Source organism: Coenobita brevimanus, chromosome 72, assembly GCF_032717465.1.
Source record: "Coenobita brevimanus isolate Jiangsu-jjx chromosome 72, ASM3271746v2, whole genome shotgun sequence".
Lineage (NCBI taxonomy): Eukaryota > Metazoa > Arthropoda > Malacostraca > Decapoda > Coenobitidae > Coenobita > Coenobita brevimanus.
This window is the reverse complement of record NC_137025.1, coordinates 3576650-3720828: the sequence shown is the minus strand read 5'-3', so window position 1 is coordinate 3720828 and position 144179 is coordinate 3576650. Positions and strand designations below refer to the sequence as shown.

General features: G+C 41.2%; 4 protein-coding genes and 1 non-coding gene across 5 annotated transcripts in view; 3 read left to right on the top strand and 2 right to left on the bottom strand.

Annotated features, from left to right (window-relative positions):
• LOC145407163 (uncharacterized) overlaps positions 1 to 2235 on the top strand; it is a 21310-nt gene extending 19075 nt beyond the window's left edge. Inside the window, exon 4 of the mRNA XM_080278187.1 lies at positions 1302 to 2235. Within this exon, the coding sequence (XP_080134313.1) occupies positions 1302 to 2071 (770 nt within the window). The 3' untranslated portion in view covers positions 2072 to 2235. The remainder of the gene's footprint in view (positions 1 to 1301) is intronic.
• Positions 2236 to 25137: 22902 nt separating this feature from the next.
• eIF2gamma (eukaryotic translation initiation factor 2 subunit gamma) lies at positions 25138 to 48213 on the top strand. Its single transcript, XM_080278190.1, has 10 exons — positions 25138 to 25248; positions 27218 to 27392; positions 28725 to 28848; positions 32323 to 32432; positions 34952 to 35110; positions 35522 to 35751; positions 38215 to 38362; positions 40671 to 40840; positions 45786 to 45958; positions 47573 to 48213. The coding sequence occupies exons 1-10, from the start codon at positions 25213 to 25215 to the stop codon at positions 47622 to 47624; spliced, it is 1377 nt and encodes a 458-aa protein (XP_080134316.1). The 5' UTR covers positions 25138 to 25212; the 3' UTR covers positions 47625 to 48213.
• A 16602-nt stretch (positions 48214 to 64815) lies between these two features.
• LOC145407021 (uncharacterized) lies at positions 64816 to 142035 on the bottom strand. The gene is made up of 14 exons (XM_080278037.1): positions 141986 to 142035; positions 136080 to 136158; positions 127875 to 127919; positions 121868 to 121927; positions 110998 to 111131; positions 105104 to 105181; positions 99139 to 99270; positions 90598 to 90673; positions 83156 to 83272; positions 78852 to 79024; positions 72908 to 73015; positions 71645 to 71893; positions 70541 to 70583; positions 64816 to 66763 (listed from the first exon to the last, which is right to left on the bottom strand). The coding sequence occupies exons 2-14, from the start codon at positions 136144 to 136146 to the stop codon at positions 66051 to 66053; spliced, it is 1995 nt and encodes a 664-aa protein (XP_080134163.1). The 5' UTR covers positions 136147 to 136158; positions 141986 to 142035; the 3' UTR covers positions 64816 to 66050.
• On the bottom strand, positions 74128 to 74246 carry LOC145407359 (5S ribosomal RNA). Its single transcript, XR_013898720.1, has one exon. It is a non-coding gene; the product is annotated as a 5S ribosomal RNA (ribosomal RNA).
• An 853-nt stretch (positions 142036 to 142888) lies between the features above and the next one.
• Fen1 (Flap structure-specific endonuclease 1) overlaps positions 142889 to 144179 on the top strand; it is a 20559-nt gene continuing 19268 nt past the window's right edge. The window contains exon 1 of the mRNA XM_080278036.1: positions 142889 to 143069. Within this exon, the coding sequence (XP_080134162.1) occupies positions 142988 to 143069 (82 nt within the window). The 5' untranslated portion in view covers positions 142889 to 142987. The remainder of the gene's footprint in view (positions 143070 to 144179) is intronic.

Here is a 144179-nt window from a genome sequence, read left to right as displayed (position 1 = left end):
CGATGGTACTAGTAATGGTAGCAAGATGGTGGTGGTGGTGGTAGCAGTTGTCGTAATGATGATATAACGGTAGTGGTGGTAGTACTGGTGATGATAGGTATTGGTGGTAGTGGTGGTGATGGTGGTGATATGACAGTAGTGGTGGTAGTACTGGTGATGATAGGTGGTGGTGGTGGTGGTGGTGGTGGTGATATGACAGTAGTGGTGGTAGTACTGGTGATGATAGGTGGTGGTGGTGGTGGTGGTGGTGGTGTTGGCAGTGATATCATCCATTATTCAGAAAGGCAGGTGTTCGATACCTGCTTGAGGCTACGTTGTTCACTTGTACGTTCACCCAAACAAACTTAAGATCACCTCGCTGTCGTAACTAAGACATTTTTTTTTTTCAGGGATAATAAGAGACATGGGAAGATTCTGTGTTCTCTTTTCCTTAGCCTTCCTCTGGAAAAAAAAAAAAAAATACAACAGTGACTGATCTAAGTTTCTGTGTCATTCTTAATTCTGGACATCAATTCACTAACTTGAAGGACGAAAATGTAGTTTTGCAGGAAAGACAAGGAAGTGAGAGTGCAGTGTCATCCTATTTCTTTTGCTTTTCCCGTAAGACACAAATATTAGATACAGGAGGAAAATTATCTTATTTCGTGAGTCCCAGCTGCCCTAAAGACCGTTCTAGACTTGCGAAGATGATGCTACTTCTTCGGGTCCAGTTCCATGATTCAAACCTTCACCATCAGGCAGCAGTTGGGCGAGTTTGATGGCTGGTTCCTTTATAAACATGCCAACCTGTGTGTGATTGAATGAATTTTAACGGCGGGGTTGCACGTAGTTTATGTGCCTGTTGTTGTTGAGGTCCCGGGCTAAGCTGTAAATGATAGAATCAATAAATCTCAAATATGTAATAGGACTTGAAATATTGGACTTCGTTCTACTTGTGTCCTAGTTCCTTGCCGGAGAGTGATGAAGAAATGGCGAGTTTCTAAGCATGTAGCCATATATCACTTATGATTATACTTCCCAGATTTGATGGCACTCAGTGTAAGGATTGCACTTAGATTTCAGTTTTTGTTGCCAGATACCTGAACATTGAGTTGATCCAGGTTGGCTGACTGAAAGATACAGTTGTTGATCATAGGTATGGTGCAGATGTAAGAGGTAAGGTGCGGGCTCATGGCCTTTGGTTCCTTCTTCCTCGCATTAAAAAAAAAAAAAAAAAAAAAAAAAAAAAAAAAAAAAAAAGGTGTAACAGTGTGACAGGTAACATCACAATGATTTGGGTATAACATGTTCTTGGGTTGCAGACCTGCAGTTTGAGGTACACTTGCGGCATGTGACAGTGCGAGAGGATGATGCATGGCGGCAGCAGGTGAGAGAGCTGAACCAACAATTGGATGAGCGAACCAGGACAGTGGCGCAGCTGCAGCAGGAACTGGAGGCAGAACGACGAGCGGCAGAGGAAGCGGCCGAGCAGCACCGATGGCAGGAAATGCAGCTGCAACAGCAAGTGGAGGCTGGGGAGCAAAGGGTGGCTGACCTCAAGGGGGAAGTCATTAAGCTGCGGGCACAGGTGCGAGACCTCAAAGTGTACAGCTCAGCCTTGCGCACCATGGGAGGTCGTGCACAGTCCCGCCCTGCATCCCGTCCAGCACACTCCTCCAATGTACCCCGCCCACTGTCCCGTGCCTCACGGGCCTCAGTAGGGTCTCAGGAATCACTGGAATCGAATGGGCCACGTAGTCTAGGTTCTGAGGACGGTGAGGTGGGCGCATGGCGGGAGGCACGGCTTGGTGGCTCAAGTCGGGCCACCCGCCACACTCGACCACCTCTCAGCCCTGTGCCTCGTGCCTCCACCTTCTCATTGCCTCCAACTTTACATTCATCACCACCCTCCTTGCCTCCCCTTGCCTCCTTGCCACCTCCACGTCCCACCTCTTCCTCCACTGTGGTACTGCCGCCCATCACACCTGCCAACACCGCCCCTCGCCAGGTAAGGCGTCAGATGCGATTGTCATCGGCACCAGCCCACGACATCGAACACAGTGGACCAGTGCCACATCGTGATACTGCGTGACAACGAACTACCTCGGCTCCTCTCCCATCCCCTGCCCTGTCAATGAGGACCAGACCTCGTAGCATGAGATCCCCTCGACCGTCCTGGCAGCCCCACCCCACCACGCCTCACAGTAGCTGAGTGTGTGGCAGTGACAGAGGCTTGGACAGTGAGCCGATGGTCCATGTAGAAAAGCCCGGCAGCCCTCCATACCACCCAACCAACACCATCGCACTGCCACCACCTACCGTTGGTGGCCAGGGTATTGGCACTCCAAGGCCGCCCGTATGTGTCTGTTGTAAGTGGTGGAGATAGGTGTCATGCGCTGCCTTTGTCATTTTATCCATTTGTTCACCAGTATTTGGTGTGTACAGAAGTCAGTGATGACCACTTATAATAATCTGCTTTCCGAGCCAAACTGGCATTCGTGCCTTGTTGACACTGACACAAAACAAAAATAACCAACAACGAATTGACTACATTTAGAGTTAGGCTAGACAATGACTTTTTTTTTTTGTGTGTGTGTGTGACAGGATGGTGACAGCCTTGAAAAATTCCTGCCGTTGTCAGTTCCTCTCAGATGCCTGTTATTTCCTCTTTGAAGGCTGTCATGTCCTTTCTGCTACGGTGTCTGACCACCACCGAGTAGAGAGACGTGTATAATCTTACCCGGCTGTAGCAGGGGACAGGCCACTTGGAGATGCAGCAGGTCGATAAAAGGATAAGAAAGGAATCGAGGAGAAAACAAGCTATAAAAGAAGGGACAGTGAATGACGAACCCTCTGTGATATTTGGGTACAGTAAAAGAGCATTTGAAAAGAACTCCAGGCATACTAGACAGGAACGATTCAGTTACGCGAATAAAAGAAGGAGGGTAGTTGATGTGCGTATTGGAATAGACGGAAGAGGCCTTTATCGATTTAGTCTCCCCTGGCTGTTGTAGATAACGAGATACATAAACATGAGTGGGGTACTTAAAAGCGGTTTATTTTTTTATATGCTGGTAGTTGTAAGTTGTATTCTCATGTTCATATCTTGGAATTGAAAGGAAAACTGGAGGGCAGTAAGGAAATATTCTTATGCGCCTGGTTTTTATTAGAGAACCAGTGTGATAGCCGCCATTGCTGATAAATAACGTGAACATCAAATGGTGAAATAGATAATGTACTGTTGGTGGGGATGATGATGGAATTGATAGTACTAATGACAATGATAACCGATGTAAGTTTTGGTGTAGGCCTAAATGAGAAAATGATAATGATACTGAGCAGTGAAAATGATGATGACAGTATTTGTAGCTGTAGTTGGTTTTAAGTTTCCTGGCGAAGCTGCCCCGCCCCCTTGCAGCTAGTGGGCTAATAAAATTGCATCAGTGGCTGTACGACATCCCTTCCTTTATTTCACTTACATTACGCTGTCCTTAGCATTTTCATTCGTTGTTCACCTCTTCAGCCCAAGGACGTCATGTTTAAATTATTCTTATTAAGTCCCTGTGAGTTAGTTCAGCTTAGGAAAGATATTTGAAACGGGTTAGAGGGCCTTTGTTTTCCCCTTCAGTGCAAGTTTTTCCTGAGTTAAAAAAAAAATCGTTTGTAGGCATAGTGAACAAATCAAAATAAGACGTCATTGTAGTGAAGGAATTAACCGTATGTGATAAAAGAATAATGAATTACTGATTATAGTGAAAGCGTTGGAGTTGGAAAAAAAAAAAGTTTAAAAATCCTTCGTATGCAATCCCTCCCGGCACAACCAGTCATGACTCGACATCTGACTCGGGGGCGTGGTCATTTTTCACCAGGTTAAGATGGATAGACTGTAGTGATGACAAATGACACAACCTTCCTAATGATACTGTTGGTGATGAAGAGGATGGTGCCTATGATAAAAGTTGGTGGTTATGGTACAGCAAATATTGATGATGATGATGCTGATGGTGATAATACTGCTAGCAAAAAAATGGGTGATAATGGTGAAGACAGTGATTATAACTGCGGTTGATGGTGATGGAGCCAATGATGGTGATACTGAAAGTGATGAAATGTTGATGTTGAAGGTGATACAAGTTACGAAAATGAGGAAACCAATGATGCTGATGATTCCGATTATGATAAAACATGATAACATTAATAAAAATGGTGATAGTGGTGAAAATGATACCGCTTAACAGTTCTGCCACCAAGTCCATAGAAGGTGATGTTCTGCCTCGAGATGTATTTATGCATTTATCACAGTGTATCAGTAAGTTAGACGCGGCTGCAGGGAGACTCCAGTGTGTATGTGTGTGTGTGTGTGTGTGTGTGTGTGTGTGCGTACGTGCGTGCGTGTGCGTGTGTGTGTGTGTGTGTGTGTGTGTGTGTGTGTGTGAGAGAGAGAGAGAGAGAGAGAGACCTGTAGCCACACAAGCCTACTAGTCTGGGTTTAGTCATATTTTGTACAGCAGTGTGGAAAGTAAACAAAACCACGTGGTCTGGCTTTCATTCACCTCGCGATTACGCATGCATTTTGTTATATCACGTGCGTACCTTTCACATGTACCTACAAACCATCCGACAAGCGAAAATGTATTCTTGTGTGCTCTGGATTTTCATCATCTTTACCTTCGCCCACGCCTTGCTCCTTCCTGGGAATCCCCGACCAGGAGATGGCCATGACACAGACACCTCCAGCTTACTTATCCTTGCGTAAGATACCTCTCTTTCTCAGACACCTCCCCCTTTTCCTTCTCTCTCTAATACTTTAATCCACTCCTTTCTTCATTGCCATATTAGGTCTGCTTCTATGAACTGTTCTGTCAAACACTCCTCTTCATCTTTCACTCTCATCAGTATTTTGCTCCACCCTTCTTCAGTACAAAATCGGGTCTGCATCCGCCGGCATTACTTTCTGTCTCACGTTCACAAACTTCCATCGGCACCATATCAACTATATGTACATTCTTTGTATATGTCCAAACCACCTCAGTATATTCCTTTTTTTCCACTCAGAATTTCACCAGGTAGTGTAGTGAACTAAGACGCAGGTCGAGCCGAGGTGCATCAGTTTGAATCTTTACGAGACGGGCAGAAATGTCTTCACCAGGACCGTAGGCTGATCACCAGTCCTGAAATTATTTGGACTACCCAGGCTTGAGTCCCTATCCCTGCAAGGAGTGATATGGGACTGGATGCTGTATTTACCAGATTCTTATCCTAGTCATTATGCCCGAAGGACGTGAGGTAGGGACCAGAGGTGTATTACCACGGTTGCTTTTTTTGTTTTTATGGTGGTAGGTTCATCAGAAACGTGAATTCAGTGGACTGTAGGCTGAAATTATCCCTATCCTCCTTTCGGGGGTTAGGGAAGGAGCAGAGGAACGTTTCTGTGACTGGTCAGTGGGGCCTCCTAATTAGCGTAAATCGGGGAATATGTGAGCTTTTTGCTTGTCCGGCACGCTTAGTCTGCCATACCGTAGCCTTGCAAGGACGGCCAGTTGCACAGGCCCGGGTGTCGGTTGCCACAGCGTTTGGTAGCCAGAGGGGACGAGGGTGATGGTGATGATGGGCAGGGGGATGCAAGTGATGGTGATGATGGCCAGGGGGGTGAAAATGATGGTGATGATGGGCAGGGGGGTGAAAGTGATGGTGATGATGGCTAGGGGGATGCACGTGTTGGTGATAATGGCCAGGGAGATGAAAGAGATGGTGATGATGGGCAGGGGGGTGAAAGTGATGGTGATGATGGCCAGGGGGGTGAAAGTGATGGTGATGATGGCCAGGGGGACGAAAGTGATGGTGATGATGGCCATTCTTTCACTTGCCTTTAGTGAGCGGTTTGCATTTACGTGGTAGGGGTCAAGGAGAAATTAAGGCGTAGGGATGGTGATGGTGGTAATGGTAGTGTTGGTGATGATGGTCCCCCTGTTTAGTGAGTTGCAGTGTGTCCAGGTGTTAGTTGCCACCTGTCTGTAATTGGTAGTAGTGGTCGTGATGATGATGATAGTGATAGTGGTAATTATGGTAGTAGTGATAATGGTAATGTAAGTGGTATTGGTAGTTATTGGTAGAGGTAATGGTGGTAATGATAGCGGTGGTATAATGGAATTGGTGGTGGTTGAGGTAGTAGTAGTGGTAATGAAGGCGGTAGTTGTGGTATTGGTATTGGTGGTAGTTATCATAGTAGTACTGGTGATAGTGAGTAGTAGTAGTAGTGATATTGATGGCAGTGTTACTTATGAATTCAGTTGTGTAATACTAAGTCAACAGGGGAAGATTGTGTGTTGCCAGCCCAAAGAAAATACCTTAATATTAGAAGATCAATATTTTCACAGGAGAGAGGGAGTTTACCAAAGGAATAATCTTGCTCAGAGTGTTAATATTTCTCTCAGCTAAACAAAATCGTCCAGTGTGAGTCTGAACAAATTCGCCATCATGTTTCTCAAAATATAAACAGTAAGAGGCAGACCCAGCGGCCTATGAGGGACTGGTAAGGGGATCAGCGTGACACGAAAAAAGCACTCACCAAACCTGTTCCTTCGTGGCCTTGTATAGACATGCAGGTTGTCTGTATTGTTCTTACACACACACACACACACACACACACACACACACACACCCACACATACACACATTAGATAGACAGCCAGCCAGATAGATGGGTAGGTTACATAGATTGATGGATAAATAGATTAAATCATCCTTCTCATTGATTCACGCACACACAGTTACGGTAGGCTGTTACTGACGAAACTATGTGGCACTACCAACCAGTTTGAAGAGTGGAGCAAGAGTGAACCTATGAAATGCCGTCAGTTATCTTTTTTTTTTTTTTTTTTTTTTTTATCGTCAGTTGCTGTACCAGTTTTACTCTTCCATCCTCTGTGCTCTCTCTCTCTCTCTCTCTCTCTCTCTCTCTCTCTCTCTCTCTCTCCTGTTAATTTTCTTATCTCTCTCCTTCTCCCTCTGTCTAAATTTTTCTCCATCTTGCATTTCTTCCTTTTCCCTTCCTTCCTTCCCTCGCTTTCTCACCCTGAATCTTACTTTTCCCATTCCTCCTTCCTTCCTTCTTTGGTCGTCCTTTCTTTCTTCGTCCATTTTGCTTTTCTCTTACCCTTTCCTTCCTTCCGTCCCTCGTTTCTCCTACCTACTCATATCTACTTCTCGCTTTTTCTCATAATTCCTCCGCCTCTCCCTTTCTATCCCTTCCTCCCCCTTTCTCCTCCCTCCTTTTCCCTCCGTCTCCCTTCTCCTCTTTCTCCCCCCACTCTCCCTTCCTCCCTCCCTCCCTATTCTCTTAGCATTCCCTTTTCTTGCACTGTCTCCATCTTCCTTCATATTCCTTCCTCCTCTTCCTCTCCTTTTATCTGTGTACCTCCACTTCCGCCTTCCTCCATCACCTCCTCCTTTCCTATCCCTTCCTTCCCTACATTTTCCTGTCCCTTCCTCCCTTCCGTCTTCTTTGTCAGTCTTTCTAGTTCTCTTCCTACCATCCTTCCACCCCCCCCTCTCCTTTTTGCTCCTCCCTTTCCACCACTTATCCTTCTCTTCCTCTCCTCCCTCTCCTTCCCTCTCCTCTTCCTCCTCCTCCTTCCTTGTCCCCTTCCTCCTCTCCCTCTCACCTCCCAACCGGTCCTGGCCAGGTGCTCTGTGGCGTGCAAACAGGTAATGTCGAAACCAGTCCACAGCGGTAATATCAGGTCCATAGTATTACCCCCAGCTCAGTAAATTCACCTAACCTTACCTTACGTAGAATCATTTTTTTTTTTTAATGCATCCGTCTTCAATATCCATTTTTACTCGAAATTCGCCTAAAATTGTTATCCTTGTCTTGAATACCGAGTCAGAACAAGAGATAAACTCTGGAATATGATTCTAGCTACGAAGAAGTGCTGTGTAAAGGATGTAGAGCCACAGTACTGCCTTATTCTGCCATTGAGCTTCGTGGTGGAATTAGCTGTAACGGAGCGAAACTCAGAGCCAAGTTAAAGTGAAAGGATTATAGACAGTCCGTTTCCTGAGGCCCAGCGGTCCATAGCAGCGAAGGGGTTAAGGGTAGGTGACCGGCGTGCGTCTTTAATGACCGCCTTTTGTCGATTCGAACCCATGCGTGAAGTATTTAGGTTTCGATCCCAATAAACCTCTTAGACCAACACGAAAAGCAGATACATTTAAAAATTTTCCCGTTTATTAAGCAAGCGAGAGAGAGAGAGAGTTACACGTTGAAATAAGATTATCACCGCCAAAGCACACGTAGTTTCCCTCCATTTATTAAGCAAAGGAAATTACGTGTTAAAAAATTATCACTGCCGAATCACACACTTCAGCTCTTCACCGCCAGACTTCTTCCTTCGGCAAAATATAAGTGTCTGCAAGTGCCAAGAAACAGTATTCAGAAAAGTCCCCGAACTGAAATGGTAGGAGTTTTGGTATGATGCTTAGTGAAGTGTAGTGTGGTGTGTAGTGTACTGTGTTGTGGTGTGGTGTGGTGTGGTACGATGGGTTTTGAAGAAGTGTGGCGTGGTGTGGTGTGGTATGATGGGTAATGAAAGTGTGGCGTGGTGTTGTGAGGTGTTGTATGACGGGTAATTAAAAAAGGTGGTGTGGTGTGGTGTGAGGTAAAATCAAGATCGTGCCTTTGCCTCAAGTCTGCGAACATTGGCCAGGTGGAATTCCTCTTCTGGTGATCTGGCTGCCACCCGAACCCTGAAATATATGCTTGGATTAGAGAGAGAGAGAGAGAGAGAGAGAGAGAGAGAGAGAGAGAGAATATAAGGGCCAGGAAGAGACAAGGAAATAGGGAGGGGGAGGAATAAATTAGACTGAGGGGAAACAGGAAGAGAGGAACAGAGGTTGATGGGCAGATAGACAGACAGGTAGGCAGATAGATATAAAGTATTTCAGTTGCTGTGACCAAACGTAAGAAGTGAGAAAATGGGGTAATATTTTTGACAAACTTAGAGGGAGAGAGAGAAACAGAGAAAAAAAAGGCAGATAGCAGAGAGAGAGTGTGTACCTGTGAACTGCCTTGGTGCCCATCATTCTCCTCCTCGTAGCCACCTGCATCACGTCCCTCAGCAGCACTTGGTCAGGTATTATCCAGTCACTTGGCCCCGCGGAGTGACGGCTGTGGGAAAGGGAAGGGAGGCATGATTTTTTAACCTGTCAATTTATGCTTCTTTCATTTTAATCTAGTTACCTGTCTATCTGTATATTTTTTAGCTTGTGTTTTCATTTACGTTTAATTATGGACCTCCTTCTGTACACACATATATACGTAGTTGTGTACCGGTATGAATTATAAACTCTATTCGTATTTTGATATGAAACATTGTTACCCTCCCTGCGTACAAGACGGTACTGAGATGTTATGTGTGGAATAAATCGCTAAGGAATCGTTGTTGCGAAATCTTCAAAAAACAGAATACGATGATGAAGGAGATCGCTTTACACAAATCCAATAGTAGTGGATGAAATGCCTTACCACCCTTCAGATGTAAACTCTTTCTGATCCTATCCGATTAGACAACCTTAACCCACTAGACCACCAGGCATCATTTGGTTTTGTGGTAACCACCTGTCATAGTAAATGGTTTCTTGAGTTTCAGGAATTGGCTTGTCACCAAGTGTAGAGTCACTTGTAGTAGTAGTAGTAGTAGTAAGAAAAATAGTAAGGTATTAGTAATATTACAAGCAGTAAATCATTTGTGTTGGTAGCACAAGTAGTAAAGTAGTAAAGTATTAGTACCAGTAGTAGTAGGAATAGTATCCCATCCTCACCAATACTCCGACAGAGGACACCCCACAATGTACAGCACCCTTGACCCTTCCTCTCTCGTCCCCTCCTTTCTCTCCTCTCTTTCCTGCACCTCTTTAGCTGTCCCCCTGTGGTTGTGGGTGCGCATGAGGGTGTGGGAGTACTGGTGGAGGGCTGCACGTGCGGCTGCAGTACGTGCGTGGTTGTAGGGACGTACTCTGAGCGTCATTACCCCATGGTACAACTCTCGTACTTCTTGGTCGTCCGTGCCTAGACACTGGAGCAAGGGTTGTGAGTGTTAGATGATGATGATGATGATGATGATGAGGAGGAGGAGGAGGAGGATGGTGATGATGATGAGGAGGAGGTTGAGGAGGATGGTGATGATGATGATGAGGAGGAGGATGGTGATGATGATAATGATGATGATTATGATAATGATGACGATGGTGATTATGATGATGATGATGAGGAGGAGGAGGAGGATGGTGATGCTGATGATGACGTTCATGATGCATTTGAAGAAAAAACAAGAATTCGCTTCATTTGTATCAAGTTCTGTTCTCTTTAAATTGTCTAAAAACTGTTGAGTTCTAAAAAAAAAAATAATATAATAGTGGATCAACAGAATTATTATAAAATTAGTTCCAATATCAGGAGTTCACAGTCACTGGTGTTGATAATATATTTGTATCTGGACTATAAATGGCTTTCATCTGAACTAAATGAACACCAAGTAGTAGTAGTAGTAGTAGTAGTAGTGGTGGTAGTAGTAGTCGCAGTAGTAGTAGCAGTAGCATTAGTAACAGTAGCAGTATATTTGGTAAAAGGTATGTTATGAAATTCCCGCCTAGTAAGGGATGTGTTGGTTGAGGGGGTTAGGGGGCAGTAGTGATGGTCGTGGTGGGGCAGGGTAGGTTAGTGTACGGTGTTAGGAATTCATGACAAGGTATGGCAGTGCAGGGCAGGGTAGGACATAATGTTAAGAACGTATGACAGGGTGTGGCTGGGTAGGGTAGGGCATGGTGTTAAGAATGTGTGACTGGGTGTGGCAGGGCAGGGTAGGGCATGGTGTTAGGAATGCAAGGCAGGGTATGATAGGGTGTGGCAGGGCAGTGGGTGTGGCGTGCAGTATACTCACGGCCTGCATGAGGTAAAAACTGTTGTGCTCGTCAGACCGGCTGGCCACACCCAGGTACAGCACCACAGCTCCACTCTGTACAGCAGGCAAACACACACACATTATTATTATTATTATTATTATTATTAGCTTAGGATGCATGGATGGCATTTTCATCATTATCGTCTTTCATATGTTTGTATTGAATGGAAGGGTCTCAACTCTAGGTTAAGGGCCTTTCACTTCTGTCAGAGTACAATGAACACGAAAGCAAAATCCCACTTCCAGCTTCTCAGTCTTGTGCATGGTAAGAGCTACGAGGCCGCTTGCACAACACGTGATTAGTGGAGTGGCCAAATCCCTATACCCGTACAAGGAGTTGGGGTTTCGCTGGTCACCTTTGGAAGCACCCAGGGCAATGTTAATGTGTGGCCAGCATTCTTTCTCACTAACTCACATTTTTTTAGGACTGGAAATTATTGTAACTTGTTAAAGAAAGCGGATCCGCGGTGGGTCGTTGGTAGCGTATGCATCTCGTGGTGTGTGTGCCCCGAGCTTTGGGTTAGAGTACTGTCCTTGGCGTGGGTACTGGTAGGATGTCCTTGCATATAACTTCTGTTCCTGTTAGTGGCCTCGATAGAACCAGTTAATATTAAACGTACTCTGACACACATAAAACATAGCCGATGCAGCATTTTGACCTTCACGTGTATCACTCGTCTTACTAATACCCCTTTCCCATTCATACTTCTCCAGCATGGGAGGGGGTTAATGCTGAATATCACTCTCCCTCCGCAGTACACAGTTACAGAGTTTACTGGATGACTCTCGTATTCCTCGGTCCTTCTTGCCTGTCTGTTTTCTCTCTCTCTTTTTTAAACCTATTCTTTGTATACATTTCCCTGTCACTCTGCTTCCCTCCCTACCTCTCAGACCGCCTCCTTAACTTCTTGCTTCCCCACCCCCTCTTCCCCACCCCTGCTTCCCCACTCCCTCTTCCTCACTTCCTGCTTCCCTACTCCCTGTTTCCCCACTCCCTGCTCACCGTATTGGCAGGGATGGGGTGGAGGTGGCAGGGGTGGTCGTGTAGGTGGATCTTTGTGGCGGTGCGGATCTGTTCATCCATCCACCTGGAATACTGGTCACCCAAGAGCCTGAAATATAAATACAGTAGTGGTTCAGGGCCAGAAATTTATGTGTATGGATTTCTTGTAAGCTGACACACACACACACACACACACACACACACACACACACACACACACACACACACTCTCTCTCTCTCTCTCTCTCTCTCTCTCTCTCTCTCTCCCCAACCCACCTTTCCACCGGCGTAAGGGCAGCATACGGAGGCACAGGGCGGGAAATCGTCGTCAGCCTATGTGAAAAGAATAAGTGTTGCTCCCAGGCCGTGACGTGAGCCCCTGCCGCCCCTAGGTGAGCGGTCCGGGAGATCTCTGGCACCAGTCCTTCCATTCCACGCCTCACGCCCTCGCCATACACCCACCAGTCCCAGTCCACCTTCATCTGGATTGAGGGGGGGTAATATCACTAGTATCAGCAGCATCAAGTTCAGCATCATCATTATTATTATTATTATTATTATTATTATTGAGGGGGGGTAATATCACTAGTATCAGCAGCATCAAGTTCAGCATCATCATCATCATTATTATTATTATTATTATTATTATTATTATCGTAACCTTATCTTCATCACTTTATTATCCGGAAAACATTCTCCTTCCATCTTACCTTGGCCTAGATTTTCGTCCCTTTGCAGTTTATTTCACGTAGCTCAGTGGGAGAAAATTAATCAGTGCTACAGCTCTGTACATCCTTTGCGTAGCACTTCTTTGTGACTAGCATAATATTCTAATGTTTATCTCTTGCTCCTACTCAGCATTCATGATGGAGAGATAGATACAGGCCAAGTCAAAGTAGTAGTGGTGGTAGTAGTATAGTGGTGGTAGTAGTAGCCACAAATTCATATAAAGTGTGAACCCAGTGGACTGCAGGCTTGTTCCTCTGCAGTCCACCACCCTCCTTTTTTTTTTTTGGGGAGGGGGGGATAGCTGAAGGGTGTTTGTATCACCAGGCAGTGCATCCGTCTGGCGTTCCCCTCTACTACTCTTTACCACGCCGTACTTACCCCGTTCGGCGTCCAGAGAGGCAGTGCACGTAAGGCCCATGCACGTGTGGTCATCCAGCCGTACTGCGGGTACGCCTCCACTCGAAGCACGGCGGCTGTGGGAAAGATTTATACAGAACATCAACCCTTTCTTTTTCTGTGAATCCATCGTTATATTATTGAGGCAAAAAGACGATTTTGTTCAGCTGAAATTTTGTACCCTTTTCACTTTAACCTGGCTCAAACTTTACATCTCACATCTTGAATATTGAGTTGTAGCAATAGATTAACACTAGAATATGATCCTAGCCTTGAGGAACTGTAATGGCAGGGATCTATAGCCGTAGTATTTTCTTTTATGTCACTGAGCTGCGTGAAATAAATGGCAGAAGGACGGAAATGTGGGCCAGTTAAAGTGAAAAGAGTATAGAGTATAGCAGTCAGTGGGGGTAAAACTGTCATGCGTAACTTTAGGAATGCATGAATCCTTAGTTTTTCTTACTTTATTAATATAGTCGTGAATTTGCCTGTATAAAATACCCAAGTTTAGCCTATCCAATACCCAAGAGCAGCCTACACAATACCCAAGTTTAGCCTATCCAATACACAAGAGTAGCCTATCCAGTACCCAAGTGTAGCCTGCCCATAGTTGCAACAAGGGTTAATTTATCTAAGAACAGCAAATCTCTATGGCACTCGATTTTCACTATTAATTTTGTGTAGGTGTATATTTTAAATGAAATATTCACTCACACCTGGGTCTGAAGTGTTTGTTGGCTGCGTGAGTGAAGGCAGAGATATAAAAGTGCCATTTTTTTCCGCAACACACCAAGGACATTCGCAAATACAGATTCTGGGTCCTTTTAAACTTTACTCAGGTTGTGTTGTTTGTTGACTGGATTATTAAAATGAAAAGTCTAAACAGCCATCTTGTATTAATTTATGCGTAGTGTATAAAGGAGTCACCTGGGTCATCGGCCGTGCTGGGGTAGGAGTGCTGACCCCAGGCGCTGACCATGTAGAGGCTGGGGTCAAAGGTGAGGGCGGGGGCTAGATGGTGGAAGTACCTGAAGGGAGGATGAGGGAGCGTTAGGAAGGGGGTTGTGGAGAGAGAGAAAGAGAGAGAGCACTGGGAGAGTGTGTGGTAGTTGTGTGGTGGTGGAAGTAGTTGGTTTGGCTCTGTTGGTTGGTGTGGTAGGTGTGGCTGTGGTGGTGGTTGATGCTGCCAAAAACGACTGGATGATGGTAAATGAAAATATATCCGAACCGATAATCGTATTTCAAAATGTTACACACAGTTCCTCCTTATGTTTCAAAATACAACAAACATACACATGCACGAGAAGGGCCAGCCGTAATATTTTCAGTAAGTTTCATCCACCGTATTAAAACGTAAAGGATGTTTTTTTTGTTTTTTTTTGGGGGGGAACCTATCTATAGGCCTACTCTGTTCACTTGAATAAGGTGTAAAATTTGCCGTCTCTCATTCTTGAATATCGACTTAAAACAAGAAGCTGATATTAGAATATACCAGTCACGAAGTTCAATGATGTAGAGCCGTAGTTTTGTCCTTTTCTACGACTGAACCAAGGGAAATAATTTGCAGAAGGACGAAAATCTCCGCCAAGTGAAGGCTTTGTTTACAGTATATATATATATATATATATATATATATATATATATATATATATATATATATATATATATATATATATATATATATATATATATATTTTGTTGTTGCTGCTGCTGCTGGTGATGATGATGACTTACTCCCATCACCTACTGTATATCTACCACATCTTTTCCTCCCATACTTCCCCCCATTCTTCACGTACACCCCATCCCTCTTTACTTCTTATACACTGCGCTACGTCCTCGAAAGAAGATGAAACACCATAAGAAAATAAAGTGAAAAAATTATCCTTTTGTGCCACCGTTTCGTCAACACAATGCCATCACCATCAGCATCACGCTCATTCCATTCGTCAGGTGTCTCCACCCGCAAAAAGAACTTCACTGCTCCTTTCACCACCCTCTTCCAGCCCGCCACCCGCATCCTCACCTGCACCGCCTCCCTCATCACCTCCCTCACCACCAGGTTGTTCAGCGACTTCACCCACGCCATCAACAGCATGGTCAGCTACGCCATCACGGTCTGGAACAACGTCGGCGAGCAGACCATCTACGACCTTTGCGTGGACCAGGGGGTGATGGTGATGTCGGAGAGCGTCTTCGAGGACATGATGGCGAGGGGCAAGGTGAGGAAGCTGGGGAGTGGGAGCTACGGTGCGTGCCACAGGGTGAAGATCTGCGGCTTCGATTGGGTGGTCAAGGTCTTTCTCGGTAACAGGGCACACGAAAAATTGTACCATGAGCTGCGAGCCCTGTTGCGTGTGAGGAGTGTACATGGCGTGCAGGATATAGTAGGCGTCTGCATCCCCCAAAAAGCCCTGATCACCGAGTACGCCGGCAGAGAGCTCGCCTCGCTTCTTTTCTGTGGAAGGCACGTGGTGGAGAACGAGGTGAAGCAGGAAGCGATACGGGAGGTGACCAAACAGCTGGCTCGAATCCTGGAGGGGGTCGCATCACTGGGTGTGTGCCATAACGATATCAAGGAGAACAACATATGCGTGAACATCTCGGAGGAGGGTGTCTTGAATGTGACCCTCATAGACTTCGGAATGGCTTTGAAATTCGGTACGAGCACCTACGCCATGCCCTGCACGCGCCGGAAAACTATGCGGTACCCGTGGAAGCCCCCCGAGATAATGAGGGGGCAAAATGCTGGTGCAGAATCCGACGTGTACAGCCTGGCGTGGGTGGTGCAGAGGATGTATGTGTACTCTGGCGCCGAGGCTCCACCCAGGGTCATTGACTGGTTGAATAAAGCACTACAGAGGGACCCCAAAGGCAGGCCCTCTCTCTCGGCGTTGATACGGGCATTAGACGTGCCTTTCGATCCACGCCAACGCCCACGCTGAGACGAGGACAGCCACACCCTCCTCCACTTCATTCCCACCCTGCCTCCACCACTGTACTTCCACCCTGTCTTTGCTCCACTCTGGACTTACTTTCACTTTATTGAGGGACAAAGGAAGGGGAGCACAGACACCCTCCCGCCTTCTACCTGCGATAACAAATCCAAATTACGATATGCACTCTTTCGGACCATAAAAAAAAAAGGTAAGAACTAGTGATAGCCGAAAATCACACTGCTTCGTGACTAGCATCATATTCTATAGTGTTAGTCCATTATAACTATTCAAGACGGAGAGATGGCAATTTTGGGCCAAGTTAAAGTAAAAAGAGTATAATGAAGAAGTAAATAAAGGCTGCATCCAAAATTTCCAGTCTGAAAAATCTCCCCCCCACCCCCCACCCCCCCCCCAAAAAAAAAATTGGTTAACATGAATAAATAATGCATAAAAATACGTCATAGGATTTTAAAAGGTTAGCATCGATTTCGTTGCCCGATCGAAAATGCTTATTACTGGATCGTATGAGTTTTTCAGATTCAAAACACTTCCTCCTCAGCGATGTATTCTGTTGTATGTTATTTGTATGTTGTATGTTGTATATTATTGACTGGTTGTATGTATGTCGATATGTTGTATGTTATTGATATGCGGTAGGTTATGTCGATGTTAAAGAGATATCAGGAACATACAAAGGAGTGTTAAAGTAAAATAAATCGCCAAGAAACAGGAGCTACGGTGCCTACAGTGCGCTTTGTATTACAGTTTCATCAGAGACATCCTGTATTATTTTACCTGTTCCAAACTGACCCTGACCTTCTTGAACTACCCTATTTAACCTAATCTAGCCAAACCAATCTTAACTCTACGATATTTAAGCTAATCCAACTTAACCTAAACTACCGAATTCTAGTTTGACAGCCTAAATTAACTAAGTCTAATTCAACCTGACTTAAACTAAAGAATCCTAACTATCTTTATCTATCTGTATCCATCTTTAACGTAACTAAACCCAATCCGACCCAACGCAATCTAAAGACTCCTTATTTTACTTATCTAACACTCTAACTTAACTTGACTAAAATTAACCCACCCTAATTTGACACTAAACACACCCTGACCTAACTTCACCTGGGCTAACCTGAGTATATCCGGGGCCAGTACAAGGTCGTCCTCGAGCACTATGGCCTTGTCAGCACGAGGCCACCGCGAAAACACCGAGTACAGGGCGAAGGCGACGTTGCTGTTCGTCCTGTGGGGGAAAATGGAGGGAGAATTACGTGATGATGATGATGAAAATGATGATGATGATGATGATGTTGTTGTTGTTGTTGAGTTAATCCTGCGTAATATAGTCCATACATCGTGTAGGAATTTAATGTTGTGGAGAAAACATTGGCAAAAAACACGTTCTTGAAAAAAAAAAAAAAAAGAAAAAGAAAAAAAAAAAAAAAAAACGTTACGGGAAACAAGTCGACGTGAAGAGACGTCTGGGGAATAATGGAGTTGTGGAGGGGTCGAGAGAGAGAGATTTTTGGACGAAATCGCTTTTATAATAATATATAAATCATTTACATCATCTTATGTTAATTCCATGGGTGTATCCTTTTTTATCACTGTCATGTTTGCGCTACTAACTTGCTCATCTCTCTCACCCCTATTGTTCTCCTTCCCCCTACCTACCTCTTCCCTCCCCGTACCCTTCATCCCTTCCCTTGCCCTTCTCCTCCTCTCTCTCTCTCTCTCTCTCTGTTATATCTATCCCTACTGTGCACATACCTGGTGTTGTGTCCTGGTGGTCCCTGAGGCCTGTGCACCATCACCTCCACCCTAGGGATCAAAGCCAGTAGGTCCAGCGTCTCCCTGTGCGGCCCGTCCACCACCACCAATACCTCAGTCTCCCCTGCACCTTCCACCCACCACAGGTTCTTTAGTAGCCTGATCATAGAAAACAGTAAATTTAGGGTATACTTATTTAGTTGTACCTGTTCACTCCCCAATGACTAGTCTACGTTCCCTTAAGTGCTGGGGTAGTCACTGGCTGTTAAGGAGCTCGAAAAAGAAAAACTCTGTGGTGTAATACATGTTTTGAATATATTACACTCTTGGCCTTGGTTATGTATTCACCCGTCTGCTTGTGTTGTCGTATTTCGGTCTAATATGGTGGATAGGTAGCCTAGGCATTGGGTCAGGGAAAAGTTTCTTGGATTTTGAGGTGGACCTGGATACGGATGCAGTAATAAGTCATAAATTTTATTTGGCTGCCAGAGGTATGCACTCTCTACTATGAAGTTCCCTGATCAAGCTTCTACCCACCCTTCACTTCATTCTGATGACCTATTTTTCAGTCTTGCTACCACCAAACTATTTCACTCAGCTTACGATCCTCTGGTAGTGAAAGGGTTGAGGGAGATTGTATCAACCCCGCCTGCTCCAAACGTCTGTCCTACGCTGAGTAAAATCGTCTGGTGATAACAAGAATAAAATTCTACGTCCTTAGGCTGAAGGGGAGTTAATAAAGACTAGTATTGTACACCCGCCTCCACATAACACACGGAGGGGGGGGTTAGGGGGTCGTGTGTGACTGGTGGATTTTTTTTTTTTTTTTTTTTCGCAAAAATGGAACACCCTGGCGATAGTGGGTCAGACCAGAACAGATGAGACGTTAGCTAATCCACTGGTGCCGCATAGAATCCTCCACGCCACCACCCTCTGTATAACTTGGTGGAGCCGTTTGTACATGTGTGTGTAAAATGACTGACCTGTAAAGGTGGAAGGGTTTGTTGGCCGTCACGATCACTATGGGGATCATCTCAGGCATGGGGAAGCTCGCCTGGGGTACGAGAATACCAGATAATACTCGATGAATAATCATCATCATCATCATCATGATCACATCATCATCATCATCATCATCATGATCACATCATCATCATCATCATCATGATCACATCATCATCATCATCATCATCATGATCACATCATCATCATCATCATCATGATCACATCATCATCATCATCATCATCATGATCACATCATCATCATCATCATGATCACATCATCATCATCATCATCATCATGGATGAGTAGGTGTACAAACCGGTATGTGTATGTGTGATGTTGGAATGAAGGGCTGGTCACAGTGGCACAGGTCACCGTAGCCATCATACCGCTCACAGAACTGTCCCTGTGATGTCGTCACGCCTGGTGGTGGTGGCACCTTAACGGTCTCCCAGCCGCGCCAACCTCCTGTGTCAGTTATTTGGGTAAGTAAGTTATTGACAATCACATAGCAGGTATTTGTAGAACATACATACATAACGATTTTACATATATATTTTTATGTCCAGACAAGAGGCTCAGGAGACAAGACACCTTATTTACTGGCAAACCGTCCTAGTGCAACCAACTGTATAATTCTCTGTCCTGCCCCTCTACGTCACATGGCTGTTCCGACGCGATACAGGTTCGCAGTCGACTTGCACACTTTTATTGTTTATTTCTATGTGTTTATCTGTGTAAAGTAGTTTACGATGCTTTGCCCTGCCCTTCTATGTCATTTTTACGACTGTTTTGGCATGACGAGGTTCTTGGTTGACCGGTACCCTTTTATTGTGTGCCTCTCTAGATAGGTAGGTACACACGCCGCGACTGGACGAAGACAAATAAGCCTGCACAATCCTATCACACAGATATTACCTTGACTGCATTTATCCTCACACTGAGCGAGGCGGTTGCTGTCACAAGGGAACATGATTCACTGCGCGGGAAGACCTTTCAGGGGCAGTTGCTTGCCTGTGTTTGATGGACTGGAGCTGCTCAACAACAACAGCAACTTAAGAGACTGAAAGCGATAATGTTTTCTTAGCCTAGCGTGAGTAAGGACCGACCTGTGTGGCTGTGTTGGAGATGGTAGTGGACGCGAAGGTGCAGCGATGGCGCCCTGATCTCACCCGGAACGCCCATCTCAGATGTCGCCAGAGACTCCCCCAACACCCCCGCCCCCTTCCCCTCTCCCCCCGTCACCGCCACCAGGGCCCAGGGCTCCCCGTGGGCCGCCTTCGTCACCAGCACCGACCCCAGCATCACCAGGGCGTCCACACCAGCGGGCTTCAGGTAGATGTTGAACTGCGGCTGAAGGAGGAGAGGATTTGTGTATTGGTGAAATCATAACGGAGTATAACTGATTTGAGGACCGTTTCCTACATATACGTCCACATACACGTACGCGCACACAAATACGTACACATACATATACATACATATATACTTACACATCGGGGCATACACGTCACCACTCTTGTTAATCTCTCTCTCTCTCTCTCTCTCTCTCTCTCTCTCTCTCTCTCAACATTCCTTGATATTACCGCCACTCCACCTTGCATGTCTAATTGTAACAATGGATTAACCCCAAAATATGATGCTAGTCACGAAAAAGTCCTGTAGCATTGAGGTAGAGCCATAGCATTATTTTCTGCCACTGAAATGATGGTAGGTAGATACTGATGGTAGATAGTAATGATGATAGATACTGATGGTAGATAGTGGTGATGATAGGTAGATACTGATGGTAGATAGTAATGATGATAGATTGTAATGAGCCTGGCCTCTATATTGGGTTATTTCTTTATTCTTCCTATTGCCAGTTATGCCTCGTTCTGAAGGGGTTAATGAAGACTGTATGCAACCCTTCCACTCAAGAAAAAAAATCTCCCAGGCTGAGTAAAATCGTCTGAAAGTAGTAGAAATAAAATGAAAAAGAACCAAAGGCCTCATAACAGGGAATAATCAACACTGAATAAAAGCTCAGTAAATCCCAACTCGAGTGGCTTTGCAAGTTCCGTAACACCTCTTCCTTAGTGATTTATTCAAGTTAGTAATACCGACTGATTTGGAGAGTCTTAGCCCACTAGACCACCAGGCGCCATCATTTTTAAAGGGACATTTTTAAAGGGATCTACGCTACTCACCACGCCAGCCACCACCAGGACCCTCCCCTCCTGCAGGTGCGAGAGGAACTGAGCCAGCCTGTGGTCCTCCCCGGGCTGGTTGGTCAGGAATACGCGGCGAGCTACTACGTGGCCAGTGCGCGCGTGCAGAACCACCGCGTGCACTCCTTCGCTTACGTGCTCGTACGCCTGGTGGGGAAGAAAATGAAATGATGCTTCTCTCTCTCTCTCTCTCTCAGCTATTACACCTTCACATTCTCTCCTATACTTTTTCATGGCGTTCTAATATCGAAACCATTTTGATGAATAACGTAAAAGAGGATATCGAAGTGCAATGAATAAACTAAATCGCTAAGGAAGAGGCGTTAGGAATATACTCACAATCTGGCTGGGTAGATGCAAAGTAACACCGCTCTTGTTGACTCTTATGTCCAACTCCATAAGGGCATTTTCTCCATCTGTCGAAATAAGGACTAGGGTAGTTGTAATGGTGGTGGTGGTGGTGGTAGTTGTGGTGGTGGTAGCAGTGATGGTTGTTATGGTGTTGGTACTGATGATAGTTGTGATGGTGGTAGTAATGCTAGTTGTGGTGGTGGTAGTTGTGGTGGTAGTAACAGTAGCTGTGTCGGTGGCTGTAGTGATGGTTGTTGTGGTGGTAGTGATGACAGTTGTGGTGGTGGCAGTGGTGTTGGCTGTTGCGGCAGTGATGATAGGTATGGTGGCAGTAATTAGGTGAGGTTGTTGTTGTTGTTGTTGTTGCTCATCCCCGGTCATGCCTGGCCCACCTGACCTGTCGATCGTAGGTAAGCAGTTGTTCCTATGGGGTGGTCCCACGAGTTTCCCTTCACCGTTGATGTGTCTGTGTCTTAGTGTGGCGTGTGTTGTGCGGTGATCCTCCGGATTTTGCCGTACAGGAAAAATGTGAGAAGTAGAACCTTACAGGATTAAAAAGCCTGAAGGAAATTTCATGGGATTTGCAGAAGAGGACAGGAGAGAGAGAGAGAGAGAGAGAGAGAGAGAGATTACCTTCCACTGTGTTGATGTCCAGTGGTAATTCTTCAGCTGCCAGTCTCGCTTCATCATGACCCAGTGACATCCTCATCTTGTACCGCCCCTCTGACGTCACCCCATCCCTCCTCCGCCCCATTGACGCCACCATCCTGCCCCGACCCGCTGACGTCACCCCAGCCCCACCCTGCCCCAGTGACGTCAGCATCAGCACCAGGAGAGTCAGCATCCAGTTTACCATTCCGCCGACGCTGCTACACTACATCACGCAATCACCATCACTACTCCCGCCAAAACGGTATTCACAAAGTCCTCATGTAAGTCGACTTTTCTTGCGTAATCTCTTGCTGTTATGTGGTGGCTCAGTAGGTAGCGTGCATGTCTCCCAGTGCGTTTACATCGGGTCAAAGGTTCAAATCCATTCTCTGGTGGACACTGAAGTTGGTTGCAGGTAGTGCGTTCTTTCATAGGTTCGCTTGTAAGTTCGCACGCTGTTCTGCTGATGTGGTATACAGGCTCTGACACACACAAAAATGGTTATTACAGCATTTCAACTTGCACGTGTATCATTCTTCCTACAGACACTCGAGGCTTCCCCATCCGTACTTTGCTAGCATAGGGAAGGAATAATTCTGGCTATCACTTTCTGAGGAAATGGTCCTGTCCTTCAGCTGGATCTGATATGAGGTAATACAGATACAACTTATGAATCTTTGCCTGCTGGAGTTCCTTTGCAATTTCTAAAGTTGATTTGTCAGTTCCCCTCAGTCTACAGTACTATACTCTTTTTACCTTAAGTTGGCCTAGATTTTCGTCCTTTTGCAACTTATTTCACGTAGTTCAGTGGCAGAAAGAGGCAACACTAAGGCCCTATATCATTTCCATAGCACTCCTTCGCGACTAGCATCATATTCTAGTCTTCATCTTTTACTACAAGTCAGCACTAAAGATGGAGATAAGGAAATGTTTGGCCAAATTAGAGGGAATATGATATAGACTTGGATTTTTTATTTTAAGCTAACAAGCATCTCAGCATGTTACTGTGTCACTGGCGGGACCGAGTTGTAGATAAGTTACGTAGTTGTAATGTTCTTTTCAGTACTGATCTAATTTTATCCAAAGATGACAGTGTTGAGGGTCAGCCGAGAGAATGCCCCCCCCCCACACATTTTTCTTAAATATAACGATGTTAAAAGTCAGTGTCACATGGTAAGGTCAATTTAAAGTTTGATCCGGTTTAGAACAAATTTGATAGAAGGGTTGAGGGAATGCCAGAAACGAAAGGGGTCGATTCTGAGTCCAGTTGGTGAAAGGTCGTCACAGGGCAATGTCAAATTTCTATCCGTTTGTGTCCGTGTGTGAAGAAAAAATAAGAAAAATTTTATATGAACCAAACTTGGTGGAAGGGTTGAGGATCAGTCACTTTATTCTTTTTTTTTTTTTTTATGTATTTTAACAGGCAGAACAGGTGATGTCAGGAAACGGTGTCTTGTGTAACAGGGTGGCCAGCCCAGCACATGATTCTCATTTTCCACAAACTTCATTTTCCTTTTATTTATTTATTTTTTTATTTTTTGTGGTAGGTGGGAGTGCTCACCATCCACTCACTCGATGTAGTGCTGCCCTCGGGTGTCTGGCCTTTCCTCTCCACCATCATTCTTTCATTCCATGCACTCCTGTCTTTCCTTTATTCTTTCCTCGTCCTTCTGCCTACGGGTGACTTTACACTCCCTCTTCTGTCTTTCTTTCCTTCACTCTTTCCTCTTCCTTCTGCCTGTGGGAGACTCTACAATGAGTGACAAGCCAAATGGTTTCCTGTACACCAAGAAACCATTTACTACGCTGGGTGGTAACCATGCATATAACCGAATATTGGCGCCTGGTGGTTTAGTGGGTGATTATGGCGCTCCAATCGGATTGAGCCGGTGAAAGTTTATATCCAGGGGTGGTTGGGATTTATTGCTCACGTAATGCCACTTAGGGATGAGTGAGGCTGGTCACTCTCACCCTAAATGTCAGGACCAACTTGCCTAGCCCCGGGCTCCTGCTCTTCTCATAGGGCAACGTAGGATTGGATGATGATGATGATTTTTAGTTTTTTACATGAACAACAAGAGGCACAGGAAGCCTCTACACCATCCTTTCCTTGTCCATCTCGCTCAGTTACTGCAGTGACTCATAAATCGGTGAGTATTATGCACAGGATCAAACGTTGAACTTCGCTGCTAAGATATGTTTGCACTCAGCATTTCCCTAACTCTGCTTATCCATCACATTACGATATTTTGGAAAAAGTATGTGGTTCTCCGTTAAGTATTAGAAGTTATTATTTTCTTTCATTTCGTGGACAAAACACATTTCATAGTGTTCTACATCTGTCTTAGAGGAAGAGTTGTTGAATGTTAAACCATTATATTGAATGTTTATCACACACTTTGTCATCTAAAGATTAAATATGCATTCAGTTACGGAGGGACACACCACTTTCACCAAGAGTAGTCTACTACGTGGATTTATGAAACTTTTTTCCTCCTTCACCTGAAGTGAAGGCTACGATTAACATATTGTTAGTGCAGTGAATTCTTGCGCTTTCGGTCAGCTTAAGCAGCTGGATATTTGATATTCATATAAAAACATGACCAAGTTTAATGACTGCATGTAATTGATGTAAGACTTTATCATATAAAAGTTCCTGCATATTAATTCATAGAGATAACGATGTGTAATATGCCTGTATAAGGGCATCAGACTTAGAGCATAAATAAACTCATTACAGCATACGTAAAAAAATATATATATATATTTTTTTGTCCTCGCCTGCTTTTCATACCGACATGTGTTGCATCAGAAACTTATAACGTGTCTGGGAGCAAATTCAGTTAATCTATAAAGCTTATTAAAATACATCGATTGAATATTTAGAATGAAATTACAGATTGCCCTAACATTAATATAAATTCAGCATATTTTTGTTAGGATTTTTGAAGGCTCGCGAGCTAGCAAGTAGAATCTTAGTCGCTGAAGCATATTTCTGTTATAGACCTATTTTTACATGATCAACTTTTAATGAGTATGTAGTCAACAAGTGCTAATGTGTTACCTCTTGACCATCCTCTCATCTTTCTGAATTAATGCTTATATCTACGAAGAGTTTGTATCCTTAACTTCGTGGAGCGAGTCATCCCTCCCGGTCTGTACACACTGCGGGTGATGAAGAGAACGTGAGGTTAATCAAATATAAGATAATATGGCCAATTTAGCTGTTCAAGACTTAAAAACCCTGGTATGTAACTCCACTACCCAGTTTTTAGCCTTAGGATGGTTTTTAGTGGTAAGAATAGTTGAGATAAGAACAAATGCCACTTTGTCCTGCCTTCGCCAGCTGTCAAAATATTTTTGTGAAATAAATGTGCATAAGGGAACGCGTTGAGTTTCCTCTGATTATACCAGTGTGTGATAGTATATACAAACAAAAATATGGAATTAGTTTGCTTCAGCAAGGGACCCTGCTTCCTTAAGTTAGTGTGCCTTGTGTTACCACAATTTTCAGGCAAAATATCCCAAAGTTACCCTGACAGTTGTAACCCTTTTTCGGTTTGCTGACGGTAGAAGAGTAAAGCATTCATTTTTACTGGGTTCCTAGTGTTTAAGCCAGTGGTCTCTCTCTCACTGGGGTACTGGAATGCCCACCTGACTATTTCAATATCTTAACCACTCTATTATTTCACCTACATTCCAGCATAGATATGAAGTACGGGTATTGAGTGATAAAGATATCAGTATTTTAAAAAAATATTAAATTGTTGCATCTGCCAAACTGTTCTGCTTTGGAGGACTTCTCCAAAGCAGCAATAATTTTCTTGTTTCAGCCAGTGGTTTTCTTGGTGTTACGTGTGTGTTGTTTTTTTCCCTTTGTTTTTCCATTCATTTGTACAGTTGTTGGTATATTTCAAGAAAATATCGGACCACGTCTTAAATAGCTACAGATACAGTACTGGGTATTAACAAAAAATTTAACTACCTCTGAATTGATTCAGAGACTTTGTAAAAGTGTACAGAAATGCAATTTTGAGAATGAAGCTTCTTCAGTAAATAAGGCATATATGATTATGTAAAGGATAGGTTAGGTTAAGATAAGATACCTTAAGTTTTGGTTAGGTTAGCATAAGGTTATGTAAGATTTAGATAAATTAGGTTAGGTTAATTTATGAAAATGTTTGTTAGGTTTGAATACGTTAGAACTGATGAGGGTAATTTTACCAAAAATGGTGTTCTGAGATGGCGTCCATCTGTCTTCAGCATTGTTGGGGATTGTAAACAAAGACCATTTTTAAATGCTGTTCACCATTTATCTCTCTATCTGTAGCCAGATGCCAGAATCCCTTAAGGGGTGACCATATGTCTTTGAACTACTGCTGTTGTTTCATGGGGAGTGGCACTAACCCTCTGCCCACCCACTTGTTGACACGTGGGAAACACATATGGGTTGGTTATACAAGCCTGTAGCGTGGGGAGGTCGAGAGGGTCAGACAATCAAAACGTTCACTTTCTCATGGTCAGTTTCTTAAATGTCATTGCAGAGTCATTTTCCGTTGTTTAGGAGTTTTGTGCTGCATCTCAGTGTCAAATGCATACACCCAGATCTCCACTGCAAGCATTCAGCAGGCCTCTGACCCGCCAACTGCTATGCAAGTCCAGATTTAGCAGAAAAGACCCCATCCCCCATCCTGTTAGAAAAGTCTGGCTATGGGCCTGTTATATGGTTACCACCCAGCATTGTAAATGGTTTCCTGGCCTACAGGAAACCATTAGGCTTGTCACTTAGGGTAGTCACCTGAGAAGGAAGAGTAGTAAAAAGTGACAGGAAAGATAGGAGAATAGGAAGAGATGAGGGCAGACAGAGAAAAAGAGTGATAAAGGTGAAAGTAGTAGTAGGCATCACTACATCAAGTGAGTGGAGGATGGATACCACCACCTACAACCTAATACAGTACAAGGGATTATTGAAGAATATATAGTATCCACCACTTTTTACCTTATATATACAGTATAAGGGATTTTTGAAGGATGTACTGTATAGTATTTAACTCCACCAGTTTGGAAAGTTTTTTAAAGTGAATGAAATTGTTTGGAAATAACAATAAACAAGACATTATCTTCATGAAGGAGGTAGGGTGATCATTGTAGATCAAGGCAGTGAAGCTAATGTAAATGGTCATACATATCCCTGACATAAACTGTCATTTCTACAGGATATCGAGAAACTGACGCCTCTCTCCCCAGAGGTGATCAGTCGACAAGCCACCATCAACATAGGAACCATTGGCCACGTGGCTCATGGCAAGTCCACTGTGGTGAAGGCCATATCTGGTGTACAGACTGTCAGATTTAAGAATGAACTGGAGCGCAACATCACCATCAAATTGGGTATGTGATGCTCTTTTTCATCATATTTAACCCTCCAGTTTTGTTTATTCTTGCCATGTCCAGAAAATTTACTCAACCTAGGGTAGGCTTCTTGTAGTGAAATGAGTTAATGAAGGCTACATCTAGCTGCTTCAGTTTAATAAGTCAACCCCATGATGAACAAAATAGTCTGGATATAGCAAGTAGTAAATTGAGAAGATGCCATAAGACTTACAGCATTAGCCCATTAAGCGTATGGACATCTTTTGCATTATATTCTTACCTTATGATGATTGTATTTAGCTATTTTATTTAGCTTACGACAGAATTTATAAATGGGATGGGTTAGGTATACCATTAATAAAGACTTTCGGTAAGTCCTTTGCCTTTCATTGTTGAAAGAAGTAATCTGGTGGCAACAAGAATAAACTACGTAACAAGGATGTCGCCTGGATTGAAGTGGTTGTGAATGTTTTCTTGAGTGCATGAGCTGTTGTTTACCAGTATTGTACAGTTTGGCATTGTTCACTTGTTCCATCCTGTATTTTCCCCCCCCCCCCCCCCCAGTTCTTCACTTACAGTGCACATATTTTTAAATCAGACTTAAGAGTATTTTTTGTGCTTGTAAGTCCTCAGCCTTGAAACATCTCCGAGTTGTTTCACTTTGCCTAACCCTAGACTTTGTGGGGATTGTTTGTACAGTACGCTGTATTTAGACATTCCCGAGTCTTTCATGTGTTCTCACCTTTTCCTACCCTTTCCCAAGACCTTGCTGATATATATTATCTAGACTTACCATACCTTTCAACTTAGCACTGGACAGCATACATTACCCCCCCCCCCCCAACCAACCAGCTCCACTTCCAGGACTGTTCATTTCTCCAAATCTTTCTAGAAGTGTTCTCTCTCATACTTCATTGACCATGTTTAAATGTACAGTAGAGCTCCCACGTATTTAAAGTTCTTTGCTTTGTCATGTTCTTCAGTCCCTATTGTACAGTTCAGGTAATTTGCTGTTGATACCCTGTAATGTAGAGCAACTTGAAATCAGTACTTTTAAATGCTTCAAACATTGTAAACTTACTTATTTCAGTATTAGCTTTCAGTTCCTTTCTCCTACAGGTAGTAGGAGAATTTCTCCCCACTGAGTTGCATCCCACCCTTTGCCAATAATACAGCATTATTTCACATAGTAGCTACCCTTATTTTCCATCAATAAATAGGGTGGGTAAGATTTGAATAAGTGAATGGGAAAGCAGAAGTGTCCTCATAGTTGAACTTATAAAAGTGACCAGTGAACTGGGTCACACACTTAAACACCCACTATAATATTGTGCTTCATCCTCTCTCCAGGTTATGCTAATGCCAAGATCTACAAGTGTGACAACCCCAAATGTCCTCGACCAGCTTGCTTCATCTCAGCCAGCAGCCATAAGGAAGATGCTTTCCCCTGTGCTCGGCCAAACTGCTCAGGAAAGTATGTACGAACCAGGTGGATGACAGTGGTAGTTTGTCATGCACAGTATGTCACCTTTGAATGTGGGACACAATCACAATCACTTTGTAGCACTGTACTGGGAGTCATGCTTTTTGATACACCTGACAACCTTGATGTGTTTTCAAGTTTGTTGGCAGCAGTGACATGAGTGAGTGGAGGTACCAGTTATTGGTTGAAATGGCCAGACATATATGTTGAATGAATGTCAGAAAGTGTAGCTAAACTTTCAACTGACATTAATACTGCCCAGGTTCAAATGTGGCATACTGTACTGTACAGTCAGCCTCTGCCCTATGCCCTATCATGTATCAATTTCTAAGCATTTGAAACATTATGAATAATTGATATTAATCTGTACCATCAGTGTGTGAGGTCTTGCTGCTCTTTGCAACTTTTAGGAACAACTGAAGTTTTTTTTTTTTAACTGTTGTCTCAGAGCATTTAGCTATACTGTACACCCGAAAGCACTAATCTCTCCCCCCTGTTAGCCGGAGTCGCGGCCAGTGAGCGACCAGGCGATCGAACACCCCACATCCACCGCCCCTACCCCAACCCCAAAGCGTTGTTGGATATATGTGGGACGGCTATAGCTGGTGATGTTACAATGTGTCATGACTGTTTTTATATACAATCAGAACCAGTGTAGGTAAGTATATAAAGGCAATTAATGTGTAATACTATGCTGGTATCCACAACATACGAGAAAGGCACGAAAATGAAAGAAGACATACGGCGTATTATGTGTTAGTGTCTATATACTTACATACTATATTATAATGTAACTACAGATAAATATAGTATAGCATCTGATGAAAGATGTGATGTTGTTTCTTATACATTCTCACTCCCACCTCCATCACCCTTCTCTCTGATTTGCTGTCTCCACCAAACGCCTCTCATACCCTGTCATCCCCCATCCCCATCCATTGTTAACCAACATAAAGATAATGATAAAATAATCTGTAAAGTATGAATCATATTGTATTATCACATGCTTCTGCAGTATCACCAACAAATATAAAACATACAATACTCCGGTATACCTGCCAACCATTTCATCCTGTTGTAAGATGTTACATGACATACACACTGCAAGTTGGACCTTGTGTTACAATGACATACGGTTGTTTATCGTTAACACAGGTTTTGTGGCTTTGGACGTCCATTAATCCATATGAGCATGGTAATTTAAGCCTTACATTATAAACTCGTAAGGATTATGTTCCTGTCATTATTGGATGAACGAAACGAATCAGGGATCGGCTCTGACGAACCACGAACTCTGCTTTAACACAACAGTGACACAATGTCGTTATGTATACGATTGACCCACATTCAGTCATATACATAATGACACTGTGTCACTATTGTGACAAGTGGTCGGAATATTTTCGTTAAAACAGAGTTCGTGGTTCGTCAGAGCCGATCCCTGATACGTTTCGTTCATCCAATAATGACAGGAACATAATCCTTACGAGTTTATAATGTAAGGCTTAAATTACCATGCTCATATGGATTAATGGACGTCCAAAGCCACACAACCTGTGTTAACGATAAACAACCGTATGTCATGTAACATCTTACAACAGGATGAAATGGTTGGCAGGTATACCGGAGTATTGTATGTTTTATATTTGTTGGTGATAATGCAGAAGCGTGTGATAATACAATATGATTAATACTTTACAGATTATTTTATCATTATCTTTATGTTGGTTAACAATGGATGGGGATGGGGGATGACAGGGTATGAGAGGCGTTTGGTGGAGACAGCAAATCAGAGAGAAGGGTGATGGAGGTGGGAGTGAGAATGTATAAGAAACGACATCACATCTTTCATCAGATGCTATACTATATTTATCTGTAGTTACATTATAATATAGTATGTAAGTATATAGTCAATAACACATAATACGCCGTATGTCTTCTTTCATTTTCGTGCCATTTTCGTATGTTGTGGATACCAGCATAGTATTACACATTAATTGCCTTTATATACTTACCCCTACTGGTTCTGATTGTATATAAAAACAGTCATGACACATTGTAACATCACCAGCTATAGCCGTCCCACATATATCCAACAACGCTTTGGGGTTGGGGTAGGGACGGTGGATGTGGGGTGTTCGATCGCCTGGTCGCTCACTGGCCGCGACTCCGGCTATTAGGGGGGAGAGCTTAGTGCTTTCGGGTGTACATACATTATCTAATCCTGTGTTGCCCTATGACGACTGTACGAGGGAGTCCGGGGCTAGGCAAGTTGGTGCTGGCATTTAAGATGAGAGTGACCAGCCACACACATCCCTGAGTGGCATTATGTGAGCAATAAACCCATACCATCCCTTGGATATGAACCAAAGCAGGCTCGTCTGGTTAGAGCACCTTAACTGCCCACTAAACCACCAGGTGTCATGGTTTGTTTATGTGGTTACCACCTAGCATAGTAAATGGTTTCCTGGTGTACAGGAAACCATTTGGCTTGGCAAAGAAAATATACTATACTGGTTAACCTTTACAACCTGGGGACATGGTGCCTGAGGTGCCAACCAAGAGTAAAGGTGTGCTCAGTCTGAAGTGATTAGAGATATTGTTTGCCAGGTATAACTCCTACAGCCCAGAAATGTCTTACTGAAACTGAGTAAAGTCAGTTGATGCTTGCCAGAATTTTATTTAAAAAAAAAAAAAAAGTACTGGTAATGGGTTAAACCTTTCGCTCCTGTGCAGAATGTCAAAATGAAGGAAGTTGAATTGCATTGGTAAAGTTATAGGATTCAAGATTGAAAAAAAGATTAATTTGATCAGAACATGGAATCAGGAGTTGCAACCCCCAGCTTGTGCTTGTACAATGCCTTCAGAAAATATCTTTATGTAATCATGGTCAGTTTACAACAGCAGGTAAAATTTTGAAAACATTTCCCTGGTACAGGTACTGGTACTTTTTAATTTAAGGGTATACCTGCAGTTCCTATTAATTCACCATGGACGATGAACACTATACTGTATATGGCTGTATACAAAATATCACTAACAACAACACCTCACATTGTGAAACCATCCATCACTTGGGTAAAAATAATTTTGAAAGCATAGTACAGATAGGTACTGTACATTGGGGAGACCTTATAAAGGGTGACTAACATTGACATCAGTACAGTAGTAGAATTTAGTAGGAAAACTGGCTAGTGTGCCAGGTTAATGAAAATCAAGACTGGATTCAAAGCTAGCCCGTTACTTTAGTGTTCAGGTCACTTCCTGTTCCTTCTTTGTTGTACTTGTATTAGCTTTGTAACATGATTTTGAAAAACTGGTCCCCTGAATATAACCTGAAAAATTATACAGTTGAATAGGAGAGATGCATGTAAATGAATATTCATAAGTCAAGGTATTACAACTTCATACTTCAGGAAGTCTAATTAGACATATGCCACTATAATTGCCTTCCCTTCATTTTAGGTTCCGACTTACCCGTCATGTATCATTTGTGGACTGCCCTGGTCACGATATTCTTATGGCCACGATGCTGAACGGTGCTGCAGTCATGGATGCTGCGCTGCTTCTTATAGGTTAGTCAAAGAACCACTTGGTGCAGTAATGATCATACTATAGAGCTTCTGTGGTACCGTAAGTAATTGTAGTTGACAGAGGCAATATTACATCTATTATCATACAATTTATTCTTTCTGCAGCCTCTGAATCAGCTTAACATGGATCCAGTGAACTGCAAGTTGTAAGTTGCTCTTCTGCAGTTCACCATCCTCTGTTGGGTTAGGATGTGAGTTGAGGGACATTCATATAACTGGGCAGTGAAATCAACAGGTCATATTGGTGCTACTGATTTTGTGTGTATTCTCTATCATCATCATCATCTGGACTTCCTTTCCCACCCTAAGGGAGGATGAAGAGTAGCAATGTCCAGACAGCCCAAGTTTGCCCAGTCCAATGGTTCACGTTTCCATTCACTCATCATTCAAGTCCCCGGAATCCAGACTCTGCCTGATATACCAAAAACACCACATTCTATAGCTTCACATAAAAGTAGCCGAGAGTCAGTATGTAGATAGATAGATAAAATAAAGTTGTTCATAATGGGATCATTTGTGCATGGTTCTCCACTTGGAAAATAGGATCATTTGTGCTTGGTTCTCCACGTGGAAATCACCCAGTGATGTATCATTTCGTTTTCTTTTCGTTTCGTTTTTAAAGGCTCCAACATCCTTGCATGTGTCGGCCTTGGTCACCTAATGGCGGCTGTCCACGCTGCACGATCCATTGCACCCTCCCTGTTCAGTCCCTTAACCCTGAGGTCACACTTAATGACCTCGTCCCATGTCTTTCTCGGTCTTCCCCTCATAACCCCACCCCCAATATTAACACTTCTCGCCTTCCTCACTCAATTATCATCCCCCATCCTCTCCACATGTCCAAACCATCTCAATCTACCTCTCCTCATCACAACATCAATACACTCCAGTCCCATCCTACCTCTCAATTCTTCCATCGTAAACCCAGCCCCTCCAGGCCTTGGACGCAGGGACGCACTGCACATCCACCTAATCATTGTCATTTCTGTACGTCTGAGCCGGCGAATATCTTCCTCCTTCACTGCCCAGGTCTCACTACCATACAGCATTACACTCCTAACATGCTGCATACAAAGACCCCTTAGCACGTAGGGAGAGTCCTCTCAATGTCAGGAGAGGCAAGAGCTCCCTGAACTTCTTCCGACCACTTCTCACCCTAGCCACAGAGCTAGCTCCAGCCCTACCTCCAGCACACAACATGTCTCCCAAATAACAAAACTCTTCCACACACTCAAGAGATTCAGTAGCAAGTTCAATCCTTTCACGTCTGACAATCTCCACCACCTGCTCACCCCGACACGCCGTACACATAAAATCAGCATTATCTCGCAGTCTACCTCTGATACCACTACATCTCTTATGCACCCATTTATCACAAACACCACACGATGGAATTACTTCCCACGCCCTTGTGGCAAACTGCACATGGCCACTCTCCCTCGTCTTTGACAGTACTGCCACCAACCCTAGATATCATCACTTTTGTTTTATCTCCATTTACCCTTAAACCCTTGTGCCCCATACCATCTCTCCACTTCCTAAACCTTTCCTCCACCTCCCTTTCGTTCTCTGCAATCAACACCAAATCATCAGCATACAACAACTCCCACGGGAGAAAGTTTCTAAAGTCACGTGAAAGGGCTTCAAGTACCATAATGGGACTCAAGATGGACTCCTGATGCACACCAACATTCACGGAAAACTCATCACTCAAATCTCCATTCACTCTTACCTGGGTGTGAGCACCCACATACACCCCCCCCCCCACCCCACCCCAATTCTAAATCATAACTCGTCACCCCCTCCTTGATATTCTTGCTAAGCTTTTTCCACCTCCCATACTTTCTTAGTTTGCAGACAGCTTGTTGTGAAGCCAGTCTCTCTATCTCTCTCTCTCTCGATCTTGAATTCCATTACAACAGAAATCATGGGGGATATTGACAGGGCATACTGATATTTATATACTCTTTAATTGACTAAAACATCATTGACATTCCCCACCATCATTAGGTCAGGACATCATCATGTCACAGGCTATGGCTTAAATGTCATTTGATTTGTTGGATGGTTTGTAGGAGACCTGAGACTGATACTTGATAGTTTTATTCTGCCTTGACAGGACGTGCACTTTGCAACAAGAATGATCAACTTTATTCTAAGTAAAATTTTATAAGGGTCACTCATTTATGTGCATATCATGCAAAAAAGCAGAAACAGTTTATAGCAATAAGAAATACCCACATATTTACGGACTACTGAGCACCTTGGTCATAACTGTTCACACATTCTGGCCAGTTGAAATAATGGTATGCTTTCTGAAAAGGGTCCATGTAATATATCACTTATTGCAAAATGTCATATTAATTTGATAGTGAGGAGTTATTGTGTGGTATCTTTTTCTGGTGTATTAGGAATGGAGTATACCTTTGTGACATAAGAGGTTAGAAAGTATGGTATTTTGTTAAGAGACCAGCAATATTTGATGTAAGCAAATGTTTCAGCGGCCAACGAGACGTGTCCACAGCCACAGACGTCAGAGCATTTGGCAGCCATTGAGATCATGAAGCTGAAGCACATCCTTATCCTACAGAACAAAATCGACCTTTGTCGGGAGTCTCAGCTGCGGGACCAGTACGACCAGATCCTCAGGTTCATTCAAGGTTGGTGATCCAGTTGGCAAGGTGATGGCATTGTGAAGGCATGGAGATAAGCGATGAAAGATAAAGAAGAGTGGTTGTTTATGATTGGAGAATGGGGTTACATGTTGGTGGTTACAGATTGGATGAGAAAGGGGCATGGAGGAGTGCAGGAAAGAAGTGAGCAAGGAGAGAAGATTTAGGAAAGTAGGAGTTAAAGAGTGGAGGAAATCAGAGGGTTGAGGAGCTAAGAGTGGAAGAGAGAAATGAATGTACAAGGGGGTAGAAGAGGGTGTTCAAAAGTGCTGAAAAGGAAGAGAGATGAAGGGCCAGGGAGGAGAGTGTGAAAGATTGGAGGACAACAGAGGAGTAAGTAGCAAAGCATGGGAGATTGTATGTTGTTGGTCTTTTACTAAGTTTGGTCTGTGTTTCCAGGCACAGTGGCAGAAGGGGCTCCAGTCATACCCATTTCTGCACAACTGAAGCTCAATATTGATGTAGTATGTGAGTACATCACCAAGAAGATTCCCATCCCAGAGAGAGATTTCCTCACGGAGCCACGCCTAATTGTCATCAGGTCCTTTGATGTCAACAAGCCTGGCTGTGAGGTCGAGGATCTGAAGGGAGGTGTGGCAGGTGGTTCCATCCTCAGGGGTGTTCTGAAGGTGAGATGTGGGATATGAGTAGCAGAGAAGTGGGTATTCAAGTGTACTTTTGATATGATATTGCTGTTGCTGATACAGTTTGTCTCCTTTTTAAGTGGGTTTAATTTTGTACAGAAAACTTGATGCTACATAATAAAAAAACTCATTATCATCCAGTCCAGTACTGCTCAGTGAGGAGCACAGGGACCTGAGTCTAGGTTGCATTTTGAAGAGAAGAGTTACTTGTTGCTTGCCTCTAATGCCATTACGAGCAGTAAACACCAACTGCCCTTCAGAATTAGACTCTATTGGGCTTTACATAGTTGGATGGGAAATAGCTGAGAAACAAAGTATTTGCAGAGGAATATGAGTGAGAGATGGCAGAAGACTTAGGTTCACTTAATTGGGAACTATACAGCACACCCTTACTGTATGACTGGGATGCCTTTTTGAAAACTGATCATACAACAATTGGTAATGTAATGAATTTAGTGCTGGTGTGATCATATAATCAAGGAAAACAAGATTGCATAACAAGAAACTGGCCGTCACATTGATTGTATAAGCAAACTATCAAGCATTAAAAAAGAAAAATATAGTTGGTCATAAAATGAGGGTCCAAGAAGACTTTTACAGTTCCTACATCAGTGATTTGGGATCATATTATAAATTGCTTTCTTGTTCAGTAGCCCTGATTTTGTCCCATCATCCACAAGTAAGCAACTGCCCCTGCACGGAACTCCCGTAAAGTGAACCACAATGTTCCCTTGCTGTAGACAGCGCCTTGCCACAGCGAGGCATGGGGAAAAGTGTGAAGGTTTGGTTTCCAGATGGACACAGCATTTCCATCACTCCAACCAGTTAACAGGGGCGCCAAAGTAGACTCCATATCACTCTGTTATTTAACCCGTTAACTGCTGTATACAGTCTGGGTTGTTCCGAGTGCGACTACTCAATACGGCCCTGGCTGCGTAGGTGAATTTTGAACATAGTGCCATGGTGACCAAGGCCGACCCATGCAAGCATGTTTAAGCCTTCAAAACCTAAACCGAAAAATAAAAATAAAACGAAAACCATACATTCCAATAGGGAATCAGACACTTCGATGTTCATCCATGGCTTTATCAAGGTAAATATTGAGCTAGTACAGTATTTCGGTACTATATAGTTTGGCATGTGTTCTGTCAATTCCTTAGACAAAATTTGGCCTTTGGGAAATTTCATTTTTACCCTTTTGTCTGCGCACCATGGACACCTCCAAAAAACCGCCATGAGCAGTTAACGGGTTAATAATGTGGATACCACCTGGCTTTGTAAATGGTTTCCTGGGTTACAGGAAATCATTAGGCTTGTCACTCAATGTAGAATTGCCTCAAATGGAATGAAGAGTAATAAAGTGACAGGAAAGATGGGAGAAATAGGAAGAGAGGAGGGCACACAGAAAAAGAATGAAAAGGCAAAGGAACAACTAAAAGGCACAACTTACATGGTCGGATGCTGGTCACCACTACCACCAGCTGACACAGAGTGATAAGAATGCTGTGTTTGTGGAGCACTGCAGGGGTGTTAACTAGTAAGATGGGACCAGCATTATGGAATATGGAAAAGAAGAGAGAGAAGTTGATGAGTTTGATGCAGTAAAAGTTTAAAAATGAAAGCAAATGAGAATTAAGAGTAAGACAGGAACAGCACAATGGAATATGGAAAAGTAAAGAAAGGGGTGAATGAGTTGGATGCAGTAAAAATTTAAAAATCAAAGAAAATGGGAATTATCACGAGTGTGATATGCAAAAGGGATCAGTATAAGAATGAAAAATAAATATAAATGAAGTTAAGAAGATAAGGGCACAGATGTGGTAGATGGTGGCGACCAGAACTGTAGTGCTGCCTACTGCTTCCTTCACCTGTATCATTGTCTTCTGTGTCTGCCCTCTCTCTCCCTACTTCTCCCATCTTCCCTGTTACTTATTATTACTCTTCTTTCCTTTTAGGGTGGCTTTGCACTGAGTGACAAGCCAAATGGTTTGGTGTAAGCCATGAAACCATTTACAATGCTGGGAGATAACCATATAACCAACCCATACATGTTAACAAATGAGTTGGCGGAGGGTTAGTGCCCCTCCCTGTAAAAACTACTCAAAGACAAACGGCTTCCCTTTATGGGATTATGGCATCTGGCTATAGATAGGTAGACATTGTAGTTAAGGTGTAGTGGATTAGACTATCAACTATTGATTGAAAGGTTCAGCTTTTTATTTCACCCATGGACAGTTGGTTGATGTCAGGCAGGGCATGTAGTCACAGAGTGCTATATGCTTCAACATGTCCTCAGAATAGCAGCAGTGCCTTAGCTCTTACCAAGGGGAGAGTAGAGACTGCGTCACATGATCATATGAACGAGAAACATTTAGTGTAGGATGATTCTGTAAAGTTGTAATGAGAGCTGTGTCATTGATTGCACTAAAGATTGTTGTATTCCCATAGATCGGCCAGGAGATAGAGGTGCGGCCTGGTATCATGTCACGTGAGCAAGAGACGGGGCGCGTGGTGTGTAAACCTATCAGATCACGTATCATCTCACTCTTCGCTGAGACCAACGAGCTGCAGTTTGCTGTCCCTGGTGGCCTCATTGGTGAGTGTCTTTACTATTGTTTTGGTGTGTAGCAAGTCCTTGCTCTAAGTTGCATTTTTGGATGTTCATTTTTACTCACAGTTCAACAGTTAGTTACATAATACTGTCTAATCATTAAGTTCTATGTGTAAAGCTAATGCTTGTTTTCCTCCAATTAACAGGATCAATTGTATGTTTGCCACAAGGGCGTGGGAAGTAATTCCATCTTGTGCGGTGTGTGTGATAAATGGGTGCATAAGAGATGTAGTGGTATCAGAGGTAGACTGCGAGATAATGCTGATTTTATGTGTACGGCGTGCCGGGGTGAGCAGGTGGAGATCGTCAGACGTGAAAGAATTGAACTTGCTGGTGAATCTCTTGAGTGTGTGGAAGAGTTTTGTTATTTAGGAGACATGTTGTGTGCTGGAGGTGGGGCTGGAGCTAGCTCTGTGGCTAGGGTGAGAAGTGGTTGGAAGAAGTTCAGGGAGCTCTTGCCTCTCCTGACATTGAGGGGGCTCTCCCTACGTGCTAAGGGGTCTTTGTATGCAGCGTGTGTTAGGAGTGTAATGCTGTATGGCAGTGAGACCTGGGCAGTGAAGGAGGAAGACATTCGCCGGCTCAGACGTACAGAAATGGCAATGATTAGGTGGATGTGCAGTGCGTCCCTGCGTCCAAGGCCTGGAGGGGCTGGGTTTACAATGGAAGAGTTGAGAGGTAGGATGGGACTGGAGTGTATTGGTGTTGTGATGAGGAGAGGTAGATTGAGGTGGTTTGGACATGTGGAGAGGATGGGGGATGATAGTTGGGTGAGGAAGGTGAGAAGTGTTAATATTGGGGGTGGGGTTATGAGGGGTAGACCGAGAAAGACATGGGACGAGGTCATTAAGTGTGACCTTAGGGTTAAGGGACTGAACAGGGAGGCTGCAATGGATCGTGCAGCATGGAGAGCCGCCATTAGGTGACCAAGGCCGACACATGCAAGCATGTTGGAGCCTTTAAAAACGAACGAACGAACGAAAACGAACGAACACATTGTGACTTAGTAAGGACTGCCTGAATACAGATCCTTTAAGAAAATTCTGTAGAACCCTTGAGAGCATTTCTCCACCATTTACTGTGGATGCACTTACTGTAAGTACTGTATTTATTTCAGGATAAATCAATGAAATGGTTCAGAATAGGACAGATCTTTTGCCATTGAGTTGTTGACGAAAATGAGTACTGTACTGTATTTGAATCAGGAATTTTTACCAGCCGTGATGGCAAAGCTGGTTTGTTTTTGGTTTGTGTGTTTGTAAGCACGATAACTTTGCATCTGCTCAAGATATCATCACAAAATTGTACAGATGTGTATTAGGGATGAAAATCTATGAGTATTGTTTTCATTTTGTCTGTTTGTGTCTGTTAACATGATAATTTTGCAACCGCTCAGGATATCACCACATAATATTACAGGTGTGTAGTAGGGATGAAAATCTCCTACGAGTTCGAAACTGGTGAAAGTAAGTCGAGCTCTGTGTGTCTGTTGGCATAATAACTTCGCAGCCATCCAAGGTATCACAAAATTTTACAGGTTTGTTGTAGGGATAAAAATTGCCTAAGAGGTCAAAATTAGTGAAAGTAGGTCAAGGTCATACTCCGAGCCCCGCTAGATATGTATCGGCTTGCGGCTGGCGTGATCCCTTCCTGGGGGGGGGGGGCTTTAGTTAAAGGATATTGATTATTTGAGACAGTTCATGACCATTTAGGTGTTGTGAATGCACTTATGAATTTAAAATAAAACCAAACACCAGAGATTTACCGATACCAAAGTTTTAACCGATACCAGTACCACAAAATTGGACTGATACCAATACTGCTACTGATACTGATACCAGTGAGGGAGGGTGGTGCCTGCTTTCTGAGGGTTGTGGCAGAGCCCTGAGCTGGAGATGCAAGGCTACCAACCTGTCTCGTACATGTCCTTGGTGGTAGATGTGGCTCATTACCAAAGAATGTTCTGTATTACTACGCACCATGTACTCAAAATAATATGATACTAAAATATTGGATATTACCGATAATTTATTTTTCATCCCTGTAAAATATCCAAATTCTGTTTAACAAAATAACTTCCAGTAAGTGATATGCTACGCACTAAATTCCTTTAAAGTATTGATAGTATCAGCGGAAAATCAGCCAATACCGATATCAGTACTCTAAAAATGGGCCGATACCACCGATACTGATATATTGGCACATCTCTACCAAATACTAACCTGGGTGAAACCCTAGAATAAAAAAAACTACAGTATTGACCTTGCTAATGGAGGTTTCTGTCTCATTCAAGGTGTGGGTACAAAGATTGATCCAACATTGTGCCGTGCTGACCGTATGGTGGGGCAGGTGTTAGGTGCTGTGGGCTCACTCCCTGAGATTTTTACGGAACTTGAGATTTCGTACTTCCTTCTCAGGCGACTCTTGGGTGTCCGAACTGAAGGTGACAAGAAGGGTGCCAAGGTAGGTGCTGGTGTATTTTTGTTTGTGTGCATGTGTCTTAGTCAAACAGCAGGCTCAGGTCACACGATCATTCACACACAAGTCAGGCCTTCTGAATTCCTAGGTCCAGGTCAGAAGCACAACCACCTGCACCTTTTTTTATTACTCTTGCCAGTGGTAGGTGGGGGCTCTTACCATCCACTTGCTTGATGTCATGCTACTCTCAGGTGGCTACCCTTTCATATCTTCCCTCCTTCCTCTTCCTTCTGTCTGTGGGTGACTTGACACTGAGTGACAAGTACAGGAAACCATTTACTACACTGGATGGTAACCATATAACCAAGCTATGGCACCTGGTGGTTTAATGGGTAATTAAGGCGCTTCAACCTGATTCGGCTTGTGTCGGTTTATATCCAAGGGGTGGTTTGGGTTTATTGCTCACAAAATGCCACTCAGGGACAAGTTAGGTTGGTCACTCTCATCTTAAATGTCAGGACCAACTTGCCTAACCCTGGGCTCCTATGCTTCTCATGGGGCAACATAGGATTGGATGATGGATGAGCAAAGGAAAGGGGGAAAAGGAAGTGTGTGGTAACAGTAGGGGCATTTGTCTTCTTAGTGTAATAGGCAAAGTTTATTGTAGGATACTGACTGACAGAATCAGGGAAATAAAAAGAATTTGATACAGAAGAACAGGAGGTTTTAGGAAAGGAAGAGGTTGTGTAGGTCAGACATTCATTCTTAGGTCTTTAGTGGAAAGGTTTCCAGAGTGGACAAAGGAGTTGTATGCAGCCTTCATGGAAAGCATATGGCAAAGTGGATAGACAGGGAATGTGGAAAATTATGAAAAATGTCTGGAGTAAATGGGAAGAGACTGAATGCCATGAGTATGTATGAGGGTGCAAAGGCTGCAGTGCATGTGGAAAGTGAATTGGGTGAATTTTTTATCTGAACGTTGGATTGAAACAGGGATGTGTCATGTCTCCATGGTTGTTAGATCTGTATATGGATGGGATTATAAAAAGAGATACAAGTTAGAGCATTGGATGTTGGAGTGGCCCTAATGCGAGAGGGCAGCATTTGGAAACTTTGTGTATTGTTAAGTGAAGACACAGAGGAGCTGGAAGGCTTGGTGAATGAGTTTGGGAGAGTGTGTAAGATACAGAATTTAAAGGTGAATGTGGAGAGGAGTAAAGTTATGGTCTTTGAGAGAAATAAAGTCACTGAATGTACAGTGAGGGTGGATGATGAGGAAATGGTAAATATGAGTACATTTAAGTACTTGGGTAGTGTGATGCATAAAGGCTGGAGATTTGGAGGATGAAGTGCTTTAAAGGGTACAACATGAAAGAAAGGTTGCTGGTTCTTTGAAAGTTGTGATAAGAAATAGGGAAGTGAGTGTGGCAGTAAATAATTCGCTGCATGATAGTATCGTGATGCCAACTCAAATATGTGGAAGTGAAGCTTGGACCTTGTTGGAAGGACTGAAGTCACGAGTGAGAGCAGTGGAAATGAGTTATATGAGAGGAGCATGTGGAGCTACATGGAGAGACAGACTGACAAATGAGGAGGTGAAGGAGCATTGTGGTGTGGATGTGGATGTGATAAAAAGTGTTAGGAGAAAATTAATACAATGAGGTGGTTTGGCCATGTTGAGAGAATGGAGAGCAAGGGACTAACAAGGAGAGTGTATGAGTGAGGTGGGGGGGGAGAGGGAGGGGGAGGCTGATGATGAGTAGGAGGAATGGAGTGGAGAGGTATATGAGAGAGAGGGAGGTGTGAGCTGGGGGGAGGGAAGTGAAATGGCAGGGGACACGGTGACATGGAGGTGCTTTGTTTGTGGCCACTCCTTACGGATCTTCACTCTCATGTTAATGTCAGCTCTACCTGAGTAACATGAGTAAGAGTTGTATGTGAAATGTTTCTATTAAAAATAAATACAGTACATGCATATAGCAAGTATGTATATTCTATTAAAAATACATACATGCTGCATGCATGTATGTATTTTTAATAGAAACATTTCACATACAACTGTTACTCATGTTGTCTGCCAAGATAAATAGTTGACATTTAAGATGATAGTAAAGATCCATAAGGGGTTGCTATAAACAAAGCACCTCCATGTCACCCTGTCCCCTGCCTCTTCACTTCCCTCCCCCCAGCTCACAACCCCCCCTGTCTCACATACCACTCCACTCCATCCCTCCAACTCATCCTCAGCCTTGCCCTCCCTCTCCCCCCCTCCACCTCATTCATACACTCTCCTTGTTAGTCTCTTGCTCTCCAACCTCTCCACATGGCCAAACCACCTCATTATATTAATTTTCTCCTAACACTTTTTATCACATCCACACCACAATGCTCCTTCACCTTCTCATTTGTCAGTCTGTTTCTCCATGTAGTTCCACATGCTTCTCATATACAGTAAGACCTCACTATAATGGACTAATTGGGGCCCATGCCATTCCGAAAAATGCGAAATTCTGATAAAAGCGATATCTGGACTTCCCCCTGCTAAACTGGACTTTTTCCGATATATCAGACATAAGTCTGGGTCGTATGAACGGTTTTTAAACTGTTTTGACTACCACTGCAGTACTGTACTGTACACTGATAAACATGTCTTTTATTTATCTTATTGTGGTGAACATAGCTGAAGTGGTCAGGCAGTCCGGACTGCTTCTGGCTTTATCGGACTTTTATATATAGGAATTTAGTCCGGTAGCTCCTCAAGTCCAATAAAAGCGAATTTCGGTCTATTGAAGTTCATTATATCGAGGTTTTAATGTAACTCATTTCCACTGCTCTCACTCGTGACTTTTGTCCTTCCAACATGGTCCAAGCTTCACTTCCACGTTTGAGTTGGTATCATGATACTATCACGCAGTGAATTATTTACTTCCATGCTCACTTCCCTATTTCTTAAAACTGCTTTCAAAGAACCAGCAACCTTTCTATCATGTTGTACCCTTTAAAGCACCTCATCCTCCAAACTTCAATCCTTATGCATCACACTACCCAAGTACTTAAACGTACTCACATTTTCCATTTTCTCATCATCCAGCCTCACTACATTCAGTGACTTCATATCCCTCAAACACCATAACTTTACTCTTCCCCACATTCACCTTTAAATTCTGTTTCTTACACATCTCCCAAACTCGTTCACCAAGCCTTCCAGCTCCTCTGTGTCTTCACTTAACAATACAGTATCATCTGCAAACAACAACACAAAGTTTCCAAATGCTGCCCTCTCTCATTAGGGCCACTCCAACATCCAATGCTCTACCTTGTATCTCTTTTTATAATCCCATCCATATACAGATCGAACAACCATGGAGACATGACACATCCCTGTTTGAATCCAACATTCAGATTTTAAAAATTCACCCAATTCACTTTCCACATGCACTGCATCCTTCGCACCCTCATACATACTCTTCATGGCACTCAAACTCTTCCCATTTACTCCATATATTCTTCATATTTATTCCCTGTCTATCCACTTTGCCATATGCTTTCCATGAAGGCTGCATACAACTTCTTTACCCACTCTGGAAACCTTTCCACTAAAGAACTAAGAATGAATGTCTGATCTACACAACCTCTTCCCTTCCTAAAACCTCTTGTTCTTCTCTAACTAATTCCCCTGTTATTTCCCTGACTCTGTCAGTCAGTATCCTACTATAAACTTTGCCATTACACTAAGAAGACAAATGCCCCTATGATTACCACACACTTCCTTTTCCCTTGTCCATCCATCATCCAATCCTATGTTGTCCCATGAGGAGTGTAGGAGCCCTGGGCTAGGCAAGTTGGTCCTGACATTTAAGATGAGAGTGACCAGCCTCACTTGTCCCTGAGTGGCATTATGTGAGCAATAAACCCCAAGCATCCCTTGGATATAAACCTACACAGGCTCAATGCAATTGGAGCACCTTAATTGCCCACCAAACCACCAGGTGCCATAACTTGGTTATATGGTTATCACCCAGCATAGTAAAGGGTTTCCTGGTGTACAGGAAACCACTTGGCTTGTCACTCACTGTAGAGTCACCCAGAGGTAGAAAGAATGAAGGAAAGAAAGGCAGAAGAGGAAGGAAGGAAGAGAGGTAAGGGCAGACACCCAAAGCAGCACTACATCAAGTTACTGGATGGTGAGTGCCCCCACATACCAATATAATTATACATGACTTCCAATCCTCTGGGACTCTACCTACCTCCCAGACCAATCTGCACATCTTCCATATCTATTTTACTACTGTCTCTCCCTCATGCTTCAGTATTCCACCACACACAAACACACCATCAGTCCCTGAGATTTTCCCCATTCTGACTTTCTTCTTGAGCTTCCACTACTTCCATCGTACTGATCTCTTCCTCCTGTCTCACCTCCCTCCTCCTCCCAGCCATTCCCCAACCATTTATACTCACACTACTTTCATGCTCTATGTTTAACAGTTCCTTAAAGTGTTCTCTCCATCTGCTCGCCTTTAATTCCTTCTACACAATCTATACCATTTTCATCTTTTACTCCCCTACTAACTTCTTTATCGCCCTGTGCACTCTATCTCCTTCCTGAACATTCTCTTACATTCCCTCCACTTTCCAGTCAAATTCCTTATTCACATTTTCTTACTCTTTTGTACTAATCTTTTCACCTCTCTTCCTCTCTACATATAACTCAAATTCCTTGCAGATTCTCCATCCACTTTCTTCTTACTCTCTTACTAACCTTCTCACTCTTCTCTTCCTCTCCACATATAACTCTTTCCCGTCTCACAACTTCTTCGATGCCTCTGCGTCCCATCCACTCACTACATGCTTTCATCTTTTGCACCACAGCTTGCTTCACATCTTCATTCCACCATATTTTATCCATCCATTTCAATCACCTCTTCTAGTTTTTAAACAATACCATTTAGTTATTGTAAACTTAGTAAGTTTTTTCCTCCACTTACAGGTGCAAAAGCTAACAAAGAACGAGATGTTGATGGTGAACATTGGATCTCTGTCAACGGGAGGGCGAGTGTTGGCAGTGCGTGCAGATTTGGCCAAGATCATACTCACACAACCAGTCTGCACAGAGGAGGGAGAGAAGATTGCCCTTTCTCGCAGGATCGACAAGCACTGGCGGTAAGTTGGGAAGGAAGGGAGCTGTAAGGAAATAACGAAGACAAATATGAGATGGTTTTGTTTTGCTGGTAAATGTAGGGATAAGGGAAATGTATGATTTAAGAAAAGGGGGGGCATGCAAGTATGTTAATAGTGCAGGAGGGGGACTGATGCCATGAGATATCTCTATGTTAGGTTTTGAGCCTGTGGTGGGTTACCAGTATTCTTTTCATATCATGGGACACGAGGTTACCACAGTGACACTGAAACATTTGTGTGCTGCTAATAACCTCAGCAGTTGATGTGGCAAATAATTTTCATTAAATCCATTCATCCATCATTCAACCCTTATGTTGCCCCAGGAGGAGCGTAGGAGTTCGGGGCTAGGAAAGTTGGTCCTGACTTATAAGATGAGAGTGAGGCTAAATAAAGTTTTAATTTTTTAGTTGTAATATAATCAGTGTTCCCAAATTATCAGGTGGTGTGACAGTTGATAGGAGGTGGCTGGAGGTTTTCAGTTGTGCAATGGTATCAGATTTGTAGGCCAGTTGTATATCCTTTATGTCATAGACTTATGTAAAAAGAAACAAAGGCTGAGACTGCAAAAAGTTATTTTTTCATAAGGGAGTTGAAAACAGCAAGCCAGAATCAAGATCCATTAAATTTTGAGATGTCTGGACACATTGCATTTAAAAGACATAATCTTGAGCATGGGGAAACATGAATTGAAGGTGACAGTTCCAGAACTGACCAGATGTGTATGTGAATGGATAAAAGTACCAGTCATTTCTTTCATTATAGAGATAAAAAGGGTGATTTTGTGGATAGATGGGAACTGGGTATGTTGCTACTGTCTCGGCAGGAGTGGTGGGACCTGGGCCTAGACTAGTCAGTCCTGACAGTCATTGTGAGAACAACAACTCCCTTATGGGCTACATCTGGTTGGAGTGCTTTAACCTAGTAGACTGCAAAGTGATTATCTTTGTTGGGTGTATGGTATGACAGGAAGAAAGGGACAGAAATGTAGCTATTGGTGATGTGACAAGGAGGGGTAGATTTTGAGATGGTTTGGGCATGTTGAGTGGATGAAAAATGATAGTTGGGTGTGGAAGGGGAGAAGTGTGAACATCAAGGGTAGGGTTGCAAGATGCAGAGCCAAAATGACCAGGGATGAGATCATAGAATGTGACCTCAAGGATAGGAGACTGAATAGAAAGGCTGCCAGTTGGTGACCAAGGCCAACGCATGAAAGCATGTTGGAGCTTTGATAAATGTTATGATTCTTACCATCAAGTGTAGTAAATGGTTTCTTGGATTACAGGAAATTATATTACTTGTCACGTAGTGTACTGTCGAGTTCACTGAATAGAACTACATCAAGTGAGTGCATGGCAGGAACTTCCACACACTTATTGTGTGCCTGTGATAATTAATGACACATGAAAACGTAGCTCAGCAGAACCTGTGAGAGAGAGAGAGAAACTGGCTGACTGATTTTGGAGTAGGGGAGTTTAGATGCAAAGCTTTTGACTCCACCTTGTATAGGAGTGCTGTGTGGTGAGCTGTTACCATTTTGTCTGTGTATTTTATTTCTTGAGTACCATACAGTATGCTTGAACATTTTGTTTGTTTCAGGTTGATTGGTTGGGGTCAGATACGACGTGGAGTCACTATTAAGCCAGAATAGAGGTACTATATGGATAAATTATAGTCCAAGAACCTTGTCTTAAATAATTACTCTGCCAGTGGGGAAAAGAAGTTATGTACCTGTACTGGGACAGAATATTATACTGCAGGAAGCATTTCAGGTACCAGGTGATTTCACTTCCCTCTTGTACTTGCCAACAGTTTCACATTCAGGGATGACACTGACATTTTATTGCACTATATACATTACATATCTCAAGCAGCTTTCAAATTACATTTCAGGATTATCTTATGTCACATAAATATACATTATATATATATATATTTATTTTTTATTTAACAAACTTGTATGAAAACTCTTATGTATGGCTATTTCACTACTTGTTTATAATATGTGCTTGTGGCGTTATAGGAATTATAGTGATTTTCCACATGACAAACTGAATATCAGACTGTGCCCTTGTGTCAGTGTTTCATGGTTGATGTTGACAGTTAATCAGATGTATTTATCATGCAACCAACCAGATACAGGCCTTGCTAAGCCTTGGCCTTGCATTGAAATTAATCAGCCATTAGAGAATTATTGTTATATATACCACTCTTTATCTAAGCTTTATAATAAAACTTCATACAGTGTTATGAATAATGGTTTCATTATTAACCTCATCAGGAAGTTAACTGAGACAGCTTCTACTACTATGATGTAACTTTTGCCTGCCAATCACTATAATCATATAATTTTGGGTTCTGTAGGCTATATGGCAAGTAAAGGTCATAACTGTCTTAGCAATGCTTGGATGAATTATAGGAATATTTTAGTAATGTATGGAATCAACTACCCATACAAATCACAACAGCTAATCATTAACAGTGCCTTGCTAGGTGACAGGAACACCTCTGTGATGGAAGTTCAACTAGCCATACAAATAATTGGTGCTAACCATTGCCAATGCCTTCCAAGGTGACAGGAGCACCTCTGTGATGGAAGCTGTCCAGGCAAAGTTTTCTTAATTTTCTCAGGCAGTGGCAGCCTGGAGGGAGGGTAGCATGGTAGAGGGTGGTGGTCTTTAGAATAAAACCCACTCGGCTATCCCACTGCACACATACCGGACAATCTATGGCACATACCATTACTGAAAAACACCATAACAAAATTACATTACATCATCTAATCCTGTGTTGCCCCATGAGGAGCCCAGTAGCCCAGGGCTAGGTAAGTTGGTCCTGACATCTAAGTTGAAAGTGACCAGCCCCACTCATCCCTCAGTGGCATTACATGAGCAAGAAACCCCAACCACCCCTTGGATATAACCTACACAGGCTCAATCTGGCTGGAGTGCCTTAATTGCCCACTAAACCACCAGGCACCATAGGTTGGTTATATTGTTACCAACCAGTGTATTAAATGGTTTCCTGGAGTACAGGAAACCATTTGGCTTGTCACTCAGTGTATCGTCACCAGCAGACAGAAGAGGAAAGAATAACATCGCATAATGTAGGAAGGAGACCGAAGCATCAGCTGATCAGGGTGGTACTCCCAAAGGAATGGGAATGCTGGTGATAGGGAAAACTGGAGCCCCTGTTTCACTAGCTACCTACGCATCTCCCTTTGCTGACCTTTTCAGTGTAACACTAACATGGACAGCAGACCAGCATACTCTCCCAAACACTTTAACTATCTCATACACTACACCACCTGCGCTTCACATATCACACAATGTACTCCACTACGTCAAAGGGGTTGACGCCAGCAAGGGCATGTGGCTGAAAAACTTTGCCGCCGCTATCTGTATCTAGTGGCGGACCTTTTGAGGGGAGGCGTGACAAGGGCTCCGCTACCATAGCTCATGGCTCTGGGGTGAGAAGGCTCAAACCTGTGCTTGAGGGTACAGGGCATTGCGGTTCCCAGGCTGCCGCTTCCGCCCAACAGAGAGGGGTCCAAACCTGGAAGTAGTGCCCCAGGAGGCTGCTCTATCAATGGGTGTATAATGGTGGTACAGTTACATTGCCAAGGTGCACTTGGAGGGCGTCCCTGGCAGCTGTCCTGGCAGGGTGCCCCGTGGCCACTACCACAGCCACTGGTCAAGGCTGGTGAGCTAGGGGTCCCAGATCCATTGCCTGGGCCTGGGACTGTGCAGTGGGTAGGGCCTATGGCATATCTCTCCCCTTCTTATTTTACTGATTATGACCAAGTTAAAGATGTAATTCAAAGCAACTCTGAGGACATTAAATCACCCAGGGTGATCAGAGTGCCTTTGTGGAATGTGGGAAGTTTGAGGAGTAGAATGGTGGAAGTGGTTGAGGTGATGAGCAGGAGGTGGGTGGATGTGGGATGTGTGCAAGAAGTCCAGTATAGAGGTGGATCAGCCAGAAAGATTGCTGGGATGGATTGTTGCTATAAAGCTGTTTTGGTTGGGTGGGATAAATGGATAAAGGGGTGTGGGTGCATTGGTTAGGGAGAAATGGATGGAATATGTCATGAATGTTATGAAAGTAAGTGATTGGATAATAGTAGTGAAAACTTTGTTCGGTGGGATGGTGTTTGCAATTGTATCAGCATATGCTCCACGGGCAGGCCTGAATGAAGTAGAGAAGGAAACATTTTGGGATGACTTAATATGTGTAGTAAGTGGTATTGGGGATGATGAGATTGTAGTATTTAGGGGGATTTAATGGTCATGTAGGTGAAGCAGCTCAAGGATATGAAGGAATACATGATGGATGTGCATATGGTACAAGAAATGAGGAAGGGGAAAGGATACCGGAGTTTGGGAAGGCAATGAACATGATTGTGTGTAACACACATTTTAGGAAAAGAGAGAGTAGGTTGAATACGTGTGAGTCTGGGGGAAATAGCAGCCAGACAGATTATTTCCTGGTCAAGAGGGCTGACACGTTAGTGAGAGATGTTATTGGGAGCGAGAGGTGTGTCCAGCAACGCGTTACTGATATGGGACATGGAGCTTACGCTGAGGGTGATGAAAAAGAGGACCTATGCACCTAGAAGGAAAATGTGGAAGTTGAAAAACCAAGCAGTAAGGGATGCCTTCTACAGCAAGATGAGGAGAGTGGTGGCTCAACGAGATGTGGACGGAAGTGTTAATGAACACTACAGGGCCCTCAAGACCAACCTCTTGAGAGTCACCGATTTGGTATGTGGATGGACAGAGGCCCACAAAGACATAAAGTGACTTGGTGGTTGGATGAGGGTGTAGAAGCTCCAGTTAAGAGAAAAGAATGCTTTTCCGGGAATGGAAGAAGGGTGGTAACAAAGAGGAATACTTGGCTGCCAAGCGTAGGTCTAGAAAAGAGGGCGAAGTCTAAGTCACAGACTTTTACTTGATAACCTAAATTGTGTGGAAGGGAATATGATTTTTAAGATTGTAAATCACATGACGAGGGAGAACAGAGATATCATATGTGAGCAGTGTGTGAAGAATGATGAAGGAAGGGTTGTGGTGAACAGTGGGGATATTAAAGACGCATGGAGAGAGCATTACAGCCGGTTGTTGAATAAGGAGTTTAACTGGGACAGGGAAGGTTTGGAGCCAGTAGATCCGGTGTTTGGCCCTTGGCCTTTGATTGGTGCTGCTACTGTGAGCGGGGCAATGGGCAGGATGCAGGTGGGGAAGGCAGCAGGTATGTCTGGGTTGACTGCTGAAGTGTTGAAAACCTCAGGAGATATTACCGACTTGATAAATACGATTATAGATGAGTGATTGGCTGAAGAGTGTTATCGTAAATGTGTACAAGGGGAAGGGTGATGCCCTTGAAAGAGGAAATTATAGAAGCATATAGCTTTTAGACCAGATAATGAAGAGTTCTAGAAGGTATGATTAGAGTGAATATTGATGAGATGCAGTTTGGGTTTATGCCAGGCAGAGGGACCACTGATGCATGTTCGACAGCTTCAGTAAAACTATACTGTATATGAAAGAAAAGGGAACTGCACTTTATTTTTGTTGCTTTGGAGAAGGCCTATGACATAGTCCCTGGAGAGATGATTAGGTGGGCAATGAAAAAGCTTGGGATAGAAGAGTGGCTGGTTAGGGTCGTTATGGCCATGTACTGTATGTGGGTGCTCACACCCAGGTACGGTGAATGGAGATTTGAGTGATGAGTTTCCCGTGAATGTTGGTGTGCATCATGGGTCAGTCTTCAGTCCCTCGCTGTTTATCATGGTACCTGAAGCCTTCTCACGTGCCTTCAGAAATGGACTCCCGTGGAGGATACTGTATGCTGATGATTTGGTGTTGGTTGCACAGAATGAGAGGGAAGCAGAGGAAAGATTTAAGAAGCAGAGAGATGGTATGGGGCACAAGGACTTAAGAGTAATTGCAGATAAAACAAAGGTGATGGTATTTAGGGCTGGGGGTGGTACTATCAAAGAAGAGGGAGAGCGGCCACGTGCGATTTGTCACAAAGGCGTGGGAAGTAATTCCATCTTTTGTAGTGTTTGTGATATGTGGGTGCATAAGAGATGTTGTGGTATCAGAGATAGACTGAGAGATAATGCTGATTTCATGTGTGCGGCTGCCAGGCGTAAAAGGATTGAACTTGCTGGTGAGTCTCTTGAGTATGTAGGAGAGTTTTGTTATTTGGGAGAATTGTTATGTGCTGGAGGTGGAGCAGGAGGCCAGGAGCTATTTCTGTGGCTAGAGTGAGGTGTGACTAGAAGAAGTTCAGGGAGCTGTTGTCTCTCCTGACACTGAGAGCTCTCTCCCTCCGTGCTAAGGGATCTTTGTATGCGGCATGTGTTAGGAGTGTATTGCGCTATGGTACTGAGACCTGGGCAGTAAAGGAAGAGGATATTCGCAGGCTCAAATGTACAGAAATGACAATGATTAGCCTGGAGGGGTTAGGTTTATGATGGAAGAGTTGAGGTAAAATGGGGCTGGAGTGTGTTGGTGTTGTGAGGAGGAGAAGTAGACTGAGATGGTTTGGGCATGTGGAGAGGATGGGGGATGATAATCGAGTGCCAAAAGTAAGAAGTGTTATGTCGGGGGAAGGGTAGTGAGAGGCAGACCGAAAAAGACCTGGGACGAGGTCACTGTGACCTCAGGGTTAAGGGACTAAACAGGGAAGCTGCCAGAGATCGGGCAGCATTGAAGAGCCGCCATTATGTAACCAAGGCCAACGCATTCAATCACGTTTAAGCCTTCAAAAACGAAAAAGAAACGAAAACAGATGTAAGCAAACCATACTGTACAGGTATTGGAGAATACAGTCCTGTCTTCCCATCCCATCCTAAATTTTTATATATAACAACCAACTTGCAAACCACCTCACAGCTTTTTTTTATATAATAATCCAATTTCATAACTTTATATACGGTCAAAGTCTTTTAATCCAGAATGCAGGGGACATTGGGAGTTCTGGATTATCGAAAATTCCGGACTGGTGGACAGGCCCTCTGAAGAGCCCCCTATACACCCGCCAAACATTCATAAAATAAATAAAATTCCTGTAATACGATTCTTCTTTTCAACTTACCCATTAAGTGTAGTGCAGTTGTAGGTGTGTTGCAGGTGTATTACAGGTAAATCCAAAGCATCAGTAGTGTAGTAATCCAAGTAATCCTAGGGTTGTGAAAGCCATCACGAGTCATAATACGCGAGAATTCCGTGAAAAATCCGGGAGTAAACCACACTGGGAGAGGTACAATGGTAGACTACAAACAAAGCTACATCCAGAACTACCCACCTCATTTACAGCACATGTGAATACCTCTCCACCTCACATTCATACAAACTAATACCAATCCAGCCACAGTACAAACTTATACCAAGCCAGCCACACTCAAACACTAAACACTAATACATTTCCAGCCAAACAGCCCCACAAAATAATCCTTTTCCAACACCTACATCCACATACAGTACACTAACACCTCTCCAGTCACACAACCACACAATAAATTTCAGCCCACCCCCCAGCACACGCATTAGTACCTCTCTCTCTCTCTCTCTCTCTCTCTCACACACACACACACACACACACACACACATTCTCCCAGATGAGAAACACAAACACCATTCCACAGCAATCTATATACCCCCTTGCCCACCCACATACACATCCATCCTCACACACACACAAGCACACACACACATCGACTCCCCCAATAACCATACATCATCTCCCCACTAATCCATCCGACACACACCCAACAACATTACTCTCCCCCCTCACACACACACACACAATCCTACACCCATGGATGTAGGAAAGAGGCCTACATCCGCCTAACTCACATACCCCCCCCCAAACACACACCTATATACTCACTCAAATATCCATCGATCTACCCTCACTGTTAATCACACATATAGTCAACCACCTCCACCCACACCCATATCCAACCACTCACACCGCCACATTCATTCCCACACCCACCTACACATCCTTCCATACACCCTACCCGTCCACCCACCCACCCACACCCACATACACAACCACCCCAACACACATCGACCCCGACCCACCAAAACACACATCCATCCTCCCACCCACCAGAACACAAACCCACACACACTCTCTCTCTCTCACACACACACACACATCTAACGATATCCTCTAGCCATCTAAACACAATCGCCCACCCATTCACACAAAACTACACCCCCCAACACATATCAACTCACACACACACACACACACACACATTTACCCATCCACCCCCCCCACCCACACATGACACCCCAACACTCTCACAAACACCCCCCCTCCACACACACACGACACCCCAACTCACACAAACACCCACAACCACACACACAGTACTAAGAGGAAACTACTCATCATGGAAAGAAGTGACTAGTGGAGTACCACAGGGTTCAGTGCTGGCACCAATCATGTTTTTAGTGTATATAAATGATATAAACAGTAACACTGGAAATAAGAGCTATCTGAATATGTTTGCAGATGATGCAAAAATACAAAGGAGAATTACTAACACAGACTCTAGTAAAGAGCTACAAGAAGAATTAAATAAACGTCATGAATGGAGTAGTAAATGGCAAATGGAATTCAATGTGGACAAGTGTCATGTAATCAAGTTTGGTAAAAGTGGAAAAAGACCTGATTGGGATTATAAGTTAGGAAATAAAACCCTATACACATCAGAAAGAGAGAAAGACCTAGGTGTGATCATCAATAACAGACTATCTCCGGCTGACCACATCAGTGAGAAGGTACGGAACATGTATACACTGCTTGCAAATATGAGAATAGCATTCACATACATAAATGAAGACATGCTAAGAAGGATAATAACATCATTCATTAGACCAACCCTGGAATATGAATCAGTAGTCTGGAGTCCTCATCTCAAAAAGCACATAGACAAGATTGAAAAAGCTCAAAGGGCCGTTACAAGATGGATACCAAGCTTAAGGGACCTAAGCTACGAAGAAAGACTAAATAAACTGAATCTACCAACACTACAGGAGAGAAGGAAGAGAGGTGACATGATAATGCTATATAAGTGCATATCAGGGAAGGAGAAAATAGACATAAATGATTACTTAACACATGGAGAAGCATCAGCAAGAGGACACTGCAAAAAACTGCATAAGAAGAGAGGTGATAAAGACGTAAGGAAATTCAGTTTCCCAAACAGAGCAATTGATCAATGGAATGCACTACCGAATGAAATAGTGTGTGCCAAAACAATTCACAAATTAAAGGATATGTACGATAAATATGGTTTAAGACACGGGACCGTACGAGCTTGACTCATTCCTGTAAAGATACAATTAGGTAAGAACAATTAGGTAAGGTAAGAACACATCTACCGATACCCCCTACCCACCCCCACACAATCACTCACCAATCCATACATACAACCAAACCCCTAATGCAACCACCAACCTCCCAACACACCTGTCTACCCATTCACCCACACACCCCACACGGACACACACAAAAAAACACACCCATTCAAGGCCAAGTCAATGGAGGGGAAATGTCTATGGTGGAAACTAGTTCCACTTGGGAAACAGGATGGGAAAAACAGCTTCATGAGGAAAACGAGGGGTATGGGAGAAATAGGTCCAAGGGGCAAAATATCTACATGGGGAGATGTCAATGGTAAAAAAAAAAAAAAAGTCCATGGAGAAAAAAATGCTACATGGGGAGATGTCAATGGTAAAAAAAAAAAAAAAAGTCCATGGAGAAAAAAATGCTACATGGGGAGATGTCAATGGTAAAAAAAAAAAAAGTCCATGGAGAAAAAAATGCAAGGTAAAAAATAGGTCGAAGGGGAAAGTAGGTCCAGGGCAGAAAATAGGAAGGAGGAAAATATGTACAAGGGGAAAATGTCCGTGGGGAAAAAAAGTACATCCATGGGGGAAAAACAGCTCCATGAGGGAAGACAGATTCAAGGCAGAAAATACATCCAAGAAGGAAAATTCGTCCTGGCATGAACACATCTCTGGAGATGGGGGGAAGAGATAGGTGGGGGACTGGCACCTAGGGAGTGTAGCTCGAGACGGATTTCTGTGCTGGCAGTAAATAATCTAAAATGATTGTTAATATGCAGGGATGAGTTCAGAAAAAGGAGATGTAACAAGCACAGAAATAAAGACTATTTGGATTAGGAGGAAATTCACTGTTCTATACCTATTACTACATTCCACCAGCTACATACGTTTTATGAGTACAATGTGGAATGTAGTACTATAATGGGTACAGACCCCTGAATCTCCTCCCATCTCAAATGTTCTCTCGTTTCTGTACTTTTTCATCAATAAATGTTAACAATTCCAAAAGAAAACCCTTGCTTTTTAAACAAGTTAATATAACTATCACATTCATAGATACAGGGGAGAATTTTTTGAGTTAAACTGTTATTCTCAGAGTAGCTACACTTACTAAATTATCGACGTTTAAGAATGCTTTCCCTCTTAATATAAATACAAGGTCAGGGCTTCGAGGAGAAACGAGTACTGAGTGAGGGCGATCAGCTTAATGGATGTAAATGATTTGGCAAAGAGGGTGAAAACAACTAAAACACCTGGTTTCAACATTCACTAACACTAAGCCACCACCAAGGAGGCGGAAGGCTGGAGAGTTGGAGTACTCAGCTGGACCTTAGTTCTCACAGTGCACACACCTCACCTTGATGACTTACGAATACAGCGATTCCAGTGACTATCCAACATTGTTGTACGGCTGAACTATCATATTTCCAAGTTCTGTTATTCCATACATTTGCTGTAAGTTATGACACGGCACGGACTCAAGATCGCGCAAGTGCCGGGGCTTGCATCATTTGGGTAATGCAAACTGTGATCGTTCTCTACCACATCGTAAGTACTGGTTCCATTAATGCTGTATCTATTGTTGGTCATTAATATTTCAGCAATTAAGGGTTCCAGTACGTGGAGTACCGTTACGATGTAATGGACAAGAAAACAGACTGTAAGTATATTTTTCTTAAGGTGCACTCGTACATCAGTAATAGTCAGAACTTCATACAATGTAGTTTGGCATATTACAGTTCCATTATTTCGGGTAATAAGATGGGTAGTATCTCTATTTCCTTATGCAGGGTACAATAATTTATCCACTCTATAGTTCCCTCGTTCGGTGGTTAGTCAGCATTTCACTAGATCGCATTCCTTCATCTGGATTTTACAGTCCGCTCACACAAATTCCACGTAAGGGTGGTCCAAAGAATATTTGTTTTTAGATATTATTAATTCCTGTCTGTGCAATAATCATGTATATCGATGGATTTCTCAGACTTGGCTCCTCACGTGTAGTTTTCCACACCAGGAAAGGAGAGCCAAAGGTGGTGGTGAACACTGAAATCTCCAAGAATGGAGATATCAGAGAACGGAGATACTGATAGGATGTGTTCCATCTTAGAAGTAAGTCGAAGAATTTTTCATGGTCAGTAGAATTAGGGGATAACAGCACAGATATATTTAGCCAGAGAATGACAGGGAAGCCGAAGCCAGAAAGTAAAGAATTCAGAAGAATCAAGTACAGGAACACCAGCAAGATAATGTCGCTGCGTATATAATCAACAGCCACATTTGGCTTTGAAATGAGTATAAAGTAGGAGGATACAAAAAAGGGTTTGCTATCAGTCGCCTCAGACAGCTGAGTCTCAGTTAGGAAGAGAAGGTGAGGTTTAAAGGAGGAGAGATGGTCCTCAACAGAAAGTTGGAGGTAAGGCCGCGAACGCTGCAGAAATGAAGAGAGTCAGACAGTGGTTCCAGGCATCTCGCTGGGCCGCCACCAGGAGAGGGGCGGATGGTGGGGGCTTGATGGTCCCTGGTTATTAGATGCCATTTACTTTAACGACCCTGATTTTATCCCTCTGAAGCTTACTTCAAATTGCTCTGTGGCTCTATATCCTTTCCATATCACTTCGTGACAGGTATCATATTATTAATCTCGTGTTAAAATGCAACAATCATGATGAGATGGCAATTTTAGGGGAAGTTAGAGTAAAACGGTTATAGCACCTCTTGACAGACTCGTATACGCTCACATACTACATTTACAGCTGCCTCAAACACCCACACACAACTCTTAAGTCACACATCCACATTTGACAATCTCTCTCGGCCATACACCAGTACCAACACCGTACATAGTACATACTCATACTGCAACAGCCACACATCCACACCCACTGATACCTCTCCAACCACACGTTCCCACTCGTTCTGATAAATCTCGTTACATATCCACACCCACTCTAATACCTTTCTAGCCACACATCCCCACCCACTCTTAATGTTTCCAATCTCATATCCACACCCACTCTAATAAATCTACAGTCATAAACCCATACCTAGTCTAACACCTCGCCAGCCACAAACCCACACACACTGAAATGCCTCTCTAGCCACAAACCCACACATTCTAACTCCCCAGCCACACACGCACACCCACACGATCTCAAACCACACACCCACTCTTAATACTTCTCCAGACACACCCACACCCACAATACGGTAATAACCTCTCCACCCCCTCTCACACAAACTATTCTCTCTCAAACCCCACATTCTCACAGACTTGCACCTTCTAACACCTACCTACCAATGACACCAGCACGGTCAGCATCCCTAGTAAAAATTAGTATGTTGTACGTTATAACAGACAAGAAGAGACTATCTTCACAGACCTGCCGCAAAACTATTGCGGCCACTTTTTAAAAGTGCATCAACTGATCACCTGCTACAACAGCTGATATGTCAGATCAACTCTAAATTTCAGCTAAGCAAATTCATATTTCATAAAGCAGCTAAAATGTCTCCTTATAGCCGAAATTGAAAATCACCCTGCTGTGAGCTGATGCGCCAGCTGACTTAACAGCAACATGTTAAATAAACTAAAAATTTCAAGCTGAGCAACTTTGTATTTCATTAAGAAAATCACTCAAAGCTCTCCAAATGTTGATGTTCGAACTTTGCTTAAATAAAAAAAAAAAAAAAAAAAATGGTAAACCACTCAAAGATCTGTCAGCTTCGCCGAATGTAAAAATAGAGAACTTTTATGACACTGTTGCATTCAAGAATTTTGTAACTTATATTATGCAATGAGTTTAGGTAGCAAAATCAGTTTGGTAATTTTTTTTTTCCATTTCACCAAACTCATGCTGGGAGAAACCGATAAGCCTACATTAAACTACCTATAATTGTTAATAAATTTTGTTCTATAAAATCTCTTGGAAACTAACCTTTATCGAGATTAATTAAACTTTTGTCTTTGCAAGGGTCGAACTGGCATTCTCCATTTTACTACGAATAAAAAAAAAAATCAAATAAAATGGCGAAAAATCATCAGAGATTCCGTGCTTTAGCATCAAACCAACCTAACACCACGTTACTCAGCGTTAACCTAAATAACTTTTGTTGGGAGGGATACGCGTTATCCGTAACAGAAGACATTAAAAAATAGGGAACTATACCCAAATTAATTTTATTGCTTTTCTTTCCTTTACAGGCGGCTTTACATTGAGTGACAAGCCAAATGGTTTCCTGTAAGCCAAGAAACCATTTACAACGCTGGGTGGTAACCATATCACCAAACCACACGTGCTCCCTACGTGTCAAGTGGGTTGGTGGAGGGTTAGTGCCCCTCCCTGTAAAACAAATAACTTTGAGTCAATGGCCACCCCGTACGGGATTATGGCGTCTGGCAACAGATAGATAGATAGATTTTTGTATTCCATTTCGGAGTGCCTGGATAAATTACTGTTCGTTAGGTTTGGTTAGACCGGGTTAGGTTAGGTTTGGTGTAAGGTTTGGTGGGTCCGGAGCTAATGTGGAATAAAAACGCGCAGATAATGCATAATTCTGATCAACTCTAGTCTGGTTATACTGAGGTGGGTTAGGTTTGAGATTAGGTTAGAATATACTGTTTTACCAGGCCCGATTAGTTTAGGTTAGGTAAATCTATGTTATGACTGTAAGGTTAGGCTAATACATCTGTAATAATGTTTCGACTGATTTGAGAACATTTTAGAAAGTATGCCATTATGCTTGTAAAACACGAGTGAATCGGAATGAACACAAAAACAAGAAAACAAAATCTGCAATATGCATTCATTTACCACCATAATTTTTTTTTTAATAATATAGAAAAGAATCTGAGGGATGAGGCAGTGAATCTGTAAAGTCTGCTGCTGTCTGAACTAATCCGAATGCTTACCATTCTGAGATGATTCTTGTAATTTAGGCCTATTGGATTTTCCCGGCATGTTTGCACAGGTAAAACTAAACCATCCGTTATTTCTCCTATAAATTTTCTCTGCGCAAATTTACGAGGTGGAAAATCTGAATAATACACAGAGGATGTCTCCGTGTACAGCTTCAACATAGAGGCAAATTACCTTATGTTTGATCAGTTATCAGTGAACTTCGAAAGACTTCAGTAGGCTTCACCATTCGGTATCAACGCATCTGCTGTTAAAAATGGTGAAACCCATGAATGTCGTCAATAAATTCGTATAGTAAATAAAGAACAAGTGCAATGTAACTTTACTTGATGCAGAAGTATCACGGCCACTTTTCTGAAGATCTTTTGCGAGCGACGGACAAATGGCCCCCATCGTTGCTTGGCCTTCCCTGATTGGGAAACAGACGTGTAGCTTAACTAAAATAAGCATCTCCTCTTGATAAATGACGGTGTGTGGCACTGTCCACAAGCATACAGTATAAACACTATACCTCTGAGAGTATATGCTGTACCAAAGTCGGGTAAATGAAGATCAAAACCCCTTGTTTTCACTTGCCTAAGAAAGGTAACACAATGTGCGGGGTTTCTAGCCGACTCTGCCAGATTGGGGGCAATTCCGCGATTGGCTCAACTTGGCGTCGTTCGGCTCAAGGGAGGAATAAAGAGCTGTGACGACATCTCTGTGTAACATCATTGTCTAATTACTTCTATGCCATTTTATGGCCCAGGTATAATCTGGCCTGGCCCACCGTAAACCTCGGTCATAATCTGTGCTAGCCAGAAATATACCTCCCAGAGCGAGATGACACCTCCTGCACAAATACTGTAAACAATGCCTTTCGAGCATTATGATCTTTTTCTTTCATTATCGTCTTGATTAGAAAAAGACAGACAGACAGACAGACAGTGGGAGGGAGGTGGGTGGGGGCTGTATATAATAATTATATAATATATAGATAGATAGATGGACTGATATAGATACCTGGTATATTTTTCCCTTGTGAAAGCTGCTACAGCATAACTTATTTAAGCTTATTTTAGTTTACTCACCTGGTTGGCTAACCCTTAATTCAATAATCAGTCTCAGCTCACCTGGTTGGCTAACCCTTAATTCAATAATCAGTCTCAGTAAAATGCGCTACAGCCCGAAACTGCTGGCACGTCAGAACTTATATAATTCTCAAAAACTCATAAGAATGGTAATTACCCTTGGTGGTTACCTTTGTTGACACGACGTCAAAGGGTTAAAAATGCAGTGAAAATATCCTGTTAGTGATTATCACGGTAGGGGGTCTTAATTATCAACTAACATAAAGCGAAACAACAACTCACCATTATAATATACGGTATGAGAATATGGCGTTTTGATCAGTACTCAGTATAAATATTCCAAGGCCCAAAATAAATATGCTGAGTACTTAGCTGTAGTGTTGATGGTAATAAGTGCAGAATGATGGATGATGCCTGGAGAATGTTTAAGGCACGTATATACTAGCTGGTGGCAAGGAGAGAACCATAAACTCTGGTAGCAGGCTGCAACCGGTCTGCTTCGAGCAGCTTCGTGCACGAACTTTACGAAGTAAATGAAACTTATCATTCCTTAATATATAACTAAATATGTTGTTTTCTTCATGACCAGATTTATCTCCAGTGATAAATAATATCTTACCCAAATTATTTACTACAATAATTTATTTACAAGAAATGTGCTGTCTTGGGCGGGAAACTCAAACCCGAAATCCACGACATACCCTGTTCTGTCTGTCTGTCTATCGCAGGCGCCTTAATCCCGTAAGGGGTGGCCACAAACAAACTGCCTCCATGTCGCCCTGTTCTCTGCCACTTCGCTGCCCTCCCCCAGTCTTACACCCCCCTTTCTCATATACCTCTCTACAGTACTCCATCCCTTCGACTCATTCCCGGTCTCTCCTTTCCTGTTTTCCTCCACCTCGCTCATACTTTTCCTAGCTAGTCTCTCACTCTACATCCTTTCCACATGGCCCACATACTTATATTCAAATAATTTGGTGCAATTATTCTTTTGTGGGTCCTTTCTAAAGCATTGTACATCAGGAAAACCAGTAATGTCCATGAATTTTGCCTGATTCTTTTGAGTATCCCTTGGATGTATAGGGTGTGTCACAGTATTTGGTCTTGCTAACGCATACATGTACTATTTGAGTTATGGTTCTACTGATGGTTGTCTGGGTAGAGCCTAAATCAACACCAACTTATTGCAAAGTTGATTTTATCCGATTTTGGTACCTTAGTTTCAATGCCACTTTCAGTTCTGCAGGATGTAGGGGTTGTTATGGCATATCTGATAGTGACCGTTACTAATAAATTCCTGCACGATTCAGTCTGTACCCTCTGATGAGTTCATGGTTATCATATATTTCAAGCACGTTTTTTTCATTCCTTGAAACCGCTCTGGCGCCTTTCTTGTTGTTCTGACACAATCGCTCGGAGTAGGTCGTATACATCTTAGAAGTCTGTTGTTCTCCTTGTGTTCTGCAGATTTACGGGTCCTCTTGATGGGAAATTTTATGCAACATTCTTACGGCATAGTACCACCTCTTAGTAAATTTAAAACCTGCATCTAGCTGTCAAGTTGTATGCATACCATCCCTGACAATGAGAACATGAATTATCTGTGATGCTATCTGTCCTGTCCTGGTATGTTCTGAGTGTTGGGGGGGTAGCCCCACAGTAGTCTTTTTAAGTGTACTCTGTTCTGTTTAGCTGGGTCTTTGATTTGTGTATGGATGATGGAGGACAGCCAAGGACCACATGTGACCCTAACAGTAGCCATGATTTTCTCACCTACATGGAGTACACATGGGTAATATTCTTTCACCTCTATTCTTAGAGGTAATGAAGCAACGGGATCAAAATAAATCACCAATAACTCTGTTGTTCTATTAAGAGTTCTACTTATAGTACCTTTTTCACCACTGCTTTAGTCTAAATTTTTAGTTCAACTGAAAGAAGCCCCCTAGTAGCTACAATTTTATTACAATACTGTCTTACAGATTTAGCAAAGGTTAAGCAAAGCCATTATACTGTATCCTTTCACGTTTATTTACTGTATAAAGACCCAGACCCTCCAGTAAGACCTGGTGTGCAGCTGCTGATCACCTCTGGTGGCAAGACACCCAGGCTCAGTACCCGACTACTGTACTAGAATGAAAATTATTCCATCACTTAAAATACTGTACTTCACATACTACTGTAGATGCCATTTTATATGACACCTAAAAAGAAAGCAAGAAAAAATAGCAGAATATTTCTTTCTTCTTGGTGACTGGCATACTTGAGGCTGAATTGCAGTGCTAGAATATGTCCAAGCATGAATATACACATCCCATCTGTATGGTTCACACAATATATACTCATTCACATAATTATTTCAGCCCCATGAATCGGCTAAATATATACCACAATTATTCGAGTCAAAAGGAATACTGTACTTTGAGACTGCTGTACATCACCTGGATATCTATGGCATTTCAAAACCATTACTTAATATAAATCACAATATCATCAACAGTCACACTGGTCAACTTATACAAAACTTTTATAAAATGTCACACTGGTCAAATTATACAAAACTTTTATAAAATGCTCTAAGTTCAATAAGAGCATAAACTCACTGTTTTACTTGCGTAATATGCTGCTGGTGTACATACTGAATTCTTTAAAAACATTTCTGGCCACTCAAAAACTGCGTTCTTAAATGTAGTTCTACGTTTGTAACCGTATCTCACATACTCTTGAGCAATGCCTGAGCAATCTAATTCAACACATCTGCTGAAATGGAGGGTGAGGTGGGGTGACCTTTATCAAAATTTTATGCAGGATACCAAGTCACTAGAAGTGTACAGTACAGCCTGCAATAAATACTTTCATTTGTCCCACATATACTGCATGATGTATGTAGTTCCAGCCTGAATTAGGATGTACAGTGTATGATGAGACTGCCTACCACAAATTGTATGAAGCTTATAAAATAACACAGACAGTGTATAAAAGTACAGACACTATTTGCCGTGTATGGAGAGTGTTTCACTGGTTCTCCAAAGTACTTCACTCTCCAAAGTACTTCACTATCAAATGCCAGTTCTTAATGCCATCACACATCAGAAAACTCTTGTCCTCTTCCACACCAGACCATACCTAAAACAGATATCATTAATTGCTGAATTACAAAAAAATATACGACAGTTGAAAAAAAAAAAAAAAAAAATATACAGTAACCCCTCATTATGTCATCATTTTTAAACTTTTTTTCATTAATCCATGGTAAATCAAGAAAGGATTTCCTATTACAGTTCCAGTGCTAGTAGTGATACCGTGCAACACATCCATGACCAGTATTCGTGCTGGATGCAAAGGATGGGCAGTCTCTCTTGCATATTTTTATAACCAGTATATTTCTGAATTTAGTGCCTTAACTTTCTCTTGTATGTTATCTACACATACCATAAAGATATTAACCCCTTCGTGCCCAGATGCGCATGACTGGTTAGTGGGTGGAGTATCTGTGAGCTTAGTGGGCTATACCAGACTCAGAAAACACTCCCAGACCTCAGTACCACCGAGTGAAAAGCACAACAAAAACACTGATATAACAGGACATAAACGTGTACTGGTATGTCATGGGCACACTCACTGGGCGCAGCACGGATGTAAATACATATGTCCTGGGCATCAAGAGGTCAAAGACAGAAATAACATAAGAGAATAATAAACAGAAAAAAGCAAAATAAATCCTTTAGGTTAAGGTACTAGGGAGCCTTCTTAGTCAACAAAAATACGGACTCAAATTATAGAAGGGACTGCATGTGGTTGTGCACCCAAGAGCAGCACCCCAGTCTCAACCTGAATCTGTCTTGCTGAACTGGATTTCTTATATCTGCACAGCAAACTATCCTAGAGGCCTTTCAAAGAACTTTTATTATAATTACTTTCCCCCCTCCCCCATTACTACAAGAGGTCCTTCCCAAGATTAATAAAATCATCCAATGGCACGAATAAAATACAGAAATCATCCCTTTACTGTAAGTTTCAAAAATATTTTGTTCTACAATAATAAGTGCAATAAAATACTGACATGACATTACAGAAACTCTTGGTTACAAAATATGCTTGGGAATGAACCAAAACCCTTAGGGAACATTGGATTAATCTTGTATGTTCCACTAAAAGCTCAGATAACCTCTCCCTGATGAGCCTCATGGATAACTATGTGCTTTATGAAACAAACATTATTAGAGCTACCATGCCTATGCTGCCCTGCTGCAAAGTAAGTAAAGTAGCACTTCATTTACCAGGAGACATTACCTAATTTTCCACCCACATCATCAAAGACAGCTACATTTGCCTTTCCCCCCCATGTACCTCCCATGTACAAGCAATTTACCCCTCCCTCTTTTTTTTTTTTTTTTTTTTTTTTTTACCTAAGCATCTTCTCTTACTCTGATCCTTTTTATTATCTAGTTCTCTCACTTTGGGTAAAGTTACTAAACTTTTTCTCATTCACTTCACTGATGATTAAGCAATTCTCTCACTTTGGGTAAAGTTACTAAACTTTTTCTCATTCACTTCACTGATGATTAAGCAATTAGTAAAATTTTTTTAACTTTCTAGTGCTGACACACTTGTTGAATGGAAGGCAAGGGGCAGCGTTAAAACACTGGTTCCCTTCAAAGTACTTCAAACACTGCAAGCCTGGGCAGCAGGACACTAACTTAGGACAAACTGATTAAGGTGGGGCAGAGGACTGAGGTGCTGCTGCAGTGTGAGGTGCTGGTGTGGGATGTGGGGTAGCCACACTGCCAGGGGCTGAGCCTTGAACAGGAGCCACAGCAGGGCCAAAGCTATGAGCTGGAGTCTGCGCAGGAGCATAGCTTGGGGTCATAACAGGTGCTGGTGCAGTGCCAGTGGTAGGGGTGGTGGCAGCAGGGTCTGGGGTTGGGGTTGGAGGGAGAACCATCTGTGGGGTGCCACCCAAAACTGGCACCATAAGTGGGACTGGTGGGTGGTGGGGAGCAGTGCTGCCAGAGGTCACACCAGGAGTACCTGTAGCTGGGGAGGCTAAACTACCACCAGACGGGCTGGGCCCACTTGGCTGCCCCAGTCCACCCACATGGCCTCCCGACAAATGTGGGAAGTGTGCAGTCTGGGAAGGGACACTAACACTGCTGGAGGTAGGAGTGGCAGGGTTAGGGGAATACTCCTGAGGAGAAGATACAGGGGTTGGCTGGGAAGGGAGGGATGGGATGCTGCTAGCTGGGGTGGAGGTGGGGGCAGGGGTAGTGGGGCCATTAACAGCAGGGGAAGTTGTGGTTGTGGTGGTGATGGTGGAAGTAGTGGCATCTGGGGAGGTGGCTGGGGTGGTGGTGGCAGAGTTGGCAGCTGCAGGTGTGGCAGCAGCAGCAGTTGTGGCAGGGACAGCAGGCGTGACACTGGCTGAGGCTAAGCAGGGGGACAACACACAGCACCACAGCCATGCAAGAAACAAACAAAATGTCAAAATAAAGTCAGTACAAAGGTAGTGTACTAATGCTAGGGCACAACACAGGACACAGCAGGACACCTCTGCATAATTCAGTCCTAACATACGTCACATTTCTTAGGAGGACAATATGATTTTGAATTACCATGACTTAGGAGAACTTGGTACACCTGATGAGACGCTACTTTCCTGTGCACAATCCAGCTAGTCAGCACTGATTTTCTCGTAACATCAGCAACTTGTAACATCATGATGACATACAGTTGAATTTCCCCTGCTCAAATGCAAAAACTCCTTGAATTCAAGATCTAATCTCAAGCCAACAAAGCTTCCACAGTTTGCTGAAGTAAGTGATTATATGTTAACCTTTAATCTTTGCTTTTTCATAAGTCTGACTCAAAGCAAAAACTAAAGTTAATGCCTGGAGGCCCAGCAATCCTACATGCAACAGATGGTACCACAAACTACAAGTCACGGCTTGGGCACTAATACCACACCATCAACAATAAACAGCTAAAGAGGCAATCTCATTCAGGACTGGTGAGACGGTACCAGTAGGGTTATTTTTTATAACATTTTGGTAAATGTTTTGTAAAATCAGTTAAGACTGCTTTAATAAAACTAGTCACCAAACTGTCCCCTAACCCAGCTGGGTAATGACTCTGCAACCTCACAATCAGCAGTCCACGTCTTTACCATTTGACTATCACCACCACCTTCTTACTTACAACATCCTCTGACAGGAACATAATAAGTCTATAACAGTCACTCCAATTATGATCCAGTTCTACTCTGGAATGCAGCAAGAAACCAGCAATACTACATAGGATCTATCTATCTATTCATTACTGTGTCCACTTGTATTCACCACATTATAACTACATTTCAGGAAACAGACAGTAAGGTTTTTCAGAACAAAAACACATTCCAAGAATTTGCAACTACCTGTACTGTATTCAATACTTCACCTTCACCATCCTGACTTTTTCTTCACCTAAGGATAGGGTACATTATTCAACTCAAGAGGGTGCCTAAGAGAAGAGTGAATCCACACCTGAACTGCGTACTCTGATTTCCAACGAATCTGCACCATAACTTTTTCCATTCCTACACATATGTTATTTCATTTATAAAGGTTTTAACAAGCTTACATGCATTTCACCTAATGGCAGCCCTCCACGCTGCTCAATCTCTTGACAGTCACCCTATACAGTCCTTTATCCCTGAGGTCACAGTGCATGACCTCATCTCAGGTCTTTTTCTGTCTACCTCTCACAACCCTATCCCTAACATTAACATTTCTCACTTTCTGCACCCAGCTGTCATCCCCAACCTCTCCATAATCTGAAATTATCTCTATCTACCTCTCCTCATCACAACACCAATACACTCCAGTCCCATCCTACCTCTTAAATCCTCCATTATAAACCTAGCCTCCCCAGGCCTCACATTCATGGATGCACTGCACACCACCTAATCACTGTCATTTCTGTATGTGTGAGCCTGCAAATATCCTTTTCCTTTAATGCCCAGGTCTCACTACCATACACCATTACACTCCTAGCACAGGCTGCATACAAAGATCCCTTAGCACAGAGGGAGAGCCCTGTCACTGTCAGGAGAGACAACAGCCCCCTGAACTTCTTCCAACCACTCCTCATTCTAGCCCCATCTCCAGCACATGTCTCCGAAATATTAAAACTCTAAACTCCATCTAGGCATTTATGTGATAACTTTGTCCCCAGCCCACTGACCTCAAATCAATCTGCACAAAAATCTAATACATTCTTTCCATACCCACAAACAATGTCTGTGCTCATTTTCCTCCAAATCACATTGGGTATGTATGGAGTAATGCTGCACCCTGAACTTTGACACAAACTTTCACCTTTGACTCAGGATCAATCTGCACCAAATCAAATAACTTCTTTCCAGACTCATAAACAATTTACAGTAAACTCTCGATATAACAAACCCTTTTATAGCGAACTTCAGATATAATGACCCACCATTTCCAGAGCAAACTTACACCAGATATAGCGACCAAAGGTCGCTATATCTGGTGGAAGTTCGCTCCCTGACATGGTAAGTGTACTGTAAGAGTACTACATTACAGGCATTGTATTTATATGTACAACTTCATACAGGATGGTATTTACTTTACATGTACTGTATAACTATATAAACCACTGAATTCTCCATATGTAACTTCATAGAGTAATTTGTGGTTGTGCACGTACTGTAGGACCAAACGACTCCATGGATACAGCGACCTTGGGTCGGTAATCTCTCGGTTAATAACGACCATCGCATATAGTGAACTTTCAGATATAACGACCTACCCTCCCCCCAATTGGTTCGTTATATTGAGGGTCTACTGTATGTGCTAATTCTGAATAATGCATTACAAGATATTATAATCCATACGTGGATTAGTACGCACTCATATACTCACTTTGAAGCACATCACTCAAGGTTTATTATGTATATATGCCCTTAGATATCTAAAAATCCCACTTGGAAATGGGGGTGGGGGGATGGACAACTTGGTGCATTAGGAACACAATAATGGTATATTTGTACTCCATGAGTGGTAGGTGGGGGCATTCACCATCCACTCACTTCATGTGGTTCTGCTTTGGGAGTCTGCCCTTTCCTCTCTTCCTTCCTGTTGTCTTTCTTCCCTTCATTCTTTCATCTTTCTTCTGCCTACGGGTGACTTTACACCCTCTCTTGTCTTTCTTTCCCTCATTCTTTCCTCCTCCTTCTGCCTATGGATGACTCTACGCTGAGTGACATGACATTTTCCATATCCTTAACTAATCTATGTGTTAACACTGATACATACATTCATACAAACGCAGAAAATGACCCAATCAAAACAGCTACACCTTCAGCATCACTAAGTACACTGTAAATTAGATGAATATACTGTCTGACATCAAAGAATGTTTGGCTTGAGAAGTTCAACTGTATTTATCAGTTATAATAATGCTTTGTTGTAGGCTATGTATTGCAACACCTTAACTCCCCATACAGTATTATATGTCATGGCTGTCACCAGATAACTGATAAAAGCATATCACACAAGCACTTATTACTGACTGGAAAATGCTCAAGTTGATGCAACACATGAGCATCAAAACATCCTCCATATCCTGGAATTTCTTACACCAAACTACAAAGTGAGGTATGTTTGGAATGAGGACCAAGACTCATTGGCCACATGGATGAAGGGCACACAGGGTACTAGTAAACTGTACAATGCACTCAGTAGTTCCACAGGAACCATGTGCCTACTTTGTTCTTCCTTGACATAAATAAAAGCAAACTATTGCAGAAACAATATAAAAATATAGGCTTGCACCATGCATGACAGGCAGTGCATATTAAAAACATACAAACAAAATATATGAACTACATAACTGAACTGTTGCCCTTATACAGGGCACACATACTCCCAGCAGCCACATCAAATTTATGGTAAAGCTCTGACCAACACTAGCAATTAATACCACATACTGTAATAGTACCACTGGGAGGACAGCTCAAGATATGGAGAGAGATGAACAAGAAGGCAGTAGCAATGAAAAGGAAAAAACTGAATTGAGAGCCACTTGAATAAGAAAATAAGGGAACTGAAAGCAAAAGTTGCAATAAGTGTGTGAAAGTAAGTGTAGCACAAAGGTAAATGTGTAGTAAAGTGAGAGGTTAAGATGGGAGGTTGGATGCCTCACCTTCTCCCTTGCTCTCAGTGTCACCCCCAGACTCACTGCTGTCCTGTGGAACAAAGACCAAAGTATTACTCACCAGTTCACAGCCAGATACCAACTATTCCACAACAACTGCAGTACACTACTAACAGGTAAACTTTAAAACAAAGTCACTCAAAGGCTACAACTAACTTACAAATCTGACACTTGGCTTCACTAAATATCTACTCAAGAGATTTTGTGCTTTAGATGGACATGTTGCAGGATGGTCAAAAAATTCATTTACCCCTTAGGTTAAATCACGTTGCAAGCATGGAGGAATACACAGTTACTCATCCTCTGGACAGATGAGACTTCAATGTCATATTTGAGTGTGAACTGTTATGTGTATTAATCATACTGAAATTTGCAATGCACTATTCTGTTGTATGGATCACTTTTCAAGGATTAAACAAGCCACTGAAGCCAGCTTGTATGTATGAAGCTTCCAACAGAAAACTGTCCACTGACTTCTATCTATCTATCTATTGCCAGATGCCATAATCACGTAAAGGGTGGCCATTGACTTTGAGTTATTTGTTTTACAGGGAGGGGCACTAACCCTCCACCAACCCACTTGTTGACACGTAGGATTTGGTTATATAGTTACCGTCCAGCATTGTAAATGGTCCACTGACTTGTATTTTCAAATCATTATTCCTTTAACCTAATATATATCATCAAACTTTTCAGTTTAATATTCAAAACACGTAAAAAATCATAAAGAAACGCCAGTTTCACACAAATATGGATATAAAATCCATCATTTTTTTTTAACACTCAGTCTAAAATAACTCCAGACTTCACAAACTTTTCTGTGATGAACTTAATACATCAGTTCTTTAATTCAAAGGATGGGTGGTTAAGAGGATGAAATAGACAGACCTCACATGTTTGGATTGTGTTAAACCTTAATGTCATTAGTGTGCATGTGTCATACTAGGCACCATGGCAAATGTGGTAAGGTGTCATACTGGGAAGATGTAGTTAGGTATGGCATTACACAGATGTGATATAATGTGGCACTAAGCAGATGTGGTTAAGTATGGCACTAGGCAGATGTGCTAATGTGTGGGAAGTATGACAGACCTGGGGTGGTGCTGGAGATGGAGCATCAACCAGGGTAGCAGTGTTCTGCGGAGCTGGCCCTGCTGCCTCCCCACCCTCCTCCCTGGGTGTGGTAGCAACAGTGGCAGCCTGGGGGGAAGAAGTGGAGGGAGGGCGTGGTGGTAGACCCTGAGCGGACCGCTGCCGCTCCTCAGCCTCACGACGCAGCACCTCCCTCTGACGCTCAACCATGGCAAGGAATGATGCATGGTCCAGTTTCGGTGCCATTGCCTGAACCATATGGCGCAATATATCACACATTTTGCATAGCAAATGACAACATTAACAAAAAAAAATTGACTCTATTGGATATGTTTATGTGAAGCTACAGAATGTGGAGAAAGTTTTGGAATATCAGATAGCCAGGATTCTGGAGGCTTGAATGATGAGTGAATGGAAGTGTGGCCCACTGAACTGGGCAAACTTGAGCTGTCTGGATGTTGTTACTCCTCACCCTGCCCTAGGGTGGGAAAGAAGGTTTGGATGATGATGATGATGATGATGATGATGAAGATGATGATGATGAAGATGATGATGATGAAGATGATCAATGGTCACAAAAAATTAATAAAAATTTATTCAACAACGGTATGAACTGGAGCTGCAAAATTTTAAAAACAAAAATCTGATCTTTTATTACCTGACACGAAACAATAAACTTATAACATGTATATTATGTACAGGCATGTTCAACCAACTCTCATTAAAAAAAGTTTCCATCATAATTATAAAAAGAGGTCTTACAGGAATGACAGATTTAGTGGGATTACAAATATGATAAAGTGAAATGTGAACCACTGTGTACTAACAGAACTTAAGTGCAATACTGTGCAAAAGCCCGAATGACTGTTAATGATGAAGCGAGTTTGTTTGCCTAGATCTGCATATGAACTAATGGTGGTGTGCATAGGAAAGCTGTTGAGTACAAGTGTCCATGCATATATGTAAGAGTGGCCTTTAGTGAATGTCTTTAAAACAACAGCTGTTACAACAGTACTTGTCCCACAAAAAGTATATGGTCATGTGTCAGTTTAAGAATATTTTATTAAATCATGACGAACAGGAATTATTAGATTATTTGAGAAACTACAAATCTGTATGTGTATGAATATACACACAAACATGCAATGCATGAACTGCACCAAGTCCAGAAATAATAATAATACTTTTTGTTCTATAGGCTATGCAGGTATGTAATTCACCAAACCAATATATGATTAGAAACACAAGTGTGCTATATACTACCTTGACTTTCTTCAGTTCTGCCTGAAAACTGTCGCCAGCTTCGACAAACTTCCGCTTCTTTGCCTCAAATTTCTCCTCTATCTGCTGCAACTCAGTCTCAAGTTTTTTCTGGGGCAAAAATAAAAATGGTGTCAAAAATGTGCCTTCTACCTTAGTGCACTCCTAAATCATCAACCCTTACAGTCTGAGGATGTCTTATTTTACATGAGTGAACTGTCCCAAAATGCTAAAGCCTGGAGGTGATTCTGTCATGGCCATCCCATCTCCACAGGTTCCAAGGAGGGAGCAAAGTGTCAGAGATGATAATCTTGCTGCCTATGAATAATTTTCATAATCTTAAAAATGACCTTGTCATAAAGAGACAGATGGTTATATCTAATCACTCCATTTCACAAAGTTTCTCCTAAACTGAGAGAAATAGTATGAAAATGGCAGACATAAGAGGTACCACTCTAGTGAAGGAGTTAACGATTCTGGTGAACAAATGCACTAAAGTATCGGTGTGTAATTCATTCAGGCTAAAATTGGAATTACCGTACTTCACTTGAGACATTTCCCAGCAGGGTTTTAAATCAAAGGGATTTAAAACACCCGCCTTTCATGCAATATGGACATATGGATATTTTACTTTGGCTAACAACCAATAATTTTCCTGTGTGTGTGTGTGGGGGGGGGGGGGCCTGAGGCTTGGCTACTGTTAGCCCAAAACATTTAGGGGTATGAAACTGACCTATGCACCCTGTAGTACCTACATGACTGAAAAACCTGTGGCTGCTTCTTGGATTCAAACCATGGTGCTTAGGCCACAGCATGCTGACCCAAAAGCTCTACCAATCATGTGAACAGGAGTCTAATACCGTATTCCCTCAGAGAAATCCCAATAGTTAAAAGGCTGAAATACTACTCTGATTTAGCAATCAACTGCTATGGACACATGAGTTTCTTATTCAAGCTGATATAAGATATTAAACTGGGATATCCTAGCAGTGAATGGGACATAACCAATGGAGAGCTTCTGAAAAGCTCCATCCCGACAGAAGGCACTGCGGACTCTATTTTAACACATTCCTGTGCAGTTTAAAAAGCCTATTTCATTCATTTCATTCATTGCCAGACGCCATGTATCCCAAACGGGGTGGCCAAGGGCTTAGAGTTAATTGTTTTACAGGGAGGGGCACTAATCCTCCACCAACCCCACTTGACACGTAGGGAGAACGTTATGCCAACAGCATCTGGTGTTCCCAGGCGGTCACCCATCCAAGTACTAACCAGACCCAACAATGCTTAACTTTGCTGATCGGACGGGAAGCGGTGTACTCAACGTGGTATGGCCGTTTCTCTTTGTTAAATATCTACACTGTTGTGTGAAACTGTGAATCACAGTAATGTCATATACCATAGTATAATAATGCAAACAGAAAACATAATTATAACGTAGCATGAATTGTTTTTTGTGGTAGGTGGTGGCGACCATCATCCACTCACTTGATGTAGTGCTGCGTACCTTTTCCTTAGCCTTTATCATTCTTTTTCTGTGCCTGCCCTCCTCTTTTCCTATTTCTCCCATCTTTCCTGTTACTTTATTACTTTTCCTTCCTTTACAGGTGACTTTACATTGAGTGACAAGCCAAATGGTTTCCAGTAAGCCAGGAAACCATTTACAAAGCTAGGTGGTAACCATATAACCAAACCATACGTGCTTCCTATATGTCAACAAGTGGGTTGGTGGAGGGTTAGTGCCCCTCCCTATAAAACAAATAACTTAAAGTCAAATGGCCACCTCTTACGGGATTATGGCGTTTGGCAATAGATAGATAGATAGATGAATTGTTTTACTTATCATTTACAAAAATGAAATATTCATTGAGGGCAACCATACCATTTCACTGGCTCTGTAATATTACATTTCTAGTGCGTAGTGGAAGTAAGATTCTTAGCCTGCAGATTCCGCAAGTACCTTTTTTCATCCCCCCCCCGTGATGTGGGGGGGAGGGGAAGTTTTGTTTATTATAAACTTGAAGATAAACATCCTGGGAATCATCTGGTGGAGGGGAAAAAAAAAACAAAAAAAAAAAAAAAAAAAAACTCTCCGTCTTTGCATAGCGCCATGCATAAGTTTGTGTAGGGGTGTAGTGAAAAAAAAATATATATTTTTTTTTAAGTTTTTGTACTACTGAAACTTGAACATAAACATCCAGGGCATCATCTGCTGGAAAAAAAAAAAAAGTTCGTCTTTGTGTAGCACCATACATAAGTTTGCGTAGGGGTGGTGAAGTTAGCGGTGATGCACGGCCACTGGAAGGTTAGCACAAGCTGAGCTGTGGCTTGCGACGCAACACTTCCCAGCATGAGCTGTGGCTCGCAATCCACAGGTTAATGTACATATATAGTTGGCTCAGACCGTAAAGTAAGCCTGGTGGGTATCTTGACTCATTCAGTCTCTGTTGGCTTAAATTTAATGTTGAGTAAATACTGGCAATCATCATCACATTTCATCTGGTCTAGGAGATTGTCCCAAAACCAGGATCATTTATGCGTCACTGTTTGGTGGATCTCGCTAAAGACAGACATTGAAGGTAAAGCATGAAAAAGACATCTGCCTTCGTTACACATACAGGGAGTCAAGTTCTATATTCACGATCTGGATGAAGAGGAGTTCAAGGTAAGTGACTGTGGAATGAGTGAAAAACTTAAAACAGAAGACCGTCCTGTGCTGGCATGCGTGACTTGGGTGGGCAAAATGTTGAATACCAGTATTCACTCAACATTAAATTTAAGCCAACACAGAGACTGAATGGGTCAAGATAACCACTAGGCTTAATTTGCAGTCTGAGCCAACTATATAATAAGAATCTCACTTCCACTACCTGTGGCAGAAATGTAATATTATAGGACCAATGAAATGGTGGGGTTGCCCTCAATAAATACTTCATTTCTTTATATCATAAATACTACAATTCACGCTACGTTACAATTACGTTTTCTGTATGTAATATTTGTATTATGATATATGACATTACTGTGATTCAGTTTCACACAACAGTGTAGATATCTAACAAAGGGAAATAGGCTTTTTAAATGACATGAGAATGTGCTAAACTAGAGTTTGCAGTGCCCTCTATCAGATACTAGCTTTGAAAGTACCAGTACCCCATTATAACTAACATATTCTTTACTCCCTTAAACTTTTTTCTCACCTCTTTGTTTATTATATCTTCTTAATTTCCTGTTATCAGACACCACATCCTAAATGTTATGGTGAGGTCACAACAATATGAACATACAAGTGATCTTAGTTTAACCCTCTTAACACGTTACCCGCATGCTGAGCCACTGGTGTACCATTTGATGTCTTCTTTCCTAACGTGTTGATACACTAATGGTGCAATAATGAGTAATAATTTGTTTTAACTTTTTCATGTATTTCACCTTCACAAATATTGGCTGGGCAGATTTTTTGTTGCTGCTTCTACAGTAGAAGACATGTTGAATAGGATAATGATATAACATTAGCGAAATGCCTATTCAGTTAGAGAATATATATCAGACTTCCAGTAGTGACTATTACATTTCATTTAGATGTCAAACAATACTATTAATTGCACAAAAACATTGAAAAACAACCCTGTGTTGCAGAACTAGGGCCATGAGAAGAAAATACACTTTTCTTGAAAAACAAACAAACAAAGAGTAAATTTACTAATGATAAATATTTGTGATTTTTTACTGGAAGAAAAAATGGAGTAACCACTCTTGTTTTGAACAGTTCTACATTTACTTTTATAGGAAAAAAAAAAAGAAAAAAAGTGCTGGATGTTTCTGGTTATTAAACTTTCTTTTATTATTATAAATAATTATAATATCTTAAATATCAGGACCAACTGCCTAGCCCCGGGCTTCTATGCTCCTCATGGGGCAACATAAGATTGGATGATGGATGGATGGATGAATAATTAATTATAATCAATACTTGTTATTATCCATGGCTGGATACTGATGATTACTTTTATGGCATTCAACACACCCAGCTATCATTATGCTTGGTTGCAAGAAACACTGTCTTCAGTGATGCAAAAAAAAAACTTTAGAAGGCTGGTGAAGAAATTAGAAAGAGGAAAAAATTAACAAGAAACAAGATAATAATAAAAAAAGGTAGTGTTGGGGCTAAGATGCGAATGAATGTGTTTGAATGGATGAGTAATTGGGGAGTGTGTCGTCCTGCCTCGGCTACCTCCCTTTCCTTGGGGGAAGCAGCCTAGGTATATAGATAGAATAGATAGATAGTGTTGGACTTTTGCTTGGATTTCCTTCAACTACCTAAATAGCTAAGTGCCACCTGGAACTTCATGACAGAGAATGAGATGGTAACAACCAAAGAAAATGGAAGCGCCAGGTAAGGGTGAGCGGAGACTGCACTACCTGGGCCAAAGTAGTACACTATTTCAGTGATCCACCGGTGGCGCATCATGCAATATGAGAAGAAAATGTCAGGATACCACGTGTTGGGCCACCAGTGACGCACTACTTTTATGAAGGCATATCCCTCATTGGTACTTGGTAAAGCAACATAAATTCTTTTGCTGTGATAGCTCCATGCAGACTGGTGGGAGAGAATTCTGAAGTGAAACGCGGCCTGGGAGAGAACTCATATTGCCGAAACGCAGGTAACATGTTAATCAACCTGATGTCCTCTTTCATTTATTCCTGCTGTTATTAGATAACTTTACTAAACTTACAAAAATCCTCTTGTACAATAACGAAGGAGTTTATTAACATTATACAGTATCTACCCCCACCAGTGTGAAATGCCTGCAATATGCAGAATAAAACTGCTAGGAGATGGCAATAGTAAATGGAAAAATTTTTCCCCAGGCTCAAAGGATTAAAGACCTTCTTTCTGTGCCTACTGATATGGAAGCATATGTAATTCTTTCAACATGTAAACTCATTAACTCCGCCTTGTCAATATACTGTATGCTTTGGGCTGACATACGTTCATCTTTGGGCTGACATAAGTTCATAAGCTGAATGACCCAATCTTGTTAACTACTATTCTAGTACATTACTACTGACTGCACAAACCAACCTACATAAGCGCCTATACTTGCATACTCTAATTTACTTGCATTTCTCTTCCTTGATCTGGCCTACCCCGCATTTTCTCCCCCTGGAATGACTAAACTTGAGAGATCTATAACAATTCTTCACCATCTTTTCAGGGTGAAGTGGAGCCTGCTATAGTGCCCCTATTAACAAGGTGGAGAGACACAAATGCAGCATCCATCTATGAACCAAACATGAACACTTTTCCACATGCTTTACTGTGGCATGGCGCTGTCAGCTGCAATGGAATATCAGTTCGCTGCATGGAACAACCCTGCAGGGGCAGATGCTTGCCTGCAGTTGGGTCTGCTTGGCCAAACAGACTGAGACTGATCAACAACAACAGGCACTGTTTCTCACCCCTCACACCACAACATACTTTGTTACTCAGCTCATTCACTCGCCCACAACCACAGCCATTCCTTCAATATAATCTCAAGAAGAACACAACTGATCTGTCCTCAATTATTTGCCTTTTTATTACCTAACCTGAAATGCCCTACCTTTTCTCCCCAAAGCTGGAACAGATAAAACTGTAAGACCTCAGGTGCCAGAACTCCAGTAGTTAGAAGGCTCCAGTCCCAGCGACAGCCTTACAACAAGTAAGGGCTTAATCCTCCAAAACAGTAAATGGAGGTTTTTCAAACATGTGATGCTCATCAAGGGAAGCTGGCTGGTAATATATCCTTAAATGTACTGGGTCATGGCAAACCTAATTCTGGACCCTATACCTTGAAAGACATACCACAGGACTGGTTGTTAACATAAGACCTATAGCATTTCTTACAAACATCCAGCCTCCCCCAGCCTACAATGACTACCTAATATGCTTTGAGCCAACCTGATGCATGGTAAGCGACTGGACCTGCCGGCGTAGAACTGTAAGCCTTTGTGTTGTCACCACCGACCTCACATCTGGAACCAGTGTATCCGAAAAAATCTCATTGGCCAGTCGGTGGTTGCGAGCATAGCGAGCGTGGGAAACTTGTTTCACACTCACACCATCATCATGGTCTGCAAAAAATATAAATATATAAACTCTAACTTATCAACATCCTAATCCTGTTTTTTAAATAATGATGATGTTTGGCTGGATCCACAAACAAAGAAAAAAATAATAATAATACAGTAATATTAATATTAATAATAATTATCTATCTATCTATTACCAGATACTTTATTCCTGTAAGGGGTGGACACAAATAAATAGTCTCCATGTTGCCCTGTCCTCTGCCATTTCACTGCCCTCCTCCCAGCTCACATCTCCCTCTCTCATATACCTCTCCATTCCATCCCTCCATCTCATCCTTGGCCTCCCCTTCCCTCCCCCCCCCTCCACTTAACTCTCATACAATCTCCTCGTCAGTCTCTTGCTCTCCATCTTCACCAAATGATCAAACCACCTCAATGTATTTCTCCTAATGCCTTCCATCACATCCACATCCACATCCACACCACAACGTTCCTTCGCTTCCTCATTTGTCAGTCCGTCTCTCCATGTAACACCACATGGTCCTCTCAAATAACTCAATTCCACTGCTTTCACTCTTGACTTGTGTTCTTCCTACAAGAGCTGGTATGACAATGCTGTCATAGAGCAACTTTTTTACTTCCATGCTCACTTCCCTGTTTTTTAACACTGCTCTCAAAGAACCAGCAACCCTTCCTCCTTGTTGTACCCTTTCAAGCACTTCATCCTCCAAACTTTCATCCTTACTCATCACACTACCAAAGTACTTAAATGCACCCATATTTTCCATTTCCTCATAATCCAACCTCACTATACAACCAGTGACTTCATTTCTCACCAAGACCATAACTTTACTCTTATCTACATTCACCTTTAGATTCTGTTTCTTACACACACTCCCAAACTCATTCATCACGCCTTGCAGTTCCCCTTAGTCTTCTCTTAACAATACATTATCATATGCAAACAACAGTATAGGAAGTTTCCAAATGCTGCCCTCTCTCTTTAAGGATGCTCCAACATCCACTACCTTACCTTCTATCTCTTTTTATAACCCCATCCATATACAGACTGAACAACCATGGAGACAAGAGTTTCCAAATGCTGCCCTCTCTCTTTAAGGCCGCTCCAACATCCACTACCCTACCTTCTATCTCTTTTTATAACACCATCCGTATACAGACTGAACAACCACGGAGACAAAACACATCCTGTTTCAATCCAGCATTCAAATAGAAAAATTCACTCAGCTCACTATCCACATGCACTGCAGCCTTAGTCCCATTACACATACTCTTCATGGATTCAGCAACTTCCCATTCACTCCATATATTCTTAGTACTTTCCACATTCCTTGTCTGTCCACCCTGTCATATGCTTTCTCCAAATCCACAAACTCATAACAACTTCTTTCCCTTCACTAGAAACTTTCCCACTAAAGACCTACGAATGAATAATTGACCTACACAACCTCTTCCTCCCCTAAAACCTCCCTGTTCTTCACAAATTAATTCCTGTGTTATTTCCCTAACTCCGTCAATAAGTATCCTACCATACACTTTTCCTATTACACAAAGAGGGCAAATGTCCCTATGATTTCCACACACTTCTTTTTCCCCCCTTTTCCTTTGTACAGGGGAAAATTATACCTGACTTCCAATCTTCTGGGACTCTACCTTTCTTCCTGGCTAATCTGTACATCTTCCATATCCATTCTGCTACTATCTCTCCCTGATGTTTCAGAATTTCACCACACACTTCATATTCCTGAGGCTTTTCTCATTTCAAATTTCTTCATTGCTTCCACTCCTTACATCCTACTGATTTCTTCCTCTCTTCTCATCTCCCTCGTTCTCCCAGCCATTCCCCAGCCACTTATATTTGCATTACTTCCATTTTTTACGTTTAACAGTTCCTGAAAGTGTACTCTCCATCTGCTCACTTTTTCTCCCTTCTCCACTAGCAATCTACTATTTTTAACTTTCACTCCCCAACTAACTTCTGTATCACCCCGTCTAATTCTCTTAACCACTTTCAAAAACATTTTCTTACATTCCCTCCACTTTACACTCAAATTCCTTCCAAATTCCTCATCCACTCTCTTCTTACACTCTCTTACTAATCTTTTCACCTCTCTCTTTCTCTCTACATATACAGTAACCCTCTCTTCCGTCTCTCAACTTCCTCCAAGCCCCTGCTTCCCATCCACTCACTATATGCTTTCTTCTTTTGTGCCACGGTTTGTCTCACCTCTTCATTCCATCAAGCTGTTTCTTGCACTCTCTTTCACCTTCCCTTCACCCCACACACCACCTCACATGCTGCACAGATTTTTTCTGCAAATATCTTGCACACACCTTCCACCTCCCCCATCTGCTTCAAACCATATTTATCCACTCGCTCCTCAACTTCGCTTGATTTCTGCCTTTTTTCCATCATCTTGCAACCTTTCCACCCTTCTAGTATCAACCACTTCCTCTTGTTCTTCCCTCCTCCTATTCCTCCAATGCACTGGAACCTTGACTTTCACCACCACTTAGAAGTCCACTCCCCCATGCTTTGTATGCTCTTCCATCCATTATACACATTCTCATTCTGTCATCCACAAACACACACAATCAATCACTGTCTTCTGTTCATTCAGTTCACCACCTACCTTTCTCATCACTTGCCATGTATACCTGTGGATCATGTTGTATCTAAAGAGAGTATTGGCTATCACCAACCCCCTCCCCGCACAAACGTCCACTAGAGCACTCCCATTCTCATTCAGTTCTGCAGGCATACCCCACTCACCAACTATTCCATCCACCTTCACATTCCCTACTTTCCCATTCATATCTCCAATCAAAAACACTCTCTCATTCCTTTCAAACTTTTCCATGCATGCTTACACATTTGCCCAGAACTCTTCTTTACCTCTACTTGTATGATCTTGCACTGGCGCATACACACACACAATTGCCCACATATGTAGTCCTACTTTCAATCTTGCCCACACAATCTTTGAGCCAACTGATCCATATCCCCTTATATTCTTTTTCCATCTCTTCCACACAACGCTAACTCCTTCTTTTGCCCTCTCATTCTCACCTACTCAGCACATATACCCCATCCATACTCCCACTCTCTCACCTCTCCATTTAGTCTCAGGTATTCCACATATGTCCACTTTTGCACCCTCAAGCATCTGAACAATCTCTCTCTCTTTAACCTCATCATTCACACCCCTTACATTCCATGTCGTTATCCATATCATGCCCTTTGTTTGGTCCTTAGTTGTCACCTGTTGATCAGTCCTGGTCCTAGGCTTCTTGTTTATATTTTTAGTAAGCTGTTATCTGAGGAGGGGCACTAATCCTCCGCCAACCCACTTGTCATGTAGGGAACATGTGTTGGTCGGTTATAAGGTTACCAACCGGCGTTGTAAATGATTTCCAAGTTTACAGGAAATCATTTAGTTTGCCACTCAATGTACAGCTACCCCATAACAGAGTACCGCTACACTAAGTGGGTGGATGCTGGGCGCCCCCACCTACCAAGCAATATTATAATAATAATATTAACAAATACAAGTAAGTGAACTACCAGCAAGCTGCCCAGTGAAACGGACCACCCATCCATTCATTCTTCGCTCCCAACTCCACCTCACATGCAAAAGCCATCGACACTATGTGTTTCATATGACTGTTCCTCCTCCAAGGCTTTCTAAAAACTTATTAATTCACTCAAAATACACTAGGATAAAACTGAAATGCTGAAATAAACAGTATCCTTATATAAGTGACAAAATTTTTAATAGCTGTTATGGCAAAGCTAAAATATATATGGTACTCTCTCTCTCTCTCTCATTTGGCTACCATTTGTCAGCCCTCTCTGACATCATATTAAATACATCTTATTTATTATGTAGTATTTTCATATTTTACCTCCTTCCCCTATCTTTTCCTCACTTCCCATGAGAATTTCTAATCCCTCTTGCATATTATCTCTCTCTCATACTACAGATTTTTCAACTGCCTTTACTTCATACATGTATTTCATTTCCCATCTCTCTCTCTCTCTCTCTCTTTCACAATTCCCATTAATTTTTTTTCCCTCTTTCATACTCTCTCTCTCACAATTCTCATAATTTTTTTTTCCCTTTTTCATATTCTCTCTCTCTCTCCACCTACATTGACTGTCATCATCCTCAGCTGGTTGTATATCGATGCGGCGGTCTAGCTTGGTGCCCGGTGCCAGTGAACTAGTGGCTCGCTCTACAATCTCCTTCTCCTCTGTGGACGCCGACCCTTGGGAGAGGTGGAGAGAATTAGCACACAACAGTAAAGTTTGAACTAACCTCATACACCGCGATGAGGTTACCAGTATTGACAGGATTGCTAAAATCTTTCAATGACAGATTTTCTTAAATAAATAACACTCTCCAAGCATAACTGCAACTCTTAAAAGTCAATTAAGATTGTTTTTAACCATTTCACTAGGAAATATTAACTTTATTTTTTTTTCAGCTTATGACATCTCTCAGACTTAAGCAGTAATTAGATATAACCTCAATCAATCTATTAATGTGATTTTTATTCTGGTTTCCACTAGAGAACTTGCTTCAAATGAGAAAATCTATTGCACTGAAGGGTTACTGGAAGTTATAGATCAAAAGACAAATGCTAGATTAAACTAAAAAATACAAGCTTACTGCTGTCACATATCTGTACTGGGTATGGACCTGTCATCATCATCATCATCATCATCATAACCTCCTTTCCCACCCTAGGGTAGGGAGAGGAGTAGCAACGTCCAAACAGCCCAGGTTTGCTCATTTCGATGGGCCACACTTCCATTCATTCGTCATTCAAGCCCCCGGAATCCTAGCTCTATGTGATATGCCAAAAACTCTCATCACATTCTGTAGCTTCACATAAATGTATCTGATAGAGTCAATGGATCTAACATTTCACAATTTTCAACAAGTCAACAGAGCTCCAATTATTTACTTAGATAACACTTCTGCCATCATGAACAATGCAGAGTACAACTTTCATGGCTCTACTTTGATTTAATCACTAATTCCCAAATGTGCCAAATGTACAAAAGAGTATTTACAATAATAAATAATCTTGGCCTTTACAATACGCATTTTACTGCCATACTGATTAAAGATACACAGATTACATATGCTGGTATGCATCAATTTCAAGCACTCTGGAATAGTATTACACATAACAGCAAAGTATGTAAATAATGCAATATCCAGCACATTACTCAATAACAGTCATTTTAATATAATATCCAGTGCTATAAACAGGATCATTTTTCTTTTAAGGAAATCAATTTTCTTTACATGAATATATTTAGTTCATTCTATTCCAATATTTAATACTTCGAAGAATAATATTCTTTGCGTTATATAAAAGTGACACTGGGTAATTAGAACAAAAGCTGTTGAGGCCTACAAGTAACTAACTGTACAATGGAGATGTATCATAAACTCCATCCATCCATCATCCAATCCTGCGCTGCCCCATCAGAAGCGTAGGAGCCTGGAGCTAGGCAAGTTGGTCCTGACATTTAAGATGAGGGTGACCAGCCTCACTTGTCCCTCAGTGGCATTACGTGAGCAGTAAACCCCAAAAAACCCCTTGGATATAAACCTTCCCTGGCTCAATCTGACTGGAGCACCGTAATTATCATAAACTACATGAGTAAATAACATGACAAAAATCTGATTGAAGCATCAGCATTCATATAATTACATTTTACAATAATCAGTCTGGTTAATCAGGAAAAATAAATGTCTCAAAAAAGAAATAACCAGTGTTGCACTGGCTGACTCAGGACTACAATGCAGTAGTTGTGAGATTCCAAGGGTTATATTCTTGTTAGTGCATCCTCTTACCCAGTTATTTTGGGAAAAAAAATTATGCACTCTATGTCACTACCACAAACACAAATCACAACAATATTGCGGTGCAATATAAATGATAAAACACTACAGCTGATGTGCTAGAATGCCTTCTAAACCCAAAAGAAAATGGCCCCAGGCCTCTGTGAAACTAGAATATACACCTTAGTTGTGTTGGTATCAAATTCACCAAACTCACCCGGCATAATGTAACTAAAACCAAACCTTGTGTCAGAAAGATCTTTCCTCAGGTGAAAAAATCAGCAGGCATTGGCTAGAACACAAAAAAATGACTACAGCTTCTCACACTAAGATGAATTTGCTCATACAGTTAAGGCAAAAAAGTTGTTTATCTATACAAGGTTCCTAAATAATGAAATTCCTACCAGTCTGATTTTATTAATGATTACCAAGATCTCAAACTTCTGACACAGATATGAGAGTAAATGGAGAACTGGCTGAGACTAATACGTAATACGCATTAAACCTGACAACCGTACAGAGTTGTGTTGAAGAATCAGGTCAGTGCAGAACCAACATGACAGATGTCCAGTTTGTTCAGTGACTGACAGTAACATCCTAACACATCTTGGACAATTATGAAACCACTCATCCATCCATCATCCAATCCAGTGTTGTCCCATGAGAAGTGTAGGAGCCCGGGGCTAGGCAAGTTGGTCCTGACTTTTAAGATGAAAGTGACCAGCCTCACTCATCCCTGAGTGGCATTACGTGAGCAGTAAACCCCAACCACCCCTTGGACAGAAGCCTGCAAAGGCTCAATCTGATTGGAGCACTTTAATTGCCCACTAAGCCACCAGGTGCCACATTTTGGTTATATGGTTACCACCCAGCATAGTAAATGGTTTCCCGGTTAGCAGGAAACCATTTGGCTTGTCACTCAGTGCAGAGTCACCCATAGGCAGAAAGAAATGGAAGGAATGAAGGAATGAAAGACAGAAGAGGAAATGTAAAGTCACTCATAGGCAGAAGGAAGAGGAAAGAATGATGAAAATAAAGACAGAAGAGGAAGGAAGGAAGATAGAGAGAAATGGGCAGTCAACTGAGAGCAGCACTATATTGAGTGCATGGATGGTGAGCACCTCCACCTACCCCTTAATTATGAAACCTTTTAATATTCTGATAAGTTTGATGGTTTCAAAAGATCATACTGTTGTGTATCAGAGTTAATGCTATCTCTACATTAATTGTAATGAAGTGAGTCAGTCTGTAATTGTACAATAGATCAGATGAGCCATGGGTCGAAACAATGTCTTAACTGCACAGTTAGTAATACAGCTTTTTTATCATTACTGAAGCTGTTGGTGCAATCTGCATGAAATGTGATGTCATTCCTCCTCTACAACAGTGGTCCGTAAACTAAATTATCAATCTAACAAACTGACTGAAGGTCCAGGGAAGGGAAGCAATAAACCATGTGGAAACACTATGACATTATGGATTTCTCAATGCAAAACACAGCTCAATATTTAAAAATAGGAAAGAGCTGCATTATCACATAAAGTACTATTATTAAACTGATGACCAATTTCCCATATATCTATATTAATCCTTGACAACTCCCTAAAGATCATCTGGAGCACTTCAGAATTTTATTTTGGCTACTGCCAGATGACTTTATTCAACTGAGGAAATGTCCCAACTTTAACTAATTAACATAGTGTATGTAGTTAGATGTAGGTTTACCAGATATGACTATCACTGGGTCTTGTAATAACATTAAAAATAATCAGTAGTTCATGTATCCACTCATCATGGTACTGTACAGCTTCCAATATCTGGTTGCTTCAACACAGCTAAAACAGTTGTGTACAAGTTTAATACGATAATCAAACATAAAGTATAAAAAATATATGAAGTTGCCAATCTCAGATATAACACAAGATGTACATTCTTCTATCTATCTCTATCTATTCCCAGACGCCTCAATCCCGTCTGGGGTGGCCACAAACAAATCACCTCCACGTCGCCCTGTCCCCCGCCACTTCACTGCCCTGCTCCCAACTCACACCCCCCTCTCTCATATACCTCTCCACTCCATCCCTCCATCTCATCCTCGGCCTCCCCCTCCCTCTTCCCCCCTCCAACTCACTCACATACACTCTCTTCGTCAGTCTTTCGCCCTCCATCCTCTCCACAAGGCCAAACCACCTCAGTGTGTTCCTCATAACGCTGCCTATCACATCCACATCCACACCACAACGCTCATTTATATCCTCATTCGTCAGCCTGTCTCTCCATGTGACTCCACAGGCTCCTCTTAAATAACTCATTTCCACTTCTCTCACTCTTGACTTGTGTCCTTCCAACAACGTCCAAGCTTTACTTCCATACGTTACAGTTGGTATCACAATACTGTCATGTAGTAACTTTTTCACTTCCATGCTCACTTCCCTGTTTCTTATCACTGCTTTCAAAGAACCAGCAACCTTTCTTCCCTGCTGTACCCTTTCAAGCACTTCACCTTCCAAACCTCCATCCTTACTCATCACACTACCCAAGTACTTAAACATACTCACATTTTCCAATTCCTCACCATCCAACCTCGCTGTACATTCACTGACTTCACCTCTCTCAAAGACCATCACTTTACTCTTCCCTACATTCACCTTTAGATTCCGTTTCTTACACACTCTCCCAAACTCATCCACCAAGCCTTGCAGCTCCCCTTTGTCTTCACTCAACACAGTATCATCTGCAAACAACAGTACAGGGAGTTTCCAAACACTATCCTCTCTCACCAGGGCCACTCCATCATCCACTACCCTACCTTGTACCTCTTTTATTACCACATCCATGTACAGATTGAACAACCATGGAGACATGACACATCCCTGATTCAACACAACCTTCAATGATAAATCTGTCATTCTTGCTGCAAGCACACACTTTTACTCAGATCAAGGGAGCACTGTGGTGAAGAGATTGATGAAGGTTATATCAGACCCCTTCAGTAGCTTAATGACTTTCTCTCTTGAACTGAATAAAATAATCTGGAGTGTAGAGGAATACAACTGCATCACTGGATTCAAAGGGTACAGTGTGTAGCAGAGCTGGACTTAAACCTTGACAAAGGTCAGCATGCTAACCATTCAGCCATGTGACAGCCCTGGCCAGTCAGGCTGGGTATGACTTTACTCCACACCATTATGGTACACTGCCCTTTCATCGCAAAATATCAAGCACTAACAAGGCCACTAATGAACTACAGCATCCTGACCTCACCTTTGTGAGGCAACCATAATTACAACACCCTAGTATCCACAATTTTATCACTGCACACCAATGTTACATAAGAAAATGAAATATGTTTTGAGTGAATGGACTGTCTTATGATATACCTCACTCACATCAACATACAAAACTGTGAAATCAGAACTCCACCTCATAACATTACAGTGGTCCCATATCCCTGACAAAAAGCTCACACACACTTGCAAACAAGCACACACATACATGCACACAAGTAAAGATATGCTAGGAAACTGACAATGACAGTGGTAAGACAGATTATAATATGCTGCCATTGTGTAGTCTCACCACTTAAAAAGAAACATATCGATAAATTAGAGAAAGTACAAAGAGAGGTTACTAAGATTATACCAAACTTGAGAGGAGGAGAGGATACAAAGGCTGAAATTATCTACATCACATGAGCGAAGAGAAAGAAGTTAATGCATGGTATGAAAAGACTGATGGAGGTGACTATATCATACGGGATCACAGAAAAATAAACTTAAGCTGCCAGGGTGCTTGGGTGACGTACAAAAATACAGTTTTCTGAACAGAAGTATAGCTAAATGGAACCAATTCGATGAAAGTATGGTAAGTGCAAGGAATATCCATACTATCAAGGAAAAGTTGGAGAGTTGTAACACCGGAGACAGGACTACGCGGACAGTACAATAATAAAATCCTGTAGAATACATTAGGTGAATACAGGTGAATAATTCACACACACACACGCACGCACGCACACAAATACTGTAGTTAGCACCAGGCTTGTGCACTCACCTTTGGTCTTGGCGTTTAAGTACGCCTGATAGCTGGGAGAAGCATGATAGGTTTTCATTGCCTTTTCATACTCAAGCTGCAAAACAAGACCAGAGAGGCAAGTAGTGCAGTGAGGGGGACCCAAATGAGGGGATGGGCAGCTGTGTGCAGGCTGGACTCATTATTTAATACCTCAGCACCAGGTGGCTTCACGGGGGAGCCAACAGCATCATAAATTGTGACATTTAATTACAAATATGCCAGAGGAAAAGTCAAGAAAACCACAGTTTGCTGAAATTAAAAACAATGATGCAAAAGGGAAAGCAATGAGTGTCAGGCCCTGCATGAATTTAGCACAACAATACCCAGTTAACTTTCCATATTGCATTTAAACTGATGATCACTCCAAGCAATTTTTGTTAGCCAAATGGTTAGAGCTGGTGCAGAGTATGGGTGCCCATAAAGTTACTGTGCAACTTTAAATCAAACTTCTACATGGCAACTAAATGATATAGCAACCGGTATATGAGGCATGAGGGTGAGAGGAGCTGGAACAGATTAATATAACAATGTGAGGGACAGCACTGTGTGTGAATTATTAACCTTTTCACTGTTTTTTATTCACTTAGTTACATCATTCAGATTCACTTATGAATTTTATTCTGGCTACCCTAATTATTTCAGTTAGTCGATTAACATCCCTAACAACAAAGGCTAAAAGGATAAGGCTGCACAAGATATTTATGGACACTCCAGTGAGATGCACAGCCTGCAATGAGCACAAGCATGAGGGGAAAACTGCAGGAGATGGGGTCAAGCTCCCAACAGACACTCATCACAAAAAACCTTGATCACACTTCCAACGTTGTACTTACCAATCCATCAAATTTCCTAAAATTGTCTTGTGTATACTAATAATTGCATGATGGAAAAACCACCATAATTTTATAAACATAAAGCACACAATACATGCCTTAGTGATACAGGGAGACCATGAAACAAAATGCTGGCATTTCCATTTCTCGAACTACAGGGCTAGTAAGGTGAGACAATCATAGCACAAATACTCTAAACAGTTTTGTACTACAGCATTACATTATATGTGTAATTACTCTAACAAGTTACTGCTGCATGCTAAGTTGACTGTTAACTTTGTTACAGAAAAACTGATATGACATATCTTAAATGCTGTAGATCAGAGTTAAAGTGTATTAGTCTTTTGTCTCATTTGACATAAATACTCATGTGAAGTGAAACATCATCACTTACATCCTAGGTACCACAAACAATCACACTCTGCTGAATGAAGCAATGTGTTTGACCAAAGAATATGTACAGTGAAGATAAGGCTGGTAATACTGTCACCTGCACAACACTAAAAATCATACAGTTTTTCAGAAAAATAAAAGAGCTGCCAAGAGCTGTCAAAGACAGACACCAAAACAAGATGGTAGCCGGAAGAACCAATACACTTCAAAATTCACATTTCATAAGCACATAAACCAACCATGCTGCAAGAGAAAACATGCAAGGCCTCATGCTCTTGTAGTGCACGACAGAGCACCATGAGCCACCCTGTTACAAAGTGAGGTACATTACTGTGGTGCCACCCTCCCTCTGAGTCTTCAGCTAGGGATACCTTTGTCCAGACCCGTCCCATCCCACCCTGCTCCTCCCAACCCAAGCCTGGCTGCCACCTACCTTTAGATTTGGCTGCCAGGTACTGCTTGTAAGCGGGTGAATTGTGGTACTCCTCTAGAGCCTTAGTGTAATCCGCCTGTAAAGCAGAGTGCATGAGGCTGCAGTCTGTTACACTACCTGACATTATCAGGGATCTGGGATCACATCCTCACCACTGCAATCCTGGGAGCTGCCTCTTCTAACACCTCTCGTCTTCCAGATACAGTACCTAACTTCTACAGAAACTTTTACTTCATCCTTACCAAGTGTGGCTTCCTCTTCTTTCAAAAATAAATAAATTAAATAACCTCTTATATTGTAGTCAATGATACTAGCACGTTCTACCCTGAGGACAAATCAAGTCAAGTTTAAAGGTCCAAGAATACAGGTATTGTAGTCTTCTATGTGGATTGTGTACAAGTAGACAATAATGGAGAATAATAGACAATAATCTGACCTGTCGTTAACTCTATCATCAGGCTACAAAGTGTGTTTCATCAGAGATGGGAAAAATTTTATACGAACCTTCTGAATTACTTCTTATCTGGAAAAAGATTGTGTCCATGCTATTGTGTCACTGCTGTGGGTACTTTCTATCTGATACAACGATCATCCCCACCCACTTTCCTACCTTAATAACATCCTTACTTCTGAAGCACATCACTAACAACACCCTTCTATCACACTAATTATTAAGTCACTCCCAAGACTCCATCGTAAATGAGGGCCTTGAAGGGGACACTTCTAGCTAAGAGAATTAAAAAAATTATAATCATAATAAATAAATATATATATTTTTAATCTGCAGTCTTATACTGTACTAACTTGGCACACATAATTAGGCAACTAACAATGATAATACAGTTCAAAGTTAAGGGGAAATACTGATGCAGCTTGAACACAGACATACTGTACATCTATAGTTAAATATAGAAAAAAAGAAAATCTTGACAAGCTAATAGTGGATACAGGCTGATTCTGAATAAAGCATTTTCTGACTCAAAGAAGTTAGTGTGTGTCAATGCTGCTATGTGTCCATACCATGCCTGTATTCAGCTCTCTATATTCCTACTCATTTCAGCAGAACAGGGTATCACTGATGTTATACCAGCATCAGCCAGGCACCCAAAAAATCCTTGAGTATCCCTCCTCTGATTACATTTTCCTCTACTGGAGTTCAATAAGCAAGATATACATTTGCATCAAATACCATTCCTCAACCCTCACTTTGCCTCTAAAAAGAGAAAGAGAGGATGATAAGGCAGGAGGGAAGCCAAAAAGGCAGGCTATCCATAAAGAAGGCACTTGATCCTTTGTGCCAGTAAATGGTGGATTTTATCTTAAAATCTACCAATTTCATGGTAACAGAGCCTCAATTGCCTGTAAAAGCTGTGACTTCTTATTCATGGAGGAGATTCACAACCCAAAGAAGTAGAGTACTGGTACCACAAACCCTACCAGCTCTGCAGAAAATGGTAGCAGCATTCGAGGACAGGGGGTGTTATTTACAATTTAGAAAAGTCAACTTTGCTTTTATATTTTGCATTATCTAAGTGGTAGGTGGGGGTGCTCACCATCCACTCATTCAGTGTAGTGCTGCTCTCAAGTGACTGCCCTATCCTCTCTTCCCTCCTTCTTTCCTTTCATCCTCTCCTGTCATTTTCCTTCGTTCTTTCCTCTTCCTTATCCCTGCGTGTGACTCTACAATCTCTCTTCCGTCTTTGTTTCCTTCATTCTTTCCTCTTCCTTCTGCCTACAGGTAACTCTACACTGAGTGACAAGCCAAATGGTTTCCTGTATTCCAGGAAACCATTTACTGTGCTGGATGGTAACCATATAACCAAATTATGGCACCTGGTGGTTTGGTGGACAATTATGGTGCTCCAATCAGATTGAGCCAGTGCAGGTTTATATCCAAGGGGTGGTTGGAGTTTATTGCACATGTAATGCCACTCAGGGATGAGTAAGGCTGGTCACTCTCATCTTAAATGTCAGGACCAACATGCTTAGCCCCGAGTTCCTAGACTTCTTGTTGGGCAAAACAGGACTAGATGATGATGATGATAAAAGGTTCCATGAAACACATATAAAAATAAAAACTGTTGCACCCACACCAGAATTACTGGGGCATTACTGCCTGGGGAAAATCTGGAGGTCAATGTAATCTGACTAAAACTTCTGAAAAGCATCATTAAGGAATATGAAACATTCTCCGTAGTTTTAACCCATCAGCTGCAGCATTGGGTGGTTGCAAAACTCCTCCTTAGGCTGCAGCACAAGGTGGTTGCAAAACTCCTCCTGCAGCTGCAGCATTGGGTGGTTGCAAAAACCTCCCCCTGGTGCAAAAATTATGTAAATTTATTGGCCAGTGCAAAATGGCTTCAAATGCTCATCACTCCCTCACTCACTCACTTGGGACAAATGTGTCAGGGTGCATTGTCTCACTAAGTCTCCAACTCCAACCATGCAAGTCCCTCTGTGCAAGTCTCCAGGAAGCAACTCTTCCTCTTCACGTATCTCCCAACAGAAATAATCAACTTGCTCCAGCTATTTGCAGTCTTTCTCTTGGTCTCCTCCATCATGGGTTAACTCTTGCAAATATCACCCTATGATCAGGAGCAACATAGGGAAAACACAATGTGCCCATATAACTGCCACTCACATATTATGAGGATAATATGCCTCAAGTCAGAGTGTTCATTACGCAACCAATACTCCTCCCAGTGCCTCACTGCAGCGAGGCATTATCTACTTCAAGGAAGTATCAGTTTAATACGTGGGATGGCCCAGCAGGGGTGACTGCTTTCATGCAGTTGAAGAGTGTACTTGGTCAAACAGACCAGAGATACTCTACTAGGGGCCAATACAGCCACAGAGCACACATACAACACCAAATAAAAACACAGCCTGTGAAAGCATACCTGGGACAAGGCACTCTGACTGACTAGCAGCTAGCAAATGAAGCTTACCTTACATTTCTGACTCTAGCAAAGGAAGACATGATAGGAAAAGTGGTCCTTCAAGGGTCTAAGTGCCTGGGTGATGGTAATACAGTAATGATGTGATTTTCTTTTTCTACCAGAGTAATCAGGAATATAGGGTGCCTAATCTACACACAATATAAATACATAGCTTTCCACTTTTTTTTCCCCCCTCATAAACTAATAAATAACAAGCTACACTAAAAAATCTAACTTCAGCTTTAGGATGTATGTATTCACTGATTTTGTTCATGTCTGATTATTTCTATATAAGGATGGGAGGCTCAGTGGCATCTAACTCATTCAGATATCTTGTTCCCCAAGGCTCTTCAGGTCCCATTCACAACAAAGTAACTTTACAATAATAATAATACTACAGTAAGTCTGCAAGAACAACAACATCGTCATCCACTTTTAAGCCACATCGCATCACAACATTACACGACTCACAACAGAGAACTAATCTAATGCAACATATGAAACTAAAACAAAACTGAAAGATGAAAAGTTGAATACAAAAGAATGTACTGAAACTTCTAGCAGAAAATAAGCTTGCTTATTACTTATCACAGATACTTTACATGTTGCTGCTATAACATTATATAAAATAAACTGAGAGTTAGAGGAGATTTAAGCATTATTGAAGCCGTATCTAAATAACAGAATATATTATTGATTATCAACAAATTACAAGGTTTCCAATCCAGCAATGCTTAGCAAGAGATAAATATACATTTTTTCTTAGTTACCTTCTCTGACAATGCAGTGCGAGCACAGATTAGGTCATGTGCCCATATGGACCCCAGTTACAAACAATGATCGACAGTCATATTCTGTTACTCCTGGTAACTACTCACACATTACCACTATCAAATGCCAATTTAACCATCTTTCACTCCTGAGGAAAAGTTTTTCACTTTTTATGCTGTAGCAAGTCTCTTTATGATCTGAAACTCATGAAACACCTACACTGAACAATTTCACAAAATTAAGTCTGTATCATGATTTCTCTATGATAATGGTATGAAAACTTGTCTTAGCTATTGCAACTTGATCAAACATAGGGTATGAACTGTGTATGGTCAAGTAATTACCATTAAATACTGATGTATTGGTATAATTAGTAGGTGATACAGTCTTACAAGACTGATTAGGTTTTTATTGTTATTATGTCAAGATAATGAAACTCAACAATCAGATCTACCTAACAACATAAACATAACAGCAAATTAGGTAAAAGCAACTTGAAACTAGTGATATTTCATAATTACTACATACAATCTTAATTTCAGACCAAACTGTTCTCTGCCTGCTTGTATTATACAGAAAAACACAGTACTGGTATCCAAAGATCTACTGCCATTGACATGGGACTGGGTAAACAATGCATTGGTGAGGAATGGAAATCTTGCACCTCCTACAAGATTATTACTGGAGCATCCACTACCACAGCCACACTAGTCCCACCACCTCACTAGGACATGCACCACCTCTACCACTACCAGTTAGCAGCTCGTAAATAAACAGGGAGCACATCATTACAAAAACAATGGGGAAAATTATTAATATAGTAACCAGTTGCACAACATTACATTCAAACCTAACTTTTCTTGAAGAAAAACATGTTCGAAATCTGCCTCACCAGAAATCTGAAGGTTAATTTACTTAAATACCAACATAAAAAGACACTATCAGCCTATAAAATTCATTTTAGTAATATTCACCACCTATGGTACAAAATAAGAATTTCTTCACCAGGCCTGTTATCCCCTCAATCTGTTAACATATTTTTCTTGACACCTCTAGATGTTCTTATTCAACTCAGGCAGGATCTCTAGTAGTGCAGGGGTTACTGAAGGCCATATCTAATCTTTCTAGTCTGAAAATCCTCCCACAAGTTAAATAAAATCATCAAATGGTAGCAAGAATAAAACAAATACGTCCTCGTATTGAAGAACTTAACCCCTTCAATCATATGATGCACTATTTTGTACTGCACATTCTTGCCATCTCCACATGATTTAATTCAACTTGAAAAAGACTGAAGTCAGTATTAACTTATGAAAGCCTGAAGGAAGTATCAAACCCCTCTATTTCCAATAATCTCTCTGCTGACGAATAAAATGGTCCATGAATGGCAAGAATAAAATAGCGTATGTACTTCCTCAGAGTGTAGGGAGTAAACATCAAAAGTGACTATTATGAAGAACCAATACAGTAAGATCCTTCACTAGCAGACCCTCATCACTTATAAGAACCACACAAATAGCCTCTGACATCTGGCTTACAGAATATTACTGGTAGGCTTTAGTTTTACCTGACCTGATCAACAGTATATTTAACCTCTTCAATATGATGATCTTCTCTATTTCATTCTGACTGCACTAGATGTTATGGTCTGCTTATGACTGCCCTCACTGAAGCTGTTAACCCCATTAATCATGATATATTTCATATTCAAATCTTGCTACACCCAGATCATCATCATTCGGACCTCCTTTCCCACCCTAGGGCAGGGTGAGGAGTAGCAACGTCCAGACTGCCCAAGTTTGCCCACTCCAATGGGCCGCGCTTCCATTCACTCATCATTCAAGCTCCCGGAATCCTGGTTCTATCTGAAATGCCAAAAACTTTCACCACATTCTGTAGCTTCACATAAATGTGTCCAATAGAGTCAATCTGAATGATGTCACATTAAAAAGGGGTGCCAAATCCCTAATTATGCACTTCTCACATTTCTTATTGCTTTTCTTTCCTTTACAGGTGGTTTTACATTGAGTGACAAGCCAAATGGTTTCATGTAAGCCAAGAAACCATTTACTGTGCTGGGTGGTAACCATATAACCAAACCATACGTGCTCCCTACGTGTCAGCAAGTGGGTTGGTGGAGGGTTAGTGACCCTCCCCGTAAAACAAATAACTCAAAGTCAAATGGCCACCCCTTGAGGGATTATGGCGTCTGGCAATAGACAGATAGACAGACCATTCTATTGTTATTCTCTCCGCATGACCATACCATCTCAGTACACTCTCTTCGATTCTTGTGTACACAGACTTCCTCACTCAGCATCTTTCACAAATCACATTATTTCGTATCCTATCCACTCTCTGTACTCCACATACATTCCTCGGCAGTCCCATCTCCACTGCTCTCACTCTTTGACTTTTCTTTTTCATGCCACATCATAGTCTCACATCCATATGTTAAAGCTGGCACTAACACTCCTTCATGCAAGCCTCGTGAAGCTGCAAAACTCAAGCCTCTGTTTCTTATCAAGGTCTTCCTAGCATGGTATTATTTAAAAAAAAAAAAAAAAAAAAAAAAAAAAAAAAAAAAAAGGGTGTCACTCTACTTTCCGCTTCTTTTGCACATTTTCCTCTCTCTTCTATCACTGAACCCAGGTACTCGAACTCTCTCACCAATTCCAGTCTCTCTCCATTCACTGTAACATCGCACTGGGAGTCACCTTCTCTCTCGATTACCGTCGCTTTCCTCTTTTCTACAATTACTCTCAAGGCACGACGCTCACAGACATCAACAAAACTCTGCACTAGTCTATCAAGCTCTTGTCTGGTATTTGAAAGTAGCACAACAAAACAGACAGAGAAAGATTGTGGAAGGTTTTGCGCATGTACAGTGTAGATGGTAAGCTGCTAGGTGCCATCAAGAGTTTTTAAGATGGTAGTGAGGGATGTGTTTGGTAAACTGGCATCTAATTGAATGGTTCACGATCAATGTGGGCATGCAACAAGGTTGTGTGATGTCCCCATGGTTGTTCAATATATATATATGGATGGGGTGATGATCAATATATATACATATGGATGGGGTGACGAGAGAAGTAAAAACACGAGTAATGGAGAGGGGGATGGTGTTGGTAATGAATGGTGATGGATGGAATATCTCAGATTTGTTGTATGCTGATGATGCAGTGCTACATCCAGATAATTTTTTCTAATTTACATAAGATCTGTTGAACTGAACAGATTAATGAAGGCTATATCTAACCCCTTCAGTTTTAAAAGCTGCTCCACAGCTAAATAAAACTGTCTACTAGTAGAATATGATGAAAAACACATCATCAAACTACTAATGTTAAAAGATGGACAACTGTGTATACCGGAGAGTTATCAGTATTCTTGGTGTCTATGAACATTCCTTAGCTTATCTTTCTTACCAGTTTATTTCTGCAGATGGCACACATGTGTCAATATCAATCACTATGCCACTACACAAATGACATAACACACATGAGAACAGCAAGGTATAATATGCAAAATACTATACCTCATTATGGAATAGGTACTAGGTACTACAAAACTTTCTAAGCTGACTAGGATACAGCCTACCTCATATTCACTTCCATAATCTACAAAGTATATACCGTGGTTAGTCCTTATTTCACTTTTAGGGTATTCGATATCATGTTGCTGATAAACAGCAGCCATTTCATCACTTCTTGACAAAGTTGTTCTGAATTCAGAAAAAAGTGTTTTCTTATTCTTTTAACCCCTTAAGGTATGTCTCCCTTGAAGATTAAGTAGCATTTTGCCTGCATACATCCTACACTTAAAATGACAACTGACTGTGATTGAGTTCAAACATGTGCGCAGCTTCCCATGATCGAATCTGGCTGTGAAAGACCTTACTGTATTGTATCCATTTTGCTTCAGATACACATATATTACAGGAAGATACTGGGACCTCTGTTGTGGGTAACATTAAAAGCTTGGCATCTAGGCTATGTGAATAGGGTGGTCCTATTACTCCAATCTGCTGAACCTGGGGATATCTTTCATATTTTATTCTTGCAATCTCCAAACAATTTTATTCAGCTCAGGAGTGACTTTTCAAACTCGAGAGGTTGGATATACCCTTCAATAACCTCTTCAGTGCTAGTCTGCTCTTCTAAACTGAATAATATTGTGTGATAGTAGCTGTCGTGAAACATTTATGACATCCTCAAACTAAATGAGTTAATTTATGAGAAGCTCTGGTTCCAATACCCCTTTACTGACCAAACCTATCACTAGTTTGCCAAGCCATATCCTACAATAAATCTGCCCTTTATTAGCATTAAGTCATCTGAGCACTGGCAACTTATATTAGTTTGCAATTGTATCATCTTGCATATGAATTATCTCCATTACTTAACCCCTTCATCACCACGAAGTCATTCTTACTTACTTCAAGCTACCCTGCCTCCAAACAATTATACTAAAGTTCAGGGGGGCCATTATATTTTGAGGGAGACAGATATAATCCCTTTAACTTCTTCACAATGATAGGTTTCTTTTTAACTGAATAAAATCATCAAGCAGGTAGCATGTATAAGACAAACTTGACGTGACCAGACTGAAGGGGTTATAGTAATTCAAGAATTTCACTGGTATGGTTATTTCTAAACTGTCGCTTATGTAGTAATGGTGTTATTGATTACAGTATTAATGCTCAGAGGTGAAAATCATTAACTTTGGATCAGTACTATTACCATGTATAAATAGGCTGCTCAATTGTAGTCAGTTTTGGGAAAAAATGATAATGGAAAATGCCCCACACTTGAACCTGGTGCAATATTACCTTCTCAGCCTCGTACTCATCAACGAAATCCTGCTTGTCGGCCTCAGGAAGGTCTCGCCACATGGACCCAATAATCTTGCCAATCTCCCACAGCTTAAGGTCATTGTTGGCTGCCTTCACTTGATCCCACACCTGAAGATTAAATGACCGTGTGTGAACCTGAATGTAATACATGTACATATAAAGAAATATACAGTAATCCCTCAATTATCCATGTAATAGAGCCAAAAGCGTGTCCGGGTAATGGCTCCGTAAGGATGATGGACTTCTCCCCTGGCCCCCCTTCGTACATAACCCAGCTTTAAAAGCCAGTGTAAAGGGCCACTACATTGTACAACACTGTACAACAATATATAACATTGTACAACAATGTACAACATTTGTTCCTGTTGTTTAACACTACCTGGTCAAGCAGACCAATAAACCACAGCCAAGCAATTATCATGGTCAAGCAGACCCATCAACCACAGACAAGCAACCACCACTGTAGGGTCATACCCTGCTGTGACATGAAAACACACACACACACACACACACACACACACACGTAGAAGAAGAACAGAAAGAAGTGGTCAGCTTAAGAGAGATCATCCAGGAAGAAAGGGAAATGAACAAGAAAGAAATGGAAGAAAATGTAGTGAAAATACTGAAGAAAAAAGAGAAAATAGTGAGAGAAACTGTAGAAAGGAACAGATGTGTGATAGTATTTGGAAACAGGGAAGAGGAAGAAAAGGTTAGGTTCGCAAGACTCGAGAGAGACACGAACATGGTGAGAGGAATATTAGGCAAGATTGACCCCGAAGGAAACAAGTGGGTAAAAGAAATTGAGGAAGTAAGGAGGATAGGGCCTTATAAGAAAGGGGAAACAAGACCAATGAGAGTCAAGTTTACATCAGAAAGTGTAATAAATGAGATACTTAAAGTGACCTGGAAATTAAGCAAAGAGGCGGGGATGGAAAATATTATAATAAGAAAAGATCTGAATGAAGAAGAAAGAGAAGCTTTAAAATCATTAAAGGAAGAAGTAAAGGAAAAAAATGATAAGAGGACAGAGGAAGAACGTAATACTTTTTTTGGAGAGTATTGGATATGAAAGTAAGGAAATGGTATTTAAGGAAATAGAAGTGAAGGAAATTAGGGGGATGGTTGTGAAAGATCAGAAGTTGAGGAAGTGGTACGGACAGAGAGTAGGAGAGAGAAGAGGGTATTAATAATGTCAAAAATAATTTGAAGGTGATATATACTAATGTTGATGGTTTCATATCGACAAGGATCGAAATTAATGATTTCTTGAGAGAACATGAACCTGATGTCATGTGCTTTGTAGAGACCAAATTAAGAGAAGATATTGATGTTCATTTGGGAGATGGTAAATACAAACTGTGGAGAAAAGACAGAAAAGAAAAAAGGGAGGAGGAGTGATGATAGCAGTGAAGAACAACATAAATGTAGATACTGTGGAAATGGGAGAAGGCAGGGCTGAAGTGATATATATGAAATTAGAAACTGGAGAGAATGTTAAGAGAGATATGGCGGTAGTGTATGTTCCCCCAAAGACGAGCATGGAAGGATGACGAATACCATGAGTTGTTGTCAGATATGGCTAGCTACTTGCAAAAAATAATTGAGAAAAGCAATAATATAATTTTGGTGGGTGACTTTAATTGTAAAGAGGTGAACTGGGAGGAATGGTACTCGGGAGGCGGCGAGGATTCGTGGGGTACTATGTTATTAAATATAATAATGAATAATGTGATGACGCACTGGGTCAAAGAAGAGACACGGTTTCGAGGTGAGGACACACCAGCAAGGTTAGATTTACTGTTCACCAAAGAACCTGATGTAATAGAATCATTGGAATATCTCTGTCCTTTGGGAAAAAGTGATCACGTGGTCATTGAGTTCCAGATGTTAATAGGAAACGCCGAGCCAAGAGACGAGCTTCATAGACAGGGAAGATACAACTTTGGCAAAGCAAATTTTACAGGATTGAGAAACATTTTTGAAAATGCGGATTGGAGAAAATTCAGAGAAACAAGAGAGATACAGAGGAAGTGGGATATCTTTCTAGACCTCTATAATTTGGGGAGTGGAAAAATTTGTACCAAGAGTAAGAGGGAAAGAAAACAGGAAAAAGGAGTGGTTTAATAGAAGGTGTATGATAGCCAAAAAAAGAGAGAGATAAGGCGTGGAACAATTGGAGAAAGAGAGGTAACGACAGAACAAAGGAAGAATATAAAAGAACAAGAAACGAATACACAAGAATACGTAGGGAAGAAGAAAGGAATTTTGAAAAAGGTATAATTGACAAATGCAAGGATGAACCCAAACTGTTTTATAGATTTGTTAATGGCAAACTGAAACAAAAGGAAGGAATCACCAAGCTGAAAGTAGATGGAGAGGTCTTTAATGATGCGGCAATGCAAGCAGAAATAATGAACAAACGTTTCCAGTCAGTTTTCACTAAAGAAAAGGAGCTTGTGGAAGGGGAGGGAGTGATTAGAAATGTTCCGGTGATGAAAGATATAAAAGTGGAGGTGCAGGAAGTGTATAAATTACTGGAAACTCAAGATGTAAGGAAAGCCCCAGGACCTGATGGAATTTCTAATTGGGTACTGAAGGAATGCAGAGAACAACTGGCGGATAAAATTCACAGCTTAATTGTATGCTCACTGGAAGAGGGGAAAGTGCCAAAAGAATGGAAGAGGGCAAATGTGGTACCAATTTACAAGGGAGGAAACAGGGAAGAACCCCTGAATTATAGACCAGTGTCTCTAACCAGCATGGTCGCAAAATTGTGTGAGAGAATCCTGAAAGACAGATGGATAAAATATCTGGAAGAGATGAATATTTTGGCTGAATGTCAGTTTGGATTCAGAAGTGGAAGGTCATGTGTTTCAAACTTGATGAGCTTTTACTCAAGAGCGATTGATGTGGTACAGGAGAGAGATGGTTGGGTGGATTGTGTGTACTTAGACTTAGAGAAGGCCTTTGACAAGGTACCTCATAAGAGACTAATGTGGAAACTAGAATATATAGGAGGACTAAAGGGGAAACTTCTGGAATGGATGAGAGACTTTTTGAGAGACAGACAAATGAGGACAGTAATAAAGGAAAAGATGTCTGGATGGAGGGAAGTAACAAGTGGAGTCCCTCAAGGCTCAGTGTTGGCGCCAGTAATGTTCCTGATTTATGTAAATGATATGGTAGATGGAGTGAACAGTTATGCGAGTCTGTTTGCTGATGATGTAAAGATCTTGAGGAAGATAGAGGTTGAGGAGGATTGTAAAATACTGCAGGAGGATTTGGATAGGATACACAATTGGAGCCGGACGTGGGAAATGAAATTTAATGTAAAGAAATGTAAAATATTGGAAATGGGTAAAAGTACCAGGAGACCATCACTGAATTATTTTTTGGGTAATGAATTAATCACAAAAAGGAGAGAAGAGAAAGATTTGGGAGTGCTGGTCCAAGATAGTTTGTCACCAGAAAAGCACATTAACAAGATAGTTGGAGAGACTTATAAGCTCTTGACTAACATAAGAGTAGCATTTCATTATATGGATGAGGAAATGATGAAAAAATTGATAGTGGCCATGATCCGCCCCAGGTTAGAATATGCAGCGGTAGTGTGGTCCCCACACAAAAAGAAAGATATAAACAAGATTGAGAGAATACAAAGAACAGCAACCAAGATGGTCCCCAGTCTGACAGACCTGTCATACAGAGAGAGGCTGGAAAAACTGGATTTGCCTTCGTTAGAGGAAAGGAGAAAGAGGGGAGACATGATTGCGGTGTTCAGGACCATGGTGGGAGTAGATAAAATTGACAAAGAAGATCTGTTTGTATGGGATAAGAGAGCAACAAGAGGACATGGAATGAAATTGAAAAAGTCAAGCTGTTTGAAGGATATCAAGAAATATAGCTTTCCTTACAGAAGTATAGACTTATGGAATAGCCTGGACAAAGAGATCGTCCAGTCTAAAAACATAAACGAGTTTAAAGTTAAATTCGACTTATTGAGAAACAGCGACGGAAACCCACGAGCATAGTACATTCCGTGTATATCACAATTAGGTATATTCTTAAATATTTGGAACGACTTAGACAAAGAGGTGGTGCATGAGAAAAACATTCATGTGTGTAAAGGTAGACTTGATAAATGTGGATATGGAGACAGGACAACACGAGCATTGCTCAATTCCTGTATACTACAAATAGGTAAATACAAATAGGTAAATACACACACACACACACACACAAAATGGCTACACATGAAAAATGCAGTGGGTACACAAAACATCTTGGTAGAAAGGAATAAAATCATGGTAAAATTTAATAATATCATGGTACAGTACAGTAAGCTTGAATAAAATCAACATCAACATTCACGATTCAACCATCCCGCATCAATCTTACCCAGGATCTCCCATTTCTCCAGAGTCATTACTAACCTCTTCCTTTTCCCTGGAATCTCTGGTTGAGGACCATCATTACACACCCTACGAAGATGCATGCAAGGAATAGCAAGGCCTGAAGGAGGTGGTAAACAACCACAAAAGCTACTGGAATAGCAAGGCCTGAAGGAGGTGGTAAACAACCACAAAAGCTACCATGTGTATCACCATAACAACAATCAGAGAGGAGCTATTCACTACACTGTTCACGCGCGGGAACTGAGAACGACTGAGAGGGTCTCTAGCAGACGCTGGGTGAACTACCCAGCCAGACAGGGCGGCGCAACCGGGCTATTCCCACCCAGACAAAAGTGAAAATGATTGTACAGCCATAATTTCCACCTGGATGCATGCATTTTGTCCAGATAAAATGGAAAAATGTACAAATACTGGATTTGAATGGCCAGATCACAGCATCAGGGTAATTGATTGTCCGGATAATAGAAAGATTACTGTAATTTAAATAAACATATAATTTATACAAGGAACTGTATAATACCCTATAAAAAAATGAAATCCTTACCAACCATTTTCCCATATACATTTCAAACTTTCCTCATATTATGATAATACAAAAATTACCTCATCTATTTCTCCATCATCATCACCTCTCTTCCCACATTACCCTCCTGTCCACAGATTTCTTAACTCCAAATTTTTCCATGATCACTTTATTCCCTATCTTATCTTATCCACTTGCCACACTCCACACACATTCCTCAATAACCCCATTTCCACTGTTCGCACTCCTGACTTTTCATTTTCTTGCCCTACCAAGGTCTCCACCCATATAAAGCAAGCACTAAAATTTCTTCATGGATGCCCTTCACAGCAGCTGTGCTCAGCCTTCTGTTTTGCATCATGAACCACTGCATCAGGCATTTTCCTTCCCTTAGGCTACTCTACTTTTACTTTACCTACACATTTATTTTTCTTCTCTATCTTTGTACCAATGTACTTAAACTCCTAACCAACTCGTCTCTCTGTTCACCATCACATCACACTATGAGGCACCTTCTACCTCAATAACCATCCTATTCCTCTCATCCAAACTGACTTTCAAAGCCTGACGCACACAGATATTCGTGTAACTCTACACCACACTGCCTCTTGTCCACTACTGACAAGCAACAACATACTGTATCTTCATATATCAAATCTGAGATACTCCATCCGTCTCCATTCACTGCCTCAAGGTCTTGTCCACTATTGACAAGCAACAACACATCATTTGCTTATATCAAATTTGAGATACACCATCCATCTCCATTCACTGTCAACTTCACAGCTCTCTCCATAACTTACCTTTTTACCTCTCTCATAATCCCATCCATGTATGTACTGAACACTCTTGGGGACATAACTACATCTCACTTCAACAAAGATCTTAAACTACTCACATATATGTCCTTTTGACCTGATCAATGATCATACATGAAGGAATAAAATATTACATGTGTATCCTGCATATTACAATACTCTGTAGATGCAAAACGGACACTTGCCTTGCGTGAATATCTCATGTAGGGCATCAATGGCTTGTCTGGTGCCTTAGGTGGCTTTGGGATGCGGCCTTCTGCTCCCTGTTGTTGAAGAAATGAGCAGAGTTACTTCACTATCACAATGAAACAAAACCTGTACAGCATAAGACAACATCTGAGAGGAGCCTGGGGGGGTGGGGGGGGGAATAAAGTGGTAATATACAGCAATATCAAGTTTTGCAGGCAAATTTATGAGCAAAAGTTCACTTACAATTCTACTGTACCTCCTTCACACTTGGAATATGTCCATCATTTTCCTCCCTGATGCATTATATCAAAGAGCAACAGTGAGGTGGTGAAACATACCAAGCTTCTCTCAGCACAGGAATATTAGTCATCTGAAGAAAATGAGTCAAGGTATCCCTTATTTTATGAAAATTCACCTTAGGATACAAATTTTGTGATACCTCCCTCAGTTAATTTATTCTAATGATACCTTGGAGGGAAGCTGTCTGTCCAGCATGACTGCCATGCACAAAGGCAAAGTGATATCAACCACCATGCTAAAACTGATCTTTCCACATCCAGAACTTTCTTAGAATTACCCACAATAATTCATAAATATCCATAAACAAGTAACTGTCTAGTTATACAAGAAGAACACTGGGGGCTCTTGGTGCCCTAATGCTTGTTTATTAGATTCTGAGTGGAAAACAGCCATTAACTGAACCCCAGGAGGAAAATGGGCTACAGCCCAAATGAAAACAAACATCAACCCCCATCAAAGCATGCCATAATTATCCTTGTTATGATCTGTCCATTACAACTCTAAATAATAGTTAAAATTTTTGAGTTCTTAGGTAAAAAAAAAACGTACTAGTATGTGTGAAGTGTAACATGAATATTGGATCGGCTGATGACTGGATGATAAAACTGTAGCCACCACAAAAATATAACATATTATCACCCTGAATCAAAATGTACCACAATTAGGGTTGCAAAGGTGGGGAAAGTTTCTGTGAATTTTGGAAACTCCAGGAATATTTCTGGGAATTTATTAGGGGCAGGAATTTTGGAAATTTTAGGAAATTTCATTTCCCTTTATTTCTTTTAAGCATATTGACCTCTTTGAAGCTTTATTTTTTTTTTTTTTTAATTTATTTATTTTTTTTTTATGGGAACAAAGTCTTGCATGAATTTAACAACAGGTACATGATTATCAATAATATATTCTGTCTTTCCTTCATTCTTTCCTCCTCCTTCTGCTTATGGGTGATTCTACACTGAAAGACAAGCTAAATGCTTTCCTGTACACCAGAAAACCACTTACTATGCCGGGTGGTAACCATATAACCAAATTATGGCATTTGGTAGTTTAGTGAGTAATTAAGGTGCTCCAATTGGATTGAGCTGGTGCAGGTTTATTGCTCATGTAATGCCACTCAGGGATGAGTGAGGCTGGTCAACACTCTCATCTTAAATGTCAGGACCAACTTGCCTAGCCCCGGGCTCCTACAATCCTCATGGGGCACCGTAGGATTGGATGATGCATGGATGGATGCACCAGTAGCAACCACTTAGGCAACATGTAATTATGTTGGGGGAGTGGACTTTCTGACCACTACTTGGTGGTGGCCAGAATTAGGATACAAGTAAGATGGAGGTATAGAAGAAGGGAAAGACGAGAGGAAGGAGTAGTTGCAAGGAGAGTGGAAAGGTTACAAGAGGATGAGAAAAAGGCAGAGTATAAGAGAGAAGTGGAGGAACGATTGGGCAAATATGAATTGGAGCAGATGGGGGACGTGGAAGGTGTGTGCAGGATATTTACAGAAGAAATATGTGCAGCATGTGATGTGCTGTGTGGGAGGAAGAGAAGGCGGAGGGGGGTGCAAGGAACAGCGTGGTGGACTGAAGAAGTGAGACAGGCTGTGGCACAAAAGAAGAAAGCATACAATGAATGGATGAGAAATAGGGGCGTGGAAGAAGTTGAGAGGCAGAAGAGAGAGTTATATGTAGAAAGAGAGAGGTGAAAAGATTAGTAAGAGAGAGTAAGAAGAGAATGGATGAGGAATTTCGAAGGAATTTGAGTGTAAAGTGGAGGGACTGTAAGAAAATGTTCTGGAAAGTGGTGAAGAGAGTAAGACAGGGTGGAAGTGCAGTTAGCAGGGGAGTGAAAGATAAAAATGGTAGATTACTAGTGGAGATGGGAGAAAAAGTGAGCAGATGGAGAGAACACTTTAAGGAATTGTTTAACATACAGGATGGAAGTAATGCGAGTATAAGTGGCTGGGGAATGGCTGGGAGAAGGAGGGAGGTGAGAAGACAGGAAGAAATCAGTAGGATAGAAGTTGTGGAAGCAATGAAGAAAGTTAAATTGGGGAAAGCCCCGGGAATTGATGGAGTGTGTGGTGAAATGCTGAAGCATGGGGGAGAGACAGTAGTAGAATGGATGTGGAAGATGTGCAGATTGGCCTGGGAGTAAGGTAGAGTCCTGGAGGATTGGAAGTCAGGTATAATTATTCCCTTGTACAAAGGAAAAGGGGAAAAAGAAGTGTGTGGTAATCACAGGGGCATTTGTCTTCTTTGTATAATAGGAAAAGTGTATGGTAGGATACTTATTGACAGAGTTAGAGAAAGAACAGAAGGAATTAGTTGGAGAAGAACAGGGAGGCTTTAGGAAGGGAAGAGGTTGTCATTCTCAGATCTTTAGTGGAAAAGTTTCTAGAGAAGGGAAAGAAGTTGTATGCGGCTTTCATGGATTTGGAGAAAGCATATGACAGGGTGGATAGACAAGGATTGTGGAAAGTATTAAGAGTATATGGAGTAGATGGAAAGTTGTTGAATGCTGTGAAGAGTATGTATGATGGTGCTAAGGCTGCAGTGCATGTGGATGGTGAACTAAGTGAATTTTTCTCTTTGGAGGTTGGGTTGAAACGGATGTGTCATGTCTCCATGGTTGTTCAATCTGTTCAAGGATGGGGTAATAAAAGAGGTACAAGGTAGGGTAGTGGATGTTGGAGTGGCCCTGGTGAGAGAGGATAGTGTCTGGAAACTCCCTGTACTGTTGTTTGCAGATGATACTGTGTTGTTGAGTGAAGACAAAGGGGAGCTGCAAGGCTTGGTGGACGAGTTTGGGAGAGTGTGTAAGAAACGGAATCTAAAGATGAATGTAGGGAAGAGTAAAGTGATGGTCTTTGAGAGAGGTGAAGTCAGTGAATGTACAGCGAGGTTGGATGGTGAGGAACTGGAAAATGTGAGTACGTTTAAGTACTTGGGTAGTGTGATGAATAAGGATGGAGGTTTGGAGGGTGAAGTGCTTGAAAGGGTACAGCAGGGAAGAAAGGCTGCTGGTTCTTTGAAAGCAGTGATAAGAAACAGGGAAGTGAGCTTGGAAGTGAGAAAGTTACTACATGACAGTATTGTGATACCAACTCTAACGTATGGAAGTGAAGCTTCGACGTTGTTGGAAGGACACAAGTCAAGAGTGAGAGCAATGGAAATGAGTTATTTAAGAGGAGCCTGTGGAGTCACATGGAGAGACAGGCTGACGAATGAGGATATAAAGGAGCGTTGTGGTGTGGATGTGGATGTGATAGGAAGTGTTATGAGGAACACACTGAGGTGGTTTGGCCATGTGGAGAGGATGGAGGGTGAAAGACTGACGAAGAGAGATTATGTGAGTGAGGTGGAGGGGGGAAGAGGGAGGGGGAGGCTGAGGATGAGATGGAGGGATGGGGTGGAGAGGTATATGAGAGAGGGGGGTGTGAGCTGGGAGCAGGGCAGTGAAATAGCATGGGACAGGACGACGTGGAGGCGATTTGTTTGTGGCCACGCCAAATGGGATTGAGGCGTCTGGCAATAGATAGATAGATAGATAGTAATTATGTTTGAAAAGCGATGGTAAGATTAGTTTTGTACAAGACTGATCACATCCATTATGTGTTCAGTACATGGCTACTCCGAGTTTCAGTGATTCATGGCTACTCTAAATTTCAGTAATTCAACCAAGGCAGTAAGGCAGCAGAATCATCATCTGATACAGAGGGTGCAGATGTTGAAGAAAGTAAAAAGGAAATGGCCATGGGTTAAATAATGACATAACTAAAGTTTCAGCAAGAAAATGGAAAACAATCATCAACTGTAATAACAGCTCAGAATTTTGAACAGTGATATAGATATAAGTTTAAAGGATACTAAAATTATTGCATATGTTCTAGGATGTCGAATTTGTCTACTCATTCAACGTAGTTTTTTCTTCTAATTTGACAATGTTTCAAGATAGTAATTAATTTCAGTTTGAATGTTTTCTAATCCATTAACCTATGAGTTCATTCTGGTATGTCTGCTGTTACCATACTTTACTATTACTGCACTGTACACTACAACCAGTATTACCTTGCATTTTATTAAGAGATTGACAGTTTTGTTGAAAGCAATTTGAATAATACAGCTTTCTAAAGAAAAAAATATTTTACTAAAGGATGATGCAATTTGCATTCAGTTTTATTAGAAACTGAGGTTTTATCTGTAATAGATAGTTTTCACTCTTCACCTTGGCCAACAAGCCAAGAATCTAGTACTGTATATTTTACCGGGTAGTAAGAGGAGCACTGAAAAATATATTGTTGTTAATGTGTGTTCTCAAGTATTTCTCAAATGACAAATAATTTCTGTACATTTTGGTGTGTTAAAGCTATTTTTAGCTGAACCATAATGTAACAAATTAGCTGATGATTTTATTATTAAAAACTCATAACTCTACCAGTAGCCAACAATATTACTTAACTTCTGTGCTGTTCCTGTATAGTTACATGAAAATGAGATTGTTAATGCTTTAAATTATGATTCACGTAATAAAATAATTATTTTCAAAGTGTCTGCTATGTAATAACAAGAAATTTCAGTTAAAGCAATATAGCTTAAACCCAATCCTCTTCTGACAGAAGAAACATACACTATTTTTTGTGATATCAGTCTTGTTTGACAATTACAATTTTGTACAAGTAAACACTAGTTATTCATGTATTATATATGGAATCTGCTACAAAATACTTTCATTATCCTTGGGTTAAGCTACTAACAACTACGGAATATGTAAATAATGCACCTAGATGAGTTAAATTTCCATAAATAATTGAATACCCATTGCATAATTAGGAAATTTCCCAAATATTCCCGTTTATTCCCAAAATGTCAATGTAAAATTTTTGGGCTCAAAATTTCTGGGAATTTTGCAACCCAAGTGACAATTATCCTCAATATGATCTGAGCATAACTGTTCTTGACTAATTTTCATAACAACTGGTAATCCTTCAATACATTCATTCATTCATTGCCAGACGCCATGTATCCCAATCGGGGTGGCCAAGGGCTTAAGAGTTAATTGTTTTACAGGGAGGGGCACTACACCCTCAGTAAAAGATCTCTGGAAGCAGCCAGCTGAAGCACCTGGTTTCCTACCGTCCACTGGATTCATGCCAGACAAGCCTGGGGAGATTACCGTCACACAACAACATCAATAACAAAAGCAAAAACAACAAAGTATTGCTGAAAGAAGCATCACTTTAGCAATGAAGTACTCGAGAGAAAAAACTAAGGCTACTTTGAGTTATTAGGCTTCCAGCTGTATAACACATTGATACATAAAGGTACAGTATGTTGCCCCATTATCATTTCAATATAACGATGCATTTTCCAGATCTGTCTTCCTGCCATCACATAATTTATTAGTTCTGGCATGGATCTCTAGTAATGAGAGGGTTAATGAATGCTATAACTAACACCTCCAATTCCAAAAACCTCTCAACCTCTCCACAACTGAAAAAGTGTGCTGGCAGCAAGAACAAAAGTAATTAACACATCTTATAAATGAACATGATAATGAAGCTTGAGAGTACAGAGACACACTGAACACTCACCGTTGACTTGCTGGTGCCCATCTTCTGAGGGTTGAAGGCAGGGTTGCCATGGACAGGAGTGGAAAAAGGGCTAGGAACATTGGCCTCACCAACTCCCTTCCCACTTGAACTACCGCCTGACCGCGCCAGTCGCTCTGAAGGGGTACGTACAGGATGAGAAAGAGAAAGAGAGGGGAACAGAGAGGGACTCAGGAAGATATAGAGAGGAATGTGAAGAAAAAGACATGGGAAAAGGAGATAGGTAGGAATTTAAGACTACTGACATGGACAATTAGAGTGAACATGTAAGGAAGGAAACACAAAAAGGCACATACAACTATGAAAATACAACACATATATATATATATATATATATATATATATATATATATATATATATATATATTGCACAACCAAAATCCCACTTTTCCTGTCAGGTAGATATGGAACTGCCATTAACTTATAAAAAAAAAAATATATACAGTACTGTACTGTCACTGTGGGGACAATGGCAACACAGCCAACTGTCATAGAGGTAATGAACTTCTACTGCATGTCAAAAATGACAAAACTACCTCTGGATTTTCACACAATTTGGAAAGGAAATCAATGTGGTGAGTCACCTAGTCAGAATACTGTAGTCTGGATCCTAACTGTAGGAATGCTCAACAAAATCCATTACAATCTCTCCAAATCCATTCTTAAGCTCTCCCAAGTTAAGCTACCACAAAAGAGAAAGCTCTGTAGGGTGGAAGAGAGGTTCATATGAACCTCTCAGGTGGGAAATTCATTGAGATGCCTTCACAGCCTCCTGACAAGTAGACAATGGGTTTGGGGCATCTCTGGGTAAGGACAGACTGCTTCTGGAAGCAACCTTGAAATGTACAACACCCTGCCTATTAAACCAACCTGCCTATTAAACCAAACTTTGTTGTTCTTGAAGAACTGAGAGATATAAACTGGACTATCAAACACTTCATTGGGGCCAGACAAAAAACCGTACAGTGCCATGAAACAGAAGGTAAATAAAGAAAACAGAGAATATGGTTCAGGACCTCTATTCAACAACAAGCAAGTATTACCATGAGTGGTAACACTGAAGAGTTTTTCAGCATCAACTGAAGAGTGGCAGGATTAACTTTCAAACTGAATCAAAGTACAGGCTCTAACATAAACCTACAAACATGAAAAAATAAAAACACTTAAAAAAGATGTACCATAGAAGTACAGTGATGAAAAGCACAGGACAGCATATGTTTGTGATGGGACAAATTACAGCTAAACCAGGCATAAGAAAAGTTTGGTGAGAATGCTTTATGGCATTTTAGCATGGATATCTGAAACTTGCACAAAGAAAAGTCCTTGGGTGACAAATACCTAAAACAGACAAGTGAGGTCAGAAAAGACATAATGGTGAAACAGAGGACGAAATAGATTCCATCTTTGAAAACAGAACACACATACAGTAGTGAAGAATATGAATTCAGTTAACATTAAATATAACGTGACCACAGAATGATAAGATGTCAGGTAACAATATCTGCCCTAAGCTTATGAGGTACTCCATCACTTACTCCCTATCAGTTAATTTCTGTGACCAGTGCTTTAATATTCTCTTGTTTGGTATTCATGCAGTTTATGTCCCCATCAAAATGACAAACAACATAGAGGAGAGTATCACTATGCAAAATAACTAAATCAAAGACATGGTGCAAGAAAGTTTCGAAGGCTCAAACAAGTGCTATGTGGCACTAGATCTCAGAAGATAAAGAGGTAGGCCAATTCAAAGGAAACAACCAACCTTCTACCGCATAGTGGCTGTGAAAGATAAAGTGGCAGAGTTTAGTTTATCAGTTTAGAATGCACCAATGCCATCAGTATCAGCAAAGCGTAAGTCCACTGGAGGTTGTTATCCTGGTTCATCCTATCATACCAAATGTGCAAATTTCATTTCACCATCTAGTTCTCTACCTGCCTCCTCCTCTCACTCCAAACCTGTGCTGCCACTCTATTACCCTGATTGTCCATCTGTTATCTTTTCCAAGAAAAATATATGCTGCCCATATCCACTTCTGTTTATTAATTATGGCAATTATTATCCTCTGTGTTATCTGTTCCCTTATCCATGACTTTTTTTTATCCCTCCATGTGATACCTAACATAAGACTTTCCATTCCCCCTCTGAGCACTATTAGTTTATTTATTTACTTATTTTTTTTTTTTTTTAAGGTTTGCACGGCTCCAGGTTTCCAGTCTGTAAGGTTTCCAATCTGTTTGCTTTGGTTACATTGTACTATATCTGACCCTTCAACAACACTATGAATACCTGACCTCTTTCTCACTTCACATCTACCAGTTCTTCAAGAAAGCAGTCAATTTTGCCCAACTAGCAAGTCAAAACACTGTACCTTCCAAGGTACACGTTATAAAATAATTTTAGGCACCCTTACTGCACGATACATTACGCCACACCACACGAGGCATTCTGAATCAACTCCGGTACGTGGTTGGTATCCCTGGCCCTGTGTTGCTGATGTGTGTTACTTCATCTGCTAATGATGAAATCCAATGGGAGAGGGAGAGAGGTACAGGGGTACGAACCACACCAAATATTCACACCGTCCGTAACGGTGATCATTGCGTAGGGTATCAGAGCAAAAGGGTGCCAAAAAATTTTTGAGAGGGTGTACATTTCCAAATGTGGACAGATTATAATAAAAGATTCTTGGCTCACACTGCTCTGGAGCAGGTCTTACCAGTGCCATGGCCATTTGCTCTATAACTGCAGGAAACTAGAGACCAAAGCCTGGTAGGACTTGACACAGCACATGATCAGGTACTGTATGAGGGAACACACTTTATCTAATCCCCAAATATGAACCATGACTCTCAATTGACAATAAGGATACACAAACATCCTTGCCTTAGCAACAGCGGATAAGTACTTGACGTTAATCAACGAAGAAGATGATAACACAGAACTATTTATTGAAAACTTCAAAAAAATATTATCATAAATTTGCACTTGATGCTAATAGTGAGAAATTCCAAAACAACAGCAGAAAACTTTCGGAGTACAGAGGAATTTCTATAGAATTAAAGGACCATGGCCATTAAGACAGGGAGGTATCAAAAGGAAACAAATATGTAATGAAAGCCAGCAAAACGAATGATGATCCATTAAAATAACATAATTACAACTCTCCGAAGGAGGAACTGAAAACAATTACTTAGACCTGCCACAGGCACAACCCAAATGTATCCTCTACGGGAGAAACTAACAGAATGCTCTATTAATAAATAACAAAAACAAAGCTTCCAAACAGTTAAAGATATTTAAGTAAAACTGTTCTGTGGTAATATCATGATTAAAAAGATGGTTCAGGACTGAAAAATTATGAAAGAGTGACTGCTAGCATTATATACGAATTTAAGAAAGTTTTGAAAGGTATCAAGAAGGATAAGGCATGAGGTGATAAAGGTTTTACCACAGGTAACAGGTTAGGATGGTGCTGTGGTAAAGCACGATGAGGGAACCACATGTGCAACAAGTGAAGATGGGTACTGTACTGTGGGTTGGTCAGTGGATCTAAAGGTAACTTTTAGGGTGATCACCACATCAGAGAAATGCAGGGAGTGGAGATGAGCTGGGACAGCTATGGGCTGTGGGGTGCAGCAGGGGACCTTGTGAAGGTTGCTGAGTCATAGTGTACGGTACAGGCTGCAAATTATCTTAAAAATTTGAGGGAAAGGAAGAGGGGGGCAAAACTGAATAAGCCGAGTGAAACAGAGTGGACAAGATGAGCTAACAGTGATGGGAGTATGGCAAAGCACGCTAAGTAGAGGGCATCCTCTGATTTTTTTTTTTTTTTTTTTTTTTTTTAGAATTATACTGTAATGTACAATAGGTGGGAAGAAGGAAAAGGTAAGGTACAAGGAAAAGAGTGAGTGAAACAGCCTGAGACAGCAATGAGTAATGGGGAAGATGTACACCCTGTGAAGATGGGCACTATAAGCTGGACTGTATGGGTATCATGGCAACTTATGGTATGGTTACATAATTCTCACTCCAAAGAAAACTAAGAAAGTAAGCACGAACCACTTAAAATTTATAAACCTAATACAGTACCGTATCTCAAAAGCAAGCACAGTAAGGACAGATGAAGTGCTAGGACATGCTGAAACATAAACAGTCATGTGATGAAGGGTTTCTGGTAAACTAAGGATCACCATGAAGGATAGGGATGCCTTTCAAAAATACAAAAAGGGTACATAATTACTGCTTGTTCTAACTTATGGATCAGACACCGGAAGTCTAACAAAATCTTTAGAAAATAAACCAATGATTGGCGAATGAGGCACATAAAGAACCATGTTTCACATCATACGAGGAAATAAGGACAGCCTCTTCAATGAGGGAACTAAAAAAAAAAAAAAAGGTAGAGGATAAATCATTACAATTAGTAATAGTAGCTGTAACATCAGGTTCATCTGAAATGTCAACCCGATGGACTGAAGGCTGTTTTACAGTGCTCGTCAGAAGTATGGGGCGCCCTGCGTCCCTCCTGAGAAACAAACCTTTCAACATTGAAAAAACATATAAATAATGCATTTTATTTACCTTTAGTGCTTCGTAGGGTAGCCTTTACGTTTCTTCACGGACCTGAGACATCTTGGAAATGAAAGGACGAGGCTCCTGAGGTGCTGGAGGGGTATTTTGTCCCAGGAGTCACGAATGGCGGCTTCCAGCTTAGGCAGAGAGCTCACGTCCTTCCCTTGGAGAGACTTCTTTACGACGTACCAAAGGTTTTCAATCGGGTTGAGGTCTGGGCTATTTCCTGGCCAGTCTGTCATGAATGATACCTCGCAGTCACGAAGTCAATTGGTGACCGATTTGGCCTTGTGAGCAGGTGCACTGTCCTGCTGAAACACTCGTGCACCTGTTAGCTCGAAGGAGTCTGGTAAATGATCACACAGAAGCTCCAGGTAAACATCCTGATTCACTCTGAGGTTCTTGGGAAGTACAACAAGCTTCCCCAAACCCTTCCCTGAGAAACAACCCCATACCATGAGTGAATCAGGATGTTTAACTGTGCTTTCTACATACCGTGGGTCAAGTGGGTCACTACCTTTGCATGCTCCTCTGTTACAGGTAACACTAAATGTTGCCTCATCAGACCACAACACTGACAACCATTGCTCCTCACCTCAATTTAGATATTTATTAGCAAAGGCAAGCCTACGAATTCTCTGGCTGCTAGAGAGAAGAGGCTTTTTCACAGGCCTGTGACTTGTGTAACCAAGCTCATGCACCCTACGAGACACTGTTCTCACTGACACCTCACCAAACACTTCCGGGTTGCTCTCCTTAATTTTCCTTGCACTCACACAAGGATTAAACTCCACTGCACGTTTTAAAACATTAACAGACCTTGGGGAAGTTTTCCTAGGCCTACCAGACCTCGGTTTCTTTGTGGGAACTTCGCCACTATTTTCCTCCCAAAACCGCGCACACCAACGACGCATTGTCGATCGTGCCACACCAACCAATTCACTAATTTCCTTTGTGTGGTGGCCTGCCTCCTTTAGAGCAATGATCTGGGATATGATTTCACTCGATAGTTCACGGGTAGGTGCCATAACAAAGTTTTGAAGGCCAAAACACTGCGGGACACTCGGTAAAAAATGGCGCAATTTGAGAGGGACACTCGGCGGAGTTCCTCTCTCTCAGGCAGCCCGTGGGCGACTGAGGCGGGAACCAACCAGCGCGTCAGAAGGCCTCAGGCTACCGTGACGTCATGCTCGGAGCTCAAACTTATGGCTCAATTCTTACCCCCAAAAATGGGTGATTCTTTTTGGGCCATAAGTATTGCGCGCCCGGCGGACAACGCTGAATACTTCTGACGAGCACTGTACTTTCTCTGGCAGTCCACCACCTTTCTTTTGGAGGACAGGAAAGGAGCTGAGTGATATCTGTATAACTTGGCATATCAGTGCCACCATTTGAGGATGTCCCTCTCCAGCACAACTAAAAGGCTATATTGGACAGGGACAAGACAAGTTTTTCTCGGAACACATACGACAACACATGGACAACAAAGGTGATGGAGAGGCAACCCAGCAATGAAGTGAAAGTAAGAAGTGGCAGAGTTGATGACAGCACAATATATCTCCAAAACTTGTCAGAACTGGATGGAATTGGTTTAACCAACCAGAACACCAGGCTGAGAAAAGCAAAAATCTTTATTCTGCCACAGACTGTCTCAGGATGACGACAATGATGTGACAATGGCTAGTGTATAGAGAAAACATACCTTTAGAAGATGATGAGGTACAGGGAAGACCTGGGGGCATTGGAAGAAAATACTTTTGTAAACACACAATGACTGTGTTGTGCTATGGCATTTAACTCAATCACTGCATCATGAGATATCAGATTTGGTGGGACTACAATGAATAGCAGTGGCCAGTGGGCAAAAATAATGTCCATGGGCAGCCCAGTTAAACATTTCCATGGCATCCAAATACTGAATCTTTTTTTAAATCTACAAAATTCTATTATTATTATTTTTTTAATAATTACTTCTCTCAAAAACTGATGGCTGTGTTACAATGGTCCCCTTATTGCCAATGTACTTTAGTGGTGGTGGTTAAAAGCTGGTTAAGGTGCTCTTACTCAGTGTCGAGCACCAAACTAAAGGAGTGAAAAGGTAGGAAGGATCATGCAAAACACACAAGACAAACAAGAAGGAATATGAGAGGAACAGGGCAATGAAGAACCAAATTGGTTTGATAAAATCATGGAAAATACTCCTTTATATAGATAAGGTGGAACCAGATAAGAATGAGTTCACAGAAAAAACAGGTGAGCAAGAAAATAACACCAGAATTACTTTTATCATACCACACTACTGAAACATTAACCCATTCAGTACGATTTTTTCCATTATCTTATTCTTACTTCTACTGCACATTTTTACTCAGGTTATGAAAATCTCTTGTAGTGCGTGGGTTCACAGCTATCTCCATTAATCCAAAGTACAATGATATCTTGTTAATTTTATTCTGGCTATCACTAGCTGATTTTACTCAACTTGTACTGAATGAGATAACTACAAATACCAAGATCAATACGAGAAATTAATTCTGAGAAACTCCTGGGCTTGGTACTCATGCAGTCACACCAAACTACAATAATACCTGAGATAAATGGTAAATGGAAATGAATTAATAAAATGCAGTACACATCTGAAATGCTGAGGATATTGTTATAACGAGTGTGCTACCTTCATGACAGTTTAGATGAAATATGTATTCATAACTGGATCATCAGCACTGTTATCCTGAACAAATCAAGGCATAGTTCATAGTACCTGAGTTTTACAACAGGTACAAAAACTGGGGAGAAACTTATGCACAAATACCATTACAAGAGCACAAAACAACTTTCCTACTGTACTCAAGTACAGTACAATTTTAAGCTCTTTTAATGTGGCATGCAGTATAAGTACTGTAGATTCTGCAGTTGTATTTAATTACTGAAAAGTCTTATTACTGACAAATGGAGACGGTAAGGACAATTGACAACCAACAAAATACTACCTCATCATGTGACTAATACGATGTCAAATGTTTTTTAAAAAATTCAGTATGTCACTGTCATATGTGTGCCACATTCTAAATGAAATTATATCTCACTGTACATGAAAATAAGCAAAAAATTATTATTCCAGTGTACTTTAAATATGTTTGTGACATTTTAAATACAAGAGTCAGTTCTGTACACTAATTTCAAATTCCAAGTACCAACAGGAGACGAATCTTTTCATAAGTACATGTGCAGTAATTGGAAGCCAGGCCCAATACTGAAACTAATGTACATTGCAGTCCTCAAAGCTAGCTATATTACCTAAATTTAGGATCATTAGCTCTGTCCTTTCTACTGTTTTCTTCTTTATGCTAACACATCAGAAATTCTTTTAGAATACAGCATGGTAATGTTTTCTATAAATGTACTGCATCAATAGTTGTTTTCTATGCACTAAACCATAACCTAACACCTGCAAAATAATGTAAGAGACCTATAAATGTTATGTAATGTAACTGGTTATACAACAAATATAATGCAATAACACAGCATTGGAGGCTATCCTATGAGACACTAACTAAACAAGAGGTTGTGATTTGCCAGGAACTGCATGTAATTTCAGTGAGGACAGCATTAATATTAACTGGGTCAAGCTGCAGAGTTTGTAGACACAACAGCTATACTCAACTGTGGAATGCCTACGCATTAATATCTCTCTGACTGTGGATGATAATGTTGTTCACTTCAAAATGCATGATCATCATGCAGGAATTACTAGTCAACTAACAGAGGCAGGACCTGCCTGCCAATGCCATCATCAACAGACACTAATTTTCAATAATGTACACGACACTTTGGCTGTTTAGTTGACTCTAAGGGTGTAAATTATTATCACAAGACTGAGTCCCACTACATTCAAACTTTCTCTTACAGTGGGGTTGCCTTATTTTCTTTCAAATTATACACATAATCACCTTAACTGAAAAAGCCACTTTCTGGTGTTTGTGGCACAGTTTCATGCCATATGCAATGAAATGGAATAAAACACACAGTACTACTGTTACTGTATAAAAAATATTCTGACAGTGGGTCCACTGTTAATTCTAATCATAATTAACAATAAGTCAAATCATTTTATATATATATATATATATATATATATATATATATATATATATATATATATGTACTGTATTGCTCCAGGTATTTATGATTCTCCAAAAGCTGATGGCAATATCAGTATATCAGCCTCATCACCACCCTTCATCTTTATGTGTTGTCTTACTGGCCATGACTACCTACTTAACCACCCACTGGCATATGATTCTTCTGCCTTAAACCTACCCTATTGGTCTCATCCTATGTATAATTGTACAGTTCAGTGTCATTTTGTGTATGCAACTTCATATGAGTTCACGTTTCTGCTCTTCTCTGTTACCTATACTACCATAAACAAAGCAACAAGGATCAAGTGTCTACCCCGGCTGCAATACAGTGAAAGGGGTGGTGGTGGAGTTAACATGACTCTGACACTCATCTTTATATTGTCAGGGCATCAACAACTTCCTCCACCAACATTATGCAGTACCTTAATGGTTTGTCAGTGAAATTACATTCAGGTATTACTTTCGTTTTATCTCTACAGCACTAAAATCAACAAATTCTCGAAGGTTTGAGTGGTGCTGAATTTAAAATATTTACTTTGGAGCTTTCTTAATTTTGCCATTACAGTAAATCAAAAGCTAGGCAATTAGACCTGCAAGCATATAGTTAATTTTCATAATTCAGCAAGTCAAAATCGCTGCATGGACACAAGGTCCTACCACATACTGCTTTAACCATCACCACTGACATGTGAAGACAAAGCAGCAGAAACAAGACTAACATGCAAGATAAAATGGAAACCTTCATGATGCTGAAACCCTTGCTGAGCAGTCAACCTTACATTTTCAAAGCTCAATAGAGGGTGATGCTGCAGGACACTAATCCTCCCTTCTACACTTCAGAAACACCATCTATCACCTCAAGTGCATTATACTTCTATGTCATGGCAACTTGCAGTGTCTATCTATCTATCTATTGCCAGACGCCATAATCCCGTATGGGGTGGCCATTTGACTCTTGAGTTATTTGTTTTACAGGGAAAGGCACTAACCCTCCACCAACCCACTTGACACGTAGGGAGCACGTATGGTTTGGTTATGAGGTTACCACCCAACGTTGTAAATGGTTTCTTGGCTTACAGGAAACCATTTGGTTTGTCACTCAATGTAAAGCCACCTGTAATGGAAAGAAAAGCATGAAGTAGTGACAGGAAAGATGGGAGAAATAGGAAGAGGGGAGGGCAGGCACAGAAAAAGAATGATAAAGGCTAAGGAAGAAGTAGGCAGCACTACATCAAGTGAGTGGATGATGGTCGCCACCACCTACCACTAACTTGCAGTGTGATTCCTCTTAAAATCATTAATTAATATCTGTGGTACTGCATTGCCTTAGCTTAGCATGAGCTAAACTCAATGAAAAGTAGTAAAAAATACAGGCTTTGCTTAGAAACAGCCATATTAGGGGTTCAAAAGTGCCACCCACTGCAGTTTCAAACTGAGTTGGCTTATTTGTATGAAAATTATCTCATCCATTATCTTATCCATGGAGCATGGATAGACCAAGTTAGGTAAGAATCAGGTGAGCCCACTGCACACATAAATGGGATTCTGTCACAAAAATGGGGATTCTATAACCTGCCTGAATCCACTTTAAATACACAATGAGCTTTGCACAATAACCTATTCATTACCGGTGAAGACAGTGAAGGTTCCCAGAACATGCACTGGGATAAATCATCACTGCTGGGATGAAGTCACATCATGCAATACTATCAGAGTTACAGTTGCAGGAGGAACTGAGAGAAGACAATGTAGCAGCAATCCAAAAATAAAGATATATAAATAAATAAACACTCTCTTCACCTCATCTAACCAACACCAGGCAGGAAGACAACAGTGGCCAGAGTTATGGATGTTTAATATTCAAGCAATTAAGAGTGTCAAAATAGCCACCATGAGCTGCTGCACCAATGGATTACTAAGGGGACATAAAAAGACCTGGAAGGAACTGATCTGACTGGCACTATAGCCTGCCACAAGGCAGCATAATAAAGCAAAATTATTCTAGAATATTTTAGTAGGGCTGGGGCAGGGAGAAATGTAGAAAATCAGAAGACATTGGGGCGTGCAAGGGGTCAGGGAGGGGCAAGGCTCCACTCATTATATGAAATCAAAATATTGGAGGGTGATAAATGTTTACCTTTCGAACTTCCTGACCCTCCATTCCCTGAGGAGGTGGAGGGGGGGCAGGTGGCGGAAGCTTAGGGAGGAGAGAAAATCGGGGTGGAGGATTAACTTTTGGAATAACCCCTTCACATATCACAAACTGGCCACTTTGCCACTTCGGACTTAGACACAACCAGTTCCCTAACAGTTACACACAGAACAGTTGTAGCTACTTGGAATGCCTCCTAAAAATGCAAATTTACAAAGCAATGATAATAAAAGGACAAGCTTAAACAAAATGAGTGATTTTATATAACCCAAACTACCACAAATCATTCTTCATTACTTGTCCTCTGGTTTGTGAGGGGATCTAGCATCACTGCTTGCAAATATAAATTAATATTTTTCCTATACGATACTGTATTAAGTCGTACGTGGAATGCAGAATATTAAATACAGTAAAACCTCAATATAACGAACTTCAATAGACCGGAATTCACCTTTATTGGAATCGAGGAGCTACCAGACTAAATTCTTATATATTGGAAAAGGTCCAATAACGCCAGAAGTTGTCCGGACTCCCTGACCACTTCAGCTATGCTCACCATAATAAGGTAAATAAAATACATGTTCATCAGCATACAGTACAGTATTATTATATATTTCTTACCAACTATCGTAGTGAGTATATAATACAGAATAGTACTACAATGGTAGTGAAAACAGTTTAAAAACCACTGGTGTGATCCAGACTAATGTCTGATATGTCAGAAAAAGTCCAGATTAGCAGAGGGAAGTCCAGATGTCGCTTTTATCAACTTTCGCTTTTTTCAGAATGGCTTGGACCCCAATTAGTCCATTATAGTGAGGTTTTATTGTAGTTATCCAACCTAATGGTTGCCATACTGTCACATCAAACCCCTAACGTCAAGCTGATTTAAAATATGCAGTAGTTTTCCCACCATCTTATTTTACACTGTACTAAAACAGCCAATGTTGGAACACTCATCAGACCTTTGGAGAACTCAAATATTCTACTCGACACTGTACTAGTTTCCATTGGTAGGCTATGGTCAACTTTTTGTACAGCTGTGGGAATTTTATATTTCTTCTCTACATGTACCATACTAGTAGGTATGAATCCTGTACTATACAGTACAAATACATTCAAACACTGTACTTATCAAGTGTTAAGTCCACTCAGCGTATTACCTGTCTAAATTTACATAGCGTCATTATCCTGGCAGTAATATGGTCTGAGGTACCAGCCATGGTGAATGTTGTGTGTCAATAAGCACAATTATTAATATGCAGTGATCCTTTGCTTATCGGGTATACTGGTAATTGGCACTGCGCCTAGTGCATGATGATGAAACTGCATGACAATGAAAGCACAGAACCTATGGGATTTGTAACTGGTACTGGGCACCCCACTCATCAATCCAATAATTTAGACCCACTAAACAGGTGACCATGGCCAACACATGCAAGCATGTTGGAGCTTTTAAAAACGAAAACAAACTCTTACACTAAGTACAGTATCAGAAACACACATAGGCATGGTTATGTTCACAGAAAAGGTTGAACAGGGCACAGTAAGGAAGCAACACGTACCACATCGAAACCTGAGATAAGCTTGTGGTAAGAGGTTGTGAGGCTAGAGGAAGGAGTGGTCTCCACCACCTGCCACTGACCCCTCAAATGGGGTCTCATCTTTGAATCTCTCAAAGTCATCAGAAACCACATAATTTGCACCATTACTGTCAGCAGAAACCACCTCAAGTGAATGATATATGAAATTTTCTAGCCAAAAATGCATGACACCAACAAGAGTGCAACTTTTCAATTAGCAGTGGTAACAAAAACTGCTCAAACCACGAGATCACTGTACCTAAAAAGCAACTGGAGGTTTTAACGATCGTGTACAACAACAGCACATGAAGGACACATCTAGCCAAAAATTTTTGTACTCCAGTAGCCTAGTCTTTATCACCTAGAACTCATAGGAATAACATGGGACTGGATGCTTATGCTACCATTATCAGTCCTTACACAGCAAATCATCAATGCAACAGTGGTTTCTTGTTTTACCTTTATAACATATAATCAAAGGATCATAACCTATCTGCACACATCGAAGTCAAAGAAAGTGTAAGTCAAGAAGCAGAGTGTAAGGTCATTCCTAAATACTATAAGACAACCAACAACAAACCAAAGTACAAAACTTCAAAACACGGTATCTTCCATTACTTGATCTTGATAACAGGACTGAGTGTAAGACATGATCAACTAACAAACATATTTAGTATTCAGCAACTTACATTCAAGAGAAAAATATGCAAATACTACATACAAGTAAACAGTCAAGTGTCCATGGCAGGCTTAGCTAAGTATAATCCTACATCTTATCTACTCACTGCAATCCGATGTCCCAAAGTTACTAGTAAGCATCCGCAGCCCTTATTTTATGTGATGGCTTCCACACATAAAAGAAAATACTGTATTAATACTCTCTTTAATATGACCAGGAATAAACTTGCAAATGTGATTATACAGTAACGAACTGATGAGGTTCTTTCATTTTCAGCAGGTGTCAATGAAAATTCAGCTGACCTAATTCCAGCTGCACATTATCACTCTTCATTTTAACGGAATTTTCACTATGCCTCCTATTGAAGTTTCATTAGTAAACGGGTATGACATGACAATGACAGACAGAAACTTAACAAATGATACAGTACACCCATAATACTGCAGCCACTTAGAAATGTAAACTGCCATTATTTCAAGTAAGAAATTTAAACACCACTATGATACAGGGCTTGATTCATTCATTCATTCATCATCTAATCCAATGTTGCCCAATGAGAAGCACAGAAGCCCAGGCCTTGGCAAGTTGGTCCTGACATTTAAGATGAGAGTGACCAGCCTCACTTATCTCTAAGTGGCATTACATGAGCAATAAACCCCAACCACCCCTAACCCTACATAGGCTCAATCCAACTGCAGCACCTTAATTACCCACTAAACCACCAGGCACCATAATTTGGCTATATGGTTACCACCCAGTGAAGTAAATGGTTTCCTGGTGTACAGGAAACCATTTAGTGTGTCACTCAGTTCAGGGTCACCCATACAGATGGAAGAGGAATGAATGAGGGAAAGAAAGACAGAAGAGGAGGGATGAAAAGAAGGAAGAGAGGAAAGGGCAGGCACCAGTGAGCTGCACTACATCATGTGAGTGGATGGTGAGCACCCCCACCAACCACAGTATTATGATATAGGGCTTGATCAACATTCTAAATCATCAGAGATTTTGAAAAATCTGACGTGCAGTTTTTAAATACTGCATTAAAATACATTTATCACCTCTCAAACACACATACTACAGTGTACAGTATTTGAAATTATATCTGCAAGCAGCAATACTCCAAACTCTACCTAGAACCCTGGACTGGGATATGGGATACACAATTGTTCTGGGGTGCAGGTACATCATACTACTCTACTGAACTGTCCTTCTCCTGTGACACTTTATCATCAAAAACTCATGTGTCTAGAACATTACATACAATGTTTTAATCTCTCTCTAATTTCTAATCTTGTTCTTTCACTTTGTTATGAAACACTCTGGTCATCCTATTTTAAGACTGAAGTACTGAAATGTGTTCTGAAAAGCAGAATGATTAGTAAGAATGTAAAACAAAAAATGACATGTCTAGCAACTGCCAACATGTGTGAAGCCTAAATTATGAACTCAAGTACAGACAAAGATTCATGCAACTGGGACGTCCCAAGAACTGGAAATAGAATACTGAGTTGAAGGATGGCTGGAATCCTCTGATGTATGCTTTTAGCTAATTCCTGCTGCCTCACTGCAATTATATTCAGCTTAGGAGAGACCTTGAGTACCCAAGGGGTTAAGAAAGACAATATCTATCACCTAAAGTTTAAAAAGTCTCTCCTATGCTGTGGTAGCAAAAAATACCAAACTGAAGGGGTAGTCTGGGCAAATGAGAAGGTATCCAGTATGGTATGATATAGATGCAGGAAAGCAAAGAGGTGGTACAGACATGTGGACAGAGGGCAAGAAAACAAAAATGATAGGTTACTAAAGAAAAGCAATGACCTCAAGCATTTCAGACAAGAGAATTAAGTAATTTGCATGTAAGGGAGTAGGAAGGAGATGACAACTTGTAAAAAACAGTGAAGAAGATGCAGCAGATGGGAGATACTTATCACCATCTCTTTCTGGGAAGATTTCCTGGAAGGGATTGAGCACTAGTTAAAGAAGGAACTGAGACAAACAGCTAAGCAAATACTGTACAAAGACAGACAGAGAATTGAGACTGGTACAGAGACAGAGCCAGATAAAAGTGAGAGATAGACAAATGTGTATTGACAACAAAAAAGTAACTACAGTATCAATCTAATCATAAATATTGTCAGTACATTATACTGAAATGGCCTTAGAACCTTCATTTACTTCCTGAAAATATATAATTCAGTCACAATAAAAGATTATGGAGACTGTCATTTGGAGAAAATTATGAACCATAAGACCGATTAGCATTTATGAAGTTATATATATGAACCTGACACATGGCCCCAATGTAAAATTCAGGAACACAAAAAATGTTAACTGTTTATTACTTTACATGGATATCTTTTTGTGGGTTATTTCTGCCACTATCAGATGCTAACACTCAGTTTTGGAGTACCCCCTTGCCAGGAAAGAAGTAATGCTGCGTTTAACCATTCCATTTTGAAAAGTATACTGTAAGTTTCATAAAATCTATCTCTAGCCCTTCCTCTCCGAGAAGTACTGTATAGACTATCCTATGCAGAATAAAATTGTTTGAAGTAAGAATAAACAGGAAATGGTGTCTTCAGACTGAAGGTGTTAAACAGTGGGCACAATCTGTATACAGTGTTATAAATTACTTGTCAAGGATTCTACTGTATGTCTACACACTCAACTCCTTCTTTATGATGATGATTTAATTATTTTATTCTTACTAACACCACATAATTTTGTCCGTAATGGGGTAAAGCTCTTGTGGTGAACAGATTAGAAATAATCTCCCTTAATTACGTGAGAACAATCCTTTTGTTCTTATATCAGTACCCTCAGGTTAACTTCATTTTGTTTGGGCATGACCTCTTAGTAAACACTCTGCCATACTGTGCTTTCAGTCCTTTTGTTGCAACTGGTTCATTTGGGTATTTTACTGTATTCTTGCCAACACAAGATGATTTTCCTTAAGTGAGAGAAACTCTACCAGTCAACAATCTAACAATTTACCTCAAGTAATTTTTTCTCTGCTACTGGTACACCTAATAATTTTACTTAGTTTAATACCAAACAATTTTACTGAGTGGAGAGAAATTATTTGTCAAAAGGGTTAAAAAGATATAGGGTACAGTATACTTTGTCCCATTTAGTCACTTCAATATTAAGTTGCTGAAACTATCCTTCATTCATCTGCCACCTCCCCTTTAATTTTCAGTCAAGAACCAAAAACAAGTTTCCCTTTAGCCTTTTCACTGCACACTAAGAAGACTTTAGTTAGGACTGACCGTAGAAAAGTACTGTACTAAAAATAGAAACACCTTTAACTAATACTGTATCAGATTGTATTATAAAAAATGTAATTATGAATAATGAAAACTATCAGTGAAATAAAATTATTAGAGAGTGCTTTCTGTGGCAATTTATTAATAATGGAGACTAATGGCAGCAACCACCCTCTTATGACATGCTTATGTATATCTCTTATATGCTAAGGGGCACACATCACTAATTTTCAGCTGACCATGCTACTATAAATTATAGACCTGTCTAAGTCTCTTAGTAAGCAGAAAAAAAAGCATTTAGAAAACAATTAACAATGAGCAAGCAGTCTACAATAAAAATGTAACGAGTCTGTCCGGATGCACGTGAAAGCTGAACAGTGTTGAGTAGCGGGGTCAGAAGAATATTAGCATAAAGTGATGCCGGCTGCATGAGATTAGCACAAACAGTGAGAGAAGCGACTGACCTTTGAGGATGTTGCTCATCATAGGTGACGCGGGCATGTAAACATCTACAGGAGACAGACAGGCAAGCGGTCAATGGGATGAAGAAGCTGGTGAGCGCTAGAGGCCCTGTGGTATGACTCGACAACTCCGACATTTTGGCTCTAGGTCCAGCCAGTGAATGAGGCCTGCGCTGTACACTGACGTACTAACTGTCCATAAGCTGCAGCATGACCAACCTAACACCATCATCTTAAACATATTCTAACATACAGTGCAAGCCTCCAGACTCTGTGACTCTACAACCAAAATAGCCAAGCTGTTTGCCTGTTATACACCAGGGTGTCTAGTGAGCAGGGGTGCAAGAGTTCACATACGTCAAAAACAAATGAACATGAAAGAGCACCACCAGGCTGGCTGCTTGGTCTGCCCAATCCTCGGGCTTGTTAATTGTGAATGCAAAAGCCAATAAGCAAATTAACTGTTCAGCATGCAAGCTCCTGCACTCAGGACAACCAAATCTATCTTTTGTAAAAATACATTGAAAAATACTGTACACTCTACTTATTCTTAATAATGTACTTCTTTTATCATTCACATAAATCTACCTAGCACTGAAAAATTATACTGAAAAACATGGAACTTATCTAAATTAAGCTGTCTATTTTACTAGGACTAAAACTATTAGTAAACCAACTGAAAAGAGCATTTTGGTGTTTACAATTTAAACCAATAATATTCCAGTGACTAAAACAGTGGATCATTCCCCTAGCCTGGCCCTCCATGCACTGTTCTCACGTGACCTTGAGCATGTGAAGTCTTACGATAGATATACACAAGGGTTAACACCGTGCAAATGTAGGAAACCAAATAACTCATCATCAGTACTGTAATATCACCACACACAAAGCAGAGAAAATGGCCTGAAAATCTATACAAAGACTGTAACCAAATAATTAATAATAAAAAGAAAACAGCTCTTGGATGCTGAAAAAGCAAAACAGCAGAAGATATTGTTAGCTGCAGAGTAGAAGCTAGGTTGCAGTATTGTGGCTGCTGCTCAACTTGTGTATGGATATGTGAGTGAGTGAGTGAGTCATGAGATGAGTGAGTAAGGTGGCTGACTGAATATGAGTGAGTGAGGAATGAGTGAACAAAGGTGACATAGTGACTGAGTGGCATATGAATAAATGTTTATCTCAGGCCTTTAGGTCTCTTACTGACCGAAAGTAGCAGTACAAGAGTACTATGTAACTTAAGGTCTAAAGTAAGCCCTACAGCCTGATGACAACTTTTCTACCCAATTCTAGTCACCATCAGACAACTATATTTGAGAAGAATGGACCCCTCACTGAAACGAGTTAATATATACTATAGTTCTCTCTTAATTCTTAATCCTTTCGGTACAATGATACTTTTAATACTGCATTCTAAATACAGCATGCCCTCATTTTGTAATGAGAATGCATATGAAAAAAATTCACTGCATAACAATTTATCATATACTGAGTCAAAATAGAACGAGTTCAATGGGAATTTGTTTTTGGCCAAGGGTTACCCACCCAACATAGTCTAAAAACAAGTTTCCAACTCACCTGTAGTGGTTGTCATTTCACTTCACTGCACACCATTTGCTGCTTACCACCAAAAAAAATAAGCAAATACCATCTTCAAACAAATAAATGACAATTGGCTTGTGTGAGGGCAATTGTGTAAGCAAAAAATGGTACCATATATCAACTAGCGAGGCTTCGTATGGGATCAAAATCATTGTATAAGCGAAAATTCTATTATGCGTTGAAAAAAGTCTTAACTTTATAAGCAATTCATCGTATGCCAGTTTGTTGTATAACAAGGATCTGCTGTATTGCAAGAATACTGCAATTTATTCAGCTTAGGAGAGATTTTTTTTAATTAATAAAGCTTACACCTCCAGTGCCAAGCCCTCTACACTGCTCCCTACCCGATGTCCCAATGGCAAGACCTTTATATAAATATAGCCTACAGAGTGTATGTATACATTTAGATATGTTGTATATAGAGTATATACGTATATACTGTATATAGATCTAGATATGCTATATATAGGTTGCAAGGGGATGGAAAGAAGGCAAACTATAAGAGACAAGAGGAGGAACAATTGGGTATGATTTGGAGCAGATGGGGGAGGTGGGAGGTGTGTGCAAGATATTCGCAGAAGAAAGCTGTGCTGCATGTGAGGTGGTGTGTAGGGTGAAGAGAAGAGGAAAGGGGGTGCAAGGAACAGCATGGTGGAATGAAGAGGTGAAGCAAGCTGTAGTGCAAAAAAAGAAAGCATACAGTAAGTGGATGGGAAGTAGGGACATGGAGGAAGTGGGGAGACAGAAGAGAGAGAGTTATATGTAGAGAGGAAGAGAGAAATGAAAAGATTAGTAAGAGAGAGTAAGAAGAGAGTGGATGAGGAATTTGGAAGGAATTTGAGTGCAAATTGGAGGGAATGTAAGAAAATGTTCTGGAAAGTGGTAAAGGGAGACAGACAGGGTGATAAAGAAGTTAGTCGGGGAGTGAAAGATAAAAATGGTAGACTGTGAGTGGAGAAGGAAGAAAAAGTGAGTACTGTAGCTGGAGAGAGCACTTTAAGGAACTGTTGAACATAGAGAATAGAAGTAATGCTGGGGAATGGCTGGGAGAAGAAGGGAGGTGAGAAGAGTGTTAGAAATCAGTAGGCAGATGTCATGGAAGCAATGAAGAAAGTCAAAATGGGGAAAGCCCCATGAATTGATGGAGTGTGTGGTGAAATGCTGAAGCACTGGGAAGAGATAGTAGTAGACTGGGTGTGGAAGACATGCAGATTGGCCTGGGAGGAAGGTATAGTCCCAGAGGATTGGAAGTCAGGTATAATTATTTCCCCGTACAAAGGAAAAGGGGAAAAAGAAGTGTGTGGTAATCACAGGGGCATTTGTCTACTGAGTGTAATAGGAAAAGTAGAGAGAATGAGCACAGAAAAAAAAAAAGCGATATATATATATATATATATATATATATATATATATATATATAGATATATATATATATATATGTATATGTAAATAATATATAAATATAGATATATATATATATAGATAGATAGATATATATAGATATATGTACAGATAAACAATATATAAATATATCTATATATATATATATATATATATATATATATATATATATATATATGTACATATAAACAATATATAAATATATATACTGTATATATATATAATATATATATATCCATCCATCCATCCATCATCCAATCCTACGTTGCCCCAAGAGGAGCGCAGGAGCCTGGGGCTAGGCAGCTGGTCCCGACATTTAAGATGAGAGTGACCAACCTCATTCATCCCTGAGTGGCATTAAGTGAGCAATAAACCCCAACCACCCCTTGGATATAAACCTTCACCGGCTCAATCCAATTGGAGCACAATAATTACCCACTAAACCACCAGGCCCCAAAATTTGGTTCTATGGTTACCACCCAGCATAGTAAATAGTTTCCTGGTGTACAGGAAACCATTTGGCTTGTCACTCAGTGTAGAGTCACCCATAGGCAGAAGGAGGAGGAAAGAATGAAGGAATGAAAGACAGAGGAGGGAGTGTAAAGTCACTCGTAGGCAGAAGGACGAGGAAAGAATGAAGGAATAAAAGAAGGATGGAGGAGAGGACAGGGCAGACACCCGAGAGCAGCACTACATTGAGTGAGTGGATGGTGAGCGCCCCCACCTACCACAATAATATATATACTGTATATACAGTGAATCCTCGTATCTGGACACATTTTACTTCAATGCCTCGTATCTCGCGCAAAAAAAAAGTTTCCGAGTTCTTACAATTAACGAATTTCCCCACAATTCAATGCTCCCAGCCGGCAGCCAACGACGCATACTGATGCTCATTTGTTGGCAGCCATCTTGCGACTACCCTGTCCATCATAACCGACATGGCAACCACCTTTGATGCATACACCAGGACTATGCCTGAGGCTACCAACATCCTATCGACCTTGAGTGATCTGGAGTCTCAAGTGATGGCCGTCTACAACAGAAACACAAAGGAGCAGAGACAAGCTCGGATCACATGATATTTTCATGAAAGACAGAATGTGACTGCTATTCTGCAAGACTTGGACGTGCCAGCAGGAGTGGATGAAGGAGGAGAAATGGACAGAGAGGAAGTGGAGGTGCTGGAGCCTGAGTTCAAACTTCGAGGGCTTCAGCATAGGTGATGGGGCTTCCCCAGAGAGGCTCATGTCACCTAGTAACTAGCCCATCTACCCTCAACACTCCTTCACCTGCCACTCAAGCCAGTCTTCATTTTATTTCTGGTAAGGATTTTTGGTGTTGCAGCTCTTTATAACAGCTTTAATGTCTTTTCAGGAACAAGTTTATTGTGTTATGCTGTTTTAGCACTAGTAAACACTCTTCATGGGTAGGACCTGTTTGGTGTTATAGTACCTTCTGATAGGGTAGGTACATGTCCCACAGGAATGCTCCTTTATTTTTCCCATTGATTCTTAACTTCACAATTTGACGTTTCGCGTGGTTTTGGCAGAACATCCACACCGTGAAAAACAGGGATTTACTATACATAAACATATTGTCTATATATATATATATATATTCAGCCTGTCTGTGATCGTCGGTATTAGGACTTGACGTAGCAGGTCCCAAAAATGACAACCATCAGACATCAGTCTTTAGGGGTTAAATCACTTTACTCTCCAATTTCTTTACACTTTAACTCCTTTTCCATCACAGCAATAGGGCACTTAAATTCTTCCACCTAATAAAGTTTCTCTTTATTTACCAACACATCACACTATGAGTCACTTTTTCCATACTTACAGACATGCCAGTAAATACTATGCCATGCCGCCTTTTACAGAATCCCCATACTGATGCTGACCATGCTATAATGGTGTTTTCTATGGACTAGAAGCTAAACAAAGTGCCGAAGCCAGTTATTTAAATTTCTTCCAAACAGCTGCTGGCAGCTAATGGGAAGAAGAGTAATTTAAGATGTGTTAATAAGATTTGTAAAACTGTTAGTCTCAACATGAAAACTAGTTCAACCTACTAGTGGCTGACTATCTTGCCTAAGAGTAACAATCATGGAATTAGTTACAGAGTTAGTACTTTGACATTGCACTAAACCTTCATTGTAGTACCTCCCATACCTCCCAGGGTTGATGGTAGCCATCCACCTATTACGTAGTCTAAATCGTGTCCATAATCTCATTCACTTTTATCAAACACTACAGCTTCAAGCAAAAACTTTGAAATATTCCAAGCCTACTGTCCATGACCATCTTCACTCCCCTTTCAACAACACTTGGTTTGGCCTCTCATGAATATGTAGCTAGGTACTCTGTAAATCACACCCTTGTCTCACTCCACCACTAATATTCAATCAGGTATTCAAACATCTACCTACCCTTCAACATGTCTGTTTTGCTACAATCATAGATGCTCTTCATTGTATTGAACAGTTTTCATTCCACAACATACTGTACATTGGTACATATAAATTAACTACACTTAACCCTAACTGCCGGTTGTTGGTATGGACTGACACAAAAGAGGTGGGCGAGGCTGCCAGGTGCCGGTAGGAACCGCACTTGTTTTCCCAGCACAGTTTGAAGTGGCCGCCACTTTATCTCATCAACAAAAGCTAGTGAGGGACTCCCACCAGCCAAGCCAACCATACCTCAGTCGTCTCTGTGATTTTGTCAGAGGTATGACGATGTTTTCTAAATCCTTCTTGCCCAATTCCGTTCCTGCCTCACGTTGACTTTTGTTTCATCCACCCCTGCCAAGCCTCTTTCCAAGGATACTAGGAAAGGACTCAGTGATAGTGCCACAAGGTGTGCCTTGGACACTGCTGTATCTAGTTTATCTCGTAATGGAGAAGATATCATGTTGAGGGCGAAGCCAAAATCAGGGGCACATGCTAACACACGAATACAGCCTATCTCTCATGCCAAATATTACTGCTCTTCGTCACGTCATTACTCACTGACGTGATGATCTACAGACCTGGGGATACTTACATTTGCAAGAAGAGGAATTTGTGAGTACTACTGTCTTTAATTTGTTTCCCCAACTGCTATAGTTTCCGAGATGTTAAGGTTTGAAAACAGGCTATTTTCGGAAAGATTCCTGTAATGAGGGAGCAATGGCGCTATAAATAGTCAGGCATTTAAGGGTTAATAAAGGATAACTGACAATGTAACACAGTTATTCATACCATCTGAACAAAACTTCACTTTCATAAGCCCTTTTTTTTCTGCCAGGTCACCACTACGCTGCTACATTCCTACTTCATGACAAAAAGTAGCTTTCTCCTTACTCCTTTTCACCTCAGTCTTAATGGTGTCCCCCCACCCCTTATCTTCTGACTGCTTAAGTAAATCAGTTATGTCTGTTATGAATGAAATGATGAATGGAGTGATACAATGATAAGCAGTTATGTCAGAATGTACCATGAAGTTTTAAGTGTCAATGGTCATTAAGCCTAAGTATGTCTGGTTGTCTGTGAGTAATTACATTCATGATAGGCATGTGTGTGGCATGCCATTCATTATGCATTTCCTACCCATCTGGCAGCCAGAGTGCTTGGCCTCATTACAGAGGTTTAAATGGGTGTACACACACACACACACACACACACACACACACACACACACACACACACACACACACACACACACACACACACAGGCCATCAAAATCCAAGGTATGTCTGGTCTGTTACAGTGGCATAAGAATAATGCCCATGATAAGCAGCAGGCAGTACAGTATATACCGTAGATAGATTTATGAGCTCAAGGGGCAGCCTATATAATAATAATAAAAAAAGGGGGCATATTTCATTACATCATTAGAGGAAATGTATATAATGCTGTTCAAGCCACTTCCTTAAATACTTGTCATTCAATGTTAGTATCTGAGCCACAGCTGAAAGATCAAAAATATGCTCAGGAGGAAAACAAACAGGCACTCAGTCAGCAGGGTTGGGGGATCTTAAAAGCAGATTCAAGTTAATGACACAAAAACCACAAACCTTGTAAGTCTGGCTGAAGGGAAGGGAAGAGCTCGGGGAGCACTGGCATTACACCAGAGCCTCAACTAGCCTACAGTACATTACCAAAATATTACTGTACCCACATTTCCCTCAGTCATGTCTCCATTATCCAGGCTTTTTCTAATAAACTCTCTGCATTAATGAAAATACATCAGACAGTTTTCCTTATAAAGGTTTTGTGTAGAAAAAGTTCTCCTTAGTGCTAAATTTTTTCTCAATATGCATATTACTACATTATAATCAATATATTCAGGTCACCTATTGTACTCTGATTATCTACTTAAACAATCATCTGTGAGAGGTTGTATTAAAGTGTATCAGAGACAGAGATGGTGGGCAAAATATTCTTACAATAACTGGATGTAATACAGTACAGTATTAACAATAATTTTAAAACCTACCTAACTCTAATACTGCATGTCAAGATAAACACAACTCATGCTATCTTACTTAATTTTTTTTTTAATCCTCTGAAGTTGTCACAATATTGGATACTGCTCCCTCCTAGAAACACCCCCAGTGACTGGCTACCACATCATCATAATCCTGACCAATATCCCATGTTCAAATGCACTTGGGAGAAGTACAGCATGACTCTCCTATCTCTTTGGATATAAAATTAAATAAACTACAGTAATTACATAAAACAAGGACATTTTAATCACCTGCATGGCAGCTGCACTTCCACATCTTGTGTCTAGTCATGTATGTCTATGCTGATGCTTACTCATAATGTCTCAGTGATTCCTGGTCCCAGTACTAAATACAGTATGTTCATTATAAATACCAATACTACGCTAAGTTAGTTTATAACATGGGGTTTTACAGCTGAGTACCTATATGATACTGTCTACTTTAATAATTTCCTGGTAAATCTTGGGGCACCTCCATGCTTTCCTTATACATCTGAATTTTACTCTTTATAGTACGAGGATATGTATTAGCAATATAAGGTTAGCAGCTCCACTAAAAAAATAATTTTAATTAATTCATGTGTGATTCCACATCTGGCCTCTTGATTTACAGAACCCCATGGCTTAGCTACAGGTATATCTTACATAACCAAATGTTGAACGTGAGAGAATAAGTGTAAAACAGTATGCTGTGTGAATGGGGTTACTTACGCGTTGGTCCTGGGGTGGGGGTAGGTCCCATCATGGCTACCTGCCGATAGTTGGTTGGGAGAGACATCCTCACACCGACCTGAGGAGAACAGACATTCGATATAGCCACCACTTACAATACTGTGCACTAAATATAGAGTACTTCTCAACTTCACACTGGTATCACTTGCATCATATATTCCTATCCATATTTCAGCATCTTTTCTACACAAAACTCATTAACTGTAGCTGGAAAGAATGATCAGCCATCAGTTCTGGTACACCAAGGCCCTGTGCCCAACAGTGACCCGGGACTATGTAGAGCAAGGGTGTGTATCTTTCCTGAGCCAGATACGTGCTCTGGCTGCACACCCAAGGTTCCTTAAAAAAAAAAAAAGGGGGGGGGGGGGTATCCGGTTTATCCAGTTATAATATCTGAGGACCATGATTTGGTATAACTAAATTTCTTTGTATGACTTGTTCACTACATTATTTGACGTTTTTCAGATAACCATACCGTATACGTTCAGTGTTTTTTTTTTTTTTTTTATATCTTCAAAATGTTCTTAAATTGGGGGGTTTGACAGCTGTCCTTGAAATGTATATCAACTTGATTTTATGAAATATTAATTGTTTTAATGTACTGTATTTACCAAATATTGTATCACAAATTTATCTTATTTCAGTAATCTTCAAGGAGACATAGGACCACCTCTTAAATAGTATATAAAAGAAAAAAAAAGAAAAAAAAATGAATTGATTCAGTGACTTTGAAAGGTGTATCGAAGTGCATTTCCAAGTATGAAGAGAATCTGTCATTAAACAATAAAAATATAACTACCAGGTATATATGGGACAGGTTAGGATATGTATTAGGTTGGGTTAGGTACGAAAATTTACATTAGGTTTTGATAAATCAGCAATAATAAGGGTAATTTCGTGCCAAAAATGGCATTCGTCTGTCTTTGATGCTGCTGGGGACTATACAGTACCGTAATCAAAGATTGCTCTGTAAATGCCATTCACCACTTTTAAGAGAAATTAGAAAACATTAAAACTTGAAATTGCACTAAACAAATACTCAACGAATCACACAAAGGGCTTGGGGGGAGAGAGAGAGAGAGAGAGACTGCAAAATAAGGAGATCAATTCTCCATGAAGATTTCCCTTATTTCTGTAAGGATTTCTCCTGCTTGACAGTGTTATGAAAATATTTACCGGTACCTGTACTTTATAATCAAACTTACCTTTACCACCACATGGTCATGAGATTAATATCAAATGTGCAATTACTGTCAAACACAACACATACATTAATTCTGGTGTATTTTTCACCTCAGTCATGATGAATTATGCATGGCATGGTTAATTATACTCACTGGAGGTCTTAGAAGCAGCAGCCCTGTTAGGTTCTGTACCCCTAAGTTGGCTTTCTGTCATAATTTGCATTCAAGTATAGGCCTATCTCATGCACTGAGTAAAGGTGGCCTCTTCTCATAATTTAAGTCTGATGTCATGCTATTCTTGACAGTATTTTCGCTGAAGGCTATTAACCACACTCTCCACCAGACTTTACTATTTATTTACCATCCTCACATCAAAGAAGTTACCGTATTCTTTGTGGTCCTGTACTTAGGCTTGACAAATTTCCAGCACTGTCCCCCTGTCTCAATATTTGAGTTCCTCTCAACCAAGTGGAAGAACAGACCACTGTCTATATTTCAATACCCATTCAATAATTTGTACACTTCAATCATGTCACATCAAGTTTTCTCTTCAAGGGTGGTGAGCCTGAGGGCTGCCAGTCTCTCGTGGTAGAGCTGCTCATGCAGTTCAGGGACCAGTTTGGTAGCCCTCCTTTGGACTTCTTCCTATCAATGTCCCTTCTCTTATATGGGGACCATGCTCAGACAGCATACTCCTCATGGGATCTGACTTGGGCTGGGTCCATTCTAGTTAATGTTCTTTGTATCCTCCCTAACATGGAGGACCTAAAATTATTTTCTGTGAAATTGCAGAAGAGCTGCCATGCACAGGATTTACAACTACATTTTTTTCTCCATACCTGTACTGCAATAAGCATCGTTAGATTTGAAAAGCTGTAGAAATGCATAATTTTCATATCAACAATACATACAACCTAGGGTATCAGTTTTAAATGCAATTTCCAGCAAGTGGACACCCACCATGTCAGACTCTCAGGCTGATTCAGTGCCAAAGTCAATCTATTACTAATCATTTGTCTCTATTATCCTTATCTAACATGACCTACCTTAACGTAACCTAATTTATCCTAATTTAACCTATCCCACTGCCCTCCATAGGACATCACTTCTGTTAACAAACCTAACTTGCTACTCCTTAGTACAGTACACAATATTATTATGTTTGCATAATTTGGATGTCATAAATGAATTACCGGAATACAATCTTCAGTAACACAATGTTATTTCCACAGACCTGGAAGATTACTCAGGGCAACAGTGGCAGAAAGAAAGTGGTATTAAGAGGCAGAAAGACCAGTACATATAATGTAAATAATGTGTGTGTGCATGTGTGTGTGTGTGTGTGTATATATATATATATATATATATATATATATATATATATATACAGTATGTATATTGCCAGACGCCATAATCCCATAAGTGGTGACCATTTGACTTTATTTGTTTTACGGGGAGGGGCACTAACCCTCCACCAACCCACTTGTTGACACGTAGGGAGCACGTATGGTTTGGTTATATGGTTACTACCCAGCGTTGTGAATGGTTTCTTGGCTTACAGGAAACCATTTGGCTTGTCACTCAATGTAAAGCCACCTGTAAAGGAAAGAGAAGCAATAAGAAGTGACAGGAAAGATGGGAGAAATAGGAAGAGAGGAGGGAAGGCACAGAAAAAGAATGATAAAGGCTAGGGATGAAGTAGGCAGCACCGCATCAAGTGAGTGGATGATGGTCACCACCACCTACCACATAGTAGTATTAGATGGAAAAAAAAAAGCAATTTATAACGTAAAACTGCTAAATATACAGGGACTGACCAAAGTAAAAGCCATAGATATAGAAAAATTTGCTGATGAAGAAAGAAGCAGGTTAACTTTTGGAAAACTACATTTCTCGATCCAAGAAATCTAAACAACCACATTGTAGACCATGTTATTCTGGATCTCTTCCACTACACATTTGTTTTTGGAAATGAATATTTAATGTAAAAATCCTATATAATATTACCATCGATCTCCTCTCAGATTCAAACTTTCACGTCGGTCTTCTTCCCTGTCAGGGAAGCTCCCAGGCATGACGTCATGCTAATACAGCACATGCTCGGATGTCACGGCCAATGAAATTAATATAAGCCACAAGGCAGACCAATCAAATCATTGATAGCATTAGGAGATTTTCAAATTTCAAAATCCTTTAGTTCAGTCAGTTCGACGATGGCTTCCACTTATAATGGGTGTGCTGTGACTGAATACGAGGCCATTGCTCATTATTATTTAAGAATAATCAGGAAAGTGTGAATTTCCTTCGCAGTCAAGATGTTCTGCCTTCCTCACCGAAGTGTGGAAGTGACCTACAGTATAGACAGGACCTTCATCAGTGGTACTGTAAGGATTTTAAGTTACACAAATTCAAAGAAGCAGAAGGCATATGAGTTTAGAGGACTGAGGCAAATTCCACCTCATTCTCCTCCGACGACATTTAAGGTAAGAATAAGTTAGGCTGGGTTTGGTTAATGTTAGGTTTGGTTAGTTAATAATATGGGGGGTTTTGGGGGGGGCTTCGTCCACCCCCCAGTTAGGATATACGGGTCAAACCATGTCCTCGATTTCTAAACTAAAAATATTTTTTCTGGTCAATTTTAACGTGATTTGAATGAATCTGACCTTCATTTTTGTCGGAAATCACTCGTTTTGGAGATAGGCTTGGGTAGGCCTATCTCCAAAACGAGTAAATTCCAACAAAAATGAAGGTCAAATTCATTCAAATCACACTAAAATTGACCAGAAAAAATATTTTTGGTTTCGATAGGGAGAAATGTTGTTTTCCGAAAATTTACCAAGAAGCACTTTATGACTAATAGAAACACAACAGAAAACAAGAAGTGGTGTCAAGGCACAGCAAGCCCATCCCAGGCAGTTAATTTAGTGTTGACGTATAAACGCAACAGGATATCTAGTCAAAGATGTCACATATGGAATTTGGAGTAAATTGAGTGAAAATTGATTATGTTATGCCCATCTGAAATTTTAGATCTAACCCACCTGACATTTATCCCCCTACCACTAACTGGCGGCTGACCCCCTTGATGGTGGGTAACAGAGCGACTTGGAGGCTTTTTGTCTGTGGCCACCCTTTGCAGGATTAGGGAGTCGGGCTATAGATAAATCGATTTAAAAGATGCACCTTTAGGTTTTGGTTTCATGTCAATGACAAATTTGAATGGAGTTATGGCAAAAAAATGTTCTTTTCTTGGGGGGGGGGGCAGGCCTAAAGCCTGGGCCTTGGCCCAATTTGGTCCAAAATTTCAAATGCACAGTGGAACAGCTAAAAACAATAGGGAAATATTAACAAAGAAACATCGGATAATATCGGTTTTCAGCCCATAATCATTCCCATGAATTTTATTATGTTCTACACACTCATCTCCTCAAGTTCATCAACATTATCCTTATACACTTCCGTCACAAAGTGGTTTTAAGGAAGATATAATTATATTTTGGTGTCCCCATCCCATCCTCCCCCTTGCAACCCAGCTAGAATGACTTGCTGGCTCAACGAAATTCGGTTCAAACTGAGCTCTCGACACTGGCGAGAAGCAAGCCAATCACAGCCATCACCAGATCACCTACAGCCAATCAGCGTTTGCACTGCTCCCCCCACTACCTACCGCTTTCATTTCAAAATCAGAGTAGATATGGCAGTCCAGTGCAGCAGGCATCCCTCGGTTCCCGGCTGCATTTTTCGAAGGTGCTTTGAAAACAACGATTCAAGCATTGAATTTCTTTGGTCCCACGGGGTTTTGCCCCTATATGTTCAGTGCCCATATCTGACGAGTAAGGTAAGAAGATATAAAGTTTGAATAGCAGGTTACTTTCAGTTTGGGTTAGGTTGGGTTGGATTAAGTTATTAGGTTAAGTTAGGTTAGGTTAGGTTAGGTTTTAGGTTAGGTTTTAGGTTAGGTTAGGTTCGGTTCGGTTCAGTTAGGTTTTAGGTTAGGATAAGTTTGAGCTTTGTATTTTACCCACGAAACCTAGGTTTTTTCCAATGGATTTTGGTATGATTCATTCAGTTTTCAGCTTCATTTCAGTCAGAAATGACCATTTGCTGTGTTTCTCCCCTCCCTAAAACCCCCAATTCCCAAAAGATCCCCCATTATTGCAGGCAGACGGGAGGGGGGATCATATCTCAAAATCCGGTCATTTCCGAAAGAAATGATGCTCAAAATAGAATGAATCACATCAAAATCCATCAGAAAAGCCAAGTTTCGTGGGAAAAAGCAGTATGGGCAGAAAACCGATATTTACCGAAACGTCTACATACCCCTCCAGAAAAACAGACTACCAAGAAGAACTGATTTGGTTAGATGCTTCTACTGCTTAAAGTAAAACTTATGTTTACCGCATATTGAACTAAACCCAAGAATTTATAAACACTGCCTGTATATAACTATCTGCCGAGGATGGTGTATGTCGATACCACCTTCTTTTGCTGTATAAGTACCCTGTATACCTTTACAACAAATAATTCAGCCAATCATTAGTTTTTTTTCTTGGCCTGGAGTCATTGTTCAGCGGGTTAAACCCTTATAATTAAGAGCTCACAACCAGAACTTCTTCGTTATTTAGCACTTTCTGTCCAAAGTATATTACGTAATAAAATAGTTGCTGCGAAACATGCAAACACATCTGCTAAAATACTCACAGAGAGGAATTACAAAATAATAAGGACTCCACCCTTTCCTGCATATGGCGTCCCGGCGTCTGAATTTAGCTTCATCTTAGACCAGGAACAATAGTGTTTTCCTCATATTCTATGTATAGTGAATAGTCTGAGATTAATTCACTGTACATGCTTCTACTACAGTAATAATTCTGCACACTAATCTTATATAAATACCAAAATTCTAAGGGATTCATGTGGCATTATTCTGTCCGAAATATGAGATACGTGCCTCTATGATAGCAATAGTAAACAAATCATCATCAATGATGGAGTCGCCTCATTTTCCTTCACCCCACTTACCTGTATTCGGTCCCACGATGTATTTCCGCAAAATCTCGTCCTGTTTACTAAAAATAAAAATTAGTCTACCACACCAAACATAAAGCATAAAACTTATTTTGTACAAGGCTTCCGTACGAAATTTGTTTCCAAATGATAGTTTGTTTCACCTGCAAGCAAAATTCGGCTCCTTTTTTATATACTTGATTGTGCTACAGAGTACTCTTTTTTTATGCTTCCCCAGTCTTGATTTTAGCTCTTGCCTGTCCATTTTCTGTAGAAATTACGGTTAGGTTGATGATGGTTATGTATATGTTAGTTGCTCCCAAGGCTCCTCTCTGGCTTTATTTATTTGTCTATTGTTTTCTGGATTTATTATTTTGATACCCATAATATCACAACTTCCATTACAGCTGTATTACATTGCATCAAAACGAAGCATGGTTGAAAGTCTCAACAATAAACAAAATCATTGTACTAATGTTTAACATCAAGGCGAAGTGTCTCCAAGGAACGAATAATCCTAGGTCTATTTTTGTGTTTCAATTTGGCGGGTAAAGTTTGTTTAGGCGTGTGAAGACTTCACTGAAGAGCTGTGTAGCAGGTTGCTACGTAAGAGGTTGAACTCCGGATTTTATACAAATTCGAAATCCAAAGCCTGCTGCTGCATTCTTAACAGTCGGCGACACAGTGATACACAGCATGGGTATTCTTGGCCTGGCCAAATTGATAGGTGATGTGGCTCCTGCTGCGGTGAAGGAGAACGAGATGAAGAACTATTTTGGTATGTTGCTTCAGCTGCTGACTCCTGGGATGTTAAATGAGGCTTAATACTGCTCAGTTTATGTTGCAAGGCGCCATCAGCTGGATGTAATGCCTTTATACATTTTGTTGTCAAAGGCTTCCATGGTTGACATTTTTCCTCGAGAATGGAAGTACCAACCAGCAGTAGGAAGGACCACATTGTTTTGCATTTCTTTTTTAATTATTAGCACATTATGGGGTTCTTTAAGTATTTTGTGAGTGTGTTGTCAGATTTTATGATTATATATTTTAAAAGTGGTAAAAGGAGTTTATTGCAACCCATCTTGTGGTATGTCAAGACAGACAGGTATCATCTTAGAACTCTATTTTTGAACAAAATATGTCTGCCAGTTTATGCAAAACTAACTTCTATCTATCTATCTATCTATTGCCAGACGCCTCAATCCCGTTTGGGGTGGCCGCAAACAAATTGCCTCCAAGTCACCCTGTCCCCTGCCATTTCACTTCCCTACTCCCAACTCACACCCCCCTCTCTCATATACTTCTCCACCCCATCTCTCCATCTCATCCTCGGCCTCCCCCTCCCTCTTTCCCCCTCCACCTCACTCACATACACTCTCTTCGTCAGTCTTTCACCCTCCATCCTCTCCACATGGCCAAACCACCTCAGTGTGTTCCTCATAACGCTTCCTATCACATCCACATCAACACCACAATGCTCCTTTATATCCTCATTCATCAGCCTGTCTCTCCATGTGACTCCACAGGCTCCTCTTAAATAACTCATTTCCACGGCTCTCACTCTTGACTTGTGTCTCTCCAACAATGTCCAAGCTTCACTTCCGTACGTTAGAGTTGGTATCACAATACAGTAATCCCTCTGATATCCGAACGCCCAATATCCGAACATCCCCACTAACCGGACATAATCCTCCTGGGATCCAATATTCCCAAAATGGGCCAAAAACCGCAAAAAATTCGAAAAAATCTGACTTTTTTTCCCTCCCATAATTTGAAATTCCCGCCTGGCGCCAAACAGCTGTTACACCATGGTCCCTTCACCCCTTCCTTCCTCCCCCTCCCCCCTCCCCTGTTAGGTTGCCATTTGGTATTTTTCCATTACCAAGTG

Excerpts from the sequence above, each read along its gene's own strand:
- eIF2gamma (XM_080278190.1), top strand. The coding sequence starts at position 25,213 with ATGGCCAATTTAGCTGTTCAAGACTTAAAAACCCTG. Across the intron at positions 25,249-27,217 it reads TTCAAGACTTAAAAACCCTG|GATATCGAGAAACTGACGCC; the intron begins GTATGTAACTCC and ends TCATTTCTACAG. Across the intron at positions 28,849-32,322 it reads CGGCCAAACTGCTCAGGAAA|GTTCCGACTTACCCGTCATG; the intron begins GTATGTACGAAC and ends CCTTCATTTTAG.
- LOC145407021 (XM_080278037.1), bottom strand. The coding sequence starts at position 136,146 with ATGTCTCTCCCAACCAACTATCGGCAGGTAGCCATGATGGGACCTACC. Across the intron at positions 127,920-136,079 it reads CCCCACCCCAGGACCAACGC|ATGTTTACATGCCCGCGTCA; the intron begins GTAAGTAACCCC and ends TGTCTCCTGTAG. Across the intron at positions 73,016-78,851 it reads AGTCGCTTACCATGCATCAG|AAAAAACTTGAGACTGAGTT; the intron begins GTTGGCTCAAAG and ends TTTTTGCCCCAG.